The following is a 124,705-nucleotide window of genomic DNA, read 5'->3' on the forward strand; positions in this document are numbered from 1 at the left end:
CTTTTTATATTTTGTATTTATATCATTTTTCTATATATTTCATTACAGTTATATTTTTTATGTTCTAGTTTGTAAATACAAGTACTATAATGTTACTGAGACTTAATAAATATCACCATTTAGTGATCATGCTAATTTATTTGGACAGTTGCTAAATGTATTCATTAATAGAGCTATACATCCCTAAAATGTCACTGTATGACTGAAATTGTATGTATTCTATTTCTTCGGAAATATAAAGTAAAACAAAATATAACAATGCATAAATACAGTTATTTCTTTAAAATTAAGATATATATTATCTGGCATGTTTTATATATTTCTGATTCAGACATGTGCTAAATAGTAAAAAAATTCACATTGCACAAATTTATTAAAATCTTTTTGACAAATCTTTCAAAAAACATGGTTTGCTAACTATTTTGTGTTTTTGAGAATTTTACATATTTCAGAGAAAAGTTCTGTGTCTTTTACACACAGAAGGACCAGGTGTTTGAACACTTTTTTAATAGTAAAAAGTAAATTTTAAATTATAGTCACTATTTAAAATATTGTAATTTTTTTTTTTTTTTTTTTTTTTTTTTGCTAACTGATATTTGGGCAAATAAGAAAGCATCATGTCCTGTTAAAGTTTAAAGTTATTTCTCAAAATCAATGCAAAGTTTTATGAAAGAAAATATTCAAACCTTTAATTTTAATGCACATTTGACCAACTAAGTGATAAGTTAATGTACTCTTTTTTTTTGAGAGAGAGTGGAGGGTTGCAAACTTAAGTATCTTTTCTTGTTGTAAAGCAATTTGAAAATGACACTAGAAGGCTAAAATGTCAGGCATTTTATGTCATATAAACTTTTTTGTATAAAAACTAGTAAATAAAGTTTTTAATTATGATTTTATAAGTGTTACGTTTTGTTTTGCTCTGAAATTCTGAGGAAAAAACTTTTGCGTTAATTTGTATTGTTTATGACATTCCCAGTTACATATTGCTCTGTTTTGTTCCCATAGATGGCTAATTATCGGAACTTGTTTTCCTAATTAGTCGAGGAGAAACCCCTGCTTTTAATTTTAGGTTTAAGTTCTAGTTTATTGTTTAACATGTGGTACATTTTGCCCAATGCTACTCCGTATTGCATATACTGGAGTTTAAACACTCTCTTTTAGTTCATAGTTAAATTTTTTGGTCTTTTGACCATATTTATTGAATCCTCCATGGCTGATGAGCTCGGATTCTTCCTTTGTCTTTTCCTATTAAATTATTAAATTGATGCTTGTATTTTTCCTTTTCTCATCATTATTTTTTGTATAAATTGTTTAAAACTTGTTATTTGGCTTGTATACTTAATATATAATATATATATATTAGGGTGTCCCAAGATATAATGGTGAAAAAAAAATTTTAGAAATCGAATACGCATACCCTCCATATTTTTTCCTTTTCACCTCAGAAACATCAGAAAAAAATTTTATTGCAATAAAATAATGGGAACCCGTGCCGACTTGAGGTCAAAGTTGGACCTGAAATCCTGTACGGCGACTACAGTGGGAAGATTGCTAATTGTATAATTCCTTACTACACGCGACATCAATTTATTTAAAGCATATATTTAACAACAATATTACACTACAAGAAACATCACTGCACATATTTTCGTTTCAGTGTTTGCATTTTGCAGTCATAATAAATCTTCTGGTGCTCTCGAACGCAACGTAACACAAATTGTTTTAGCTCCTCATCAGCTGATAGCAAGCCATGAAAGTCCTGGATCATATTTACCGCTCTTACATCGTTTACTGCTCGAAGCATTGAGACCATCTTTTTTTTTTTTTTTTTGCTTCAAGGAATGAAGTATTATTGACCCATAAAGAGGGACTCTCGTTGAGAAAAGTTTTTAAGTCTAGTGAACAATGACTGGCTTTTTGCTGATATGGAATCATCAATTGTTTTCTTTGCAAAATAATAAAATAACCGGTAACAAATACACGATATAAATGAATAATTAAACAACTAAAGGAAATCAGTGTGCAAAGCTTACCATACAATGAACCACAAGATCTTACTTTGATGGAATGTATTTTTTCTCATGGGTCTAGAAGGCTTCTCTACATAAATTTGTCACCATTTTTTATTTTATTCCTTCTTCTACCTCATCATCAAAAAGAGCTAAGACAGCTATTTCGTCAGATAAATACCATAAATGTTGGATTAATTTTTGTGGAGCAGCTTTTGAAATAATTATGTCAACATTTTCGTACACTTTTAAAAATTTCAAAAAGCACAAATCTTTGTTGAGTGCTTTGACTTCCAAAATGCATTGAAAAGCCATGGTTTCACGTATATCGTCACTATAAGCAAGCCGACATCTGACAATGCTTCATTTTACCTCGTATCTAATTTTAGTCGTGAACTAAACAGTTATAGTTTTAGGGAGTAAATCGCTCGAGCCATCCATAGATCTTAATGCATGGCTCCCGGTGGTCTTATTTTAAATTTATTTTCTGTATCTCCACCTAAAAATGTGACAGACAGTTCTATCAACTCTCGATAGCCATCCTTAACCGTTACATTTGTAAGTTTAGCACAGTAAAAGACAAGTAAATTTTCAAGTTCGGGTACAGTTCGAAACAACCCCGCAGCTCCTCTATAGCACTGTATTTTAGTGGAATCGATTTTTTTCCAAGACTCTCTGAGATTTTTGAAAGCTGGAATATCAAGGCTTCTTATGACTTGCTTAATTTTCGCTTCAAATACTGCCTTTAATACCAGTTTATATATATGATGGCGGCAAGCAAAGGAAAGCATTTCTCTATGAATTTTTTGCGCAAGAAGGGGGAAAGTACCGTTATAATGACCTGTATTGGAAGCTGTAGTATCACAATAGAGAATTTGAACTTTCGCTTCGAGATTCCAATCTAAAACTGCCTTCCAAACAGGCTGTGCCTGCTCTTTTCCTGTATAATTATCCAGCTTAGGCACAGCAATGAGTTGTTCCTTACATCAATATGAAATAACTATAGGTTAGCGATCTTCTGATTTTTGAGCACTCAAAGCTTTTATTTTTTTCTCGCGCTCCTTCTGCTCATCGTCGGTTCTATTTATTTGAAGTGAAAAGATTTACCTATCGGAAATTTATCAATGTTACTCCCAAGTGCGTCTATAGTAGCTTCAAGAATAAGCACAGAATGTCATATACTTAACTGACACCTTTCCAATGCAGCAACTATTTTTGGAGTAATAAAATCGCTTCTCATTACATATTTACTTGTTCCAGGTTCTGATTTACTTGTTTCAATTTCTGATTTACTTGTTCCAGGTTCTGGTATATTTGTTCCAGGTTCTGGTACTCTTCTTTCAGGTTGTGACATACTTGTTCCAGTTGCAAGAAAATCCTGTCTTCCTCCATTTTGATTAACTGAAGTGCATCAGCATGTGCAGTATTAATTTTTTTTTTAATTACTCACAAATTCTAATTGGCTCTGCCTGGATACTTCTTGCAGTTTCTTTGCATTTTGTTTGTAAGTCTCTCCAAATTTGATACAGGTTTTTAAGTTTATTCACACAATTTGGCAACGATTTTCCCAAAAGATGATTCATTCCTGAATAGCGAGATTTGCACTTTCACTGATGGTTAAATTTACTTCTCGAATATATAAAACAAAACAGACAGAACTTGTTCGTTGGAAGGAAGTTTTGAGCCCGTAATTTGATGTTTTACTACTCCTATTAAAAATATCTCTCTTTTATCGAACTTCGCAATTCACTGCTATGTTTTGCTCACTATGGAAGAACTATACTGCGCTCATTGATCAGAGTGTATTCGTACTGACCCGCTTAACGTTTTGCACATTGCCACGGATAAGCCCCCAGCATGTTTTTCTGCTTTGATTTGTTTTCTGATCACCATTTACAGCTGTTTTCAGCTTCGCTTAGTATAGCGTCGCCTGCGTTCGCTTGCTTAGGAATACACGTGCTTATAAACGTTTAGGCCCAAGTCGGCACGGGTTACCGTGCTTCAAATTGCATGAAACTTTTTTTGCAACGGTTTTGATATAAAAGGAAAAAAATAAGAGGGTATGCGTTAAAAAAAAAACGACATATGTTTCTAAGTGTTTCCCTATTTTGAATTCATCTGCTTTAAAATAAATTTTGTATTCAACTCTAAGTTTGTGCATATTATTTTCAAAACGATATTGAAAAATGCAATGAAAAAATATAATAATTCAAACTAATTGCTATCTTGAGTTTTATTAAATTGAATCTAATCCTGAACATTGGAAAGGAAAATAAAACTTTAAATACAATCTAGTTTGTGTTTCTTTTTTTTTTCCATTTTGATTTAAAGTTTAAGCTTGCATTAGTAAATTTCAATAAAACATTAAATTTTAATATTTATCATTTTGTCTTTAATCTTCAATCAAATATTTAAATGTGCATTTGATCTTTGCATTTCATATTCACCTCTTTGGAATTGTTCTTTTCTATACTGCTTAATCTTTATTTTCAGAGTACTAATTTTGCAGCTATTAGAGCTTATTTTATGTCCTTAAAAAGTGAATTATAACTTTAATACAATACTGCAGTGGGCAGGTAAAGGGCAGTAACTGCATTCTTCATTTTTTATTTTATTTTATTATTATTATTATTTGCATTCTTGTCATCTACTGTATGTTAGCTTTATTATACAAGCTTGCTTATTTGGTTTAGGCTGGGGGAAAAAACGTCTACTTCCAATAATTCCCTACTGTTAGTATTGAATCCAAAAAATGCTTCGTCAAATATTTCGAAAACTCCTTTCTGCAGATGCTGTCGTTTACCTGCCCATGGCAGAATATTACAATTACTTCCTTAGTAATATTATTATTATCACTACATTTTTCTATTTCCACAGGTTTTGAATCATTTAAAGTAACTTCAAATATTGCAACAGGATTACATATGCATTTCTGCTCCTATTGTTCTTATTCAACATCTTATGCCAGCAATCTCAAAAGACACTTACGTTCACGTTGTGCAGAGCTTCAGTTTAAGTGCGAGATCTGCTTCAAGTCTTTCAAACTAAAAGCTTATCTCCATAAGCATCTAAAAGTTCACTCTAATGCAAAAGAATTCAAGTGCAAAAATTGTGGAAAAGCTTTCTCTCAAAAAAGATTTCTTAACTGTCATGTTTTGTTGTGTGAATCCATAATGTTATTACAAAAAGGGTAATTTGACTTGTGTAAAAGATAGTTTACTTTCTTAACAAAACTTTGCAATACGTCAAGTAAAATATGGGCAAATTAAAAGATTGATGCATGTTATTTAAGAATTGGCCTAACATTTTTCAACAATTATAGATTCTATTCCAACAATTTAAGTGTCGTTGACACATTTAAAAATCATTTTTTATATGGGTCAAAAGACTAGAATAATCAATGCATTCAATGTGAGTTTAAGAAGTTCAGAAAATATTTGCATAATTATCTAATATATTGAATACCAACAAGTTGCAACAAGTATACTTGGCCACTCTGCTGCATAAGCTTGTCACTCAGAATACATTGGGATAGTCGATTGTTGTAAATTGGTCAATAACTGATCATCAATATTGAGTTACAACATTAAGTATCAATTTATGTATTATTGATATTTAATATTGATGAATTATATATATATATTGATATATATATATATATATATATATATATATATCATTAAAAATCATCGTATGATCAAACCCTCCCCTTGAAAAAATCCTGGATATGCCACTGGTGAAATATGATAATTTATGTTTTAAATATATATAAAATAACTGCTACTAAAATACTGGCTGTTATATTAGATATTGTTGATTATATTCCTGTGCTCTGTAAAACTGATTACATATGTATGCAGTATGGAACCTTTTATCTGTAAATCATAACACCGGGAACTTTTTGCTTGATTTTCTAGCAGTTTTTTAAAATACGCTTTTTCGGCAATTTTTGAAAAAGTGAGTATTTTTTTGAAATACCTAAAAGAATAAGGGCAATTTCTTTAAAAATGTTGTTTTACTCGCGTATAACTCAAGAAATTCAATGCATAAACAAATTTCAAAGTTGAAGAGTCATTTGACAATCGGGGCAAGATTTCAGAAATATTTTCCCGAATGAAACTTTAAAAGGTCACTCAAAAATCCAACCTTTTCCCTATTTTATTTCATCTTACAACTAAAGAAAAAAGTACTGACGCATTCTAATGCTACTTATTATTGAATAGTTGTAATTAAAACCATTTGGGGTATAGGGTAACGGCACCAGTAACAGACATGCTTAAGACATCGCTTTCAGGTTAACTCAATTTTCTGACCCATTTAATGTATTTAGACTTTTAAAATTATTTTTCTCCCATGCAAAAACATCTTATCTAACGTTTGCCTGCTTTTGGATCCACTGAATTAGTCAATTCTATTTTTATTTGCTGAATTTCGAAGAAAGCTCCGAACCCCAGTAACAGACATGGAAAAATCTAATGATACCCAATAACAGACAGGATGAGTAATAGACAAAGTTCCCTTTTTTTCTTAAATTCTTCCTCTTTCTTCTTTCAGACACTAATTTTTCTGAAGGAATGTATTTCTTCATAATGTTTACAGTAGTTTTCAACTGGCTTTGTTCAAATTGTTTAATCTCCTTCTCCAATATACTGCTTTTTCTTACAACTAAAGAATCTGTTATTTTTTTAGGATTCCAAGGACTGAGTCCATAATGTTCAAACCCTCCTATAATTGCCTGTGGCCTTAGAGTACTTATTGTCTGTTCCAACAGGCCTGGAAAATGAATTTTTTTAACAATATGCCCATCTGAAGAGGTTTTTCTCCATTGATTCAGTTTTTTCCCCACTTTGTTTTCAAGGGCTTGAAAACAGAAACGTGCAATGGCTGTAAAATATGAATAGCATTGGGGGGGGGGGGGGTAAAGAAATCAAAATTTTCTCTTTTTCACAGAATCTGCTTGTCTCAAGTGTTAAATTAGATACATGTTCATCTAAAAATATAATTATTGATACTGAATTCAGCCTTTGAGTTTTTAGCCATGGCTGAAATACATTGACCAGAAATTCAAAAACCGTCTTGCTTGTCATCCACCCTGAATCCAGCTTAACTAACCCCTAACCATGGGGCATACTAAACTTAATGCTATCTGGGATTCTTATGTATTTATGGATCACTGTTCGTAGTAGAAGATGTCCAGCAGCGTTTGCAGTGAATAAAACTGTGACACATTCTTTTTCATCATTGCTCACAACTTGGTATATATTTTTGTCACCTTTAATTGCAAGCACTCAGAATCCATTCGGGTTGAAAAAAAATGCAATTTCGTCACAATTAAAAATTTGATTTGGATTTTCTAAAATGTCAAGGTTATTGTTGTCTTTTAAATGGTCGTGAAGGGTCTTGAACCAGTTGCCTAGGCTTTCTGTGGTTGCTTTTGAATGGGACAATGTGAGGTTTTCTCTGATCCTATGAGCGAGTGAAGGGTTCTGTTTAAGAAAACCATTATACCGGGATTTCCCAGGTCTTCCTTTAAGAGCAGCTGCACAGTCTAAAAATTCTTCTTTCAATATCGGAGACCCTGCTTTAGATGATGAGGCTTTCCAGAGTATCAGTATAGTATTTTCTCTTCGTCCTCTGAAAGCACTGGGTCTGAACCCATCCTTCTTATGCTAGGATAAACCCCTTTCACTTTGTTCAAAAGTGTAACGCGTGGGCAGTGGCGGATTTACTAGGGGGGCAGTTGGGGCGACCGCCCCCTCCGTGAGTCATTTTCTAAAATCAATAATATAAAATTGAAGGATTTACTAGTAATCGCTACTAATTTCAATCAACTACATTCCACAAATGTGCTTCAAATTAAGTTTAGACAGTTAATGTAGTCAAGGATGGACAGCATTACCCACTTTTTTGTTTGAACCTAAGCTCGCCCCTCCCCCCACTTTTTTGAACTTTAATAATTTTTGTATTTCTATATGTATCTTTCAACATTTTTCTTCTATGGACTACACTATATAGGTATGATAATACATTGCTATGACTTAGAACAGTATTTTCCAAACCTGGGGTTGATAGCACCCAAAGAGGAGATTTGACACTTTAAAGGAGCGAGAAGTTTGAGGGGCGATAGGAGCCGATTAGTATTTAAAAGACAGGATAAAGGGGGAGGGGGCAATTGACTCCCTGCCCACCTACATGACTGGTTTGGGGGGGGGAGGAATTGCTTTTACGGTTTTTAATTTTCAATCGCCACCCCCTTGAATCGACTATAAATCCGTCCCTGCTCGTGGGACTCTATCTTTCCTTGCTGAAGCGGCAACACTCATACCATTACGATTTACATCCAGTAAAGCTGTTTGTATCTGTTCTTCACTGTAACAGAATTTACTGGCAGGGAGGGGGAACGGCATTCTGAACGGAGAAATAGAAGTGTATTCACCATTCTGAGGTTCCAAAAAATATGGCATGAGTAACAGACACCCTGTCTGAGACTAGTCAGGTTGTTCGATTTTCAATATTAAACCTGTAGGCACAATCAAATCAATGAATAACCTCTTCGGAAGCGAAAAAAAAGGAAAGAATGAAAAAGGCTTCAAGGACTAATAACAGACATGGGTGTCTGTTACTAGAAAAACGAGTTTTGGGGGGATGAGTAACATACATGGATGAAACTCACACTAGAAGTAATTGTGCGTGGAAACGACAGAAAAACCGAAAAGAGCATAGTTCAAACATTAAAAATACCCCCAGCATGCACTCATATCGACATTTTACAATGGAAAATGATGGCTGCAAACACTCGCCTTCTTAACGTAAACAGCTAGCTGCAGCATGAAACACCAGCAAATCTCGTAGTAGCTATTCATAACCTTTCACTACTGCCTTGTAAATACCAACTGACTCATACAATTCACTCAGGTAACACTAAGTGCCACAGCAACATCCGTTTAACCCACATAAAATTCTTATTATTTAAATCCAAACTTATGACTGTCTGTTACTAGACCCTTGTCTGTTACTAGTACTGTCACCCTAGTACTGGTTACCCAAAAATTGCGATAAACGCCGAATACCAGATTCGCGAATTTTGATTAGTTGTTACAGCAGTGGAGCCTAGAGATCATTAAACGAAAGACTGTAATTAGGCAGAAACAATTTAAAAAGAAAATTTCTATTGATCTTAATTCAATGTGAAAGCAACAATTTACAACTATCATGTATTATAATTGAATTGCAAAAACAAAACCTTTTCCAAAAAAAGAAAAAAGAGTTCACAAAAACGAATTTATAGGATTTTAAAAGGTTCTTTCATTTAAAATTTTTAAGTATTTTAATATTCATAAACATTTTGGAACAGTTTTCTTCATATTTTAAGATGCATTTCCCTTTATTATAGTAATTTGAGTTTTATAAACAATCAGCAAACAGCATTTTTTAGTTATCTAGAAAACCGGGAAATTCAGATATCTGGGATAGCGATGGTCCCTAACGTCCCGAATAATTGGTTCTATACTGTATATGTGCCCTCAGAAAAAACATCACAGTCCTATCATATACATAAATATAAAATATAATGCAAAATTAAAATTTGAAAAATTGATTTAAACCACCAATTTTTGCATAATTGTTTGATTATTGCAACGTGTAAGGTTTATTATGTATTTTAAAATGAATAAATTTTAATGGAGTTACTAAAGAATGCATTAATTGTTTTGCTCTTGTTAGTTATTTTTAGAAAATTATATAATTCAGAAATTTTTTTTTAAAAATGCATTAGTCAGTTCACAGTTACAAGACATTTTCTTTTTTTCTGACCAACTTTTAATTTTCAACTAAGCATTTTAAATCTATATTGAAATTGCTACATTTTTGATACATTTATGAATCATATACATACAGTAAATATATTTACTTTTGATTATTTTTAATAATTAATGAATAATTTATTATGATTTATACATGTACCTGTTATACTGCAAATATCCTAGTTTGAAAAATAAATATTAAAATTTCATGATACTTTCAGAATAAATATCTGATATATATTGGCGTACCCTGCATAGCTTACTTTTCAGCATTTTCTAATGAACAGTAATACATTCTCTATAAAGTATAAAGTTGAAAATTAGATATTTTTGTTGAAAATATTTTTTATTTTCTAGATTTTCTTTGAATCACATGTTATAACTGATATATTTTATATTTACATAATGAGTTCTGCATGAAGAACAGATTTACATAAATAATTCTTTGCAACAATTTAGGAATACCACTCACATGTTCCACTTTGCTCAAAAAGCATTTTTTAAACCCTAAATTTATGTAACATGCTTCATTGTATATTAAATTTTTTACTAAATTATTTCATTACAGTGGACTAGTGCTATAACATGACAAGGGGGGCTCGAGCCCCCCCCCCCCTAGAAGTTAGAACTTCCTTGTCTTTAGTACTTTTTTACTTTGCAAAAAGGTAAAAATATTCCCTCTCCAGCTATTAATGAATAAGTTATTAAAAACATCAAATTGGTTTTCATGGGGAAAATATCATGCTAAACTATGGTTAAAATATCTAAGCCCCCCCCCCTTACATTTTGCATATGGGCGCCCATGTAACATGATGCATGTAATTAAATTTTAAATGCATGTAAATAACTTCTTAAATAGTAATGATGCAATAGACTACATTGGTGAATCATTCAAAATGTAATATTCTGGATAAAAAATTGTCGCAAGTATTAACTGACATATTATTTGCTTGTTTGTTTTTTACTCCCCCCCTCCTGTTTTTACAAAATTGAGTATTATGAAATATTTATAACAACACTTTCAATAAGTTTTTGACTAATAGTATTAAAAAAAAAAAATTAAGTTTTATATTACATTTTAGAAGCTTAAGGTCACAAAGTACTACAACATTTAAAAAAAAATATTTTTGAAATTCATGTTTTTTTTTTCTTTTTTTTGTATAATATAATAAATAAATATATCTTTTTAATTCCAGGAAATCAGAAATTTAGAATGTCTGTCAAGCTGAAAACAAGTAACATTGTGAATTTGTGTTCATATTGTTCTTATTCAACTACTGACAATAGCAATTTCAAAAAGCACTTACTAGTGCATACTGGAACAAGGTCTTTCTCTTGCCAGTATTGTCAGAAAGCTTTTAAATTGAAACATCATCTAACCAGTCATTTGCTTGTACATTTAAATAAATAAATGTTATGTATGAACTCTTATTCTTTTTTATGCTGTTCATTTCATACGTAGTGTGAAATAAAATTGGCTAGATTTTGAACTTTTTGGCCTTTTTTTTTTCAGACATTTGACTATGATAGGTGGAAATCAGTAGGTAATCTTCATGTAAAATCTGCGTTACAGTTTGAACCAGGACTTAAGAGTACAAGGGCTGTCTCTTTCCTTTGATCTTTTCGTCCGCCGCCAAGCGAGAGGAGAAAACTCGTTTTTGACGTCATAAGGTACACTCCGCGAGACAATATCCACAGCATAACTGTGGTATGCCTTAGCTAAAATACAATTTAAGAATTTTTACTTTGTACAAGGGTTGTTTAAGAGGCAGTTGAAGGGTCGAGTCCACTCCCAGACAAGGCTAAAAATCACTCATTATGAATAAGGATATAAATATTGTTTTCAAGGTTTGATTTTAATTTGGAAATGTCTCATAACATTTGTTCAGAAATAGGCTCCTGCTCCTGCGCTAAATCTGTTGGCAGGTTATTTTTCCTTCACTTTATGCTAAAGTAGACATAAAGTTCACATTTTTTAGAATCGAAAATATTTGTGTGTAATTATATTTGAAAATATTGAAAATGCCTTCACGTGCTGATGGCCTAGTTATAGTGCCTAGAAAGAGTAGTGTGCCGATCGACGGAGAAAAAGTGAGGTTAGATCTGAGGAAAATCCAGATGGCACTGCGCTCGAGGAGTATGTTATGCTCCTCAATCAGATACGTTTTAAATCAGCGATTGCATTCTGATTTCGCAGTTTAAAAGCCCCGTTTTTCAGATTGAACTTATTTCAGCACAAAAGACAAATTCTGTAATAAGTGCTATTTGTTACATGGGTGTTCATTTATTTTTTGAAGCATATAAAATTACCTAATTTAATTTATGTTCAATGAAAACAGTAGACTATAAGTATTCAATAACTGCACGTCTCTTATTTCTCTACTAATAATAAAGCTGAAAGTCTCTCTGTCAGGATTTCTGTCTGGATCTCTGTGACAGGCATAGCGCCTAGACCGTTCGGCCGATTTTCATGAAATTTGGTACAAAGTTAGTTTGTAGCATGGAGATGTGCACCTCGAAGCGATTTTTCGAAAATACGATTTTGTTCTTTATCTATTTCAATTTTAAGAACATTTTCCGGAACAAAATTATCAAAAGATGGACGAGTAAATTACAAAATTATCATGACGTGGAACCGTAACATGGGAAGAGTAAATGAACATAGCTGATTGGCGAGAAATTCATCATCCATTATTTGTAAATATACAGGCTAATCAAATGACTTTTTAATTTTCTACTACAGGCAAAGCCGTGAGGGTACCGCTAGTTTCAAAATAAAACTGCTTCTAAATTCTTGAAGCTAATTAAAATTATCAGGGCTTTTAAGTCTGAATCAAAGAGTCGGAGTGCTTGAAAACGTACTGACTCCAACCTGTTTTTTTTTTAAATTTTCAAGGACTTTCCTTACATTAAAAAACAAATAGGATCACTTTCTCCAATCACATATATAACTACATACTAATTTGCAAATAACTGCAATTGGCAAACAGCTGGTTTGATTATTTGTTGAATTTTCGGTAATACTAATTAATCAACGTCAAACTGCTAGTTTGCTTATTTTTATAACGTTCTTTAGAACCTGTCAGCAAACGGTTTTGTTGTTGATAATTATCGAAATAGAAGTAGTTTTTGAACCTGACGTTATTACTGTCAAAAAAAAGTATTAATGCATTTTTACCTTTTATTTCATATGTAAAATAGCGAAAAAAATGAAACTAAAAACAAATGGGGATCTTCCTCGTCCCTCTCCTTTGTTTAACATTGCTTATGATAGCTTTAAAATGTTCTTTTAAAAGGAAGCACAGCTTCTGAACAACATGACAGTGTTACAATTAAAAAATCTAAATAAGTAGCCATCAAAAGAACATTGTGATACTTGTTTTTGGACGCAAAAAATATTTTCCCGTTGTCGATATATGAGATTTTAAAGCCTATGGGAATTTTAAGAAAAGCGAGTCTCGTTGTTCCAAATTTAGCGAGTTTCGATGGGGACAGACATCTTTCTCATGCTCTGTAGATATGGATGTCCTGCCACATGCAGACGAGGAAATCGTCTGTGAGAAATTGGTATCTTCGATCCCTTGCCAAGTGTTAAAATTTGCCACTTTTCTTAAAATTTCGAGAGACTTAATACCTTTTATCTCGATAATGGGGGACGATAACGATAATAATTATCAATTTCGTACAGGATTTTAAAAGGCTGAAATTCAAGAAAAAATTTTGTTTTTAAAATTTAACTTACGTGCTCGTGGATTCCGTTTGTCTGAAAGTCATATGGTCGGTCGCTAACAGTTACCAGACGTAGCGTTGCTGGAGATTTCCAACCTATTCTCCAGACCTATAAACTGTAGAGAGTCATAAACCTAATCGGATACTTTAAAACGTTTTACATTACAAACAACTATAAAATACAACACAGTTATCAGTACAATACAAATACAAATAAATACAAATACAAATGTGACGACCAGCAACAGGCTCTGGGCCCAGCTAGGCTGGTCCTAGTCAATTAATTAGTCCCCAATGAAGATCAATGGCCCTCTTAAAGCTATCCACTCCCTTGCTCATTACCGCCTCTTCCGGTAAGCTATTCCATGTGCCCACGACCCTGCTAAAGTAGTAGTTTTTCCTGATTTCCAAGTTAGCCTGAGATTTAAATAGCTTAAAACAATGACCCCTTGTCCTGCTTTCCCCGCAAAAATTTAATCCATTTACATCTTTCATTTTGATAAATTTAAATAACTGAATCATGTCCCCTCTGACTCTCCTTTGCTCTAGGCTATACATGTTAAGCCTATTAAGTCTGGTATCGTAATCTAAATCTGAGAGTCCCCTTACTAATTTAGTTACCCTTCTTTGAACCCTTTCCAATACAAAAATATCTTTCTTCAGATAAGGCGACCAGAACTGCACAGCATACTCCAAATGAGGTCTTACTAAACTCCTATATAAAGGCAGAAGAACGTTCTTAGATTTGTTTGAAATAGATCTGTTGATGAACCCAAGCATTTTGTTGGCTTTGTTACTAGCAATACTGCACTGTTGACTAAACTTGAAGTCCTGATTTATAAAGACACCCAGATCCATAACATTTTCTGCCTGATTTATGACTGAACCCTGTAAACGATATCTCATACGCTTATTTCCATGTCCTAAGTGTAGCACTTGACATTTCCCTACATTAACTGCCATACCCCATTTATCTGCCCACTTAGTAATATGATCTAAATCCTCTTGCAGCTGTTTTACTTGTTCTTCATTTTCGACAATCCCCATAACTTTTACATCGTCGGCAAAACAATTCATGCTTCCAGAAATATTTTCATTGATGTCATTCATAAATATAATAAACAAAAGAGGCCCTAAAACTGATCCCTGAGGAACCCCACTTAAAACATCACTCCAATTAGAATGATTTCCTCTCACAACTACTCTTTGCTTCCTACCAGTAAGCCAATTTCTTACCCAAAGTAAAGTTTTTCCTCCTATTCCAATGTCAGCTAACTTGCTGAGAAGAGCAACATGCGGTACCTTGTCAAAAGCTTTTTGAAAATCAATATAAACAACATCCACACATTTTTTGTTATCTAAAGCTGAGGTAACCTTGTCGTAGAAATGCAATAAATTAGTAGTACAGGATTTACCTTTCCTGAAACCATACTGCAAACTAGTCAACAGACTATTAGTCTCTAAGAACATCATGATCTTAATTTTGATCAAAGTTTCGAAAATCTTACAAATCACCGAAGTCAAACTTACAGGTCTATAATTCCCAGCAATACCTTTAGACCCCTTCTTGAAGAGTGGCGTTATGTTAGCCAGCTTCCAGTCCTCTGGCACCGTCCCCGAGTTATAAGAAGCATTGAAAATATTCAAAATAACATCCACTAATTCCTCTGCACATTCTACTAAAATTTTTGGATAAATATTATCTGGTCCCGGAGCTTTAGTTGCTTTAATCTTTTTCAAATGAAATAAAACCTCCTCCCTGGAAAATACAAAATCCTCAAGCTGTATAATAGCTTGTGTCTTGTTAGTGTCAACTGTTGAGATACAGTTATCGTTAAACACACTGGAAAAAAAGTTATTTAGAACATTTGCAATATCCCTATCGTTATGGATTAAATTTCCATACTCATCAACCAAAGGCCCAATTTGACTGTTTCGAGCTTTCCCAGAATTAGCGTAAGCAAAAAACCTCTTAGGATTCCCATCAATGTCTATGTTTTTGCATTGTGTATTCTGATGCAAGGTACATGTAATCATCCAATTGTCCTGGTGATTCTCAACCGCATATTGCTTGTAAGTACCATATATATATATATATATATACGTATATATAGTAAGATAAACATATAAACTATCTGCAGAAATGAAAATCACCTGCAGTGAGTAGGAAAAATCTCTACATACCCTTACTTGGGGGAGGGGGGGGGGAAGAGGTCAAACCCATTCTTACTTAACATTTTCCAAGTCAATATTTCATATTAGAAATCGCGCAGTCAAATGGTTTGCCAAGGATTATATTTCATTTGTATCTGGAAGGTAAGAAACGTTTTAGGATGAGCTATTTTTTACTTGTTTTACAAAGAATACTTTATGGGATGTATTTTTTAAAAAATTAATATTGCATTATATGCAAAAAATATTCAGTTAAGATTATCTGAATTGATCTCGTTTTAACTGTTTTAATTTATTTTCTTTGAAATTAGTTAAAAACTAGACGATCATTATTTTAAAACTGTTATTGGTTTGTAGATTCTTTAACTGATTTATGTTTAAGATTATTTAAAAACATACTTTTAACTACTTGATAAATGGACTAGATATTTATTAAATAATATAACGGTAATATATATATATAAATAAATATATATATATATATATATATATATATATATATATATATGTAGTAGACAGCAAAAAAAATAATAGAACTGAAGGGCTCAGGACAGAAATGTGACAAGCCACAAGGAGCGACTTTTCAATCAAAATTTTTGTTTCTCATAGCTAAAACTGAAATAAACGTGACTATGGATTATGTCATATGAAGAAAAATATATCTAGTTTTGGTGTTGCAGAATATAGAATGTATAATAGCTTTGAAAAATTCTACAAATACTTTGTATAAGTTGAAAATTGGCCTACTGTAAATTCACATCGTGTGACTTATCACATTCTTGCCCCGAGCCCTTCAACTTATCTATGTTGAAAAATATTATATTTGATTTATGCCAAGCAGGGAGTTTTAGTGTAACTGATCCTTTTCTAACAACATTTTGTTATTTGAAAAAACAAAATGGAATCTTACGCAAGTGGAGTTGGGCTTCAAAAATCTTACGTATGCTTACATGGGGTACGGGAGCGTCAGAAATTGCCAATATCAATCTTACGTACTTAATAAATGGCCCCTAATAGCTCTTTCATTCATTTCTAGTCCTCATTATCTTGTTTTGTCTACCCTTTTGTAATGTGGTTGCTTCCATATAGGGTATCGTATTTGAGCTTAAACACTCTGTCAGATTATTTAAAACTTTTTTCTTTTTTTGTGAATCTAACTGAAAATGCTGAAAGTTTTTTTTTCTTCTGCAGTAGATGTAACTGATGCATTTAAAATGTGCTGAGCTAGTTCAACACTTGTTTCTTGCAAACTTCTCCACCATACTCTAGTAAACTCATGCTCTCTTAATTTTCCCACACTCTTATGATAAACAATCCTATAATATAATGTTTTCAGCTGAACACTACCTAATTTCAAATGCTTCTATCCTTCAAAAATAAAAGGTAAACCATCAAGTAGGTTGGATTGTTTCAGACTATTTCCTTGCATCATTTGATTTAAAATCTGCAAGGTGAATTAAATCACCAACATTTTTTTTTTTTTTTTGACTGCAAGTGAGTAGATTCAATTTATTTTTTAATAATTTAATCAATTTTTTTATTAAAAATAATATAAACTGTGAACTACATATGAAAAAGTCAAACTTCCGCATTTTATTTCATGTTTAGATAAAAAATTATCATTTTCACCTTTCACTTTTTATCCATAATACCCAGTTTTTGGATATATTTACCCAGGCCTAGACTAAATACTAGGGTGGGCCAAAAAAAGGATATTTTTAGGAAGCAACTTGTAATAGCAAAAAAAAAATTGCGTATTGCCATCCTAAACATAGGAAAAATAATAAAAAAATAAACAATCATGTCTTCAGATCGCGCATTGACAGCAAAATTGGAAAAAAAGGTAAAAAATGGTCAATTTTCAAATATTTTTATAAAAATCCAGTTGTTCAAAAATATTTATTTTAATCTCGTTTAAATGCATCCTTTTAATACTCTTTTCAAGAACCTGCAAATTTCGAATAAAAACGATATCCAATGGATATGTGTTTTGCTGTTTCCAATTTAGCCTTCATTGATAATGTTGCTTCATTAGCATTGGTCATTGTATCAGTGAACTTGATTCATTACAGCAAGGAGTGAATACTGCTTGATTTCACCAAGTCCCAGTCTCAGTAAATGTTTTTGGATAACTTAACTAATTTTACCTCTCACATTAAAGGAACATTAAAAACATGAGCAGTTTAACTTACTGCACTGTCATTCGAGTAGCCCCGTGTTTCATACAAGTTTCTGTCGCCCCTTTCAAAATTGTGCCGAATATATGTTAGGTTTTTCATTGCTTTCTTCTTTAGAGTGCACTTTTTGTAATTTAAAGGTTTGAGTGCATTCCTTAAAAGCTTACAGAAATGCTCTAACATTGCATTTAGGCTACTCCAGCGGGTTTTGGAATCTGTAATACACTTTCTCGATTTTTTTTTTTTTTTTCAATTTTAGAGATGGTTTTCGAAAATGCTTATAAATTTTAAGCATTTTCTCAATTGCTGAACGTATGAAAACTGAAACCTCGAATGAGAATACCATTACCAATTGATTCTCAGGAAAATATACTCTATTTTTGTTGTGCTCTTAAATAAAGGCAAATCCATCGTTGATTGTATGAGACTAAGTTTTTCTTGCTCTTCTTGCAGATGTTCAAGGAAGGCGATTCAAACTTCAAATGATGCTTGCAAAAATAGTCGTTTTATGAGTGGCAAAAGCTGGAAAACGCTTGCATGGACAAAATTTTTCGGGATTAATCCCGCGGGATCGGGATTTGAAACTAGAGACGTACCGAGTAGCACTTTGGCCGAGTACCGAGTACTCGGCCTTTCACTACTCGGCCGAGTACCGAGTTACCGAGTACTCGGCCTTTCACGACTCGGCCGAGTTACCAAGTACCAATTATGTTTTAACAAGAACCACCGACACACATGTGATGAATTTTGAACTTATTGGAATAGTAGTATAGACCTCCTTGTCCATATAATAGTTTTTAAAACTAAATTCCTGGTGAAATTTAATTACGCATTATATAAACAATTTTGTTTGTCAAAAATTTTACCAAAAAATGATTTTTAAAATTAAAAATAAAAGGTATGATTAATCAAGTTGGAATTAAAACAAATTACAGTAAAATCCCTCTAATGCGGACACTAACAGGACAATTTATTTTGTCTGCAATAGAGAGGTGTCCGCAGGACAGGGGTTTAATAATGTTATTTGCATTGGAACTGGGGAATTAAAAATTGTCTGCATAAGAGGGGTGTCCATTAGGAGGGGTTTCACTGTATACCAATCAATTATAGTTCTAGTCCGCAAACATAAATATTTTTTTAAAGCAGATAAAACAAATGTGCAAGAACACTGCAGACACATGTTTCCGCCCCCCCCCCCCCCTTACAAGGAATGTCTTTTTCAGTGCATAACATGTGAGCTAGAGAAGGTAAAGACATTCAACAAAAAAATCCAACTTTAGTCGGATGCCTTTAAATCCACGAGCTCCCATTTTGTGCATAGAAAAAGGAATTCCTTGTAACTTCCAAAACACGTATCTGCAGTGTTCCTACACTGTGCTTTTAACATTGTTTTATTTCCTTTAATTTTTTAGCAAAGGTATTTTTATATTTTTTATAACTAATTTTTGTTTGTATCAAATATCCATTTTTAACATAAAAATTCCATATTTTCTATACTTGCCTTTTTTCGCATAATTTTTAATAAACAAGTTTAATAAACTTTGGGGACATTAAAAGAAAGATTTATACCATTGAAGCATTACAAACTTCATTATTCTCAAAATTTAAATTTGACTTATAAATTTTAATTGTAAATTATTGCAGAATATATTGTTTGCTTTTTTTTTTTAATATAAATTTTGGTATCTGTCTTGGACAATATTCAATTTTTTGCAACTACTCGGTATTGGTCGAGTATCTGATCAGAATTTGGCCGAGTACCGAGTACTCGGCAAATTGGCCGAGTATGCCGAGTACCGAGTAATTACCGAGTACTCGGTACGTCTCTATTGGAAACCCTAGTTATTAAAGTGATTAGTAGATTGTTATTGGTTGCGAGTTTTGGGATGACTCAAGGCATGGATTAATATGAAAAACTTTATGCTTGCAACAAAAATTGAATCACAAGTCCAACTTCAAACCTTGATCCAAACATAGAAACTTGTGTAAAATAATATAGTTATTGTGATTGTAAGTTACTTTACAAATATATGAGTCCTGAAAATGGGAATTGCATGGTCACTCCACCACTCACAAAGTGCTACTACCTACATGTGATGGGTTCTGGGTTGTTAATGCAACAAAATACAATTGCATCCCCAGCAAAGAGCTTTATAGTGCGCATTTATTGTAAAGAAATATATAACTGGGATCTGAAAGAAGAATTAGCAATGTACAATGTAAGCTAAAAACATCAATTTTTGGTAAAGGAATGTAAATATTTTCAAAGATATATGAAAAGAATATTCAAAGGAAGCATATAAACGGTATTAGAACAAAAATTTTGAACATTTGTTTTTTTTTTTTTTTTTTTTAAATATTTGACAATTTACCAGTTTTTACCTTTATACCAAACTTTGCTGCCAATGCGCAATCTGAAGACATGAATATTAATTCTTTTTCCTATGTTTAGGATGGCAATACACAACTTTTTTGGCTATTAGAAGTTGCTTTTCAAAAATTTCCTTTTCTGGCCCAACCTAGTAAATACCCAAAAAATATTTACCTACCCACTGGGTATTTACCCAATCCACATCACTGAGCCTTAGGTACGCTCCGTGGTCAAGTTTTCTTTTTCTTTTTTGACTACCCAAGAGTATAGTGTTTATTTTGGTTTTAGTTGCAATGTTGTGTAGCCATTGGCAGACATTAAGTCACTCGATTCACTGCTTTATGTTGGTTTTGAAAAATAATTATTTATTTATTTTTGCAATCATTTACATCTTTTTGTATCTTGGCCTTCCCTCATTTTTTATAATCATTGTCCTTTTTTCTTTTTTTTTTTTTTGCAGAAACTTTTTAGCGCCTTATGTTTGATAGTTTTTCCCCACAAACGTAACTTACTGCTACAGTGAAATTCCGTTACAACAAATACTAATACAATGAACTATCCATTTTAACAAGATACAATCTTTAGTCCAGATTTACAACAGCCATTATTTTACTTGAATTCCATTACAACAAACAAAATTGAAGTCCCTCGAAGTTCATTGGGACGTCCGTGTGGGATTTCACTGTATTTTGTAGGAGTTGAATGAAATCATTTTTATACAAACAAAAGCTGTGGCTTTTTTTTTTTCGTTTCTCATTTGTTTCTTCAAGATTTTTTTTAGAAACTTGGTTTTTAGCTCAGGCAACGAACTGTTTATGTTAAGATAAGTAAGATTTAAAAAACCTTTCTTTGGCTTGTTAAAAGCTATACTAGTTAAATTCATGAACTTTTTTTTAAACAGGAACTTTAGGTTTACTATCATATAGTTTAAGACCTATTGCTTCTTATAGGTCCAGCTTCATTTCTTGTTGATATTAAGAATGAAAAAAATAGTTTTTGTTTTATGATTTAGCATTTTACTTTTCTTGAAGAAATACTAAATCATAATTGATATCTTAGTAAAATATAACTTTCTTTGAATTGGAACCTTCCCCCCCAAACAAAAAATAAAAAGCAAAAAAATAGGGTCAGTTACATTTCTTTAATTTCAGAGTTGACAGTTACGTGGCAGATGGGAAAATATTGAAAATTACATTTCTTTGATGCCATAATTGATTTCCGATCACAATGAGGAGAGAGGACTTTTAAAATAGATTTTCCAATCATTTAAAAAATGACTGCATGCACCAAATTGTTAAAAGTGTACTTAACTCAAAAAAATGGACTTGGAGGTGAAAAGCCCTTGAAACTTTTTTAAAGTTGTATTGCCTGGTAATTTTAAAAAATTCGAATCTCGCACAAACTTGTATCCTCTTGGAAATTTTTTCTGCCACAATAGACAGTTCTTCATAACTTCAGTACTCCAATGAAATGTCTTTTTATGGTAAGCTTTTACTTGGTCCAATATAAATATTGCATGCTCTGACCCAGCAGCAGCTTGATTTTCAATACTTGAAAAATCAGTCAATTTTTGAATCAGTTCAATATTTTCTCTTGATAAGGATTTCTTTTCATTTTTTATTCTTTTAACAGTTTTCCGGGCTCTATTGGCCCTTAGAGTTGCTACTTTTAATTTTCGTTTCAAATCTGCATTTTGACGTTTTAAAGCTAAAATATTTGATGATTCAAAAGTAGAATTATCAGGCAGATTTTCATTATTTCCAAGCGGTAATGATGTATTTCGAAGTTCTCCCGAGGGACTCTCATCTGATGAGTCACTGTAGTGACAGGAGACCCTCGGGGGTGAAGCATCTGGAAGTTCAACATTAATACCTTTTGGATTTGCATCTTCTGCAATACTAAGAGGATCTAATATGTGAGATTGTTCATCACCAGACACATTTTTTGATTCTACTTTCACAATTTGACAACAGATAATCTTGTTTGCTATTCTTGGAGAACTTAGACACTTAGAATGTGGAAATATAGAGGGAACAGCATCTTGCTTCAAAAGGTTTGCTGTCTTAAGTCCTTGCTTGAAGTCATCTGGTTTAAAATGTTTTCTGCATACCACAGCATTATCGATGAATTTCCTTGAAGAATCGTCTGGTGAACCTTAAAAAAATAAGTATTAGTTAAAATTGAATTAGAAAGCTATAATTATGAGGAAATTAATTTTAAAAATTTTATTCTATGCAATTTATAATTAATTATGACTTAACTCTCACAGTAAATTATGTCTTAGACTTTTTAATTACATCAAGGTCCATTTACGTATAGTATCTTTAAAGTCGTTAAGATTATCAAACAATATTTCCCGTAATGGAAAGCTCTATGCATGAGGAAATGAAATTACAAGATTTTACTCTTAATCATTCATTGAATCATCAAGACAATGGATGCAAATGTGAATATTCAACACCCATTGAAACATAATTCTTGAAATTATCATGACTTTTCAAAAATAAAATTGTTCTTCTCAGAAATAGTGTTTTTAAATTTAAAAAAAGCCCAGTTTAAACCAGGGGGAAAAAAAGAAAAAAAAAACTTTTTTTTTTTAACCAACCTTGTGGGTAGAACTTTGTACTGCTTTACTACAAAATTTTTCTGAGAAAGTGCTCTTTTATCAGGAAGCACCCTGCCTCTTTAGATCTAGGGGAAACACTGTGTTCTATATGACAAGGATAAATACATAAAAATTGTAGTTCAAGGAAAACTTCCTTCTATTACAAGGCATTCTTCTATTGAAAAAATATATATATATAGTGTTAGCAGATTTGCCCTTGTCTCATAAAATGCCTCATATAAGGGGACCATTTTTCCAGCTTTGAACGAAACAACCCTGTTTTCAAACCATTTGCTCTGTGTTGGAATTTTTTAATCATATTCATACCAATAATTTAAATTGGGCGGCCAACCTATGCCCTGCGATAACTTATTGTCAGAGATGTGCTGTATCTAAAAATGGTTACTACATTAACTTTTCATCATTAGTAATCAGTTAGCTTGATCTAGTTTAAAAATCCACTGAGCGCAAGGCCCAAACCGTTTTTAATGCCCTCAATTAGAATTTGAAATTTCAATACCAATATCCTTCCCCTTAAAAACCCTCAGACATCAAATGTTGCTTGAATTCTTGCATTATTCTTTGAGATACAAGCAAACATGCTTGACACAGGGTTTTCATACTCGATTCGGATGAAAAAATTCCATGACTTTTTCATGACTTCATAAAAATTTTCATGACCTAGTTAAATGAATAGTACTATTTAATTTTAAACTTGAAAAATTTTGGAAATGAGCATTAGCAAAACTTCTGCGTGAATGCCACTTCCTCATCGAAGTACATTACTTGTGATTAAAAAAATATCAGTGTACACTTAAAAAACTGAACTATTATTATTTGTCTTTCATTATATAAATTCAAGTAAAGTAAAAAATATGTTGAAGGAGTTGTTACTAAGTTTCATTAAATGTGTTTCAAAAGTTTCCTTTTAGTGTCAACAGTGCATTTAATTATACACATAACTTGACAGTACTTTCATTCTTTAAAGTAAAGCCACATTCCTTTGTAAATTCACCTTTCTTCACCAGATATTTTTATTCAAAAAAAAAGAAAAACATTCAGTAGCGAATAAATCTTCTGATTCAAATGTACTAAACTTATTAACTTCTTTGTACATTTTCAAATGCATATAAATTAATAGGTTTAGAAATTACAGAACATACCTATTGTTTGATTCCCGACATTGAACATAGCAGTAGGTCGGATGATTAGTTTTGCGGGCCCTATGTTGGGTACTACTGTCAAGGCCTGATTATTGCACAGGCCGCCGGGGCTGGGGCCCCATCTTCCTCCGGGTCCTCGATTTTTTTAAAAACTTATACATAGCATTAAAAATCATGCATTGTTGTGAAAATAATGAAAATTAATGATTTATTAATTGAAAACATACCTCTAAAATATAGTTAAACATTATTTTGCATTGACCTTATGTGATAGAATAGAGAGGGGGGCCTCCAAAGCATTGTGGGCCTTGGGTCTCACATTTAGGTAATCATGCCCTACTGTTTTCGAGTATTAGAATTCCCCTATTTCTGTCTAAAGATCTTCATTTTCTAAAACTTCCAACAAATTGAGATAAACTCTGATAAATTTAATAATAGTTTTTACGAGTGATAGAAACGAACTCAGATGCAATTGAATCTCATTTTTTAAGTGGGCTTGGCAGAATCAGAGTGTTTAAGTTCGCTACTATAGAATAAAAATATAAGGAGTGTTGAAAATAATGGTAAATGCAAAAAAAAAAAAAAGACAAGCGTTTGCTAAAGAAGTGGATGCAATGAGATTTCAAAATTCAGATTTGTTTTTAGAATAGTTCAATTTTCCAGTTTCAATAGCCTTTATGGTGCAGTAGTTAAGTCATTCAATATTTCTAATGTTCTTTTAGCTACTGTTACTTCCTCTTTGCCCAGGACATTTTTTCATGACTGAAATAATTTTCCATGCCTTTGAATGAACATTTCAATTTTCCATGACTTTTCCAAGTCTGAAATTTGTTTATTTTTTTCCATGACTTTCCAGGATTTCCATGACTCACACGAACCCTGTTAACATGAACAATTGGCGCCAAAATTTTATCAGCACCTCTCCCGTTGGGGTACTGGTGCATACCATCAATTTTCTGCAGCATTATTTCAAACACTGAAATTTATGGTCATCAAATTCTAGAAACAAAAATGTCTTATTATAGAATGATCACCAAGGTCATAAAACACATTGTTAACGTTATGGAACTTTCAGATGGAAAAACTATCTTAAGCAGCAATTCTCCAACTTTTAAGGTAGTGAAACCCTTAGTGTTCTTTTTGTTTCAAAAAACTTCATTATTGTGTTTTACTAAAAGCCAAAAAGTTAACGATCTGGAAGTCGAATCATAAATGTGAAAGTGGATACTTTATCCTTGTCATAATTATTTTAAATCTATATAGAAGAAACTATTAGTTTCCTGAAAATTTTCACACTTTGATGGATTAACATATTTTAAAGGTGTGCAGAAACTGTTTTTACCATTTTATGAAACTGTCTGCCTGTGTGTATCTAGTTGACCAATTTTTTGTGAGTTCTAAAACTCAAACGTGATGCATGCGATCAAACAAAATTTGATATGGATACACTACAGTAGCAGTTTTGCTAGATTCAGTTGGCAAGGCAATTGGGACCCCGCCTTTGAGTTACAAAACCCACAAAAAATCAGTTAACTAAACAGACAAAAATGGCAATAATTGTTTTAGCAAACCTTAAAACGTGTTAATCCATTAGAGGGGGGCAATCTCTCTCTTTTTAATAATAATCTGTTCATCAGAGGATTGTTAATTCTTTTGATCTGTTCATTGAACTCATTCATTTGAAAGACTTCCCTCATCGAGCAAAGGATAGGAGTCAGGCTCTTTTAACACTGGTAAATAACTACAGAGTTTTTTTTTTTTTTTTTTTTAGAATTACGTTTGCGCGGTTCGATGTGGACTAGAATTGACTAGGACCAGCCTAACTGGCCCAGAGCCTGTTGCTGGTTATCACTTTTGTATTTGTATTTAAAATAATTGCAGGTGATATCTCTTCATGATATGCTCATCCTCGCATACATTCAAAATGTTTCATTAGATCAATAATATTCTTTTAGGAAAAAACCTAAAATTATCTAAACATAAGAAAATATGCCTATAAAAATTTAATCAAAAAATATTTAATTTGGGGTTAGGGGAGGTGGGGTACGTTGGACTGCGGGGCATGCTAGACCAGTCTCAATGTTTTAATACGTAGTATTAATATTTTTTATTTTATTTTATGACCAACAAATAGCACCTATGGTCCTACAAATCCTATAATGAAATCACACGGTACAGTTTTATTGAACACATTTTATTCCAGAAAGTGTTATTTCAGTAGTCTTGAGTAATTTTCAGAAAACTAACTTTATTTTCTTTAATGGTTTTCATCAAGATTGCAGAAAAAAAAATTGAACTCCTTTCTTAAAGTAAGTTCCTTTAGTCCAATATAATTGGCAATTTTTTCATTTTTTGTCAAAAAGAAAAAATTGTGACATCACTTTTTCAGACCAAGAAGGTGGGGTAGGTTGGTCCACTCTTTGTGGGGCACCTTGAACCTAACCAATCCATCCCACATAATTTAAAAACTTTTTTTTGCTCTTAAATCTCAATAATTATAACAATATTCTATATATATTTTTTTTTTCATTTTTAAAAAATAATTGCATACTAATGGTGAATGTTGATTGTGTTTTAAAATAAAGATTTATCAAAAAATCAATTTAATATGTTCTATTAATCTTTAAACTTAATATTTTTCACTCTGCACACAACAGAGAATAAGGTAAATATAAAGTTTAATAGTATTTATCACTAAAATTATAACAAATGTTGTTTGAGTTATGCGGCCCAATGTGCCCCACCAGGCGGACCAACATACCCCACCCGTGGGGCACTGTTTCTGCTGACTAACTGCATTTTTTTCGAAATATACATTCCAAAAGAAGTTAATTATTGCAGTATGACTTAAAATTTCTCCTTAAACTATTTGAAAGAAGTTGATTGTTTAATCATTGAATTCTATGTAACATGAGTCACGAAAAATTAAATTTTTTAATATTTATAAATTTAACAGCTTGTAAATTAAAACATTCTTACTGTTTCTTCTACTAATTTATGTACCTAAAAATAAATTACAGGCCAATTTGATTTTTTCTAATATTCTACTTTGAAAATAAGCATATTTATCTTGTAACGTGAGTCACACGTATTGTGCGTCACAGCCAATACAAGATAACATTGAATTCTTAATGGTATATAATGTATTTTAATGCTGTTTTAGGAGCTAATGGGAGGTTAGCATTTACACACGTGCCTATATATAATTAATAATACTACTAACATTAATTAAATACCAGAACTTTTTAGTCTACCATTTTATAATGTTTTAATTATTGCAATAGTCAATTTTTTGGTTCTCAGATTTCCAATATGTTCTACATGAACATTTTTGTCTTCTGTAGTTCTAAAGGGCTTTTTCTACCAATGAAAAAGAAGTTTTTAAACTATGGCATCAGTAACAGCAGAATATCAGAACCCCAAATGCCAAAAAGATCATAATTATATTAATAGGAACATTGTCTCTGGAGGAAGGCGTTATAGGAAATGGAAAATTGAAAAACTAAAGAAGTTGCATTGAGCAATTTAAGATGAGCTGAAAAATAAGTAAAGAAAACTTTCAAGGGAAAAATGTGGCTTAATAATCGCCTCAACAAGTAGACAAACATGTTAGTACACAAGGAAATGCACAGAAGCAAAGCAAACTGTTTTCAACTAGCCTCGTCGCAAAAGCTGTAGTCGTGAGAAGGTTATTCAGCAGTAAATGCAATGTGGATTTATGAAGAAGCTTTCAGTGCCCGGAGAAACTCACCTAAAGAGAATTATTTATCCCAATTAAATCTAGGCTGAATTTCAGAATTTTATGAAAAGAATGGTTTAACCAGATAAGTTTGAGTGGAAAAAAGATGTAGGATGGAAAAACTTGAAAAAGCAAGCTCGACACTTCATTTATTCCTATTTGAGCTGCTTAAAATCCATTCTGCATCAGTCGTAGTTGAGAAAATAAATTCTTTTAAGATACACTACTTCTAACACAGCCAACACTTATTACAACAATTATACAATATTAAACGTGATGATTGGCATCATCTGAAATAAATAAGTTACCAGTTGTACCAAGATCAATGTAGAATTGAAATCACTACAATGTAACCAACAGAAAAATACTGGAAGTGGCATAAAAACAAGGAAAAAGTACTTTATCCTCTAAGCACACACTAAAAACTCAACTTTTTATTAATTCAAGATGATATTTTACACATATATCACGGTTCTTCTTACAGAATAACTGTATTTTCTTTTTCAAAAATGATCTTATAAGCTTTAACCTATATACTTTAACATTTGTAAATTTTTAATTTGAAATAATTTTTTTTAACTTATTGATTTATTAAAATGGGCAATTAAGGATTAACCTACATTGAAATCGAGTGAAATTGCAACAAAATTTACAAAAAAAGATGTTTTGAAATCAGTAATACCTGAAAATCAAAGACTAAAGTGGGAAAAGTAACGGGAGTCACAAAACAGTGTAACATGAGTCACACTCAAAATATTGGTTAACATAATCAGCAACGGTAGAATAAATGAAATTTTTGTGTACCGTATTTTCGGGAATAAGCACCACACTCAGTGTAAGCGGCGCATCGTAATATATTCTCAAAGAAAAAAATTTTATGCATACGCCGCACCCTCCATAAGCGCTCACCCAACATTCTTAAAAGCACAATCAGTAGTCAAGAAAGCTGGATTAAATGTAAATAAAAAATATTTTTTTATTTCTCGTTAGTATTTTTAATTGATAATAATGAAATATTTTTAAAAATCCCCATTTTGCACATCCCTCGATTGGCCATCACTTAATGGATGGTTAATTTATCTGATTTCCAACGGCAAACGCATCTCTCATCAATGCCAAAATCTCTGGCAGCAAGTCGTTTTCCAATTGCTTCTGCCTTTATTACCTTAAACTCAAAGGCTGCAGTATAACTTTTCAATCGCTTCAGAGCCATTTCAAAAGCAATTTCCTGACCCCTTTTCCTCCAACGCAACACGATAAGGCTTGCTCGCCCACGTGGATCAGCGTTTCTCTCCTCAGTGAAACACATGCAATGGCTGACTCACCTTCCCTCCCTCCCCTCTTTGCTTTACTTGTCGCTCAAGGTCGAAGGATTTCGCAAAATGAAAGCAAACGATGTAGTTAGCAGCATTTTCAACTTTTGTTTTTCAAACATAGAATTTTTTCCTTTTTTAGTTTGAAAATTAAAAAAAATAAAGACACTGTATCCGCCGCACCTGTTATATGCGCTGCATCAGCAATTTTTTAACTTTTTTCTTGTATGTGCCACGGCGCTTATTCCAGAATATACGGCATATCATAACGTAGAAATGTATTTTGTTCCATTAAATACTTTTTTTCAGATTTTGTTTAATCTGAAAGAGGAAAAATCTCAATTTTCTAGTAATCCACAAAATTTGAGTTCCTTTTTTTTGTAACGTGAGTCAAGGAGCCAAATTCTGGTTCAAATACCATCCATTTGCATTAAATTAAATCACTGATATGCCTAGCTTTTTACTGTCTCCCAGATGACCATAAAGAACTTTATAAAAGCCAGGTAATGTATCACTTTAATATATATGCCATTAACTTTTGTAAAACTTCATCAAATGGTAACATGAGTCACATGAAATTGCCAAAATGTTGAAGTAAATACAGAACTAATGCTCTTTAAAGCAATTCAAAATATCATTTAAGAAAAGACAAGATGACATTAATTTTAAAAGAATTAAACGTAGTCACCGCCATTTTACTGTAAACTGGTTTCAAAACAGAGTTTTTTTTTAAAAAAAAGTAAACATCTGCTTTTTATTAAAAACTGGCATAAGTTGTCGACGCTTACCTTTTTCATTCCCCCCCCCTCAAAAAAAAAAAAAAAACATCTCTCAACCATGACATCTACCCAAAAGAAAGAAGTGCATTCCTTGCAATATTTTTTTCAGCTACTGCACTGTATATTTCTATAGTATTAGCAGTAGACCATGTATAGAGAAAAAAGTAACGACATATCGATAGCTCAGCCGGTATACCGGATAACTTAATTTAAGAAACAAGACTCACCTAGATATGGAGCTTCAAAATTATTCCACAGTACCTATGAGAACAGAAAAAAAGAACGCAACACTTTTTTAAATGGGGAAGAAAAGTTTAAAAGAAACCCAATTTAATACAGATGGTAGTTGATAGGGATGTTATAGAACAGGGTGGTCCAACTGCAAAAAGCCCACGGGCCAGAATCCCGGACACTGATCACCTGGCGGACCACAGTTTGAAAAAGTTGTACAAAAACCTCTTATACAATAACAATTAATAGTTGAATTATTAATTATAAAACAAAGAAACAGAAGGAATATAAAAAATTTGCTTACATTTTAATGGGAAAACTGAGGTTGAATGACTATGAAGGCCTATGCTGAATAAGAAGTTGGTGGGCGGCATGCGGGTTGGACAACCCTGTTTTAGAAAACAAAAGAATCGTCCGAGTGGTATAAGGTAGAAATAATTTTGATGACTGGACTGAAAGTGTGAGAAGGATTTTAGCAGGTGCATGGACAGGAAGTGGAAAGTCTAAACATTTTGTTAATAGCCCAAACAAGCTACGCAAAACATTGCAAATGAACTGAAATGGTTAAAGAAAAATCATGAATAAGCAGAAAGTAATGAAGCTAGAAATTAAAATATTGTACTGCATTAAGAAAGAGGAAATTAGAGATTGATTGAGAGTTAAAAATTTGAAGATGAATGCAATTAAAAAAAAATAAAACGTGATTTTACTACAAGTGCATCAATACAATGTTCCAAATGCGAAAGAATAGATCGGTTCATTTTAAGGATTCATTCTTTTTTACCCATTTGTTCATGAAAGACAAATCCCTAATCCATCAAAGTTTGAAAATTTTCAAGAAACTAATAGTTTCTTCAAAAAAGAAGAAAATAATTATGATACCAATCAAGTATTCCCTTTTCTCTTAATCATTTAGATTCCAGATCGTTAACTGTTTGGCTTCTAATAATAAACAATTATGAGGTTCCTTGAAGAAAAAGTGAAAATTTAAAGGTTCCGTTGCCGAAAAAGTTGGGGAACTGCAGCTCAAAATAGTTTTTCCATCTGAAAGTTTCATGTTGCTAGTGGTAATGTTTTCAGGTCTTGGGGGATCGTTTCAAAACAAAATGCTTCGGAAAATTGATGGTTGAAAAATTAATAATAATGCGTTAAAAACTAGTTTAAAGTGCACATGAACAAAAAATTTAGAGAAAGAATAGATAATTACCTTTGTTTATGGCATCTAACCATAATTTTCGACGATTACTGTCTGAAGGAATTTCATGAAAGGATATCTTTCCCTTACTATAACGAGAACTGCAATTAGGTATACAGCAGGTTCGCATTTTAGAAATGAGATTTTAATTTTCATTCATTTATTTGATATTTATGTTTAAACGTTATCTGAAGTTTTAGAGTTTGGATATGCCAACTTGGGATGATTTAAGAAATAAGTAAAAGAGAGGTACCGCAATTTGCCGCGGACAAGACAGCTGTTTGATTTGATCGACGTCCCGAAAAAATACTGAAAACAGTTTGCTACTTTTAACTAGTCTCTCGTTCGGGTATGGAAACCAAACGATGGGGTTGCTATGGCGATGGTCTGCAGTGATAGCGACCGGTCGGCCACGAGTTTTGGGTGAAAGGAATTCTAATGATTTGTTTCGTCGCCCCTGAATTTTAATGGAACACTGCAACCGCAAATCGGCGAGAATTATTTTTATACTAAAGTTGGCAACAAGTAAAACTTTCATAAAATGAAAAATGTAAACAGTCGAAATTTCTCTAACTTTTAAAGTGAAAACGTTTAAATCACGGTTCCGACAGTTAGTCTGTTGCAAGCACGAGTAAAAGTTCGGGGTGACAGTAATTTTTCTTCTCCAGAAATTCGGATATTGCTTGACGTATCTGAAAGAAGCAATGTCTAGGATCTTTTATGTACATTATCCAGTTTTCGGCTTTTTGACAGTTTGATGACTGTTGGTTTTTGATGACATTCTTTCTTTACTTAGTATTATTATTATCCAGTACAGTAACTCAAACTTTTTACTTTTTTTGTATTTTAAAATTAGTAAATTTTTTTCGTCATGTTACTTCTTGCACGTTTAACAACAAGGATTCACATTTGATTTTAGAAACGTGAAATTGGTTTTTATTTATACGAATAGTAGGTTCACTTATGTTTAAACATTGCGCTATGTCATTTCATACACAAATGTGGGTATTTTGTGTGAATAAGAGTTCATTGAAAATTAAATACCCTATTTGGGTATTTATCCTTAAAAATATATGCACGTTCTTTTTTGCATCACTATATATCTAAAGTTAAAATATTTCTTGTGGCTTAATCTTTTGCGATTTGGGAAGATTCCCAAAAATAATTATTTGCTGTATTTAAAGTATTACAGTATTTGTATGAAAACAACCTTACTAGCTTACCCAAACTTAGTCTTTAACTGTTAGATTTCAAATACAAATACAAAAGTGACGACCAGCAACAGGCTCTGGGCCCAGCTAGACTGGTCCTAGTCAATTTACAATCCCCAGTGAAGATCAATGGCCCTCTTAAAACTATCTACTCCCTTGCTCATTACCACCTCTTCCGGTAAACTGTTCCAAGGTTCCACTACCCTGCTAAAATAATAATTTTTCCTAACATCCATATTAGCCTGAGATTTAAATAGCTTAAAACAATGACCCCTTGCCCTGTTTTCAGTGCTAAACTTCAGCCCCATAACATCTTTCATTTTAATAAGTTTAAACAACTGAATCATGTCCCCTCAGTCTCTTCTTTGCTCAAGACTGTACATTTTTAGCTTTCTAAGCCTGGAATCATAGTCTAAGTGAGAAAGTCCATTTATTAGCCTTGTAGCTCGCCTTTGAACCCTTTCCAATACATTAATATCTTTCCTAAGATAAGGAGACCAAAACTGAACAGCATACTCCAAATAAGGTCTTACCAAACTTCTATATAAGGGCAGAAGAACTTCTTTAGATTTGTTTGAAATAGATCTTTTGATAAACCCAAGCATCTTATTGGCCTTGTTACTAGCAATGCTGCACTGTTGGCCACCAGCAAATATTTCAAAAATCAAAACGGATAGAAAAAGATTTTCAATGAAGTTCTCCCCTTTCATCCTTAACATTGATCTCTCTTAAAAATGACTTGTCTCTTTTAAATTTTTAAAAGCCAATTTTGCTTCTTCAAAAGCTAGAAAAGTTGACTTATAATTAAAACATTCATAATTACAAATAAACACTTCTCTCGAGGGACCAAAAATTTTGACCACTTATGCTGAGTGACTACTTATGTGGAGTAGGAAATGAAAGAAGAAAAAAAAAAGTCTTAGAGATTACTGAAATACTTTTATGAATAGCTGTAGAATTATGCAAGAAAAACAATAGTTTATAAAATCAATGTCTATGAATTATTCGAAATTTAAAATAGGAAAACAGAAATATGTTCTTGTTTCCATGTTTTATTTTTTCTTACTTATGCATTACATAATATTAATAACAGCTTATTTTAATGGACTTACGGTACAATAAAACAATTCATCAATGTTGACTGATGAAGTTTTTAGTTACTGAAAACAACTCCCTCTTCTGGGGACTTAGACTTACATACTTCAAGCTTTAAATTCTGCGTCTGTTGTACCTTGAACACATGGGAAATACTAACAAACTTTCTCCAGGTATTAGATTTTGTCTGTCTTGCTGAGTGGATTTTGATTCAAATTCTTGACACGGGGTAGAGTCGCAGCAAGAAGCATGCTTTGACTGACCAGAAGCGATGCGGGAGATTTTAAGGGAAAATGACTATCACACATCATTTCAACTAAGTCCGATGCTACTTTCTAAGATCCGATAAGAAAAGAGATTATAAAGAGAAAATATTTTTTGAGTGACTAGTTAGCCGGTGTGAAGTTAAACTTGGTGGCCAGTAAAGGAGGATCATTTTAGATTACTGTGAAATGAGACCTTGTCAGGACCCCCAAAGCAGAATATTTTACGATGTTCTGCAACGTTAAATCATTTGACCAAAATTGTTCTGCAAGTACTTCAAACATTGTATGCGAAAAAACGTAACATTTTCCTCAAATTGAGTGACAAAAATCAAAATTGTTTCATGTAGGAGTTGTTGTTTTTTTTTTTTTTAACTGGACTGTTGCTATTTATGTCTGTTTAAATGAGATATTTCCGGAAACATCACAGCTTTCAGCCAAATGACTAATTAAAGAGTACGGGATTTGGAAAATTAGTTGATACTGAAAACTATGAAATCAAGAAAACTTTAACAAGGTGCCATCTAAACCAAATGAGATTCTCCAAAAATAGTGCCTAAATGCATAGTGACTAAAATGCATAGAAGGAGCAAAGATACAAAATTTTATAAAAATACGAACCTAGGTGTCAAACCACATTATTTTGGTTAATTTTACACGGCATGAAGGAGCAATTAAAATAACATTATTAAATAAATTAGTTAATAAAATAATAAATAAAATGAGTAGAGTTTATGTTGCACATAATAAAACACTTTAAAATTTGTAAATAATTGAAATATTTTCTGAGTGCAAAGGAATTGAAATCTCAAACAAGACACGCAATTTCGGGCGATAGACGTGTTTCAATGTTGGCATGTTTCTAAAACATACACGTATGATGGAAATTGCAGTGGATGAATATCGATTGGGAAAGTCCTACAAAGGACTCATCAAATTCAACATCGCAATCTTTCTGCTAAATTTTCGTAATTTGCGAGAATTTTAGATTTTCTTCTAATTTTAAGAAATCTTTAGAATTTCTGCAAAATTCTATCTTAAGTTAGAAGATATCTGTAGAAATTCTGCAGATTTTTAGCACCGCGGTTTTTACAGATTTTCTTCACTGCGGTTTCTGCAGAAAATTTGTCAGTTTTCCTCTCACATCTGAACAAAATTGTTCTGCAGCTCAGGCATCTGTTCTGCGACTTACGTCACAAATTTAGTAGTATTCTGTTTTGGAGATCAGGATCAGAGAAAAACGACATAAACACTTTTCCAGTGTGACCACTTTTCCGGTTAACTACTTATTGAGGTTTTACTGCATGTTATACTTGTGTTTTTAGTATGAGACCCCAATTTCAAATTTAAAAAAGGTAATTTTCTGCTCTGGAACCAGCAATGATTTGGAACTCTGTAAACAGTTTCTGAAAAACCCGCTTTTTTTTTTCAAATGCTCTAAAATTTGTTAAACTCAAAACTAGAAGTTCTCTTTTTCAGCGAATGTAGTACTCAATAGTATACTGTGATCACAACAATTTAAAAAAAAAAAATGATTTTTTTAAAATTGGCAGTTTTGAAAAGTATTCTAAAATTGTTTATTTTTTCAAAAGAGCAAAACAAATTATTTTTAACGTATTTCCCAATGATGCATATTGTTTTAAAAAAATAATCTTTATGTTACAAACAAAAAAGAAAATCAGTACAAAATGTCATACGCCATTTCCGAGATAAAGCATTTAAAAAATTTTGCCTGAAATCGCAATTGAGAAGTGGCCTCCCAGTTTTGTCTTTGGGCCAGAAAACTTATTTGGGCAAAACAAAAATATGCTTGTACCTTACTTTTTCTGAATTTTAACCTATATTAAATCTAAGAGCTTCCAAGACTATGAAGAACTTTTCTTTCTCTGCCTGAATGGACATGGACTATGCCAAAATTAATGTTCTGTTTGAAGAATTTATTTGATAGGAGCCGAGTATTAAAAATATTTAAATTGCTCTTTTCTAAACACTTGTGAATAGAATTTGAAATGATTCAGCCCTAGCTTTCATTTTAGTAATCTTATATGGCTCTAGGAGGAGGGAGCCCTGACCCTCCTCTGAAGCTGCCACTGATTGTAAATAAAACAATAATTAGTTGAGTCATTTCCGCTCCTGCCTAAAATGTTGCTGAACATGTAACCAGTAGTGTTCCCATAGGGTAGCGGTTCCCAAACTTTTTAGGCCATGGAACCCTTAGTGCTTTGCCTTTACCTCAAGGAACCTAATCATTATTTATGACAAAGACAAAATGTTAACGATCTGGGAGTCACAAAACAATACGTTTTCTCCATAGAGATGGTTTTCTTGCAGAACTTCACTTCAACAGAGGAAAATATATATTCTACGTTGTTTCCGCATAGGCAGAGAATACAAAAACTTGGCTTTCCTTTTGCTATGTTATTTCTCTCACAACAAGATAGGTAACTTTCTCCTTGAAAGAAAATAAAAACTTTCAGATTACCAAAAATACAGTCGACTCCCGCTACAACGCGATCCGACTTACGCGAAATGGCTATAACGCGAGTTTTTCAGGAGCAACGAATTTTAGAGCTAAAGCAAATTTCTCGCTCTCAACACAAAAATGTTTGGAAAGGAATTGTGATGCTAAGTTTAGGCTTTGTTATTGACTACTAAACATAAGACTTCGTGAACGTACTTTCATCTTTTCAGCATCACTGGCTGTGCAAGTTCCCATACACCGCACTATTAACATTGCTTTATTAGTGTGTATATATCATCACTCCTCATTTTTCATTTATTTGTTCTTAATAGGAACGGTGATGAAATATTGTTCCACCTAAGCATGCTGTTTCATTATCTAAAGTTTGAAGATGAAAACAAAAAGCAAAAGTTTGCGACAATTTAAGAAAAGTAAAGATTTTTGATAAGCTTAAACAACTAGAAAGTGGAGTAAGAAATAACAATGTCAGAAAGCACAAATTGCAGATTACTGCAGACATGTGTTTCAGCGTTACAAGGAATGCCTTTTTCAACGCAAAAAGTAATGAGTTTATGAATGAGCATTGGAAAAGGCGTTCCTTGTAATGCCGAAACACGTGTCTGCAATAATCTGCATTTTGTGCTTTCTGGCGTTGTTATTTCTTACTTTACTTTTCAGCACAAAGGTATTTATTTATCTTATTTATCTAGAATGTGGGTCGAAGGTAGTACAACAATTAATTATGAGTGAATCTTTCGTACGTATAAGTAAAAGCCAAGAGCAGGCAATTCGTATAAGTCCAGAACTTAGTTTTAATATAAAGCTCGCAGAGTAGTGTTTAAGCAAAATGCAAACAGTATGAAATTGGAATCTGCTCTTGTATTGTAGATTATAGAAACCTCAAAGAAGGGTGTTACCATAGGTGTAAATGTTATAAAAGGTAGGAGAAGGTAGGAGAAATCAAACATCTTCAGCAGGGTTGTTCTATTTTGTCCACCCCGAAAAAAACGTGGAAAAAACCGTCCCAGACAAAATGTCATTTTGTCCACTTCATCATAAACTGGAAGTTTTGAGTTAAAAATTTGAAGTTTGAAAATAATAAAAAATTATATAGATTTTTTCCTATTCAAGTAATATTTTCATACAAAAATAGCATACATAAATATGTATGTAAACAATTGATTGTAAAATAGTTTAAAGTAAAAATAAAAAAGTAAGATCAGTTGAAGTTTATGTAAGTGTGTTAATAAATCAAATGAGTGTTAAAATAAATTTTAATCATGTAATAGCATTTATAAAACAAGCACATCAGCTGTAAATTTTAAGATGTTTATCTGTGATATGGAGGTTTATTGCCCATAATAAGTGCATTTATAAAATTAAAAAGTAGAAAAAGAAAAGTTTTTAAAGGTTGGAATTTCAAAACATTAAAAATTATATAAAAAAAAGGAAGAAAGAAAAACTACTTGATATTAATAAAAGAAATGTTGGCATGAAGTGAAATCTGTTCTTGCAATACAAATACAAATGTGATGATCAGCAACAGGCTCTGACTAGGCTGTTTCTAGTCAATTTATTAGTCCCCAATGAAGATTAATGGCCTTTTTAAAGCTATCTTTCCTCTTGCCTATTATAGCTTCTTCCAGTACACTGTTCTGAGTACCCACAACCCTACTAAAGTAGTAATTTTCTCAATTTTTATGACATTAACATATCAATAAAATATGCTGAGTACATAAAATGTTTTACTATGGGGTGACATCAATAAAAACTTGGAAAATATAACAGTTATAAAATGTTTTTAATCTATAAATTTTTGTTTCGGTCTGGTCTGTTTTAAGATTTCTATTTGGGAACTAGTACAATAGACCTCTGTTCACAGTGCTTGGTTCGGTTGAACCCTCCTTTCTTTCATTTCATTCATTCATACTTCTGCAGCATCTTTAAGAACTTTCTTTAAATCAGATGGGGGTTTTTTTTAACGCTAGCACAACAATGATACAATGACACCTACTACTTCAATTTAGAACAGCATTTTTTGTCCCTGAAAGTTTTCTTTTCTCTGAAGTTACAGTGGAAAATAATACATTTATTCAACTCATGGTGGAACCCTTCTCAGCCTATACACTTTGGGAATCGCTCCATATACGCAGTATACTCTCAAACATTTTTTTAGACGTATAATTTATACCAATACCCTCAAGCTTCATAAAATTTCATATTATGACACACTATGTATGTGATCACATACACAAATGATGCACAATGGATTACTGAGAGCATACCCTCAGAAAAATTGATGGGAACATCACTGCATGCCACGCAATATAGAAATCCATAAAATATAATTTGCACAGTGCTTCTTATAACTTATGTTTGATTACAGGGGTTGATTCAAACACAAATTGGGTATACTTTGTGGCCTCTTTACAAAGTTATATATTGTAATAGCAACCGCTTTACAAAATTAAAATTCCTAAAGTTAGACCTTTTAGGTGTTCAAACAGTTCTTTCATCACTTTTAAGGAGTTTTAAAAAAAATAATGTACTGAAAAAAAGTGCTAAAACAAAGATTTCACTACTCAAAATTGTAAGTTACTTTTTATCATTTTCATACATCAAACTATTTTGATGTTTATTTAGCTCAATTGAAAAACTTTAAATCAATAACATTAATTATTCCCTTTATACAGCTATTGATTTATTATTACTGCATTCTAACACAAATATTGTCAATTTAGAAAGGTAAGGAAAATTTCCTCACCTAATCAAATACCCCGCTTATTCGAATAATATTTCTAAGAACCGATGATGTTCGATTAAGCGGGGCCGACATTACTTCATATAATTAATGTGCAATATCATTACCGAATAAATTCAAGAGTTTGTATAGGCTGGAAAACAAAAATAGTTATTAAAAAGAAAAACCATTAAGTTAAATCATTTATTTCTAAAAGTGATTTTGTATTTTTAGATTGCATTGTTCTAAATATAAAATAAAATGCCTGCACTGACACACTGTTTCAAATAGGGTTCGCCGATATATATCACAATATATATCTGATATTGATTTTGAAAATATCGGAATATTTTGATATTTCCGATATTTATTTTTTAAACTATGGTACTTTCAATGTAAAAATTATATTAATCATGGTAATATTCTTCATTTATAATTAAAATAACCGAAAAGTTATGTACCATATTTTTATGATTTATTAATACCCCATTAATACAACAAAGTAATATAATATTCCTTTTTATTTTACACTCATAAAATGATCAGTAATATATCATTTTTAATTCATATTAAGTGCCTAATTAAATATTAAATGTTGTTCAGAAGAATAGAAAATGTCTAATGACTATCACGGACTAATATATATTTTTTTATTTCTAAATCATATATGTGTGTAAAAGTAGCTAACTGAAGAAAAATGAGTAAAACAGTTAAATTGATAAATTGATTCCGTTAAAATTGATAAAAGTGTATATAAAGAATAAAAGAATCGTTATTTTTAGACTACATATTGTAATAATAATTTTAGAAAATAAAGAGTGATTTGAGCATGCATTTACTATTTTGAAGATTTTAGTTCATGCTGGTTGAAAATATCAGACATGTATCAAAATATCTGATATATATCAAAATATCGGATATTTTCGAAAATATCATGATATTTTAAAACTCTTCAAAACAAATTTCAAAAGCAAATATTTTCCATGTTCTAATTGTAATACCTATGTGCATTTTTTAAAAAGCATTAATTGAATTTTATTCACTTTGTAGGTAGGTGGTAATGGACTATGATTTCAAAGTTAAGACTTCCAATGAGCGTGCCAAAGTAGAAGATATATTTGATTACGAAGGATGCAAAGTTGGTCGAGGAACTTATGGTCATGTTTACAAAGCACGGAGAAAAGATGGGTTTGTATCTCATACTTAAAAATGGTTGTTCAACAAAAGCAGTACTATTCTCCGTGAAATTAAGCTCTTGACATTTCAAGCTTTGTTTCTAATGTCACAATTTTTCACTTATGGTTATTCATTCGAAAAATTACTAGTTTTATTTTATCTGCAGAAAGGTATCTTTCAATTATAGGGGGAGCGAAAAAAGGTCAGTGAGGAAGGGGTTATAAAGTGGGTGGGGTTTTCATTTTTTATTTTTTTTTTATTTATTTATTTATTTATTTATTTATTTATTTTTTGAGCAATTTTAGATGAGTCATAAAGCACTATAAAAATATTAAAAATGCCTAGTTTTAGTCATTAGAAAGGCTTGCTTAAATACAATTCTTATTTGTTTTTCAAACACCAAGCTAATTTTGAAGTTGGTAAAAATAAGTACTTCATCAGATTTTAGTATTTATTTTGCTGTTTACAGCAGGTATTTAAAATAGTTTAACCAAAGCTGCTGTTGCTCACATTTTCGTGGATTCAGGCCCATCATTTAGGAGGAAGGGGGGAGGGGGGACAGAAGATGCAATTGCCCTCCTGACTTTGAGAAATTAATATATTTGCATGGGCGTGGTTTTGTAGGTTTTCCATATAATATGCATTGAGTTTGTACCCTGGAAAACCTTTTGACCCTAGAAAAATTTGAAAAGAAGGTTCTTGATTTTTATTGAGGCAGCTTTCAAGTCTGCCTAGGGATTAAGCTAAATTTAGCTCTGGTAGTTCTCAAAGTTTTAAAATTCCTAGAGTTGGAGACTCTCATTTTCTGTCAAAGCTTGCAACTCTGCCTGTGCTTGTGGAATCAGGGTCAAACTAGTTTTAGGATGAAAGAGTTTGAGTCAAATGCTTTAATATTTCCATAGTTCTAACCGGAGTCGGCTATTTTATCCTCTGACTCCGCAGCCCTGATTTATGCGTTGCAAAATATTGGTTAGACGTCGTTTTTCCCTTCCTAAAGTTCATAAATTTTCTGCCTGGCTATCTTTCTTAGGTTTCCGTAGAGGTGAGAAATCTCTCAGGTATGGACAAAGTATCTTTTTTAACAACGCAATGAACTGTATTTATAATCTCACACATAAGAGGAAACACATTTTATGAACTCAATTCAATTTGTAGTGCAATAATCAATTTGAAAGTTATTTTAAAAGCCTTGCTTGAATTAATTATGAATATTTTATTTGTTAACAAACATAAGATAGCAACTTTTAAGAATTTCAAACTATTGAGATTTTATTTCCGATCATTTCCCAGCAATTAAAATCCAACAAAATATGTATACAACAGTCGACTATGATTTATCTTTCTTACTGTTGTATTTTTAAAGCTAATTTTATTCACACAAAAAAAAAAACAGTCCTTTTTGGAATGATTGGCGCCAAAGTTGAACCAACACATGTTTACATATTGGTTCACTTTTATTCCAAACTAGGAAAAATACCCGGCATTGCCTGGGTCAGTAATAATAGTGAGAAACAATCGATACCTTCATTCATTTTCTGTTTTAGCTGAAAGAACTCAAAACACCTTGCTTTGATGTGATTTACCCATGAAAGTAAATTAGCAATAAGTATAAAGACCGAAATAGTATTCAGTTAGAAACGAAAAAACAACATTTATGCAAAAAAATTTGAAGAATTTTCAAAACATGAAATTTTACTTGTTTATAAAGATTTATCATTTTGTTTAAACATAATCTAAAGCTTTTTCTATATGGCTATTAAAACACAAATGGTTTTGAAAAATGTAGTCGCCCGTAATCCTACTATACTTGCTTTAGCTGTTTTGGAAAATTTCAATTATTGTGGGTTCTTGGTGTGATTTAAATTGTTACCAAATTTGCAGTAATCGTTTTGGGATACCTTAGATAATGTTCCCCCTCCCTACCTTTGTAAAACTGCCTGTTACTAATTTTCGTCAAAGAGATATTGTCGTCAAATACTGAGATATTCTTGGTGATCATAAAATGAAGCTTAATATTTTCTTCCGAAATAAGTAGCAAAACTCGGCCAGTGTTTGAAATTGTGAACAAAGACAAATTAATGGAAGTTTTTGTGCTGTTTAATAGATTTGCCTAATTTAGTTAGCGGATCATTTTACATTTTAACAAAAGTTTTAAAGATTATTTTAATTTTGATATTTTGGTTACATGGTGAAATGAAAGCAGAGAAACATTGTTACGTAGTCTTTGGCTGCACAAACAGCGTCAGTTGAAAAGATTGCCTTCTGTTATAATTGAATTGTTATGATTAATTTTTACTATGTTCTTATTTCTATGAAATTAATATGTATATTTAGTAATTGATTTCCAATTGTATGTTTGATGCATAAACTCGTTTGTAAGTGTAAGTAATAAACTTAAACATATTTTGAAAAGACTTTTTCTCTCAGAATAGGAAAAAATAGGTTTTTCTGCCCATATGTTAAAGCCCAATTGGTGAAAATATCTTTATGATTGAGAAAAATGGATGTCATACTTGAAATCAGCGCATCCAGTAGAATAAAGGTCACTCAGTACCGTACAATTGCTTTTTCATGGCCCAAATTTTGCAGGCCTGTGTAGTTTTTGACAATAAATACTTTCTATTTTCCAACTGTTGCCAAAATCAATTGTCTTTTTACTTTGTTCCGTTATCAATTATTGGCACAGATAAGGATAAAAATCCTAAGAAAGCAATAAATTTCATGCTTGCTCCAGAGAAGCCTTGATTCAAAATTTTTATTATGATAACCATTAATATTGCTCTTGTAAGGCAATGAATTTTTGTAACAATAGGTTTTATATTTATTCATTTAATGGGGAAATTACCTGAAATTTACTGTTTTCAGTCATAACTTTTTCAAGCTGAGTTTTTTAGAAATGAATTATAGCCTATGTTGCTTCCTGATAATGTAGCTATCTATGGTGAAAAAATTGTTAATACCGGTCCAGTAGTTTTGAAGCTTACCCTGGACATGCATACAGAAGTAGCCATTTATGTATAAAGATTTCATCTAGAATGTAGCATTACTTCTTAAGATATAGCAATCAAAATGAAAAAGAAAGAACATTCAATTACACCACCCCCTTTTCAGCTATTGACATCAAAATAAAATCAGCTCTTGGGGTACCTTCTAAGTAAACCTCAAAACTCAAATTTTGAATTGGTAGACAATGGCTACCAGATCCTCACAAAATGTCAGCCAAATCTCAAAAAATGATAGCCAAACTTTATTTTAATTGAAATTATTTAATTCCATTTATTTATTTAGTATGTGTGTATATGTCATTGGCATAGCAAAGAACTTTTCTTATAAAATAATAATTAAAATAAATAAGTAAATAAATAATATTAAAAAAATAAGTAAAATAAAAAGCCAGCTAAAAAATAAAAAAAGAAAAGAGGGTTGAGGAAAATTTTTGGAGGGAGGGGGGATTGAACTTGGGGGGAACGGGCACTCCTGCTCAGATATTATTTAACACACCTTTTGCAAACCATAATCTGCATTAGTTTATCTCTAAGCAAAACACATCACGATAAAAAAAAATAAGTAAATAAAAAAGATTATTATTATTTTTCAGCTTTTAAAACTTCTAGGAACATCACAGCTTTAAACCAAAAGACGAGTCAGTTCCTTGATAAAGAAAACAACCAAATAGCAAAAACTTGAACAGAATGTAAAACCTAAACCATTTGTGATTCTTCAAAAGTTTTTTTTTTTTTGCTTTTTCAAATGCTTGCAAAATTTTATAAAAATCGAAGCCCGAGTGTCAAGAAATGAATAAATAAAAGAAAGGCAAACAATATAAAACAAAACAAAAAAAAAAAAAAAAAAATTAAAAAAATGAAATAAAACATCTGGCAGAAGAAAAAAAGGGTTTCAGCGATATTCTTTCCACCTTCTCTAGACGCAAGGGTGCCATTTTTTCTTATTTATGTGTTTTATAAATATGATTGTACTTCTCTTTATTTATTTTGGAACAGACATTTTCCTCTTCTAACAGGTGAAAATGGACAATTTACAACGTCACGCCATTTTGAAAACGCTGGACGCCATTTTGAAAATTTACGGCGAAACTTAAAAATTTTTTTTTAGGAGAAAGAAAGTAAATAAACGGATATGTCCTCTCCTCCAGTAGGTTTCATGTTTTAAAAAGAAAAAAAAAATAAAAACAAACAATGTAATTCAAACAAAAAAACAAAAATCTTACAAAAAAAATTTTTTTAGCGATATCGTTTTTACCTTGTCTCGATGCATTTTGACTCAAAGACGCCATTTTTGTTTATTCATATGTAAACCAAATGTACAAGATTAATTCTTTTCATTTATTTTGGAAAGGACATTTTCGTCTTACCTGGTAAAAATGAACAATCTAACAACGCGACGCCATTTTGAAAACGCATAGTTTAAAAATACCACAAAACAAAGAAATAGCCATTTGTTAAGGAGAAATAAAGTTGAAAAATGAATTTAAGATCAAAAAAGCATAATTTGCTAAATTGGTGTATGAAATTTGTCTAGTAGCAAGTTTTGTAACGAATTTGCCGTCGTGATTGCGATTTTTGTTTCTATTCAGAACAAGAACACTTTTAGCACAATTGCATATAAATATAATAATATCTAAAATACATTTAATTACTTGCATTTCGTGGTAAAATAATTCTTAATGCTGGACGTAGAGACATCAGAAAGAGGACAATACTCCCCCCCCCCCCTTCTTCATCCCCGGCAATCTAATAGCCAACTTTTAGTGGACAAAATAATTTGGGGAAAGGTCATATGTCAAGATTATAGGTCAGGGAAGGTTGCATTGGCGAATGGTAGCCACATTGGCAACTAAAGTGAAAATAATGGTCGCCAAAATTTTAAAATTGGTCGCATTTGGCGACTGGCGACCACGAGTTTTGAGCTTTACTTCTAAGGGCTACTTGTTGATAAATTTTTGTTTGATTCCGTTCATTTCTTGAGATATCGTAGTCACAAGTGACAACAAAAAATGTTCTATAGCTCAGCCTCCGTTTGAGCAGTTGACACCAAAATTGAATCAGCACCTGTACCAAAATCAGCAACATATGTACCAAATTTTGTTTTTTTTCCGCCAGATAGTCCTGGGGAATAGCAGGCACTCATAACTCAAGAAATGTTCTATTGCTCCTCCCCCATTGGAGGAATTTGGGCCAAAAACTAATGGGCGCAAGTTCACATAAGGGCACATATGTGTATCAAATTTCGTTCGATTTCATTATGTAGTTTTTACTGTGGAGCGGCCACAAAAAAACTGGTCACACACACTCATACAGACAGTCATTTTCCAAAAATGGTCGAAATGAACTCAGCACACTTCAAGACTTTCAAATCCGTTAAAATTCGAAAATTTGCATGAAACCAATAATATTAGATATAGAAGAAAGTAAAAAGGATAGTCTTATGTCTCTTCTTGTGAGAATTATTAGTGTGCATGTTTGATTTGAGTTGAGGTGTCCTTGCACACAGTTCTTTTAGATGAAATATTATCTATTAGGATTTTTCTTAAAGTGTAAAAAATTAACTTTTCAGGGTTTTGGTTACTTATCTATTTGTTAATTTTTAATTTTATTATTGTAATGATAGATCTTTTATTTTTAAAATATACAAAAAAAAAAAAAAAAAAAAAAAAATTTGCTTCTAAATGAAAATCTAATTAGATTTCAAACTTGAAACGGCTTACAAGGCCATGATGCTCTTTATAACTTCGTTGATTAAATTTGAAAAATAAATTTAATTCAAAGAAATGCTGTAGATGTTCAAGGATTTTTCACAGGCTGTGTCATAGAAAATGAGACTCTACAAAGGAATAACTAGTGATAGTTGGAAGCAAAATATAAACTTTTATTTGAAGCACACTATATGACCCAACGTATTTGGACACTTTCAAAAATTCACATTTTTACAGATTTCTCGAGAAATAAAAGACCAATTGCTCTGTAATCTTTTTCACATAAAAAGTATACTCCAGCTGCCATTTTCCAACAAAAAATAAGTCTACTATTCATTTAGGGGAGGAGCAACAAATTGAGGAAACAAAAAAAGGGTTTTTGATCATTTTTCATTGTAAAGAGCTGAGAATAAGCTATAAATTTCAGAAATCAGATAAAAATCTATCTGGAATTTATTTTTATACTTTCGTGAAAGTATCTTATACCCACGGAGATATAAGCATTTCTTTCAAAAATGCAACATTTTTTTGAAAGTTTTCGACTTATATCATGTAGAGTTTTCCGTCAACGTTATTAAACTTTTAAAATATTTGACAACATATTAGTGAAACCTAATAATAAAATTTTAAGTTAAAATATTGAAAATTTAGTGAAATATGAAAGTTTAAGGCAATTAATTTTTCACTTCGCATGCAGCATAGATAGCAATTTATAACTTTCATAATGGGAAGCCCAGATATATCCTACAGCTTAAAAAAATTCCGTCTTGAGAAATCCATAAAAATTTGAATTTTTGAAAGTATCCCAATACTTTTGGTCATATAGTGTGCGTTGGAAAAATTTCAAATTGAAATTTTACTCTTGGAGCGAAACAACATGCACTATTTATTTGATATATGTTTGTAAATATGCATAATAAACTAGCAAAATTGAATTAAAATTTATTCTTTTGCCTCTTCTAAGTAAGAAAACTATTTCCTTTTAGTTCCGATCCTAAAGATTATGCCTTGAAACAAATAGAAGGAACTGGAATTTCTATGTCAGCTTGTCGAGAAATTGCTGTAAGTGTAGTTTTCAAAATGAAACTTAAGATACAATCATATGTGTTGTTATACTCTCATCTATGTATATACTGTTCACTATGTGTTTAACGACTTTCAGGGGACCACAAAAAATCATCCTTAAGTAGAATGCGTCCTTAAAAAGAATGCTTTTAAAACTACAGTGTGGCCTCCAGAACCATGAAAAAACCGTCTTTAAATAGAGAAAGTCGTTAAACACAGAGCCAACTGTATTAAAAAATGTACTGTATTTTATTCACCAAAAAGATTTACCAAAGTGAATTCAGGACAATGTGAAAATCAAGAGTGAAAGTTTTACATCATTTGACTGATTTCTGTTTAAAAGAAAACGTTCAAACAGAATAAGAACTAAATATAAGTTTCAAAGTTATAAATAATCAGTGAATGAGTGAAATCTAGAAAAATTTCATCCAAATTTTCTTTTCATTTGATTTGTATCATGCAATCATATGAAAAAGAGAAAACTTCTATTCACTATACATCCTATATCATCATAACTCTTTTGTGTGTCAAAATATCTATTTTCAAGTTTGGAACATTTTTCGTGGGCAAGAAGTCTTTTTTAAAGTCTTAAGTGCCGTATTGCATATTCTAGCCTTTTATTTACTTAAAAAACTAAATTCGAGACACTTCCCCTTAACACGTATCCATCTTGAGAATTCTCGTAGCTTTCCTCCCTGGCTCAACCCGAAAAAAAGTAGGGATAACGTTTCTTATAAATGTATTTCAGTCTTTTAATTCTAAAATTTCAATTTCATATTTCAAACTAAGACAGCAAAGAAATGATTTCAATGTACCTATAAAATGAAATATGGAAATATTTTCTACTTTTTTCAAACAGTGTAGTTTATAACTTTGAGACATAAATAGGTATTTTTTTAGAGGTGGAGAACTTCTAAGTTGAAATGAAACACGGGGAAATGTTTTTGGTATTCATAAAATTAGCTCTATTTGATGGGTAATTTTATGTTATTAATGATAGAATTAGAATTCAATTTTTGGGTATGTGGCCACTGCGGTAGGTGCAAGATGTTATTAAATTTCTAAAAGTTGAATTTGATGAAAAATTAATTTTACCAAATGGACTTGTCATCTGGCCACCTTGTTCCTGGGATTTGACACCTCTGAATTATTTCATTTGGGGATGTGTCAAGTCACAAGTCTACGATAATAAACCAGAAACAATACAGCACTTGGAAGCCAGCATTCAATGCATTGTTCTAGACATATACCCTGATTTATATCAATCTATGTGTGAAAATTAGACCTCCAAATGGCAATGTACATGCCAGCAGGGGTAGTCTCATGCTCGAAATCATATTCAAACATTAATGCCATGAAATTATCTGTTAAATAAAGCCAATTTCATGGATATTAAAATAATTTTTCTATGTTTTATGTGATTATGTCTATGTGTAACTATGTCTATGTTACTTAAAGTCACCTGCCTCTAAAAAAATGCTCTTTACCATACTCATCCTTCTTGTCAAACAGAACACATCACGCTAAACAATAAAAACCACCTGCTGGTACAAATTCAATGTACACTAGAATGTCAAAAATCCAAACTATTGGGACTATGAGTAGTTTGGATTTTTGATATAACCAAAAAAAAAGCTGTTTAAGAAAATGTCATTTAATCAAGAGAAGTGGGTATACAATATGTGTGTACATAGCATACAATACAGTACATTACGCTACAATGAGTTACTAAATTTTTTAACAAAATTACTCTCATTGTTTGGAAAAATGTAAAACATCTACAGTACTGTATGTACTCTGTGAGGAACAATTATACAGCAATTAAAATAAAGAGAATAAATGAGTTTCTGAAAAATATATACAGACTTCACACAAAGAAAGTACAGTAATTAGTTCGTAACTACTGTAATTAAAAACTGACAGACTTATTTTAAGCAATCGCTGGTTTTTGGCAAAGAAAGCTTTGAAATTTGAGTGCATTTAAATTTTTGACTTTCTGCAGTATTTAGCAAATTTTCCCATTTAACAGCCATTTTTGCAACCTTTTGATTGAAGTTACAATAATTCTTCCAAATACTGAGTAAAATTGAGCTAATAGCAGTTCATTTAACAAGAAAGCGACAAAATTAATTAAAAATGCACAATTATCTATGTATTCTAAAGAACTGATCATAATTTTGTACTATTTACGATATTTTGCTTTGAAAGATAATGTACATTAAATAGGAACTAATTTAAATGGCTGAAATATTTATTTAACAGATTTTATCACTGTTTTTATCATTGAAGATCTGTTCCTAACAAAAAATGTAGAAATTGTTCCCTGTCTCCTCTCCTGAGAAAAAAAACTTTATCTGCATAAGTTACTAAAAGTCGCTAATTTTTCCAGGGAATCAATTCCTTTCACTGGTGCTTCTCAATTGCCATAATCAGCTGAAGCAGGAAATTGTTCAATTGTTCTTCTAGAAATATTGTAACATTTAGCTATAATCCACATTTTGCTAAATTGATTGGTCTTAAAAAGTTCTGAAATTTTTTCTTACTTGAAACATCTTGTGCAGATAGTGTCCTACGAGCTATTTTTCTTCATGATATTTCTGAACATCTAACTGTCCTTTTATTGTCAATCCATTTAAATGCCATCCTAACTTGTACCTTTAAACTAAAATCAACTCGCTTTCAGAAAAGTTAAACAATGCTATTTTTACCTGCAACTGCAGTGGAAAAAAACATATTCAAGCCGAGAAACAAATTAAAAGGAAGGCATAGCTGAAGATTCGAATGTGAGAATGTTGAAGAGTTTGTGTTAAACCACTTTGTACATGCTTAGCTTATATAAAGCTTTGTTTGATAAAAAAAATCAAAACAAAGCAATTTTCTTCAAACAACTGTCCATTATTCGCAGTGTCTGCTATTCAGAACAAATTCAAGTTTATTCATGTGTTTTTTATGCATGTTGTGCATATGTATCGAAATAAGTACAGATTAAACTTATTGCATACTGATCTATCACTAGAATGAAGTATTTTTTTGCCTATGAAACATTACCCTTTCTTTTAACACAACTATTGAAATTTATATTATTCAGTTTTTTAGAATTAAGATTATGCTATATCAATTCATAGACTTTGGAGCTTGGGGATAGTATTTTATATTTTCTAGAATTTGTTAACCACATTACATGCTCTACTCATATTTTTGTAACTCGTGAACAGCAGTACTATACTTTTTTATTTTTGTTTTTAGCTTCTTAGAGAGCTTAAGCATCCTAATGTGATAAGTTTACAAAGAGTCTTCCTATCTCATACAGATCTCAAGGTGTTCTTACTTTTTGACTACGCTGAACACGATTTATGGGTATGTTTATGTTTTATTAAAATAAAATCTTTGTTTCCAACTGCTGAAAATATAGCACAAAATAATGTTTTAAAAATCTTCTTTCCTTCATTCATTTTATAGTTTTTTTCACGATGATTTTTATATCTTTAAGGAGATTTTGAACAACTTTTCAAATAAAATGTTTAACTTATTTTTGAAGATTTTTGTTTATAGAAAGTTATTATTGCTTATTTTCTATAAAACTAATGATTAATTATTTTGTTTTCGAACCTTTCTATTGCACTGCAGATTAATATGCACTGATGAATCGGTAGTAATGGGTTATTGATCATAATCGGCTAATTTTCATCGATTAATCGGCAGAAGCAGTATTTTAAATTAAAATTTCTTGAAGCATGCCTAAAACAAAAAAAGTATGCAGAATGGGTTCATAAACAACAAATAGATGTGATTTGTGACCGTTTGTGAAGGAAACCGGAAGCAAGATTTGATCGCTTTGTGTTGCTCTGATGTACTTTCCAAACTGCCGTGTCACGTACCACCATATAAGAGCTACTATTAAGGCCACAAGTACTGCTCCAAAAGCTGGGATGCAACTGACCTGCATTGCGTTGTAAAGTCAACAACCCCCACCACTGTTGCTGTCAAGCAGAGTGAGCTGCAGAGTGCACATGCGTCAGTATAACACCAGGCTCATCAATTTTGGATCCTGCCCTGTATGCATGTGCCCTGTAAAAATCACAAAAACCATCACAGGATCATATCTTCGCCTCAGACCAACACTAAGACATCTAATCCAAGTATCCTACTGTTGCTCTGAGGCGATGATATGCTTAAATATCATGTAAAATTAAATCAAGAAAATGTTATTTAAAACCATATGTTAAAGTTGTATAATTGTTAATTGTAATACACAGTGGCATAGCCAGGATTTCATTTCGAAGGGAGGCCAATCAGGTGTAGCTAGAAAGTTATTTTTTCAGGGGGGGGGAGCTAAGGAAATTTGACAAATTAATATGGAGATCTTCTTAAAAATAAGCAAAGTAAATTAAGAAATGAAAATTTTATTTGACTATATCAAGTTTGAATGCATTTGAATTTAAAACAAGCATCAAAATTTAATGCAAAATAGATTCCCCACTTCCCCAAGAAGCCCATGCAGGTACAAAACTCCGAGAAATTTGGAGGGAACCAGAAAAAATAGAAGTGCCTTTTGTTAGATTCTTTACATGTATATTCTCAGAATTTGCATCTACTTCAATGTTACAATAGAAGCCAATGTTTTGGAGACTGCAGAAAAAAATATTTTCACACACTAGGGAAATATTTAGAATCATTGCAATAAAGCTCTACTCCTTACAGTGCCCCCTCTTTTTGTTCTCCCTTCCCCTGCCCATTTTACTTTATCAATTTCCCCTTCAAAAAATTTTTTGTATGTCACATATTGTATGAGAGAAATATATATACATATTTTTACTTCAGTAAAATGCTTGTTTTAAACACAATGGCATTTTCTTCTTCAATCATATATTTTCATTTAGTCATTTCAGAGGGGGTCCGGACCCCCCCCCCCCCCCCCGGCTATGCCACTGGTAATACATAATGTTTATATGTATTTTAGAATTACTATTGTACTTTTGAATTTTTAATAATTTTAATTGAGTTAGCTCAATTAAGTCTTGTATCTCATGTCTTCTTTTGCTATCATTATTAGTTTTTTGATAACCTATTTTACAAAATTATATAATTCACAAAAAAAAAAAACACTCAATCTGTGCGCAGCCATATGACATTTTTCTTTTGCTGACCAACTTTTAATATTTTAGCTAGACATTTGTAAGGTAAATTATAACTGGTACATTACTAATAACACGAGTCAGCACCAAAAGTGCATCCAGCCCAAAATTAACTATTTCCAAAGTATTTTGCCTCTCTAAACACGAAAATGTCTCACACACACACAAATAGAAAAATCTGGGAGATTTTTTCTAGTTTGATGCTGCTCCATAGTTTATAACAAGAACGAAAACATAATTGCAGAACATTCTGATTATTCTGTGTTAAACTTCAATCAACTCTAAAAATTTTTTGAAAACGGGATATTTATGGAACAAAGAGGCTCAAAAAAAAAAACTTGGCTGAAATTTTTCTGACACGAGGATACATAAGAGGAGGTCATCTGTGACAGCTTTAAAGAAATAAGTGCACAGCTATTTTTTATTTTCAAACGTAAATTATGTTTACCATTAAGAAAACACCTTTAGTTTTTAGAATGTTGCACACCCCCTCCTCTTAATAATACAGTTATTGGAGGGACATGCCGTATAAGACTGTGTCATTGAACTTAATAGTAATTTAAACATCTTTGCCGAAATTTGAAAAAGATTAAGTTGACTATTGCCATGCTTACTTCCTCTCTTGGATCACATTGTTTCTTTTTTTTTATAAAAAAATTAATTAATTTTTTATTTGAGCGAAAAAGCAAAAATGCTTTTTTTTCTCAATAAGGATATTGTTTTCACGTTTAGCGAAAAATGCGACTATTGCGGTAACTGTGTTTACTACAAAAGACATTTTCTACACAAATTTCACAAATTCCTTATTTACATATAGCACAAATTAAGTTGCATGATGAAATTCCGTTGATTATTTTATTTTTACTGCGTAAACCTTATACTGCCAATCTTTCACTCACGAAATTTTTTCAAAGTAATTAATTTTTCATACTTCCTGTGGTATTTTTGGATTGCTAGCCATTCTTTCTCTTTTTCGACAATTGAGCTCGTAGTAAATTGTAGTCTGTAGTGTGAAAATTATAGCAAAGCAACAAACAACAGCGTGATCTCGCTTCTACTCATTTTTGACTCAACACAAGAGAAGAGCGATAGCTGTTTGTCGGACTCAAATGGTAAAGGAACTAAACATCAAAATATTTGAGACGTTCGCATCTGCTCCATGTAATGTTTTCATCAAGTAATGTTTTCATGCTAAGAGTGTAGAATGTGTGAGGGACAAATGAATAAAAAAGGAGCAAAATTTGCAGGAATCGCTTGAACATGAGACTTCATCAGAAACAGGCATGTTAAAACTCCGCCATTACTATATTTTTTCGCAAACCCCTGAAAACCTATCACGAACCACCGGTTGGGAACCGCTGGTTTCAAGTAAAACAAACAGGGAAGGATGAAAAACTATTGTAATATTAATTTTCCTACTGTGTTTGAAGCAGGGTTGGCAAAAACCCGGGTTTTTTTAAAAAAGCCCATGGACCCAGGGTTTTTTGGGTTTTTTTTAAATAAAACCCAAAACAACCCAACTAAAGTTGGGTTTTTTAAAAAGAAATGTGGGTTTTTTTGTCTTTTTTTAGGGAAAATGTGGGGTACTTGTAGCATAAGTATATGGACAAAGTGTAAAAATTATCTTCAGGTAAAAAGCTCAAAAACTAGTTAAAATTCAGAGTTTTCTGAAAAAAAGTATAAAAGACAAAAAAACCCAAGAATGTTAAAGTTTCAGATTTTTTTTAACTTTCATTATTACCAACAGTTAAGGCAAAGTTACTTCTCGAGTGATAAAATCTATTGTTCGTTTTTAATTACTACATTTTTTTTTTTTTTTGCATTTTACTTTATAGTATTTCATTTTGTTATGCAAATATGCATTTTGTTATGCAACTGTAGAACCTCAAGTCGTTTGAATCCCTTTTTACTGAATTCCAGCTTAATCAAGACATTTCTTTGAATTTTATGTTGCCTGTTTTTCTATTTCTGTGTACAGGGTCAGAAATATTAAACTTTTTTGTAAAATAATGAAAATACTGTACCTGTTCTGTTTTCTGTAGACCGTTTGAAAAATCTGTTTATTTCTAAAAAAATTACCTTGTGTTTATTCGAGATTTGTGACGTGTTGGTTAGCAGAAAATAATTTACATGAAAGCCTTTTAACTAGATTAGTTTCCTCTATACAATCTACAAATATTGAGAAAATCAGACGTGACAAGACGTTAAGAGTTAAGAAATACTATTAAAGCTCAAAATTCATTTTTTGTGTTCATTGTCTGTGGTGAAGAACAAATAAAAAGAAGTTTAAATTGTAAAAGTATTTAAATTAATTAATTTTTTTAAAAACTTCTCACAAAATTTTAAAAAACCCAAAAGTGGGCTAAATAATGGGTTTTTTTAAATGGTTTTTTTTTTCAAAAAAACCCATTGGGTCCAACCCAATTGGGTCCGATTCGGCCAACCCTGGTTTGAAGATCTAAAATACCTTTTTAATTTAAATTTTAAAATGAATAAAATAAAACACCTTGTTCTAGGTTTGGTTTTTTGGATGTACTTATTTATTTTTTTAAAATTTTTTTAATGTAATTAATAAGTTGATTGCATAGGTAATGGGCAGTTATGGCGCTGAAAGCTGATTATGCTTCTTCAATTAGGAATGTTTGATATCATTATGATTTTTTTTCTGTTTGCAGTGGAATTTCTTCAAATTTTATTTTAGTCTACAGCTTTTTTTTATTATATTTTCAGCATATAATAAAGTTTCACAGAGCTGCTAAGGCAAACAAAAAGCCAGTCATGGTTCCAAAAGGAATGGTTAAATCTCTTCTTTATCAAATTTTGGATGGAATTCATTATTTGCATTCAAATTGGATTCTTCATAGAGATCTGGTAACTATTTCTATATTGTTTTAAATATTAATCAAGTTAAGAAGAAAAAAAAATGTTGAATTTTAAAGTCAAATACACACATAGTACAAACTTTTTTTTTTTTTTAATTATGAACTTAAGTGTACTGTGTGAAACTTAATACTAATAACTTAAGTGTAATATTGATATTGCATTTTCTTATAATGCAACTTAATTAAAATGACATTGTTAATATTGTGTTTTTTTGTAATGAAATTTAATTAAAATGAATATTATTACCTAAAACAATTGAAAGAACATTGCTAAATAAGGTTTAAAAGCCTTAAATTAAGAAATATCTTTTCTAAAGTTTAAAAAGCTATGCTAGAACTAATAAATTTTTAATACCTTTTCTGAAACTTAAAGTAGATGACAAACTCTAAGAATAATTAGTGATGAAAATCGTAGCACAAATGAGCGGTATTAATTCTATGCTGCAGTAATTTTATTTTCACTTTTTTAATTTTTAGAGTCGGTTGTTACGGATAGCAACTCAGTTATTGATAAAAAGTTTCACAAATTTTATTTTAGTCGTTCAAATGTTATTGATATTACATTAATTTTTTTTATGCAAGAAACCAGCTAACATACTGGTTATGGGTGAAGGTCCGGAAAGAGGAAGAGTGAAAATAGGTACTATTCATTTTCAACTAGTTTCGTTTTAGTTATTTATTATTATTACTTTAAGACAGCAAGTTTTTTACTGTGATTAAAAAAAATATTCTCTTTTACAGCTGATATGGGATTTGCCAGACTTTTTAACTCTCCTCTCAAGCCTTTAGCAGATTTGGATCCAGTTGTTGTGACTTTCTGGTATAGAGCTCCAGAGCTTCTATTAGGAGCAAGACATTATACTAAAGCTATAGGTATAAGTTAGACGGAAATAATTAATGTGTACACATGATATGTAAAACAAATTAAGTGTTTCTTCCATATCTACGATAGTAAAATCCTTGGAATATGATTTATGTAGTTTTATTTCTAAGAGGACACATATTATGCATTAGGGCTGCACTATATATCTTGAAGGAAATTTATATCATGTTATTTGTGTTTTGTGTATTTTACTTCAAATTTATGTTTAAAAAATTTACAGGAGTTAGATACTTTGATTATATTTTTTGTACTTGGTTAAAAATTTTGAATGAATGTCTTCATTGTGTTAGTTGTTATCTATAATGCTTTCGATGAAAATCTTCATGTAGTTCAGTCTTTCTCGAATCACTGCCAAATTTAAGTAATTTTCAATTTTAGGTTTCAAAAACTTATTTCCATATTTCCGAAAGCTGTGATAAATAAGCAGTGTTAACTTGATGTTCATTTCGAGATTTATACAGTAGAACCTTGTATCTCAAAAAATATATATTTTAATATGTTTGCATAGATAATTTTAAATTATGGTAGCCAATAAGTACGCTGAACGTTTGGTTTTTATTTTGATTAAATATACAGCTCCTGCTTAGATTATGCAATAAATTAAAGTAATCTAACAAACATCACTGCAGCTGAATTATATAATGATAAAGTGAAAGATTGACCATGCTTTATTCAAACAATACACACATATCTAAACCAGAACATGTGGTAAGGTTCAAATGGTAGTTGAGTGGAGTAATTCTTTTTGAATAAATATTGAAAAATTGTTTTAATATTTTTTAGTGTCTTTTAAACAATTCTATGTAATTTGACTGCTTTTTTTTTTTTTTTTTTTTTTTTTTTTTTTTTTTTTGTGGTAATGAATTGTAAATTTTCTTATTTAAGGATTTGCTTTGCTTATTGCCGATACTACTGGGTTACCCATATTTTCGTTTATCCAGATTACATTTGTTCCAGTTAATCTGTGTAAACCAGGTTGTAATGTATTTACATAATTTTTCTTAATGTTTTGTAACAAAATTCAATGACTGTTTTAGATATATTTTATGCATTGCATTCAGCAGAGAGCTATGGTTGGTGAACTGACCAAAAAAAATTTCAGTTCAACTTTATGTTAAAAAATTTTTTTTAAATATAAATAATGCATATGTGTGGCTTTTTTTTCTTTTTTTTGCATAAAATACAAAACATTTTTTAAGTAAAAATGTATAAATTTTTCTCCATAAAAAGTATTATTCATTATGTTGAAAACGTTAAATGAATTCATTCTTGTGTTTCAATTATAAACTCAGTATGTTTGAAATTCTGAGAAATATATTTATAGATTATTTATGTTAATTCAACTGAAGTTTTACTAAAACAGTATTTTCTCTTCCTCCTCAGACATTTGGGCAATCGGTTGTATATTTGCTGAACTTTTGACGTCTGAGCCGATCTTTCATTGTCGCCAAGAAGATATCAAGACCAGTAATCCCTACCATCATGATCAGTTAGACAGGATATTTAATGTCATGGGATTTCCCCAAGGTAGTTATGAAAATATTTCTTCCTTATGTCTGTTAATGTCTTCTAACCTAAATAACATACATTTCTGTAAGATTTAATTCAAAGCATGGTATTAACTGACAATTTTAATGCAGATTGTCTTCTTTTGCTACATTATGTTGATCATTCATCATATTTTTCTTGCATTAATTAGGCCTGTGATCATAGCCTACTCGTATGGGGGAAGGGACTTCCCGCTCTCTTTCAAATGTTAAAAGACCTTGTCCTTCCTCTTTTCTAAGTTTAAAACTAACATTTGATCAAAAAATCCTAAAACATTGTTCTAAAAATTTTTTTTTTATAGTCCTATAAAAAGTGGAACGGAAAATACGACATTTTGTGACGAACATAACAAGTTGTTCAACACATAATTCAAAAAGCTCAGCTAAAAAAAAATTAAAATTCAATGAAAGAAATTAAAGAAACTGAAACTATAAGCAATAACTGAAAAAAAAATATTTACATCAAATGTATAGGTTACATGTTGAGCTTCTTAAATGCTTTATAGTTAAAATTTACATGTTGTTGTTAAAGATCTTCAAGCAGTAATTATTCTGCGCACAGCCTCCATCTTGAAAACCTTTTACGAGGTTCAAAAATTAAAAATGTTACCTCTAAAATTATGTATAACACATTAATATTGATTGAGTTTGAAATTTTGATCTACAGGTTGAAATTTTCATGGAATGACCCAGAATTAAGAAACAAAAAAGTGGTCAACAATGAAACAAGAAAGTGGTCTACAATGAACACTGTCTACTGGAGTTTAGGGTTAATCCACTGGAGTTAGGGTTAAAACTTCAACTATCAAAATATCCCCAAACCAGCAATTGCTTCATTTACATGTGGAAGCAATTTTCATCCATCATATCTTAATGGACGATTTTCTAGTTATTTCATAAAAACTAAAATGGGGCTTTTAATTGGGAAGGAGAGAGTCTACTGTGGTTGTCTGTCCTGATATTTGGTCTGAATTCTTTTGAATCAATAATAACATTGAAAGCTAGTAATATAGCCCAATTTTCTAAAAAAAAAAAAATCTATGCTTATAACACACATAATTGTGAGTTAGTCTTATGATATAGTTTTAAAAATACCAGTTGCCGATGCACAAAATGATTTTTTTTATGGAAGAGGGTGGGGAGCCTTTTGTTTATTTATTTATTTTTTTTTTTTTTTATTTTTTTTTTTTTTTTGTGTGTGTGTGAATATTTAGTTATTCGAAATGAGATGTTAATTTTCCATGTGATCTGTCGGATTTTCATTTGTAATGTTCACAAGAAAAAAATGTCTTGTATAAATAGTTTACTTTTAACAATTGTTTCTTAAAGAGCAAGTTTTGTGTCGATGGAAACTGGAAAACCTCATTATATATAAAGTATGACAGATGCTTAAATTACATTCTCTCTAAAATGACATAATAGTAAGCAGTGCTGGTTATTTTGCCACCAAATTAGTATTTTTGCCAAAACAGTGGCAAAATGTAGAAAACAATTGGTTAAAACTAGCAAAAACTAGGAAAATTGGCTGGATTTCAAAAAAAAAATGTACTAAAATCAACATAAATTTTGTACATTACTAAATTAAGACTTAAACCAGAATATTAATTGGAAATTTCATCAATGTTAATTTGACACTTATAGCAATTTTAAATAATTCTCGAACAAAAATTCGAAATAGATTGGGAGTAATGTTTTGAAACTTGTTTTTGCTAAGCAATGTCGGGAAAAACAACAAGAAAAAAAATGTATTCTAATGAAAAAAATTCAATTGAATTTGATGAGAGTCAACTATTTTATAATTATTTTCATCATTTAAATTGTAAATTAATATGAGTTATATTATTTTTTTGTAGAACATACTAATTAAAATAGTTTGTTCCTCTTCAAATTTCTATTGTTCTAAAAGCACAGTAAAGGCTTCGCTACACCCTTAGTTACAAGTGTTATAAAATACAGTGAAACCCCTCCTAACGGTCACCCCTTTAATGCGGACACCCCTCTTATGCGGACAGTTTTTAATTCCCCGGCAGAGAGACATTAAACCTAATGTATAAGGAACCTCTCTCGTACGGACACCCTCAAATACGGACACGGACACCCTTTTCGAAGTCATTTACATTGATATATCCTTTTTTGCGGACAGTATTTAAAACTTGAGAATTAAATAGCTACTCCATTGAAAGGCTTCATTTAATGCAAAGTCAACCAGCTTATACGGAGATAAAAAAAATATTTCTTTGCAATTTTACTTTGCATCTACTGCGTAGCAAAAAATTTTCAGCTTGACACCGAAATGCATTTTTCATTCCTAAAAACATCATCAAATCGTCAAAAATAAAAGAAAAGAAAAGAGAAAATGATTATTCTGCAAGTTTCTGTCTGTATACCCCCACCCTCCCCCGTTGCCTTCTAACAAGCCATCTAACAAAAATATTTTATAGAGAGTAAAAGTAAAGCCAATGCAATATCATAAAGTAAAATTAAGGGTAAAAGCATTCAGTTGTTTCATCGTTCTCATTGAAATGGCTCTGAATACTCATCGTCAGCGTCGTACTCTTTCTCTTAAAGAAAAAATTGAAGTTATAGATTTCGCAGAAAAAAAATAAAATTGGAATACGGAACATTGCTGAAAAGTTTGGTGTGGGACGCACACAAATTTGCTGTATATTAAAAGGAAAAGAGAAGTTTAAGAAAGAATGGTTCATAAATGGAAACCAAGAGAAGAAAAAAGATTTTCCTAAAAGTAATGCCCTTGCAGTGGATGAAATTGTGTTTAAATGGTTTGTGTCCGCAAGAAGCAAAAATATTCCGATTTCTGGCCCTATTTTACAAGAAAAGGCGAAAGAAGCAGCTACTGAAATGGGTATAGAAAATTTCAAAGCTTCCAATGGATGGTTAGATCGTTTTCGAACGAGACATGATATCGTTTTTAAAAAAATATGTGGTGAATCCATGGATGTGGATGCTGACGTTTGCGAGAAATGGCTTGAGAAAGTGCCTAGTTTGATTGAAAATTACGAGCCATGTGACATTTATAACATTGATGAGACCGGTTTGTTTTATAGAGCTCTGCCAGATAAAACCTTAACTTTACGGAAAGAAAACTGCTCTGGTGGCAAAATCTCCAAAGAACGCTTAACAGTTTTGTTCGGTGCCAGCATGGATGGTACAAAATTAAAACCAGTTGTCATCCGAAAAGCAGCCAGACCTCGGTGTTATAAAGGACTGGATATAAAAAAATTACCTGTTGACTGGAATTCAAATAGAAGAGCGTGGATGACAACCAGTGTCATATCTGATTGGCTTGTAACTTTTGATAAGAAGTTGGGGAGAGAAAAAAGGCATATTGTTGTTTTTATGGACAACGCGCCCTCCCATCCCAAAGACTTTCACTTGAAAAATATAGAAATAGTCTTCTTGCCAGCAAACATAACATCGAAATGCCAACCTATGTTTGCTGGGATAATTCAAGCATTTAAAATTCAATACAGACAACTAGTTATGAAGCATTTAATCAATAAAATGGAAGAAACTAAAACAAGTAGCGAATTGTCCAAAACAATTGATGTGTTAGATGCAATCAGCTGGGTTAAGCACGCATGGAAGGAAGTTAAAAAAGAAACAATAGTAAGTTGCTTTAATCGCGTTGGATTCAAAAAAGGATCTGCCACAGAGGAAATTGACAACGAAGTTGATTGTGACAATGATGGATCCGATTTGCAGTCGTTAATGCAACAAGCAGGGTTCACAAATGTGACCGCTGAAGACTATGCTCCCATCGACGACCAAGGTTTCACTGAAGAAAGCGAAACAGAAATTGCAAGCATAGTGCGCGAAATTAACGAAGATCATACAGTTGAGGATGACGATGAAGATGAACTGTCCGTAAAAGAAGACGTTAAAACAATTAAAAATGTTAACGAAGCTTTAAGCGTATTAGATGGACTCAGGGAATTTTCAATTAAACACAACGATCCTAAAGGACTAGACTTGGTACAAGAACTTAAGATACATTTCGAAAATGAAAGACTTTCATCGATCAAAACATATCAACAGACATCAATCGAACAATTTTTTAAAAGTACAAATTAGGTATGTAATTTTTATGCGAACCTGTTATTTAAATCTCTTTGAGTGTGCAAAACTGTAATATTTGAATTTAACCTGATAAAATAATTGTTTATTATGTATATGTTGGTAAAAACTAGTAAATTAAAAAAAGTCTATGCATATGAAAGAGTAGAATTCACACATATTTCATTTAAGATTTCAAAAAACATAAACAAATAACTAAAGTTAATTAAATTAAAAAAACCTCTGTAAAGCGGACACCCCTCTCTTACGGACAAAAAAGTTTGTCCCGTTAGTGTCCGTAATAGAGGGGTTTCACTGTAGTTAAAACTGTTAAACCAAAGCCAGTGAGTTGTTTTGTTATTTAGTCTCCCCTTTATTCTACATTAATAGTGTTCATCTGAAATGAAGTTTGCTGAAAGAGTACAAACTTAATTTTCAGATTCTTGTTTCAATGATGCATTGAATATTCTTAGCTAAAAGAAAACATCTCTTCAAACAATGTTTAATAAAAATTTAGTTGCATCCCTGTAAATGAAGCAAACTATTTTTTGCCACTTTGGGTAAAAGGTATTTTTACTGGGACAGTTTTTAATGTTTTTTTCCACCTTTGGCAAAAATATGCCAATTCTAATAGTAAGTGTGGGTAGAAAAGAGTAAGTTAATCTTTAAAAAAATGTGTATAAATAATAGTTTCAAACTTTGCATTGCTTTCTAAATTAACATTTTTTTTTTTTTTTTTTTTTGCAAATGTTATGCAATTTGTGTGAAATTTTAGTAAAAAATGTAACTCAAAAGAGAGAGAGAGAGAGAGATGTGTGGTGCACTCTCCTGTGTCCAAAGTAATTTTGTACCAAATTTCAAGTCTGTATCTGCTATGGAGTCTTCTAGACACAAACACATTTGACAGAACTTTTTTAACGTAGAGTTTATCACAAGAAGTGAATCACATTATGAAACACTATTTATTTTATGCTAATTTAGAATATTTTCTTCAATTCTAGAGAAAGACTGGGAAGACATTAAAAAAATGCCAGAACATACAACTTTGTTGAAGGATTTTAAGCGTTCAAAGTAAGCTATTGTTTTGCTGTTTTTATTTTGCTGCCAAACTTGTTATGTGTAGGTTTGTTACTTTTTGACAGTTCATTTATCTTTGTTAAATGTAATTATTCCTTTATAATGAATTCAATTTAAGTAATAAACATAAGATGTAAAATAAAAGACATAAGATATTAATGAAAGCAAAAACTTGGAATAAAAAAGGGAAAAGAAGGAAGAGGAAATAGAGTAGAAACTGGAAAATTAAATTATTGGGGGAAAAAGTGTGTGTTTCTTGTAATTCATTAGTCCCCCCCCCCCCCACTTTTACAAATGGCTATCCATTACCAGGTATAGGTTCAACTGTAGGAAGAATTTGGAGAATTGGAGTTACAGAATTCTTAGCATTATCACAAAAGTAGAATTAAAGATTGTTCCAACATAACTTGAAACAACAAATTAAAATGACTGCATAGTTGAATAACCTTTGTGCATGAAAGTAAAATAAAAAATAACAATGTCAAATAGCACTAATGGCAGATTACTGAAACACATGTTTTGGCGTTACAAGAAATGACTTTTTCAATGCAAAAGAAATGAGCTTATGGATGAAAAGACATCTGACAAAAGAGCAAGCAGCTTAAAAGTAAAAATAGCAGATTAACCAAACAACCAATGAAAAAATTTGTACCAGTAGGAATATGAACAATGAACTAGAGCTCTCTCACAGGTATGCCACAAGAGAAAGATAGAATTTGATTAGATGAAGATTAAGTCACAAAGCTAAAACAAAAAGACAACACGAATAACCGTAAGCAGCAAGAAAAGAAAAAGTTAAATGAAAGAAAAAAAACAGGAAATGAAACAAACCAGAAACAAAAAATTTTAAAAATAAAAGATAAAATAAATATAAGAAAAAGGGAGAAATGTCAAGCGCATTACAAAAGCGAAAACAAGTTAAAAATAAATATAAATATAGAAGCCAGACATTAGAAAAATAAGGAACAGCGATCATTAATGGAGTTTAACCTGTTCCTCAAAATACGGAAAGATTCCCAAAAGTTAAGATCTGATGAATTGGGGCATTTTTTATTATTTTCATAAGAGTTAAAATTGAAAGTGCGATTCGAATCCCAACGATGGTGGGCAATACTAGACTTATTTAATTGTTTTTTCACATAATTTTGATGCTCTTTCAAGCGAAATTTTAAAGCATGCCAAGTCTGTGCTATATAGGCAAGATTGCAACTGCTATTAGTTTTATAAATTCCACAACAATTAAGAGGATGAATAGGATCTTTAAGAGAAGAGAGGAAAGAAAGTTTATTAATAGGAGAGAACACCACCTAGAATTGGAAACGTTTAGAATCTTAGCAATTATTTTATTTTATCAATATTTTCTTTAAATTTTCATCATGTGTGTTTTGTGCTTTAATTCATTATTATTTTCATTTTTCCAGCTATTCGAATTGTTCGCTTATCAAATACATGGAAAAACACAAAGTCAAACCGGATAGCAAAGCATTTCTGTTGGTAAGAAATTCTTTGAAAGTAACTAAACCAGTCTTCTACTTTACAGCAAAAGTATAGTTGTTGGGTTAATATAAAAAATCTCAAATCTAATGATTTAGTATTAGCCATTAATAATAAAGTAAAATTTGAAAAAAAAAATATTGAAAATTGAATGTGTAACTTCTTGCTGGTCTAAAAATACATGATAAAACTGAGTAATATACAAACTGTTATAAAATTTCAGTCATATGGTATATACATATATATACTGGCCATGGGAAGGTAAAGCGCAGTTATAGCTTGACCAAGAAAAGAAGGCGGATGACCTTGAAGCAAAAACATCATTTGTATCACTTGTAATAGGTTGCTTGTTATTATGTTGGAATAGATAGGATTAGCGAGACCATGCCTCTTACTATTCGGTGCTTTCTGGCAGATTCTACCAATTACAAGTGATACAAATGATGTTTCGCTTCAAGGTCATCCGCCTTCTTTTCATGGTCAAGCTTTACTGCAAACTTTTCATTTTGCATTTTTGTCATCTATTGTACTTTAGCTTTATTTTACACTAGTGGTACCCTACGTCTTTGCCTTTAGTAGAAAATTAAAAGGTCATTTGGTTTGCCTGTATATTTACAAATAATGGAAGATGAATTTCTCGCCAATTTGTTATGCTTGCCCATGTTACGGTTCCATGTTATGATAATTTGGTAATTTACTCGCTCACATTGTGATAATCTGCTCGGTGAAAAATTCTTAAAATTGGAATAAAAAAAGAACAGAATCGAATTTTCGAAAAATCGCTTTTGAGGTGCATACCCTTATGCTATAAACTAATTCTGTGCCAAATTTCATGAAAATCGGCCAAACGGTCTAGGGCACTAAGTGCATCACAGAGATTCAGACATCCAGACAGAGTTTCAGCTTTATTATTAATAAAGAAGCTTGCTTTTTCGGTTTCTGCTGAAAATGAAGCACAAAAAAAAAAAAAAAAAAATCAAATTTCAAACTATATCTCCATTGTTAGTATGGAATCGGAAACGTTGTTCTTCAAAACCTCAAAAACTCATTTCTGCAGATACTTCGCTTTACCTTCCCATGGCTGTCTGCGTATATGTTACGGTGAATATGATAAATTGGTGATTGTGTGTGTGTATATAATTACCGGTGATTATACACAATCACCAATAAACTTGGTAAATGGGATCAATTATTCAATGTTTATCACATTTACTGATTTATGTATACAATCCCTGACTCGTGATGGGGAATGTAACAAAACTGAGTCATTCTGTTGAGTAATAAGGGTTTAATTCAAAAAAAAAAAAAATCAACACAAAAAATTACTTTTACAATTAAAACAAAGTTTGATAGCTATCAAAGCTTACGAAAATATTTCAATCAAAAAATGTTTTAAGACTGGTTTTGCTTTGCTTTACTTTAATTAAATATCTTAGAACAAGTAAATTAGATGATATATCATAAATAATGTAATCGGAAGTGTCACGACGGGAGGGGAAGGAGGGAGCAGTCCACTCCAGATTACACCTTTTTGGGGAGGGGGATGAAACTCAAAATAGTCAGAGTTAATACAAATATTGCAATTTTGATAAACTTCCCCTAAAAAATCTTAAGCTGCTTAATTTATCGAATTTTAAAGAAAATGGATTACAGTATTTCAGGGGCAATTTTATAAAATGCGATCATAATTTTACTTGTCTTTTAATGTGAATTTTCGGTTTGCCACAAAAATTGAAATTTATTTCGGGCAATTGTATGAATTTCAAGTTTGCGTAAACATTTTTTTTATTTGGACCATTCAGGCGGGAAATGGGAGTGTACTTCAAATTGCCCCCCCCCCCTCCCCGATGACATAATCACCATTAAACCTAGTAAAAGTGTTCAAATTTACTGTTTTTTTTCTCTACAACCGCCGACTAGTAATAGTTAATGTAATAAATTCGGATAATATTTCCAAATAAAGTCTTGGATCCAAATGAGGGAAAATTTATTCAACTTTTCTGAAAATGCGTAGTTAATTAGAAAAACGTCATGACGGCTCTCAAAACATACAGTAATATTTCAAACTAAATAAATGAGTAAAAGTAACTCTATTACTGTATTTTCATTAGAAATTTTATAAAACACACTTTTTTGCATACAATATGTATTGTAAATTATATTGAGAAACATAAATAGCTTTGGTAAAGTTACTTATGTACCTTTTCTTAAGGTCTCGTTTAATATTCTGTTTTTGCAACAATGGCCTACTGATAAATGTGCTTCATGAGTTATGGTAAACATTTCTTCAGCATACACACAAAATGTAACATTGTATCTGTCTTATTTACGGGATACATTATTTTTAAACATTGACAAAACTGTAATTAATTCATATATTTTTACTCTACGATATTCTTTGGATTTTTTTCCACTAATTTTGTTTTTACTATAATTCACCTTTATTAACAAATCGCAGGGGTAGAAGTAGTCCTATATATCCTATATTTTCTATATTTTCAAAAAAAGCATCAAAAGTGTCCTATATTTCCTATATTTTTGAAATTGTCCTATATTTCCTATATTCTTATAGTTTGTTATAAAATATTGTAGAAAATTACCATTGAAAAGCCTTTTTGTCACTTGATTCGCACTTTCTTTCACGACTTGACAATTCAAGACTGCTTAAGAACAAAATACTTGTTTATAATTTTTTTTTTTTTTTTTTTTTGGAATCTCTGTCAACACTGTCTCTTTAAATTTTGTAGAGTATTTTTGATAAAATTTTCAATTTGTTTTAAGAGAAAACTTCAATGACCTATATTTTATGACAAGCTCTCCAAAGTATTATCGAAGCACTTTGCCAATAAATTTTCAATAACAACAAAATGTGGAAAGATTCAGCCGCTATTAATTTTTTTAAAAAAAATTCTATTTGAAATACTTAAATGTAGGTAATTATGCAAAAAAAAAAGAATAAATAAATAAACAAATAAAAATAAATAAATAAAATAAAGATATATGAACCCTGCCTGGATTCAAATTTTGAACTTCTTACTAAAATCAGAATTTTACATTATTTGAACACTATATTTTTAGCAGAATTTGTTATTGAAAAAAAAGGTTTTTCAGAAATTTAAAAAAGAAATAAAATTTTTACAGGATCCTTCCATTGATATGTCACCATCTTGTTAAAAATTTTGAGGAATGGGGATTGGATGTAAATTAATTCATTTTAAAAAAATACTTCGTAATGTTAAAATTTGATCAGCTTTCTAGATGCAAATACTTGGCTTTTTTAGTAGTGAAAGTCTTTAGCATCTTTCATAAGATGTAGAATCAGTTGAAAGAGGTGTTTACAAAAGTATCCACTAAGAAAGGACTTTTCGAAATATCTGTTAGTTCAGGAGAAATTATTTAAAAATTCTTAATTTCTGCGAAATTAAAACCAGAAATTGAAATTTAAATCCCTTATTTTTGAAGGATTTCCTCCATTCAAAATATTATTCAGTACTTTATCTCAACTTTTAGTCAATAGCGAATTTTAAATTTGATATTGCTTTTGTTTCTCACGTGATTCTTCGAGGCTTTTCTCAAGTCAAAAAATAATGTTTCTGTCTGGCTCTCCCTGAGATAACATATACAGGGTGATCCGTTTTAACATGCAAGACCTTTATTTTCGCAACCGCTAGTCCTATGTGTTTACTTCCAATGCAAAAATGTTCAAAATCAGATCCAGGTTTAAGATATTGAATGTTTGAAGCAAAAATAATGAGTCAAAAAATACAAAATTTAATTTTTTATATACGCGGTCCCCAAACTTATACTTAAGGAACTAATCTCCATTAAAAGATATTACTAAAACAAAAAAACTTGACATTTGTGCAACCAAAACTCAGGGAGACATTCCAGTTTAAAGTTTTAAGGGACCATACAAAAGATGAAACTGGAACTTAGCACCCTTTCAGAAGAATGACAGGTCTTCAAAGTAAGAAAAACAAGGTATTTGTATTTTCATTGCTATTCAAAAATAAACGAAAATGTTATGCCGTGATACGCAAAGAAAACACAACAAAACCTCGAACAATTTGAAAAACCACTCTAGGCCCAATTATAATTTTAAACACATGTTAACTGCTATATTTTCCCTCAAAAGGCGTTATTGATGGCAAGGGAAAAGTGGTGTAAATCACAAAACTCTGCATATCATATCTCAGCGAACATTGGTCATACTACTTTGAAACCTTTTGTGTTGGAATTATTTTTGAATGGAGATTATTTCCCTAAATATAAGTTGGGGGACTTAGGGCCCGTATGAAAAGTTAAATGTATATTTTGTGTTTTTTGACTTATTTTTATTTCAAACGTTCAATATCTTAACTCAGCATCTGATTTTGAACATTTTTGCAACGGGAAGTATACATCTAGGACTAACGGTTGTGAAAATAAAGGTCTTGCAGATTAAAACGGAACACCCTGTATATACTAGCATTCCCGTACCTAGCATTGCTCGGGTAAAGAAAATCAATACTTTAAAAGGATCCTTAATGAAAGTTAAGGATTCGTTAAGGACTAGGACATAAGGAGTCCAGGGGCCTCAGGACCCTCCCAAAATTAGAAAAATATGGGCAATAAGTAGTTATTATAGGGGATTTTCGTAACTAGTTGCACCATTACCGGAGCAATGCCGGGTACTACGGGAATGCTAGTATATATATATATATATACATGCACACACACATATATATATATTAGACATTTTGGTGTTGTTTTTTGTGTTCTTGCTTTTTGCATTTTCCAATTTATTTTGATTGTTTATTTATGAATATATATATATATATATATATATATATATATATATATATATATATATATTTATATATATATATATATATATATATATATATATATATATATATATATATTAGTATACACATTTATAATTATAAACTTACAATAAAAATCAACATTGCATAATGGTGCTGTCTAAAAAAAACTCTCGGAAATACATTAATAGTTCTATCTTTGATTCTGTCAATTTGATTGCGACATAGTTCAATAGTTCAATCATGTTTAGTTCTTATATTTTCTAGTAACCTAACTTCAAACTTTTTGTTTGAGTGATCTTTGACGACATGAGGCTTCATAGCTGACCTCACATTTAGTGAACTCAATTGCATTTGCTTGTAAAGTTATTAACTTTAATAATTCTTTTGGTTTTTGATAACCACTGTGTTTATTTAATGAAACTTTTAAAAATGAGGGTTGGGGTCCTTTTCTTTAAGCTATAAAGTTGTCAAGGTATGGTAAGTAACTGATTCATGTCATTGGACGGTGTTATGCAGAAATGTATTGACCAACCAAGCAGTACTTTTGTGTAAGTTGAGTTCAGAGTTGAACCCCCTCTCTAAAATCAGAAACACATGGTTATACATTTTCAGGTTCACTATTTCGAAGTATGGAATAAATCCAACTTGTTATAGTGGTTTTCAATGTAAACGTTAATATTTCACATGGTAAAAGTGGTATAAAATGAGAGTTGACTCGTTTTTTAATATTGGTTTAAATCATTTTTGCATCCCATTATGTCTGTTTCTCTACCAATTTATGTGAATAACTCATTTTTTTGGTTAACTCATGTTTGCATAATGTTGTCCAATTAACAGCATATAATTCACATTTTTTATCTGCAGTTGAATGTTAATTATCATATACATTAAAACACTACTTTTTGGTATTTATCCACAACAAAATAAATTGCAGTTGATTGGTTATTTTATCTTTTGCTTACTTTTTGAGTTTGTGTTCATCATAAAAAGTAACTATGACAATTGTTTTTAGCTGCAAAAGTTATTACTAATGGATCCGACCAAGCGCATTACTTCTGAACAAGCAATGCAAGATAGTTATTTTTCGGAGGATCCAGTACATACACAAGAGTGAGTGCTCCTGCATCGCTTAAAAAATAATTTACTATATTCATTCTGAATTCATTTATTTCATATTTGCTTTAATGACTTACTAATTTTCAGTGAGTTATAGTTTGCCATTGAAAGTGAAAAAGATGACATATATGCTTTGCTGCAGGGTGTCAATGATTTAAACCAGGATTTAAATCAATTTTTAACTAAAAATCCTAGAAAGCTCCTTGAAAATTCTAATTTTTACTAGTTCTGCCTTGTTATTAGTGCAACCATTTTTTGATTTTGTCCTTAGGATTTATCTTAATTTGACTATTTTTATCTATCCAAAGTGTCTCTATACACAACCTAAAAATTAAATTTTTTTGTTGTACCCAGTGACCATCAAACACTTTAAAGTTAGTCACCAATTTTTTATTATTAGCAGCTACTTATTCAGAACAACTTCTTTTCTTTTTTCTGTTAATGAAAACAATCAAGCAATGTCAAGATACTATACTAAAAGGTGGGTATAAAGAAAAGTCTAGGCAATTGAAGACTTGCTACATTGTAGGTAAATTGGTGTAAAATAAAAGGAAAAACAAAAACTTGATTAATAGTGCTTCAATATAAATTTTTGTAAAAAAATAAATAGATAAATAAAAATAAAAAATAAAAACAGAAGAGGAAGAAACAAAAACATAAAGAAAGAAAGAAAAAAAAACTTTCGAGAGAACAATACTTCAAAATATTTAGCAAACGAGTTAAGGTTTTAAAAGCGAATTGTAAAATGTATGCTATCCCTATATTTAGGGCTCAGTCAAACCATAGTGGGGCGCTGGGCCAAGAGTTCATTTGAGCCATCCCACCCTACATACTGTTCCCATAATGGATCATCACAGTATTTTAAACAAGATGTGTGCTTAAATAAGCATAATTTGAACCTATAAATGGTTGAAACTAACTCATATTTTTATTTTCTATGCATACTTTATTTGTATTCCTACCTCTAAGCCTTTGTAGTAACTTTCTTTTCCTATGTTAAATTTAAAAATTGTAAATATTAGTGGCGTGTAGTATGAATAAAACTAAAAGTGCTCTGTTTTTTTTTTTTTTTTTTTTTTGTAATTTAAATGTAATATTTGCTCTATTGTGCAAGTTGTGATGAAAAAGTAGTACAATACTGCCCTGCTAAGGACAGATGTGGTATCTGCAGTTGAGCTCAAAATGAGAAATTCACGGTTAAAGTTTTACAGCTCATAATTTTTTAACAGTAACTGAATATAAAATTTAACCTACCGTAACTTATTTATAACTAGTTGATCTAACATACATGAATAAGTTTTCTGAGAAAGTTATTTTTTATAATTAATAAATGTAGTTACTATACATTTTCTCCTAACTAACGTGTTTATTACTAAGGTATTTTTGCCGTAAGTGAATAATACTAAGGATATTTAGCAGTATCTGCTCAGATACGACAAAAGTAGCTTAGTAACGTGCTATTTAGAGATAACAATCGGGAGCGGTGGCTTAGCAAAATTATGTTTCTGCACTTAATTAAACAATGAATATATTATGATATAGTTCATGATATTCACATATTAAATGAATTTTCGTTTACTAGACTCCACGTAGACAACTTTTTATTTGTCAATAAAATGCTTCATTAAGTAAGGCATGTGTCTTTATAATTGATAAATGCAATAAATTGAAATATAATTTATGTTTTACATTTATATAATACATTTTTTATTATCTTCAATGGCATGAACTTATAGAATGCAAAAGATATTTATCGAATACAAATCACTATACAAAAAGAAAACATGACAATGTGCTGAAAGTGCAAATAGAAAACCTTAACAAGTGCAATAATTAATCATTTTTGTCGCTTACTGGCAACTGATTCCAAAACACAAAACGAATTTGCGGTATTATACCTTTTTCCAAATTAAGAAGATTTTTGATTATGTTATTTTTTTTTGATACAGTGATCCCAACTGCATGTTCATAATGTTGAGGCAGTTTAATGGCATTTTTCAACATTTTGATGTTTAAAAAGTCAAGTTCTTCCCATGTAGTATCTTTATAGATTTTTTTGTGGAACAAAATGTTCTTTCCTCTTTCTGCCCGCAAATGTACGATATCACGTAAATAGGGCAAATTGTAGTTATCAGTTTTTCCCTTGTTGTTAGTCATAATTGATCTCGGGGTCACCTTTTGTTGCCCTTGATACATTTCTGTTATTATTTTTTCTTTTTACAGCATAGTCTTTCCATTTGAAAAAATTATTTGGTTGCATTTCCCCCACATTAACTTTTGCAGATGTAGATTTCACCGCATTTTTGAAACCGTCAAAATCATAAATCTTTTTTGTTTTATGGATTGCTTTCTCAACCTGGTGATGAAATGAATCACAGGACATTAAAATGTGCCCTGGCTCAAAGTACTTGATTTCAATTATGTCTGCATTAATGTAGATAGAATTGATGCAGAACACAAGAAAGCTTAGGAAAGCCCAATTTTTATTTTGCGATGAGCAATTATCCATCCATAATACAATTTGCTTCATATCCCGACACGTCGTTATGAGAAACTTATATACCGTGCTTATAATTTCTTCTTTACTTCGGCCTCGTATGGCATCATGCCATAAGCATGCAACAGTCTGATTGGTTTTTTTCCCTACTGATACGAAACTTTCATTGTAAACAGTTAATCTTCGGCTGAAAATAACAGATTTGAACATCTCACACCTGGGAAGCATAATTACTTTTTCCATGTCGACAGAGTATTTCATAACTTTGTTTATTGCACCCTCATCCGCATCCTTTTTATACTCCGCTCTAGTTGTAGTAGCTTTTTTAATGTGATTGTTCCATGCATTACAATGGCTACAATCTATTTTATGATGGTCTTCTGCATGTTCATGCAATATGAAATGCTCGCATAGTTCGCATTCTTCGTTACCTAACTTAACGAACGATATATTCATCTTCGATACTTTTTTTCTATATAACTCGAACGAACAAGAATCAGGATGTCTTTTTGTGAAGTCATAATACATTTTTTTAACGGTTAAGTCACTTGGCAAATAACGTCTGTTTGGGGCATGCTCTCTTCTATAATGAGCAATTTTAGGTTGGAAGGATTCAATATGTTCAATGAGTGACTCATGATTATATTTATTCTTTGGAGCTCTTCCTCTTCTTTTGTCAAACTCAGGAGATATCTTACTTTTCTGTCTAGAGAGAGTTTGTAATATTGAGTCGTTATGTTTTTTATATCCTAAGGTTGCAAGAAAAAATACTTTACAAACCTTTACAGTGGTACCTTCATTTGTTTTCAAATAAAACGTATTTGTATTGGAACATCTTGAGCCAGTCCCGCAAGTCTTTTGTTTAACAGGCATTTTGCTGACCATGTTGAGAACAAAAGATTTTCTGCCCTCTACAGAACTAATGGCCCGAAATTGCTCATTTATTTCAATTCGCCTATTCTCTGGGGTGTTTGTTCTGCACATAAATTTGCAACTTTCACTGCATGGAGCCAATACAGAGTGAGATTATTTAATCCTCTTCAGCTTAATGTCATTTCTTTCTTGAATGGAAAAATAAAATTTTTTCCTTTTCCTTGAATTCCCCTCTTTAGTTATTAGGCTTGAACATTGAAATTCTTTCCGTACATTAAAGCTGTCTGGATTTTTTAAAGGCTCATTACCTATTGGTACACTGTTAACAAGTTCAACTTGATGTTCTTCAAACTGGCTGGGTGAAGATTCTGTTGACTGCTTTTTATTTCCTTCCTTGCCACAGTTATTTTCAGGGTTTGCGACTAATATTGAAACAGATTCTTCAGTGGTTAAAGTATTTGTGGAATTTACAGAAGTGAATATGCACTCCTTTGTGCGATTTGAAGGCCAATATGAGCTATCTTGATCAGAAGAATTAGGTGGCAAGGAACAGTCATTACTTATTTCACGAACATTGTCCAGTTCTTCTTCGCAAATAAAACTAGCAAAATCTCCAATGCAACTAGACATACCTTTTGGCAATTCTCCATTGTCATAATTAATGTCTACATTAAGACTAAAAGGTGTATTTACATTACTCTGAATGTGACTGGAATCTTCTTCAGAATTAAAACTGATAGACTTAGCTGTCGCTAAATTTTTTTGCCAAAAATCTAACAAAATTTCCCTTCCGGAAAATACCATTGTCTCGTTCATGCATTAGAACTGTAAAAGCAATAGTTGTATTTTCATTTCCAGATTACTCAATTTAATGTGTAAGAGAATTTTAACAGCAGATGAAGTTGAAGGAAAGTAAAATAAGAATGTAAAAGAATAAAATAAATATTTAGCTAAAATAAATTGGAAGTATAATTTTTGCAATTATTACTTACGATTTGAGAATTGTATCTTCACAGATAGTGACTAATAAAATAAATTTTTTCATGATCAATCATATTAGATTAAAATATTATGGTTTCAACATTTATTAGCTGAGCGAAAAGATAATTTTGACAACAAACGATATTTTAATAAAAACAAACATTAAAAGAATGAAATCAAATTTTTAGCAGAGGAATCGGACATGAACATTTACAAACGTTTCATTTTTACAAATGTGTGTCATAAAACAAATATTCTAATACAAAGGTTTCAATATTTGAACAAGCATTAGTTTAAGATCATAATTATTTTATTATCGGCCCACATCCACTGATCAATTCATAAGGGGAATGAAATTTTAGAGTTCCAGCTCAATGAACTGCAACACTTTTAAGTGCTGGATTGCTAAGGCATAAAAGTCGTATCTACATTATACTAAGGGAAAAAAGGGTAACTACACAGATACCACTTAAGATGCTTAGTATTTGTCACTCACATTGAAACTACCTTAGCAAACCATGCAAAATGAGCAGATACCACTTTTTTCGAAAAATTTATTTTATATTTCCCGTTCGAATATCAACAAAAAAATTCATGTATAGATAAAGTAAGATGCAAAGGGTAACCTGGTGACAATAACTCATTTTTGATAAAATGTGCAGATACCACATCTGTGCTTAGCACGGCAGAATAGGTTAATTTTTTATGCAAATATACTGAATGTTCAATTTAACCCACAATTAATAAACAAATTAAAGGAAAACAAACAATTAACCATGTTACTATTTTTTTAGTAATTTTGTATTTAATGCCTAATTAATGAAAATTCTATTACATACAACTGATGTATAACTGATAATTATTAGGGACTCTAAACCTTGGAGGCCCTTGATCCTGGGCCCGTGCGTCAGTCGGGGCCTGACGATGCATATTAGCAATTTAATATATATATATATACATATATATATAACTTTACTGTCTGATTTTAGTTAAAAAACTTGTATATGATAGCTCTGTATATAAAGAGTATAGTGAAACTTATTTTTTAAAAATTGTCATCATATAATATCACTCTATTTATTTTCCTTTATTTTTCTGTATTAAAAGTGTGCTAATATTGTTATCTGGTTAAATTTTATTTTAATCATCAGCAGTGATGTTGTGAAGGGTTCCCCATTTTTTAAATCAGTCTTTTCAATTACATTTATGCTCTCAGCTGCCACTGATCATATATGCGTTTCCATTGTGATTAATAGTTCTGCAAAATATTTGAAACTTTTTGGGTGAAGTAAGACTTGCTATATATAATGTTTCTGTAATTTTTAATGCATCAATTTTTTATTTAGTTAAATTTATAAATATAATTTTATTAATAACTAAAGTTTCTAAAATTTTTCACAGAAACCTTAAAAAATTGATTTTTTTTTTCAAAACATTTTTCCAAAGAGAAAAAAATCATGATTTTATTTATACTTTGCTTTGCAAAGTGAATGATGTAATACTGTAAAACTTTTTATTCCAGCGTTTTCTCTGGCTACCTGATACCTTACCCAAAGCGGGAGTTTTTAACAGATGATGAAACTGAAGACAAATCTGATACAAATAAGGTAAATTTCCTCAGCAGCTTATAAAAATTATGTTCCTATATTAATGTAAGTTTTCTTAAAATTGCTTATTTAATTATTAGTTTTGATGAATAAATAGTTACAAAATTAAATTTTGTTATCAACTAAGAAAGAGACAATTTTAGCTAAGACTTTAACCTGTTACTGGTATCTTCTATTTGTACTTGAAATTGAAATCTATGTTTTTTCAAATAAAATTTTTGATCATGCACGTTTTACATGTATGTAGTTGATAAAGCAATAGGACAAGACAGCAGTTGCTGTTCTTCATCAAATTTTAAAATTATTGAAGATGTATGTCAAGGTCATCCAAAAGGGGATAGCTCCCTCCAAAGGAAACACAACTACACACACCAGAGCAGGAGCAATCAAAATTTCTATAGGGTAACTCAACTGGTTAAGGTAGAAAGGGAGGGTTTTTGGTTACCTGCACAGAAATAGATGTATTGTTTGTTAAATATGTAATTTCTTTATCAAATATTTTACATTAAAAAAAGCAAAATTTCAACTGATATTGATTGGCAATTTTGATATGTTGGAAGGTTATGCAAGTGAATTTTTTTTACCAGCTCTGGACTCAGAATGAATTAGCTGGTTATAACTACATGGCAGTTTCTAGCAACAAAACTGGTTAGGCGTTAGCCTATGGCAACAAAAAGGCTAAGAAATAAAGCTGCAAAATAAAAATATATAAATACAATTGAAATTACAGAAATTTAATTATCAACTTCTATTAAGAATACAGTAAATGATTGACACAATTCAAGCACAGCAGTTTTAATTTCCCCATTCAACACAATTTTTAAGCATACAAATTTATATTTTTAAAAAAGTGCAATGCATTTACAAAGTTGTAAGTAAAAGGGTAAACTAATAATAATATTTTCATTTAAGCTAGACTATATGTAGTACTATAGTATTAAGGTGTGACGGGATTTTCTACACTCACCTGCTGCCGGAAAAACAGGTGGTCATCACATCACATAATAGAATGTAGATGTAAGCTATATAGTAAAAAAAAAAGATTAACATTGCGAGTAAGATTCCGTCGTAAATATCGAATCGAAATCCAAGTAGTGACATCAGAGACATAAAGGAATGTAGAACGCTTTTTTCGACCGATGCGTAGAAAGACATGCTGTGTTCAGCATTAAAAAAATTGTTAAAAAAAAATATTGCTTATTTTTAAGAACTTTTTTCTTCTGAAGAGGGCGAAATCTTTTTACTATTACCAACTTAAATTTTAGAAATGAGGCTTTGATACTTCTCGCAGGATGATATTAGAAAAAAATAAAACCCAGGAAAAAATGCAAATTAAAGATTTTTTCAAAAATTCATAAAAAATTGCTCTATCTTCAAATTTTTTTTATTCATCATATTTAAAATTACATTTCCTGCACTATAATCATTTGATAACTTTTTTCTAATTAAAATATCAAAAATTGAAGCCCGAGGTGCACATCTTCGGCAAAAACAGCACCTGTATACCAAATTTCATCTTTCAAAGCCTTACCGTTTTCCCGGGAAGCACGCCACACACACAAACATCTTATTTTATTATATGTATAGATTAAATCAACTTTTTCAAGGGAAAAAAACTAATTTTGTTCCCCTCGTTCCTCCAATGACTGTGTGAATGGAGATGAAATCAGTTTAATTATGCATTGCATGATTTCAAGTCCTACTTCTCTTTCAGACAAATGCCAACAACAAACAAGGCAATCAAGATACTAATAACCATGGTCCAAGTGCCAAGAGAGTGCGCATGGCCCCACCTCCTCCGACGACAACTACTGCTTCTTCTCAGGCAAGAATCACTTTATATTTGGTATTGTCTTTAGTACATATTATAATTTCAGCCGTAAGGTTGTTTTTTTTTTTTTAATTTTTATTTATTTGTCTTTTTGAATGCTTAAGTTTGACATTTTTAAAGGAAGAGAACTAAATACATACTTATGTACAACTCTGTACCTCAGAGCCAGACTAGCATAAGTCCAAAAATTGCAATTTTCCTTTTATTAGTGCATTTGTCTTGTATGTAAAATCCTTTTTCGCATTGAGCCATGTGTACGTAATTATTTAAGAAAAAATATCTTTTGTAAGTTTAAAAGTGCACGCGTCAAATCCTTTGAATGCACCAAATGTTTCCCCATTCTCCTGTAAAGTAGGAATTATGTGACTTACGGTACTCTGACTCTGAGGTACAAAACTGAAATTTAGTAATATTGGAACGAGTAGGATTGGCAATTTTTTTTCTGATGTTTTATATTTTCTTTTCCAAATTAACCTGGTTTTAAATGTAGTTAATGGAAAAATATGTGGCAAAACTAATAATATGGAACAAAAATTCCTCCTGCTAGAACTTGGCCCTTCAATAGCAATCCATAGTTTCTACATTAAACCTTCAGAGAACAATCCTCTCTTATGAAAACCATTTATTTTTGGTCTGATTTCTAGATGTAGGCTCAATGTTAATTTTCCCTCCATTCAAGAACCACATATTTAGCCTCTCCCACTGAAAAACCATTTTTTTTTCAGCGAGCTTGTATTACTTCCCTGAAGGTTGAAGGAATCTCTGTATTATTTCCATCCCCCCCCCCACGCTAGAGGGAGAGTTACCTGGTTTCTATTTCATATCAAAAAACACTAGTGAAAAATTAATAGATTCATACGAAGTGCTTCCTGCTAGATATGATTAAAAAACTATTTAAAATTAGCTGTCCGAGAACGTTTTTTTAAATCAGAAATCATTAAAATAAATTTCTAATAGTCATGAATAAACTCTTGAGTGCATTCTTGAATTCATGAATATATATATTTTTTATAATTTATTCAGTAATAATATTTTGTGGTATGTATTGCATGAAGCTTAGCTTTATGTATTAACCCTATTCAGAGACTACCAATCTAAAACACCAATTTTTTTGGTCTAGTGAGGGGTTTCTTTAAGGAAGTTTCATTGTATAGGAGATATATACCGTATTACCCCGCATTATCCGGCGTGCCGGAAAAAAGCAAGGTTGACCAACATGCTGGAAAATTCAAATTTTCCGGCATGACGGATAATTTGAGGTATATTTTACAGCAAAACAAAAGTAAATTTCCCCATTCAGAATCAGAAAGCAAACCACTGTAAGGAAAAAAAATCCCGAAAGTTCACTTCTTTGAAAAAAATTGTGTATTGCATATAATATGTTCTTGTTATTTATGGTAGTTCATTATTAATGGATTTAGTTATATGCCAATAAAGCAATCAATTCAGAAGCAATCACCGTTACTGCAATTTGTTCATATTTTTTTCAAATTATTTTAGGTTCCTTTTAGAGAGATAAGTTTAATTTTTATTTATTGAATAGCTATGGTAAATTCTTTAGCACTGGTTTAGGGGAAGTAACCTACTTCTTAAATGTTTGCTTACTTAGTGTTAATTCAATATTTATAAAATTATTCATTATTTAACAATATGTTAATTGTTAAAATAACAAACAAAATTGTTAGTAATGATTTTTACAAAATTAAACTGTTTATTAATATCAATAAGATATGTATAAAACTTATATAAATATTTTTTAAGCTGAACATATTTTTTATAATATTAATTTTTTTTCCTAACCTTGATTTTTCCGGCATGCCAAAAAGGACCAGTCAGATGCTATTGAAAATCTGGTGACCCTCGAATTTTGTAGCATGCCAGATAATGCGGGGTAATACGGTATTTAAATATACCAGGGGTGAATTCATACCAAAACTCTTCTCCGGTTCTGCTTATCTGAAAAAAGATTTCTGCTTTCACATAAAATTTGTCAGGACTCGGTATTTAATAACTTCTCATTGGCGTTTCGGCACTGGAAAGTTATGAACCTACCCTTGATTTTATATATATATACACACACATTTATATAAATTAATGGCTTCTTTGAAGTATTTAAGGAAGCAAATGATATTTTAGAATAAAAATTATAAAAGTATATATAGTCATACAACAATTAGCATCTGTGGTCCAATTGTATTTAGAGTCTTACCCTCTCTTTTTGCATTTCTATCTGATCTGCTAACAATCTTTGAGATGTTACACAAATGTTTTCTTTTTGCTTATACACATAAATGTGAGTTTTTACTTTTAAAATATTAGCACAGTTACAATTCCCAATTGAAATCTTCTACAGAAAGTTTTACAACTGTTGGCAATCTAAAAAAAATCTAAATATAAATAATTATTTCTAATCAAAATATTGTAGCTGTGAGGAAAGGAATATTGCAGCTAACAAATTTAAGCTAAAGTAATTAGAAACCTTTTTATTGGTGTGAAAAGATAAAGCGTGTGTGTGAGGATTTTTTGTCTCTAAAGTAGGGAAAATTGAAGAACAAAATCAAATTTTTTAGTGAGGTGTACATGCCGAAAACGTAGTGCAAAATTTTACGAATGTTAATCAAAAATGTAAGGCCTTAAATATCTGAATATGTGATAAAAAATGTGCAAAAATTGAGTCAGAAGAGGAAAAAAAATAAAAATACCAAATGCAAATGGAAGAACATTGGCATCTGGGGAGGGGGGGGGGCATTGGGGAAGTAGCCACTGCAAAAAGGAGTGGGGGTCTTTTTTTTATTCTTTGTACATTGATATCTGGTGTCTGATTTAATTTAGAAAAAGTTTGAATTAAGTCAATTAAACTTTAAAGATGAGACCTATTTTTATTGTAAAATTTGTGATAATTTTGCCTAAACTTGGGATTTAAAAAGAACAAAATTGAAATTAAAAAAAAAAAAAAAAAAAAAAAACATTTTGAGTAAGGTTTTATTTTAACCTTCTCGTAATTCAAACTGAAAAAAGGGTGATTTTATGTTCATGTATTAAGTTTAATAAAAGCAATAGCAGCATCATAATAAAAGTATGGCCTGTTGATTTTTTTAATGCTTTATTCTTGTACTTTGAATATTTAGGGCTTCCAGCAAGCCCCTTTTTTAATTGCAAGTCCCTGACAGTCCGTATTTTCTATATATGGTCCCCTTTTCCTTCAAAATATGAATTTCATTTTGAAATTTTCCTGTAACCTCTTTTATAAATTTACATCAACAAAAAATAGAAGAATGTTGTTCACACCCTTACCACAATAATTTGTAAAATTTAAACAAATGGGCATATAATAGCAAGAGTTGAAAACTATTGGTAATAAATTCATTCAGCATAATTTCTTGTTTTAGGACAAAGTTGTTTTAATTTTTCTGCCTATGAATTGGTAGCCTGGCCAATATAATAATAATCGGCTAAGCTGTCTATTACTAATTACTGATAATTAATCAGTTCATCTCTAATTTTAAGCTTTAAAAGTTACGAAAGAATATTGGTCCTTTTTTTGCTTCGGGACAGACTAAAAACCTTGTGGAACCCCGGACATTCTTCTGTATCAAATAAAGCTAATGTTGATTCAAATTTTTAGATTTAATATCATGTTTTTTTGTTCTTTTTTTATATATAAAACTGCTTGAAATTTTAACTGTCAATAAAAATAAGTTAAACAAGTTTCAGAAATTTAAGCTAAAAAGTAGTCAATTGTAAAAACAATTTAACTACATACACACATTCATTAATCTCTTTCAATGATGGTAATATTTCTCTCCTTTTCCACAGAAAAATATCAGTATTTTATACTAAAATATGTGTTAATATTTTAGAATCACATGGCAGGAGGTGAAGTGCAACAATCTCAATCCTCAATGAGTTTCAATTCAGGCGCTGGAAATCCTCAACAAAGTGGAGGTGGCTTTCCCCAGCACTTTTAGAGATTTTACTATTGACATTAAATATATATATTTCTTAAGACCATCACTCATGATTGTATTTATTCATTTATCATTAATAAATTTTTAAAAATTGTATTTTCTCATACAGTGTGTATTATACATCACATTTTTTATATTAAAATTAACATAAGCCTAAATTGAAATCCTAGTGTTAAATAACACAATTTTTTGCTATTATTATTTACTAAAAAGTCTTAAATGTCTATACAGTTGAACCAACTGCCTAACTCAAAATAACTTCTCTGTGCTTTATTTTTCAATTTATCTGCATTTTTAGAATAAATTCAAGAATTTTTACCATTTTTTTTTTCTCATAGAGTGAAACCTGTGTATAACAATACTGTCTATAATGATAAACCTGTCTGTTACAATATTTTCTTTGGTCCCAGCAAAATGTCAGCATAAATAATCAAACTCTCTGCAACAATGATCTATTTAAACCAATATTTGTTTAGGTCCTAACAGTATTCTTGTAGACAGGTTTTACTGTATCATGTTTATCTCACATTTTCTACAAAACTTCTTGAGTCCTTGCCAATCAGATTTGAGCTTGAAAATGGTATGTGCCAGTCATATTGTCTTGTACAAATCTTAGGGAAAAATGGATCCCAGAGAAAACTGTTGAAGGATCAAGTTTTTTTGGAATTCCACCCATTTGAAAATTATTTTGACAAAATGCGTATGTTTCAGGTGTTTTATTTCTGAATCTTGAAGAACAGTTATTTTGATGTGACGGATTTTACTGTAATTGTAAACTTATGGGACTAAATAAGTATTTTAAAAAAGATATTTCACATTGAGTAATTTCGCCGTAACGTGGTTGGACTACATTTACAAAATTTACAAGGTGTATCAGTACAGTGTTTACAGACTTTCAGGGCAGATAGACTACACTTAGACGATGGAAATCACATAGCAACACATGGTCGGATACGCTTTCCTGACGCAACACGAATAAGAGAAGAAAACATGTTTATTACTTTTAATACAGCAAAAATATTGGTAGGTTTTTGTCTAGTGTACACGATAGATGTCGCTACACAAGCCGAAGCATTAGATGACAGTGCATGCGCACACACGGTTTTTTGTTGCAGCATTTGCTATGAAGTTTCATTTCACCTGCCGACAGAGTGGTAGTAGGATGTATCACCGCGCGGGATCGCAATTTCGGAGAGCTTTGATGATGATCATTGGCTCCTTAATGCCCTTTTTTCTTAGTTTTTTGCTGCACTTAAGGATAATAAACATGTTTTCTTCTCATATTTATGCCATCAGTACCGCAGTAGGAAAGCATTTCCCACCATGCATTGCTATATGGTTTCCCATCGTCTTGGTGTATTCTACCTGCCCTGAAAGTCTGTAAATGCTGTACTGATACACCCTGTATATTGTTGTAAGTATTATACATACCTTGCAAGGGCTTGTTTGATTACCTCAAAAAACTTTGTAACTGTAAAAGAATGTAAAGTGATACGAGGTCATTCACAAGATGGCCAATGGGGGGGAAATGATTTAATTCACTTTAACTTTTTGCAAGCATAATCATGTTTCTAAATTAAAAAATAAAAACATTCCTTCTGTATCAATATTTATTACTTTATTCATACAACGTTATATTTTACATGTGTTATCATATGAGACTTCAAGTGAGAATTTCGTTGAAAACTCTTATTACACAACACACATTTAAAAGGTCTAATGCCAGTATGTATAAGGACATGTTCCTTTAAATGGTGTTTCATCCTAAAGGCTTTATTGCAAATTGAGCACTTAAATGTTCGACCACCCATTTCGACAGATTTCTTGAAAAGAGATACATTTGTATCAGTTTCATAAAAGTCAAATCCAGAGTTGGAAAAACCTGAAATAAGAGAATAAAATTTTAAACAAATGTTTGTGGAGAGATAGAAGCAAATAAGAGATTGTGCAAAGTAAAAATGCATCTTATGCATTATATTTGCTTATTTCTTTCATGTAACAGCTTTGCAATGAAAAATATTTCTTCTGGTGTTAGTGCTAGTACTTCTTACCAATTAATTAATTTTTATGAGTTTTGTTTAAGAAAATTCTAATTTAATTTCCATTGAACAATAAATCGAAATCTGAACAAATGCTCGGCACTAATATTCTCATTGAAAATAAGGCTAGAATTTCAAGCTAATTTCATTGCATTTTTATTACTATCGACATTGCAAGTAAATATTTTTTTGCATGAAGTGTGGTCTGCTTTGTTGAGCTATTTTTGGTGTAAGATCAATACTTTCTGAAATTTCCTGATAAAATCTCAGAGACCTTTTTCATATACAATGTCCACCCTAATCAATGTCCAATAGCTTATTTCTAAACCATTAATGATAAACATATAGTTACGTTTGGTTAAAACGTTTAAATTACGAAAAGAATCAATATATTAAGTTATGGTTATGAAGCACTTTAAAACACCCTGTTTTTCCTCCAGCTAGGGTAACGGCACCAGTAACAGACAGTCGTATAAGTTTGGATTTAAATAATAAGAATTATAGGCAGGTAAAACTGATGTTGCTGTGACCCATGAGTTTCACGTTTTCAAGAGAAAAGGGGTACTCTGTCCATTAATCATCCTATCTGTTACTGGGTATCATCAGAATTGTCGGTGTCTGCTACTGGGGGTTGGACCTTTTTTCGAATTTCAGCAAATTAAAATAGAATAAATAAACAAATGAATAAAAAAAGAATGAACTAATTCAGAGAATCCAGAAGCAGCCAAACATTAGATGATATGTAGTTGCATGAGAGAAAAATAGTTAAAAGTCGAAATAGATTAAAAAGCTCAGAAAATTGAGTTAACCTTAGAACAATGTCTTAAGCATGTCTGTTGCTGGTGCCATTACCCTACTGTGTTTTTTATTATGTTCTTTGAATGATTTTTTTTTTTTTAATACCATATGAGTTACAGGGATCAGGTTGCTGAAGATCCCAATAGTAAGGATCTTCAGCAACCTGATCCCAACTACAAAAAATATATATTTTAATAAAATTAAATGAAAAAAATAGGATTACAGCATAAATGCATATTAAGAGCTAAAATGCAAACTAAAGCAGAATTGTCAATCTTAAACAAATAATTTTAGAACTGTCAACTGTGATCGTAAAGTGCATTTTAGGATTTGGCAGAGTAGTTCAATATTGTGTATATAAAAACTACTTACATAAGGTTTGTACTTTGATAATCTTTTAAAATACTGGTATAAAAATAATTCTTAGTGTTTTATAGTATTATTTGTAAAACATTTATATAATGTTAAAATACCGGGTGGCCCAGCGGGTAATGTTTGAAACAAATGAAAAAATAAAAACAAACAAGAGACATGAGAAGAATTTAATGACGTACATTGAAAGGACATATTGGGCTATTAATGATATAGAGGTTCGAAGTGACCGCCATCTTTAACAAGGACAGCAGTTAGGCGGTTCTGGAATCCAACCATTACTCGTGAGTAGGCCTCGCTGTCAATCATCTTGACAGCAGTTGTAATGACGGTTTTCAGTTCTGGAAGGTTTGTAGGACTTGTCTGCTACACTTTGCTCTTCAAATAACCCCATAAATAGTAATCGCAGGGGTGCAGAGCTGGTGAATATGGGGGCTATTTGATACCACCTTGGAAGTGCAATGGGTAATCTAACCCAATGATTCAATCGTTAAAATGCTCATTTAGCATCTCGAAAACATCTGCGATACGATGTGGTCTTGCTCCATCCTGCATAAACCAATGAAGTTGGACCAAGTCATTACCATGAACAAAAGGGATGAACTCCTCGTCCAATAACTTTCTGTATTTCGCCGCGCTTACAGTTCAATCCAGGGTTCATACTCTATTTGGATGAAAAAATTCCATGACTTTTTCATGACTTCAATGAAAATTTTCATGACCTCGTTACACGAAGAGAATAGCACTATTTAATCTCAAACTTGGTAATACTTGGAAATGAGCATTAGCAAAACGTCTATATGAATGCCACAGCCTCAATGAAGCACTTACTCGTAATGGAAAAAATATAAGAGCACAATTAAAAAACTAAACTATTCTTATTTGTCTTCATCATATAAATTTAAGTAAAGTAAAAATGCAGAGAAGTGAATATGATGATGCTAAATGTCTGATATATTTTTTTAAAAACAGGCAGAATGATATTGAATAGGACAAAGGTTGAATGAGTCATCACTAAGTTTCAATAAATTTGCTTTAAAAGTTACCTTTTAGTGTCAACAGTGCTTTTAATCATCCACGTAAATTGACAGTATTTTGGTTCTTTGAAGTAAAGCCACATCGTTTAGTTCTTTATGTTTCTAAACCAGATCTTTTTTGAAAAAACCATTCAGTAATGAATCAATCTTCTGATTCAAAAGTATATTTGTTTTGTTTACAAATTTGCATATTTTTAAATGCATATCAATTAATAGGTTCAGAAATTCCAGAACACGTTTAATTCCCCGACATTGAACATAGCAGTGGGTCGCATGGATTAGTTTTGTGTGCCGTATGTTGGGCACTACTGTTTTATTGCATTAGAATTCCTTTTTCTGTATTCTATCGCCTGACTTAAGATCTTTATTTTCTAAAACATTCAACAAATTAAGATAAACTCTGATAAATTTAATAATAAAGTCCTTATGAGTGATGGAATCGAACTCGCATGCAATTGAATTGCTTTTTTTTTTGAGGGGGCGTGGCAAAACTAAGAACGTGAAATTTTGCTACTACAGAATATGAAACATAAGAAGTGTTGAAAATAACAAAAAATTCAAAATAAGTGATGTCCAGGCAGTGATATCACATCGCAAAAAATGTTGAGTGGCAGCGACAGAAGTGGATGTAATGAGATTTCAAAATTCAGATTTGATTTTTGGATCGTTCAATTTGCCACTTTTAATAGCTTTTTTGTGTTATACTGTTAAATCACTCAAGATTTCTAATGCTCCTTTAGTTACTGTTCCTTTCTCTTTGTCCAGGAAATTTTTCCGTGACCTGAAATAAATTTCCATGACTTTCAATGAAAATTTCAATTTTCCATGACTTTCCAGGATTTCCATGGCCCATACGAACCCTGTCAATCGATGAAAACAGGGGCAATTCTTGTTGTGGAACTTTTCCTGCTTTACTTGTTGAACTGCCTTCACATTTTCATCACATCTGGCCATTTGTAGCACAATAAATACCCAAACTTCCGTCGAATATTTGTTCATTTTTACTAATGAATATCACATTTACAATTGCCCACTCAACAGAGCATGCGCACCAAGTTTGACTTCGCTCACGTGCACCTAGTGCTATCTATTGGACTTTGTTTCAAACATTACCCACTGGGCCACCCGGTAACAAAACAAATTAAAAACTGAAAATACTAAAGCATATTCAAAGTTTTGAAATTAGTTAAAGTTGTAAAACTTTAAATTAATATTAAAAATTTTAGTATTACAATGGACCAGAAAAAGATCAATATGTACATCAGCAAAATACCCAGACACACCTCATGTCAGAAAAGTGGGGTTTGCTTGAAAATGCTCATTCAACGAATTTTGGCGGGAAATGTAAAGCAAACTAACTTCTTTGTGGAGTTTGTTATTACAGCAAAACTCTGCAAAATGTCAAATAGTTAGCAATCCTGCTAATGCATAAGAGCTGGTCACTGACCCTGAAACTCATTTTAGTGCACAAATTTCCCTGCACTTGAAGATACTTTCTGAATTCATGCAGGTCGGTAGTACCGTTAAAACTGTGCGATACACTTCTATTATTTCTTGGAAGTGCTTCATTTTCAAATAACTTGGTGTCGTGCATGCTGGTTTTGGATGTTTAATGAAGTTATCTAGATCTGAAAATAGGGATGTCTAAAAATAGATTTTGCACTTGTTAAATTTAAATGGATGCATTTTGTTACCTTCAATATATCACCAATTTTCTTTTTGAAAGTGAAAGACTGCATAATATGGGAGTTTACTATATTTTTATTCTTGAGATATTATCCACAAAACATAGTACATTTTGATGCTGAAATAATCACTGAATAAGTTAGAAACATATTGTTGAGACCGCTAGTTTTGCAGTTAGGAAAAAAATAATTTTAAATGGTAGTAAATGTAAAACATTGTAAAAATGCTAGTTATTTAAAAAGTATTTTTAAAACATTCAGAGAGAATATATATATATATATATTTTTTTTTGTACAATTATTTACTTAAACCAGGGATTCCCATACTTTTCCACTAGCTGCACCCTTTCAAGAATTACAATTTTCTTGTGGCACCCTAGTCTGTATCTAATATAGTATACATATTGATACCATGGCACTTTGCAGCACCCCTGGCCTTTCCCTGCAGTACCCTGGGGGTCGCGTAACCCACTTTGGGAATCCCTGACCAGTAGCGGATTTTACGGGGGTGGGGGAAGGGGGCGTGCCCCCCAAAAGGATGAATTAATTAAACTATTTTATTTATTATTAATTGATTGACTTCTCTACAGCATTTAAAAAAATAGTTAGTTCCTAAAAGAGTCATTTCGATCCTGGAAACTATTTGCAATAAAATAAATTTCTTTTTCTCAGCTTATAAAAAATTCAAAATAAAAGAAATCATATGGTGGTTTTTGGTAAAAGCATGATATTAAAGGAAATGGCATGTGGAATCAATATGTTATCTCAACTGCATCATGGCTTTAAATCAGCAACTGCTTTGAAACTCACACAGAAATAGTTTCTGAATTCTTCATTAAGACTTAAATGTTATGAAGCTATGTTTTTCTTGATTATTTAATATTTTGTAGGCATAAAATGAATCAATTTATAAAAACTCAAATGAGGTATGGGTTTTTTTTAAAGAACCTTACCCTCGTATTAAAATCATTATGAAAATGTTTCTAATCAAAACCGTTTATTGTATAGCATCTGCATCTTGGTGACATTATGTTGGGTTTAGTATTTAATTGTCTTGAAACATTAAAGATATTTTGTGTCCACATTTAAAGTATGTTGGTGCATAATATTTATGTATTAAAAGTAGATTCATTGGCCTAAAGGGATCTTAAAAAAAGAAAAAAATTCATGAAAACTTTGTGATAAAAGTGTATGGGGGGGGGGGTATTTAATTTTCCCGGGCTCCCTCCAAAAGATTTTTCTGTGTCCGCCTCTGTCCCTGACCTAAACCAAATTCATTAAATTTTATTGTCTACACTTGGGAACCAATACAGATTTTTTGCACTCTACTGCTCAAACAAGCAGATACAGTAAAACCTGTAAAGTTGACCACCTGTCTAAGTTGACCGCTTTTGTCAGGAACAGAATTTGTCCTATCTTATATAATGAAGGAAAACCTCTGTAACTTGACCACCTCTCTATCTTGACCACCTGTCTATCTTGACCACTAATATACACCAGCTTTGGTTTGGAGTATTGTAAAAAACCCTTTGTAAGTTGACCACATGGAAAAAGCATTATTACCATTGTTACAAATGCACAAGAAAAAATCAAATGAAGAATTTAAGTCACTTTTGACTTGTTATGAATTTTTAAGAATTCTTAATGTCAAGTAAGTAGTTTTTCATAAGCAATGAGACTTTTTTTTCCTTCGATCGATTTACAGACATTTTAAATTTTTATGATAATTTATGTGTCATTCTAGTAAATAATCTCTAAAAATATTTTTACTTATTGTTTTAAAGTAATGTTAAACAATGAAAGTGAGTTTAAACTATTCCAATTAGTTAAAAAATGAATGCATGGGGAAAAAAAACAGTTTTTGTTACTACCCTCTATAAGTTGACCACCTGTCTAAGTTGACCACCAAAGTACTGCACCACAAGTGGTCAACTTACACAGGTTTCACTGTATTAGGAAAAAAGAAATTTACTTCAAGCTAAAGAGCAAAAATGATGCACAGTAATACACATAAGACTTTTCTTCTAACAAGATTTGCTTTTAGCATTAGGGATATTGTGTAAGATGTGAGACAGCTTGGTAAATATTCCCATTAACCAGAAAGGACACACCTTACCAGATGATTGAGCACAATGAATTATTAAATTACTAACAGTTATTTTAAAGTCTTTTGAAATTAGTTCAGAACTTTTTAAGAGAGACTTTTTACACAAGCAAACTGCAGGGCACTTTCCTTTCTAATTTCATCTTCAAATTTTCTTTGTCCATGCTATTGTGATTTTCTCTTGCCATGTGTGAAGAAATGATGCTTGAGGTGATTTTTCTGTCGGAAAGTCTTTGAGCATAATTCACATTTGAATGGTCGCAGTCCAGTATGGATTAGCATATGCTTATTTAAGTCACCCTTATAGCGAGTAGAATAGGGACAGTCAGAACATAAATGTACAAAGATAGGCTTAAAGGATGCTGAACAATCAACTGGAAGTCCTCCTGTAATTTATACAAACATTTTAATCATGAAAATATAAAGAAAGATATATGAGAAGCAAGATAAATTTTTAAAGGTACATTTTAATCATTCTTTAAGTAAGTCACATCAAATATATACAACTACAGTAAACTCCCGATTATCTGTGAAATTGGGTGGCACAAGTGCTGCGGACAATAAAAATAGCAGACAACTCGCAAAAAGGCTAAAATAAGGGTCAAATAAGTTAAAAATTGACCTTCCCAAAAAACTTGGCTGTATTGATGAATGAGGTTTTCTACAAACTGAAAATATGTACAGAGCAGTAAAAATGTTGCTGTATTGTTGCACAACAGAACTTAACATCAATGAAGAACAAGTGTGTATGATAAAGAAAGCACAAAAAAAAATAAATAAGTAAGCAATATAATAACTAAAATAAAAACAACCGAGTTTAAATTTACTATTTTTCAAAATTGGTTTTTGCTTTTGCTGTGAAAATACATGCTCTGATTGTTAATTGACTCGGGGATAATCCGCTTGCGGATAATCGGGAATTTACTGTACTCAGTTTGATGTACTTTAGTCTTCAAGCAGTGACTAAAATCTTAATTACTGCATTAAAATAATCACATAATTTCAGAGCTCTTCACATCGAGTTTAATAAAAAGAGAGAGGAGAAAAGAAAACTAACACATAAGAATTATTTCACATCCAAGGATCTAGTCAATTATTTTTTTTGGAGGGGGGGGGGGGGAGGCAAAGATTATACACTATAAACATACATACATATTCACAAATACATAGGTTATTAGTTATTTCTAAGCTGTAGGGTGGGGACAATAACATTTCAAGTTCTTAATCATGTTATTTGCAGAACCAAAACTTATAGAAATACAACCAAAAAACAGAATGTGTTCATCAGATGTCTCAATATCAACTTAAAAAATTCAACTGCAAGATTTTTTTGTTTGTTTTTAAAGCACATAATAATAAATTTAGAAAAGCAAACTGGATAAAGAAAAAAAAGCTTGAATCACATATTTATGCATTTTGTTGTCAGAAAAATTATGACAGAAATAAACTGATTTTTAAGGAAATGCAAAACAGAGTACTGTATGCAAATGCTCAGCATTAAAGTTGTGCGAGAGGCCCAACAGGGCATTTTTGTAAGGCTAAAAAAGCCTAATAAAAGTTCATGGCCAAAGTTTATTGAAATGTTATTTGACAGCTGGGAATGGTTTTCAAACAAGGCCACATTTTTGAACTCTGCAAATACACATTTCTGTATGGAGAAAATAGCTCCTCGGATGAAGTTTTTAATGCCACAACAGAGATTCCTAAAAGAGGCTATGTAGAACCATACAAGTTGAAATTCTCGCAATGCGTTATATAATGCAACACGACCAGCGGACAGGAGACATCCACATGCCTCAAAACTTCACTAATCTAAAGTCTTTTGCTTAGGATCAAGGTATAAAAAAAACAAAAAAAAACTTAATTTTCAACACTTCAGAAAATTTAGCTGTTAATTTGTTTATAAAGATGCTTAAATAACCTTAAATGGATATTTTGACAAAATAAAAACAATTTAAATATTTTTTCACCGAAAACTTTCATAAAGCGATGGAAAACCAATTTTGTAGAAAATATATATGATTAAAATCAAATTTAACGTAGATCGCAATGTAGTACATTGCAACTACAGAAAAATAAATTGGTTAACATTATGTAGAATGAAAATTTAAAGAAATTTAGATGGAGAAAAAAAAAGTTTTTATTTTTTAAACGCCAATTTGCTCATGACATTTAATTATGTTCCAGACACCAATCACTAACCCAGTACATTGTGCTAAATAACATACTTCAGGTGAAGGATATTAATTCTATAGCATCTGATAAATACTTCATTTTATAGTCCAGATTGTAGTTATATTTATCTGAACAGCTGATGCTACCAATCGGCATGATACTGGGTTGTGTTGATTTGTGAAGTGTAGCTTACGTTAAGAGTGTTTCAACAAAAGAATCAAGCAAAGTGAAAACCTTTTATATGGTTTATTGCACACAGCAGACATCGACAAAATGCGGAGGTTGACAATGGTATTTGTAGATTAGATCCTTCATGGCTCACTTGAAAGTTTAGAAGGCGTTTCTTGACCCAAGCATACATTATTGCTTTGTAATTTTTATCATTTGCATACTTCAAACTATTTTGCACTTTTTGCAAGTTTTATTAAATTTTAAACTGTGGAAAAATTAAACAAATTAATATAAAAGGAAACATAGTAATTCAATTTAAAATTATACTTTGCTGTATTAAGTTTAAAAAAGAAAGTGAAATAGCTACTTGAATATTTTTAGCAGTAAGTTACCACCCCCTAAGTCAGGACTAACGCAGAACTACATGCAATATATCAGAAAGCTTGGTTATCACATCATGAGACTTTCAGGATGTGGTCTCAGGGTGTGATAACCAGGCTGTCTGGTATACTGCATATAGATACTTGAATATTAAGATCATAATTATAAAAATGCAGGTTAACAATTAAGAATGAATTTGAAATCAACCTTAAATAAAATTCAGGGAAGAAACATTAACGAGAAGGTTAAATTTGATATTTTCTGTATCCAACATTAAATGGTCACAATGAAGTTGCATGTGTAATCATATGAGTTTTCAAGTGTTGCTTCAACTTAAATCCTTTACCACATAACCCACAGAGAAATGGACGATAACCAGAATGTATATGCATGTGCCTTTTGAAGTTGCCTCTCTTACGGGTGTAATAAGGACAAAAAGAGCAAAAACTAACAACAGACGCACAGGATTCCCGAACCTGACACTCTGCAACAAAGAGAAAATAGAAAACATGGTTATTTTTATACATATATATGTGTGTAATAACAATGCATAGGGGTGGGGGAATTTAACCAGCTCACAATATGTAATACATAATAAATATTAACCAAAAAAAAAAAAAGACAATATGTAACTGTTAGGTGAATAGAAAGTTGTTACTACCACATCAGAAAAAAAAAGTAAGTGCATTTCTGTACTTTTATCACAAGTCAGATTTTTATGACCAAGAAAATCCTTACAAGTCTTCTTAGCAAAAGAATGCTTTAAATTTAAAAATCAAATTTTAATAATTAAACTTTAATAAAAACATTTTTTACATTCTTAAATTTACATAAAATTCTTTTAAAATATCTTTAGTAAGAAGAATTTAGATGTGATTCAAAGTGAAGCATAAAATACAGTCAAATTTTGATAACTCGAATATTCCTTCATCTCAAAGTTTCCATTGCGTCTCAAACTCTTGAGACTGTTGTGAAAATTTCCCAAACCTCAAACATTTTAGCCGGTCCCTTGGGTCTTCGAGTTAACGAGAGTTGACTGTATCTTATTCAAGCCTAGAAGATGCAATATTTATAGCCTAAAACAGGGTTTGTACTCAATTTTAGAAAGATGAAGGAGTAAAATGAGATTTTGGAGGAGTACTAACGGGCTGTCATCAAATAATGTCACACTTTTCTCCAACAAATTTAACCCCTTCCCTTTTATCAAAAAGTGTCAAACTTTAGGTCACTTTTCAATTTTTGTATAAACATATTGTTACAATAACTGTGTGATGTCACTTTTTGTCACCATCTCTCTTCCCCTTGTAACAATTTCATAAGCCCGTCTCCTCCTCAAGGCATGACATCACTTGTGGATGACCCTTTTTATTTTACAATATCATAACTTTGATTTATTAAACAATTGTTTTTTTAACCCAATCACTTAATATAGTACATATACTTATATGTTTAAATATTTAAATAATAATTAGACAACCTGACTTTTGCTGCTGAGAGTTTGGAGGAGGGAAAAACAGTAATCATAAAAGTTGAAAAAAAAAAAAAAAGCCAATCACCAACATGTTTTACTTTACTTATGAAATGTCTTAGTCTTCTAATAAAATTTTCACCTTCAAATTTTATGATTTAACTATGATTAATTTGTAAATCACAACTTTCTGAAAAAAATTAATGCACACAATTACTACATTAAAATTGCCCTTGTTGTGACGTTAGTTGTCGATCAAAGTATTTTAAGTTACTGTCATAGAGGAAGATTATGTGGTGTTGAACTAAAAATGAAAGAGTTTGAAGGGACCTTCAAAAAAAAATTCCTAAATGAAGGAGTATTGGAGTTTTGAAGGAGCGTACGAGCCCTGTAAAATTAAAAAAGCTTTTGGCTTCATTTATTATTATTATTTATAAAGCTATAAATAAATATTTAGAATTCTCTAAAATGTTTTCGACAAATCATAAGACCTGAATAAAGACCAAAAATCTCAAAATAAGCTATAAAAAATAAAAAGAATCGAAAAATCAATTGTCACCAAACTGCAGAGTACTTTGCAACTGAGGTGTGTCAAATGAATCAAATTTTGAGTTTTCCAAATTTAATATCTGAATGTTAGTTTCATTTTTGTTGTTCAGAATTGATTTATATCTTTTCTTTTATTAGTCTGAGTGGATTACTTGTTTGTAGCTATTTCTTGTTTTATGTGGCCAAATATCACAGTAGCAATTTATATCTCAATTCAAAAAATAAACTGATTTTAAAATTTACTCGCACTGCCAAGTATAAAGTTTCTCATCCCTGATCATGCACAATAGCAGTATTAAAAGTTTTAAAAATACAATTGAGTTTTGAATGTATGATGCATTACTGAAGATTCAAAATTATTTTCCTTTGTTTAAATTAAACATTTATCATGCTAATTTATATTGAATTTTACAAATTACACCAGTTGCTTTTGAATATGCTCTTAGTTATTCTTTATTTTAAGTAATACTTTAGGGATATAGGGTGCTTATAAAATAATGGTAAAGTTTTAAAAACTAACAAAACAAGTTTGTTTTACCTTGCAAAAGAAAATTATAAAAAGTAGGGGGTTTTCCCTACACAGTGAGGAATCAGGTGGCGTAGGCCAGTTATTGATGTTGCCATTTGAATTTTTGTTGCACAGGCAGACTTGGAACGTTTTTGGAACTATGATTTTTAGTTTTTGGATTTTTAATTGTGTAATTATATTTTTATTTTAACTCTACCTCAAAAGAATTTAGGCTATGTTGAATATGATTTTGGTTTTTTAATATCAGGGTTTTAAGGCCAGATATGCATGCAGCAGGCCATCCTGTGGAGAATTATGAATGATAACCTTTTGGCTTCAGAAAATTTAGACGAAGCCCCTGCTCTTAGTTTTAGGTTTAAAATCTCATTTATAGCTTACAGTTTAGCATGCAATAGGTACTTCTCCATAATTAGACTATTAAGTATTTGGGACCTAAGCATTTTATCTCTTAGTTTGTAGCTTTAATTTTTTGGTTTTCTGCCATTGGATGAAATTACGACTGATGAGTCTGGTTTCATCACTTTTTTTATGTTTTTTTAAAATTTCTTAAAACTCTTTTTTATATTATTATCTATACTTTAGCCTAATTAAGAAAAATACTGTTGGAAGTTTCAAAAAATTTAAAAAATATGTTTGTTCTCAAAAAAAAAAAAATCTGTTGTATCCAACTGAGAGCCAATGTAAGAACAGCAATCACGAACACACATCACTTATGACCAAAACGTACTTTATTGACTAATACTCATTAGTTATTACAGTTGAGAGATGCACAAATTATGTTTACTAAGCAAATAAATTGCTTCATTAAAAGTTAAGAATGGTAACTTTCTTTTGCTTACAAGTTTAGAAAAGATAAATAATTTGTGAATGAGTGTTTTAGCAAGGAGTCACAAACCTACCAGCACAGTAATGATTTTTATAACTTACAAGCACTGAAATGGGTCAACTACATAACAATATGCTGTAGGAGAATTGCAAAAGAATCCTCAAATTTGAAATAGTGCACCCCAAAACATATTACAAACATATAAATAAACAATGCTCCTGAAAAAGTTACCTTCTAAGTTATTAGTAGATAGTTCCTTTCATATCATTACCTGCAATGTTCAATAAATTTCAAAACCACATTCCAGAGCTTCAACGAGCATCATCATGTACATGGACATGCTTGCCAAAATTCATCTTGTGCTTAGATACACATTACACAAGTAAAGAAAGCCAGAAACATATGCCTTAAACAGTAAACTCACATATCCTGACAAAGTATTTTTCATATTTGTATTAAGTTTTGAAAATCTAATATGATTGCTAATACCCCACATAAAATAATTCAAGGTTAACAAAGCAGCTCAGAAAATTATTTGCATCTCTATACATACATTATGCAGTAGTAGTAGTACATATACCAACGTCATATTGGGTTAATTATTACAATGATTTTCTTCTCATAACTTACAATTGAAAAAACTTCAAAATCTGTTCGAGAAACATACAATTATGACGAACGCCAGAGCTATACATCATAGTCACATAAGATAGATACAGTTGACACCAGATATAAGACCATAGCAGGATGGAAATTCATTAATGTTACCGAAGTTTTGCAATATTACTAACAAATTGTAACATGTAACACATAATAATAGTGCATAAAAGGTGAGGCAAAAACTGTTTGACCATCTTCAATATTTTGATTCTGCTGTAGTTGTCGCAGTAAGAAATTTTAGAGCAAGATACTTACTGCAACAAGTCATCTGATCCTCACCAAGTTGCTTGATGGAGTTTTATTCAAGGTGTAAATACAAGGTAGTCACCCTTAGAAGTCCTCCAAGAAACAAACTTGAACGGTAAGGTGTTTAGCACAAAAGAAAAAAAAAGAAAAAAAAATCAAGGATAGGCTTTGCATGGAATAGCTTATCCTGTTGAAACTCTTGAACCAATGATCACAAACTGCACAACAATTGAACATTTTTTCATCTAGCTTAAAAGTTTTTCACTTCTTGCAGCAACCAATGATGACTTAATTACAGCACAAAAAGGTAATAATTTTATGGATTTATACCTACAAGCAGAGAAACGGTTTTGAAAATTAGAAACATGTCTCAGGTGCAATCTGGTTTTTGTTCTATACTCTTTCAGAATCATTGCCACTTAGTCAAACTCTTTTGAAAAATCACAACTTATTTCAGGGAGTTCCTACTTTACAAACACTGCTCACCACAAACGATGTCACAAAGACAAAATACCAGTAAAAGACTTAATTTTGTATAAAATACAATTAATGTTCATCCAAAAGGAAGATTGTACTTATCTTGAGTTAAATTGTTTACTGATTGGAGTTGATGTTTTCTCAAGTTTGATGATTGTTGAAATGTTTAACGTGACAAAAAAGTAAAAATTACAAGCTTTAAGTTCTTTTTTACAAGCCTAATTTTGCTGTTCTGAATTTCACTTTTTCTCTACGATAAGCACTTTTACGAAAATGGATGCTTCTGAAAAGAGGCGTGGCCAAGTGTCATCTCCTGACCAGACAGTTAGACTTAATTTCATATACAGTCGAACCTGTCAATCTCGAAACCTGTGTATCTTGAAAAACTGCATGTCTTGTTTTCTTTTCACAGTTTAAAGAACAAAAGTAGACAAGAGATTAGCCTAAAATAAGAAATAATTGAGGACAATACCTAGAATTGGTCAGGGAGGGGAGGGAGAGAGCGAATGCAAGATGCAAACACTGACTGGCCCACAATACTACGAGGGGAGGGAGAGATGAAACATGTCACTTTAAGTTGATAAACTGGACACATGGTGCTATTATTTCTCCTGCAAAGCAAACACGGGTGAGTGATAGACTAGGGGGCGGGTAGTAGAGGGAAAAAATTAAAAGCAGAATTAGCAGCGATTGCAAAATTAAAAACTGCAGATGGAACAAAAACTGTCAATCATCAAACTTTGCTAACAGATTTTTTTTTCATTGAAGTATATATTATGGTATTGTGGTATTGCATTAAATCATTTATTTTATTTTTTGTATATTATACTTTTATTCAGTTCAGTGACTGTGCGCATTGCTTGAACAACTCATAGTCGCTAGATTTAAATGCAAAAATCAGAACTTCCATAGCTTGAATTTTTTTTCTGAACCCTTGACATTCGAGATAGACAGATTCAACTGTATATTAATATATACTGAACAATAACTGATGGGATTCACTACTCAATGGTCATGTAAATTGTTTCATTGGAACAAACGATTAAAAGAATATACCGACTTGGAAATAAATAGCGGATGGCATTTGAAATTAAACTTTTTGTTCAAAGCTCAGAAGTATGTTATAACTAAAGTTAAGACTTTTACATAGTTCATACTCGTTACTCTACTTCACACCAAGCCTTCAAGCCTGTTATTAGTTTAAGTACGCTATGTTAACCAGTGTCAACTGTATGTCTGCTCAAGAGTTCAAATACACGTACCAGAAATTCAAAATTTATAAGACATAAATAAGGAATGAAATTTAATAACTGATACATTAAATCTACAACATATAAGTTAGTATTACAAACTAAAACATATCCCTTTATCCACTTGAGTGTGTAGCTATGTGATACTTTAAATTGGAACTTCGTTGGAAACTCTTATCACATAAAGTACATTTAAAAGGCCGTTCTTTGGTATGAACAAGCATGTGGCATTTCAGGTGGTGTTTCAGCTTGAATGCTTTAGTACATATCAAGCATTTAAAGGATCGAACTGCTTCATCAGAAGATGTGTTGTGACTTACTTCATTGTTAGATCCATCATAGTCAAAGGTTTCAAAAAAGGAAAAACCTATTAAATATGAAACATTTGTTAATTAAATACATGTTATTCCAACAACAAGAAAAAAGTAACATTTTAAAAGTGTGAAATGTAACTAATTATTTTTAATATAAAAATATTTTTTTTTGTTAAATTGAGCTTAAATTAATAACTGAATTTCAAGCTTGACAGTTAATAAAAAAACTAAAAATTGAATTTATTAGAAGAAAATTACATTTGAGATGAATTAATATGTAATATGGTATTTTGAAAATGTATAAGGCTTGACTTTTTTTTATCAGGACTCACAAAGCTCAAAGTGCAGCTCAGGTTGGTGGATAAGTGGGGTATGGCAGTTAATGTAGGGAAATGTCAAGTACTACATTTAAGTAATGGAAATAAGCATACAACTTATTATTTACAGGGTTTGGTCATTAGTCAGTCAGAAAATATTCTTGATCTGGCTGGAAAACTCAGAATTTCAAGTTTAGTCAACAGTGCAGCATTGCAGGTAATAAAGCCAACAGAATGCTTGGGCTTATCAATAGATCCACAGTAGAGTCTCGAAGGTTTGAGGTTCTTCATTTGAGGAATGAGGATCCAAGTTGCTTCAATTATATTTTAAGTTAACTTTTTTAATAGCTAAAATTTGATTTTTATTAAAATTTGAAAATAGAAATATTTTGCTGCTGGAAAACTTACTGACTACATTCAATACATTGAGAGGTTGATTATGTTTTGGTTGCCCTGCACATATAAATGCATATAGAGAAAAAATTAGATTAAAATTGGTCTAAAAGCAATTAAAAGGAAATTTATGTTGAAGTTTGATTGATAATTTTTTTCTTGAAGACAATAGTTCCTTTTCTTGATGCAAGGAAGGAAAAGGTGCTCCACCTTAAGTCTTCAGAGTTGTGTAAATTTTAAATGTGGAAATATTTTAAGAATATAAATTTTCAGCAATCCAAGGTGAGGAGAGCTCCAATTACCTTGAATTTTCGAGACTCCACTGTACTTCAAACAAATCTAAGAAGGTTCTTCCGCCTTTATATAGAACTTTGGTAAGATCTTAATTTAGGGTATTCTGTTCAGTTTTGGTCTCCTTATCTCAGGAAAGATATTTCTTCATTGGAAAAGGTTCAAAAAAGGACTACTAGACTAATAAGAGCACTTTCAAATTCAGATTATGATACCAGACTTAAAAAGCTTAATATGCATAGCCTGGAGCAAAGAAGAGTCAGAGAGGACATGATTCAGTTGTTTAAATTTATCAAAATGGAAGATGTTAATGGATTAAATTTTTGCACGGAAAGCAGGATAAGGGGTCATTGTTTTAAGCTAATCAAATCTCAGGCTAACCTGGAAATTAGGAAAAATTACTACTTTAGATGGGCCGTGGGCACTTGGAACAGCTTACTGGAAGAGGCGGTAATGAGCAAGGGGGGTGGATAGCTTTAAGAGTGCCATTGATCTTCATTGAAGACTAATAAACTGACTAGGACCAGCTTAGCTGGGAACAGAGCCTGTGCTGCTGGTCACATTTGAATTTGGCTTTTGAAGCTCTGCCAGAGAGTAATTTTCCCCATTATTTCTGGCTTCTTAAAATTTTCACCTCACAACATTAAGAACACCTTAGCAAGATCCTGTCTTCAGTTTTTTCTAAGAATTGAAATTAAACAGGTCGCCGACACTTTGCTAGACAAAGGTATTAGTAATTTTTGTATTTTTAAGCGGACAATTTAAAAATAATCAATTTGTACTCTTTCATGTGCTTAAAAAGCCACAAAAGGTATGTAAAACATTTTGTTTAAATGCTTGTGAAAAATGACTTACAATAAATCTAACAATAAAATCAAAGTTGAACTTTAAAATATCTACTAGATAAATACTAAACAAAATTATTGTTTTTAAAAATAGAATAATTTTAATTTTGAACAAATTACTTTCTACACAGAATAAACACAAAGTAAATATTTAAAAACTTAGTATACATAAAAAAAGGGCAAATTTAAGTTAAACCATTGAAGTGTTCATTAATTACTGAGCTACTTAAATAATATTTTAAAAGATTATTTTCATTAAAAACATATTCAACAAGAAACAGAGACAACATGCACTATAACAAACACCAAAGTGACCATGACTGAAACAATACAATAAAATAGGGGAAACATTGATGTTATTTGCAAATGATTATATTTGCATTGATGTATAAACTAAATAAAACCAATTTTGTGACTGAATTTTATATTCAAAATTGCATAGAAAATATGTAATGCTTCTCACTTTAAAACATGCATACATTATTTTGATTACATATTTATTAAAAACATTTTTTAAATTCATATAATATTAAAATTCATGCATTTTAATTGACACTAATTTATTCAAGCTAACTTATAATAAAAATACTTGATCAATTAAAAATTTTTGAAGCGAGAAGGGCATGACACATTCCAGCATAATTATCAATAAGAAAAATAGTGAAGAAGTCAATTCTCACCAAAGATAGCTCTGAAATGAAAATAAGTAAATAAAGTAAAATTAAGAAAAAGTATTGACGAGATACAGGCAAAAAGAAATAATTATTTTTCCTTCCAATATACTTTATTTGTATTGCAATAAAATATTTTACAACAGATAAACTTTCTAGTTTCCTTTTTATTTTTTCAATTTTAAGAGCAAATTTTCCTGATCAATATCGTTTATTCTGAGAAAATTAAAACTGATGCCACAGCTAGCAATAAGATTTTAAAAAAGAATAGGATATAAATATTTTTAGGAATCAGATAATAAAATAAAAAGTATTTATACTGACACTGATGGAAAGATTCATCCTCCGAGTTATACTGCTTCACACCATTTAGTTTGTTATAGTTTTGTCATCTTGATATAGTCTTACTATAAATGTAGTACAGTAAAGAAGTGCATTGTACAACAATAGTCTGACATAAATAGCAAATGCAAACCTATTATTTTAAAAGGACCAACAGTACTCATCAAAATTTAAATAATACATTTGAAATATTTTACATCTGGAATGTAATTTATACCTTTTTTCTTCAAATTAAAGTAGAATCTCATTTACCCGGATTAAATTTGTGGAGTTTTTAAAAAGTTCAATATGAACAGAACTTGTAAAAACAAAATGTAAAAAACATGAGAAAATCAAGTAAATACTCAAGAAAAAAGTTCCCACAGAATTTTCCAGTATACCTTAAATAGAAAAAAATCGCTTATATTTGATTTTTTTTTTGGGGGGGGGGGGAGGTGCTGATAAAAATAGCTTTGTATTTTAGCATCATAAACTTTGCTTAGTGTATAAAAGAAAACTATCAGACATAGGACAAACCAGAAACAGATATCAAAACATTGCAGTTCAATTACATGAAATGCACTAAAATTGCATAAGCCTGTTTTTACCTGTGTAGACGAAATACAGTACAGATATATGGTGTCATTGTATCTTTAAGGGGTTAAGAAGGTTTGGTATTGCCATTTATTAAGTTTCAGAAGTACATCTTTGACTTTACAAACAAAAACCTCAAAAAATTACAAAAATCTGATGATAAAGTAAAAACCTAAAGTAAAATGGGAGAAATATATACTTAAACGTAAAACCAGGAGAAAGGTCCAAAAATGGGAGAGTTGGCAGAACATACCTAAATGGTTCCCCCATGATGCGGTTGCTATGTTTAGACTTTCCGTACAATATGACTGCCTAGCTGGGCACCTTTATAAAATTAGTATCTATGAGGATCCCTACTCTACCCTTTCCAGGGATTTCATCATCATTAACAACCACCATATTTCTACTGCAGAGCACTTCCTTCGTTGAACGGTACTGGGAAGCAAAGAAGTCAAATGAAACAATGACTTTTCTTTATCCTGTTCTTCGTTTTCAGTTACTTTTGTTTTTGTTAGCATTTATTCAGTTCTCTGCCATTTAAAAAAAAAATAATAATAATAATAATTTCCCAAAATAAAATGTACACATTCAATAATTGTCTCTGCAGACAGTGGCGTAGCTAGACCCGACTTTCGGGGGGGGTTACTTCTTTTTTATATATATATATATATATATATATATATATATGTATGTATGTATGTATGTATATATAGATATATAGATATATATATATGTATGTATGTATATATATATATATATATATATATATATATATATATATATATATATATATATATATATATATATAAATATATATATATATATATATATATATATATATATATATATATAATCGCTTGGAATTTTTTCCTTTTCTTCTTTTTTTTCTTTCGTTTTCTTCTCTCTTCTTTTTCTCTTTTTTTTGAGACTAACTTTTCAGGGGGGGGTTTGTCCCCAAAACCCCCCCCTTAGCTACGCCCCTGTCTGCAGAAGCCTTTTTGGTTCATTTTAAATACTGTGGGTACATGTGCGAGAGTAATATTTTGATAGATTTAAGCAATATAAAATACAGAACTAATGCAGCAGAATCTCGTTCATCCGGCCCTCATTTATCCAGATCAAACTGAAAGCTTTTTAAAAAATTTTATAGCAAAACAAAAAGGAAAAATCATAAAATTTGAAAAAATAGTCAAGCTATTTTGCTTCACTTACGAAATGTCGTCTAATAGTATTTTCACCGTCAACTTTTACAACTTCTAAGCTCAATTTGTAAATCACATCAAAATATAAAAAAATAAAAATTTATTATAGAGCAAAATTATCCTTTTACCTTTGCCCTTGTGATGATGTTAAATTGTCGATCAAAGTATTTTAAGTCACTGTCATAGAGGAAAAATTATAGTCTTGAGCAAAAAAAAGGAGTTAAAACCAAAATGAAAGAGTTTGAACGGCCCTCAAAAAAATTTCCTGAATGAAAGAGCATTGGGAGGAATTTTGAAGGAGCCTACGAACCCTGGTACACTGAACATCTGCTTTTTATTTTGGTCTGTTAATGATAAAGCATTTACTGAAACAGGCTTCATTCAAATGCGACATATTTGAAACAGCAGACAATAGACAAAGTCTTTGCCAAGAAATGTGGATTTTTTTTTACATATTTTTATGTCTTGCAAACAATTCTATGCATATTTTTTTCTTTTTATAAAACATGGTTTTTTTTGGTGTCATAATGAATGGATGCCTACTTATTTAAGGATTTACTTATTACCCATACTGTCCTGATTTTTGGTTACCTGGATTGCCTTTGGCTCTAGTTAGTCTGGATAAACGAGGTTGTTTGTTTACTGCTTTGTAAAGGACTCCTTTCAAAATTGTTTAAATCACAAAGCAGCCAACGTGGAGACATGAAGAAGACTGTTTTTGATATACTCACCCATAAAGCTCACAATAATGAAGTATTTTTTGTAAATACTATCACCAGCATTAACAATGAAACAAATACTCAATAACTAGTTAACTCTCTTAAATCTGCTCAAGTTTTGAGATGTAAACAATAAAATTTACACAGGAATTAGAGATGAAAATAACAATAAGAAAGCTTTTTGCTTTAAAGTTTAATTTACATAATTATAATTTGAATTAAAATTCATTAGAATTATATTTATGCTAAGATTTGCTGCAACCACACGACAAGCTTTCACAATTTACAAGCTTATTTTTGGTACACATTTTAACCTCTTGATTGTCAGTAATGCGTCTAGCGCACTATTTATAAATTTTCAGATAATCGAAGTTCTCAAAAGGGTTAATAGATAACTTATTTTAAAGACTGTTTCTAATTTTTTAACTTTATCTGAGAATATATGAATTTATGGGTTAGAGACTATATGAGTCGAAAATAAAAACATGCAAAATACCTAAATCTTACCTCAACAATACTTAAACTTTTGGAATAAAAACATGAATAGTTGGCAGAAGCCTCACACTAACAAGAACTGCCTTAAAATTTGTTAAAATTAAAAAGGACATGAATTCAAACACATAAAACTCCTTAAAACAGCTTGTTTTTAGGAAAATAAATATCTTATTATGCATAACAGTCTCTTTGAAAACAATGATACTTTTGAAATGTAACATTACAACTAACCAATGACGGAAAATTCACAAAATCTAAAATCTGCAAAGACCTTGGTCCCAAGCATTGCGGATTTGAAATTTAACTGTATATATTTATGCCAATGAATGCTCTACTTATTACTATCAAACACAAAAAGGAAATAAATAAAGATCTCTCTAAAGATAAAGTTCTTTCCCCACACTGAACTTCAAAAGTGAGAGAAATCATGAAATAAGGCGAAAGTACCTGTAATCGACATAAAAAATAAATAAATAAAATTATTATTGACCATTCTACCACAAATCATTAAAATTACCATGCAAAGTATGATGCCCATTGCATGGATCATCACTATGGCTGATATCAACAGTTCAAGAATATCAATCTTTTGGTCATTATTACTGATTATGCAATAACAATAGCGACACATTCAAGAGTTTCCATAATTATCCCTTCTCATAACTAAATATTACATCATATTAAGTGTGAATGGAAATGTGAAATGGAAATTAATAGTTCAAGAAAAGCAGTACCAGAGCAGTGTTCCAGCACCAATTTACCCCTGGATAAAGAATACTGTTAATTGTACACATGTTATATCAAAACATTATCAATAACAAAAAAATGTTTTTTGTCCAATACTAGTCAAAGAAAGAGAAAAGCAATTATATATAAGGACAAAGTTTAACAAAATATTTTATTTTAAGCTTGTAAATTCATTTTCAAAAAGTGTTGGCTGTAAATTTCAAAACAGTAGTTAAAATCAGACTGTTATATCAGAAAAATCGATATTCTTATTGAGCTTTGCACATAAATAAACAATAAAAATAAGAAAGCTATGCAAGAAAAACAACACTGGTGAAGAGGAATGTGCCTATTCTTCTTCATTGTTTCTGCCTATACTTTAAATCTCATAAAAAGAAAAAGGGCATTTAAGTACCAGAAAAGTTTTATCACATAAAAATCAAATTGCCTTCATATATTTACACATGGATGCCACTCTGGAAAATTTGAAAGACTGAATTTTTATTTTTTGGCAATAAACATGGTCTTGCATTGTATCTATTTATTGCTAAAAGCTCTAATAAATAATATCCAAATGCTATATACACTTACTTTTAGTATTTAACTATCCTAAAAACATGAAGTTAGTTAAATATTGAGAGAAAATTTAAAAAATTATGTCAAAAGGATGCTACTGCACTTTTGGAGATATAAATACATCATGGGCTGTATTTATGTTATGAATACCATTTCTATAATTCTATTACTCCCACTTAGCCATGACTCTTATTTTTTTCAACTTCCGATAGCTAAGCTCAGCATTGAAGGACATTTTGCTTCTTTAGTTACCTAACTATCATCCTTCACTCATCAAAATTAGGAACATTTATGCTGATGACTTAACCTTTTGAGGTATAGTAGCTTCTTGAGTTCACATAGTTGAGTATTTTTCCAGCTGACTGATCATGGCTTCAATGGAATCCACTTGCACTCAGCTCTTATGTTCTGTACCTCATAAGGTTAAATTTTTTTTTAAAGAGTTGAAGTTATTTCTTTATCATATAAATCAACCTTTATAATACAACTTTTATTTTTATCAATATACTTTATAAATTATATTTTTATCAATACAAACAGTCTGGAAAACTAGCATAACAAATTCTACCTACTTAACACATTAAATACAAAATTAAGGTTATAATCAGTATATACTTACTATCAATTTTGGATGTACATGTCCTACTCATTAACATGACATCAAGGATTGGAGCAGAGATTTAGAAAAATTTACGACACAATCAGGGCCGTAACCAGAAAATAATTTGGAGGAGGGTTTAAAAACTTCCATGCGGAGCTTACAAACTATAAAGAAAGTTGTGCTAATGTTCAAGTCGTCGGGTTGTCTTTTATGAAAGCGTTTTATGCAATTAATATACATATGAAAGAAATTTGAGTTTTGGAACAATATTTTTTAGAAATTAAAAAAAATACGAGCATTTAACTGTCAAACCAAACCTTTCGGGGGGGGGGGGGTGAACCCTAATACCCCCTATTGTATATGGCCCTGGACACAATATTAGGACAATAAATAACAAATATCAACAAACAAACATCGCTATTTTTAGCAAATGCTTCATTATTGTTGATTTTGTTATGGGCTTGCATAATCATTTAACTCTTCTTTCCCTATGCAATATAGTAACAAGTCTTGTATGTGATATTTTTCTCAATACCATTCAAGGACTTTAACATCATGATATTCCTAAATTAAGTAGGCGACTGCAAGAAAAACTATCAAGCAATTTTGTGAGGGTTAGACAATGTTTCACAAATATTACTTTGCTTCTGAAGCAGTGATGGCAAGGGGGTTAATGGGTGTGTGGGGGGGGGGGGGTTTCACTTCCAAAAACTTTGGCAATCAGATTGCCAATCTTAGCATGTGGTATTATGCAATCATGTAAACCCCTACACATGAAAAAAAAAACTGGTTTTAGAAATTGACCAATCAAATAAATTTGCATCTTCAGACAAAAAAAGGACCTGAAGTTCTGTCTCCGTTGCATCCCTTATTTATGAATTTGCATAAAAACCCTGGTGTAGCCTATAAATTTAAATCTGGGATTTCAACTTGGCATCTTTTGATAATTGAAGTTAAATAAAATTCAACATTGTGAGTATAAAAAATAAAATATCAAAATTCAATATTTCATAAACCAAGGTTTGGGACAGTTATGTTTTTAAACATTTCCAAACATTAAGATTAAGAGATTGGATCAATAGAGTCACTGAATTCAGGGATAAAATCAAAATGTGCTTGTATAGGTACTTGTTTTTTTATTTTACAAGACAGAGTTTATGGAATGTAATAAATGTTTATTTGCTAAAATCCTACTGGCAAAATAATTCAAGCATCATTCAAGCTTTAACAGTTTAGCTACAAAGTATATTCTAAGCCCTTTACATACTACTGTTTTTTTTTTAATTCGATTTTTGAAAAATAATCAAAATGCTGTTGTTTGATAACATTTGGAACCATACATTAACTTAAGCAATCTAAATGAGGCTTAAACAATTTCTAAAATCTTATGCCATAATCAGTTAATTATTAATAACAACTCTTGTTCTCTTAGCTTGTCTTATGAAAGTCACAAATAAAAATTTCAGTAATTTAATCTAAAATTTTATCTAATGTTCCATGGGCAACTTTTTACATGCTTACTAAATATTTAAAAGTAGATACATAAAAATGAATAATATATCGAAGTAATTTCAATTAACACACCGATTTTAAACGATAGCTAAAATTCTAAATCTTATGACTCAATTAATGGAAAGGGTACAATACATGTCAAAAGGGTAAAAAACATTACAAAGACTTTTTAAATAAACTTATGAGCAAAAAATACAATATACCACTTTATTCGTTATTATATTTTTATTTGCTGAACTACTGGCATTGAAAAAGCCTTACATTTGAAAAAAATCACAAGTAAATTGTAAACAACACTACAAAGATGAACACATGAAATGGCATGTTTATAATTTAAAAAAGGCAACATGAGAAGAAAAGCCTTAACATCACAAGTCAATCGTATACAATACAACAAAAATGATGAAATGTCACATTTATAATAAAAAAAGGGCAACACAAAGAAAAAGAACTTGCATTTGTAAAAATCACAACTAAGTTGTAAACATTACAAAAATGATGAAATGGCACATTTATAATGAAAAACGCAACACTAGAAAATCTTATACAGTATAAATAGTACAGTAAAATTAGGCCAAAAAATGGCCAAACCCAAACATCCAAAAAAAAAAGGTGAAACTTGTTGCAACTGCCTTCCAGCAAGAAGGGGTAAAAAGTCCCAGCACTTTGCGCATCGGGTTTTGGGGGGAAGGGGGGGGGGGACGAAATAATCCTCTATTTAAATAAAAATAATTTCTATTACTTAAAAAAAATTCTCAAACCTCGCAGAAACCACTCTATAATAGTAAAACAATAAACTCTCACAGAAAAAAATTATAATTAACAGGGGTGCACAGGCGGGGGGGGATGGGGAGTCCATGGAGCAGCTTTGCGTCATTGGAATTTTTAAGGCAGTTTTTTCAAGGGGTATTTCTTTCTTTTTTGAGGACTTTTATTCTGGATGGGTACTCCGTCACACTTAAGGGGTACGCCATCGCTTTGAAGGGGGGGGGGGGTAACCCTGAATTTACATTCTAAAATCAACTATTGCACTGAAGTTTACCAAAAAATTTCCCCGACTTAAACTTTTCCGAAGTACAAAATGCCTCACAATGATATGGTAATGTCAGAATGATAATTCTAAAAGATCTAAGCAAGCTCAGTAACCAAATTATTTGTGACTGGAGTTATTAAACTGTTTAGAGCGCTGGAAAACAAAATTCCTGTGCAGCATAAAAAAAGTCCAATTTGACCAAAGTTTCCCTACTTCTTCTTGATTAACTTACTTCAACTTTTCTACAATCTTTTGCCATCACCGTAAGGGTGAGACAAACCGGAATTGCCAATAGTGAGACGGACAATGCTGCAATTCTGCACCCTCTAAGTTGGTGGGGGTTCTCATTTGCAAACACCAAGCTACCTCTCTTTTACACAGCTGGTTATGTGAATTATGCTAAATATGCGGACATATACTTGCAACAGTATCTGAAACTTTTCAGTACATTATGCGATAAAAAAAATTTGATCATATCAAACATCAGCTATCCAAAGATCTAAAGCAGTGAGGTATCTAGGTGGTCTAGAACCTGTAGTGATTCAACGATAGAACAAGTCTTGATGAGAGCAATGAGCAATACAACAATAGAATGCTAAATATTTACACCTTTTTGTCTCCCAGTTTCGAAATCACAATCCGTTTCTAAAGCCCCCAGAAGTTTCTTCCCTCTCAAGTTGGTAGTGGTATTGCTCGTTGATGATAAGGTGAGTTGCGATGAGACCTTTAACGTTCTGGTAGTAACATCAAAGGAAATTGAAGGCAAACAATTTTGTAGCATTTCTTTGTAAAGGAGGTAAGCAGTTATGTCTTTAGTTTCTGTGACGAGAGTAGTTACTATCTGTAAAGATGTGTAATCCCAAACCATCTTTTACACCGAATGGTATGAACAGTAAAGATGGAATAACAAATTGCTAAAAACTTCTGGTACGAGTTATGCGCTGATCCTCCATCAGTATTCGATGAACCTGGTTTCAGAAGGAAAGAAATCCTGTATCGTTAAAGTGCTATTATCTGAAGCAAAAGGTTCATCCAACATCACAGAACTAACAGCTGGTGTCATATATGAGGCAGTGAGAAGGCAAAGGGATGTAAGTGGACATTTTCAAGTTTTGAATAAAACATGTTTAAAGATAAAAGTCTAGGTAGGCTTTCATTGATTTTCTTTTCTAAATCATGCTGTATAGAAGCAACTACCAGGTCTACTAGTATTATTTCTTGCCCCAAGATAAAGGAGAGGTTCACCAACCATTTATACTGGTTATCTCCAAATTTTTAATTTTGCCACTTACATCCCTTTGCTTCTCACTGCCTCACATGTAATAGATGGAAGATACCTGCTTGATTATATTTTTGATAATGATATGTAAGCTTCAAGGAAATATGCCAGCAATGCAGTGTATAGGTCACTTGTAAGTATGGGAAAGCTAGTGTCATTTTTGATGGGTGCAAAGAAAGCACCACAGAAATATAATCTGCGTCTATTACAACAGCCAAGCCTTCTGCTCTAGAAGTCTTTCTGCGTGTCAAATCTTGTGCTTGCTCTGAGGGGTTCATTGGATATAGTGAATGTTTGAAAAGTCTGAAAGTGGACTGAAGGGCTCAATTATATGCACAAACTGTGTTAGACATAGCTGCAACAATAACGATTTTGCTGAGGATCTAGATTCCAAAAACCATCTTGATAACGAAGACTTTTTGTTACAAGCTTAGGAGAAATCATTTGAAAGCAAAAAACAGCTCAGCATAATTTTTCTGGCCATTTAATCAAATGTGCACCATCAAAGGAGGTGGGGGAGGGGGGATAATATTTTAGTATATAATTTTATTTTGGTAGATGAGCTACTGTTCTTATGGGGTGTACAGAACTGATTTAATGCATTTTAGATTTGAATGAAATAATACTTCTACTTGAAATAAAAGGGGAGGGGGGAGTTTTTATTTTATTTGGCGGAGGGGGGGGGGCTGTAGCTTTGAGAGGAGTTGCACCATCGCTCTTTGAGGATGGACACACTTGATTTCTAACTTTACCTTAGCAGAAAATAATGTTTCCGTATGAAATGTATGGAGGGGGGTTCGGGGGTGCTGCTTCGTTTTACGGGGATAGGGGGGCTCTGTAGCATTGGTGGGTTATGTCATCCCTCTTAGGGGGTCAAACACCTTTAATTTCATGCTTTTAATTTTAATATAAAATAATATTCTCACTTTAAATTTACTCTAAAAATTCTGGAAAAATACCCAAAACAGCAATTTTTAGATGCCCCCCATTCCAAAACCCGACGCACAATGGGGTGGGACTTTTTACCTGTTCTTATTGGGAAGGTAATAAACAATTTGCACCAGGTTTAGCTTTTTTTTTGGATGTTTGGGCCCGACCCCTATTTTTACTGTACTAAAATCACAAAAGATACTTTAGAACAAGTTATGGCTACTTGTTCTGCAGTTATAATGCAATAAAAATTTTAAGAAAAACACATAAACATATAAAATAGAAAATTAATGAAAATGCAGAATAGATTTCTTAAAACTCATGAAAAGTTTTAGAAATATATATTTTTTAAGATAAATATAAAACACAATAGAAAAATAATAAAATATAATTCAGAATTTAAAAAAAAGGAACTAAATTCTGCAATTAAGCCTGCTACAATTTGTGCACAGGAGTAAGGAAAGCACAAGTGTTTTACACAACTTAAGAATGACTTTTCATATGCAACTGAAAACTTCAAAGAGAAAGAAATAAAAACAATCTTGCTTGAATATTTTTTTTTCTCAGTTTATATAACAATCATAAAGCATACCAAACAGATTCATTGAACATTTCAGAATATATATCAAAAAAACTTTGCTTAAAATGTTTTTACGTATAACAGTTCGTAAAATTCTACTTAAAATCTGTGCAATAATTGTTTTACCACAATCAATAATTTTGTTACATTATCTACCTATACAAAGCTTTGCAAGACACAGAATGTGCAAAAATTAGAGCTGCTTCTTAGGGTATGTACAAGACAGGGGTGAATTTGAATTTTTCAGTATTGGACTAATGGGAAATAATTGAATCTCAAGTTGTGATCAATTCATGTGAAATGAAAATTAATAGTTCCAGAAAAGCAGTATCAGAGCAGTGTTCCAGCACCAATTTACCCCTGGTACAAGAATACTGTTAATTGTACACATGTTATATCAAAACATTATCAATAACAAAAAAATGTTTTTTTTTTTTTCCAATACTAGTCAAAGAAAGAGAAAAGCAATTATATATAGGGACAAAGTTTAACAAAATATTTTATTTTAAGCTTGTAAATTCATTTTCAAAAAGTGTTGGCTGTAAATTTCAAAACAGTAGTTAAAATCAGACTGTTATATCAGAAAAATAGATATTCTTATTGAGCTTTGCATATAAATAAACAGTAAAAATAAGAAAGCTATGCAAGAAAAACAACACTGGTGAAGAGGAATTTGCCTATTCTTCTTCATTGTTTATGCCTATACTTTAAATCTCATAAAAAGAAAAAGGGCATTTAAGTACCAGAAAAGTTTTATCACATAAAAATCAAATTGCTTTCATTTATTCACACATGGATGCCACTCTGGAAAAGTTGCAAGACTGAATTTTTATTTTTTGGCAATTAACACGGCCTTGCATTGTATCTATTTATTGCTAAAAGCTCTAATAAATGATATCCAAATGCTATATACACTTACTTTTAGTATTTAACTATCCTAAAAACATGAAGTTAGTTAAATATTGAGAGAAAATTTAAAAAATTATGTCAAAAGGATGCTACTGCACTTTTGGAGATATAAATACATCATGGGCTGTATTTATGTTATTAATACCATTTCTATAATTCTATTACTCCCACTTAGCCATGACTCTTATTTTTTTTCAACTTCCGATAGCTAAGCTCAGCATTGAAGGACATTTTGCTTCTTTAGTTACCTAACTATCATCCTTCACTCATCAAAATTAGGAACATTTATGCTGATGACTTAACCTTTTGAGGTATAGTAGCTTCTTGAGTTCACATAGTTGAGTATTTTTCCAGCTGACTGATCATGGCTTTAATGGAATCCACTTGCACTCAGCTCTTATGTTCTGTACCTCATAAGGTTAAATTTTTTTTAAAGAGTTGAAGTTATTTCTTATCATATAAATCAACCTTTATAATACAACTTTAACTAGTATTTAACTATCCTAAAAACATGAAGTTAGCTAAATATTGAGAGAAAATTTTAAAAATTATGTCAAAAGGATGCTACTGCACTTTTGGAGATATAAATATGCTAATGTACTGCAAGCCCAGAATACAGTATTTCCGTCACTTCTCATTTAGTTGGGATGTAATAAATTTCTTTAACCAATAGCCAAAAAGTATAAAAAAATATCTGAAGTGTCAGTATCGATTTCCGTAGTACTAAGTCAAACTGAAAGTAGTCAAGTAGGGAAAATGTTCCGATTTTTGTTTGTTTGGGAAGAATATTCGTTAATTCTGCCACACATAAATAAGTCGATCCTTCAATTTTCATTCCTGCTTTTTTTTTTTTTTTTTTTTGTACTAAACTGCTCAACTTATACCCAAGTACATGCAATATTTACTTCCATGAAAGTTTATAAACTTTATAGAACTCCTTTTAAGGCAATTGTTTAGTAAGTTTTTACTGTCAAGTTAAAAATTTTCTGTTACAATTTGAAAATCAGCCCGATTCTGGATATCCCTAATTGAGCTGGTCCCATGGCTGCTGAACTAGAAGGGATGCTGCACTAAAATAATTACTACTTATAAAGAAAATTTAGTAGAGATGCTAAATCTATTTTACTGATGGATATTATTAGATTCTGTCTTAGGCTTAAAATTAAAGGAAAAGAAGGTTTTAATTGACGTACAAAAATCTATAAAAAACTGAATTCCTTTTTCCGTGCGGAAATGTGGCACCCATGCTTTAAATATGCTTGGGCAAGGGAATCGTACGTACGACTTTGCAATCAGGCAGCAGGGCAGCACTAATTTAAAAAATAAGATGATTATTTTGCCAACAATAAAAGAGAATTTTTAGTATGCTATGAGTATTAGCAAGGCATGAGAATGCCAGGGAAATTTGTGCTAAACAGAAAATATGTAAATCTGAAAAGAGAAAATGCATACAACATTAATGTCTCAGGTTTAAATCTGACATTTTTACAAGAGACCAAATAAGCAATAGAATTCCTACCGTTTTAGAACCAAAGTCACTGTGCTCAGTGGTTATTTTGGTTAGTGAAAAATGAATAAGAAACTGTCTTTTGTTATTTATCTTTTACTTGTATTCCTAATTCTACAAAACATATTTACCAAATTTTGTAAGAGAGATTATAGCATGCACAGAAATGAATATTTCCAGAAAGAGAAAACTTCCGTACTAAAAACATTATTTTACTGTATTTTGGGGGAAAAAGAGGATTTTTTAAACTTTGGTATTCCTAATTTATCCATCCTTCTTTTTTGTGGCTCAAACTAAACAAATAAGGATTGCTAGGCAACTTCAAGCATTCGCAGAGGGAAAAAAAAGGTTTTTGGACTATGAAAAAAATTTTATAGCAACATTTTGGTTTGAAAAAAAAAAACCTGAATAGTCAAACAGATGTTCCCTTGAATGTGATGCAGTTTTCTATCAACGATTTTTTTTCTTCTTTAATATTCATTACTGTCATACTAATCCTTTAACAGGATAAACATCCAGGCAAAACCATTGCATCTTTGCATTTTCTGTGTTTGATACAGATAGAATGAGCAAGAGTTACATGCTATGCTACGGAAGTGTTAATTTCATTACAGAAAAAACATCCAACATGATGGATTACTTTTGCAAGAGTAAACATTGATTTTTCTCTAAGAGTAGTGCAAGTATAAATGTTAAACGAATTTTTGAAAATTTTATTTCTTATGACAAATTGAAATAAAATTTTCAAAACAGAAGACATTCATGAAATACAGCTTACTAAGCTTTTTTTAAAAATAAACTTGACATTCATTTTTAAAAGTCATATATGAGTAAAAATAAAGTAAAACTGAAATATTTGTACACTAGAACAATTAAACATAATTACTGAACCAAATACTTGATAAATTTATCATTCGTCATGTACCTATTATTTTAAACTAAAACTTACGTCCCCCCTACTTTCAACATATGTTGCTGCACTTCCACCATATGCTGGAGCAAAACAATGATTTATTTGATGTCTTTTGAGATGCTCTTTTCGGTTAAATCCTTTGCCACAAAGACTGCAAAGAAAAGGTTTATCTCCAGTGTGTGACATCATATGACGTTTTAGATGATACATACTTTTAGTGGAGTATGCACACAAATGGCATGCTTTTAATCGTTTTCCTGAACCTACAATATGAAGAAAAAGACACATGCTTAAAAGTCAATGGAATTATGAAAAATAAAAAAACAGCATTGGACAGCCAGTAAGTACTATTATTTAGCATTTTCAATAAATACTGATTCATTCAAAAAGTAAAATGTAACTAGTTTTTTTCATTTAAAATAAAGGATCATCTTTAAACTTTGTTAATAGTTTATCAAAAAAGCATGAATAAGCCAAATACGGAACATTTAACATGCACAAAAATGTTATGTTAAATTAAAGTTATACAATTAAAACAATAAATTTTCATTTACCTTCACTGCAGAGGCATTCAGCTAGACATTTAAATTATAAAGGATTATATAACGCTGAGAGCAAAAATGGGATTTCTATTATACAAACAATAAACATATACATTATATGAAGTAAGTTAATGATTTTAATCAAAACTATTTAATTTATTAATTGTAAACAGCCTATCTCATACACGTTTAAAAGGTGTTTTCAAAAAGGTTACACAAATAAATGAAAAAAAAAATACATATTTTAGAAAACAATATCTGCAAATCATAAGCAAACTTGCTAACTTATCTATAAGATAATAAAATAAGAAAAAGAAAATAAAATTAAAAATGTTAAAAGTTATTTTAAGTAAAACATAAAAATAATCAACGATAATTTAGAACCAATAGAATAATTAATAAAAAATAAACATGCAAGCATAATTACTTAAGAAAATAAGCATGAGATACAACATGTAAGAGCACATTATAGGGACCTTTAAGTGGCAATTAAATGCAGTGCAATAAAATAGTTAGTTTTACTTATAAGCAAAAAGGTTTATAAGCAAAAGCAAAGGCATTTTGTTAAAAAGTTCAAATACTTAATTAGAAACCAAAAAAATCAACTAAATGCCTTAAAATTGTTAAAACATATTTACTACAAACATATTTTCAACAAAAAATGTCATAAGTATTATCTATTTTGCAAAAGTTACACTTGAATATAAAATATATTAACTCGAAATTTAATCAATTTACCAATTACAGTAATGAAATTACATTAATGCTTTCATTAATGAAATCTCTCTCTTAATATAGCAGTGCAAACGTAAATGTTGATAACAAAAAAATTAATAACTGCTTTACTTATGAAAATTACAAAATATTTATTATTAAGGAAAACATCACCACAATACAACATCTTACGTACACTGCTTCAGGATCATACACAAAATGTCAGTGTAATCATAAATCATACTTTTGCTTGTATGTCTTGTCACAAAATGTGTTGGCTAATTGAATGGCTCTTCAGATGTGCTAACTGTCTGAATGCTTTATCACACAGTTTACATTTAAATGGTCGTTTACCGGTATGAACAAGCAAGTGCCTTTTAAAATTGCTTTTATCAATAGTGGAATAACAACAGAAAGAACACGTATTCAGTGACAAAAGACCTTTAAATTTCACATTCTGATGTAAGCTGAAATATCCTAAAATAAAAATAAAAACATCAACAAATTGAAACATCACTTTATTCATGGTAGTATGCATAGTAATAAAGCTGAAGTATGCTTAAAGTATCAAAGAATACCTATGCAATCAGAGCTACAAAATTTATACAAGTCAAAACATTAAAGAAAAAAGTGACTACTGACTGTTTGGTAAAAATAAGCATATATTTTTGCTGGTGATTTTTTGCTTGCTTGGCAATTCGAAACTTTGTAATTCAGGTCAGGAATTTTCCCAAAGTGCGTTTAAGCACCGAAAATCTTGTTAGTTATCAAAAAAAAAAAAAAAAAAAAAGCCCAGATTATACACAAAAGCATATTTTTCCGTCACTTGATGTGAGATGATTATAAAAACTGAATTTTTCAAAAAAACAATGCTTATTACTTCCTTTTAAGTTACTTTTAAATTTTTTATTTTATTTTATACTTCATTCTAATAATATATTTAAGGTCCTAGTTAAAACTTTTGCCCCCAAACATGAAATATTTGCAATGTATTGTAAAACTATATTGAATCAATATTGAAACAACAGTAAAATTAATACAAGAATGATCTTAAAGAGCATGGAAATCTGATTACAAATTTAGTTTAGGACTTTAAGGAAAATTTAAGTTTTAATCCTTGAATTAGGTATCTTTTACAAATTTAAGGCCAAAATAATAACTAACCATTAGGTGAAAATCAAGGGGATGAAGTAAAGTACAGGGTGGTTAAAATTAAACGCACAGTACTCAGAGGCTCATAGCTCCGGTTCTACTGAACGGATCCGAATGAAATTTTAAATATACGTTATGTAGAACATGCGCTCGAGGTTTTTGCAAAAAAAAGTTTAAATTTCTCGCCAATAGATGGCGCTGTAATGACGTAAGAAGAAAGATAACACTAAAAATTCAAAGAATAAAAGAAGGTTTATTGAGTTACACACACGTATGCTCTACGTGCATACCCTGCCGGTCAACAATATGCTGAAAGCGTACAATCAAGTGTTCAACGACCGCATGCAACATATAGGGATGAATTAGTGAGACGTGGCGTACGATAGACGCTTTCAACTGTGCTTCATTAGTTACACTTCCTTGATAGACGCGATCTTTGAGAAAACCCCACAGCCAGAAGTCGCAAGGGTTTAGATCTGGTGACCTTGCTGGACAGGTAATTGGGAAAGTCCGCGATATGACGCGTTCATCAGGGAAGTGAGCTTGAATCAGTATTCGCACATCGTGCCGTATGAGCAGTTACTCCATCTTGAATTAAGACTGGTGGCCAAACAGCCTCGTTGCCTTAACGCCGGGACAACATGTTCTTCCAAGAGTCTAGCGTAGCGGTCACTGGTGACGGTACACTGAACAAACCCGTTCCCTCTAACTTTCTCAAAGAAGTCCGGACCCAAAATGAAGTTCGCAGTGAAGCCATACCATGCGGTGACGTATGGGGAATGTAGCGGCTGCTGTTGTATTGCATGAGGATTGGTGGAACCCCATATGCGGCAGTTCTGGGTGTTGACAGCACCATCTAAATTAAAAATGAGCCTTGTCTGTCCATAAGATATGCAACGCTCAGTTGTCATCCACTTCCATCTTCGCCAGAAAACACAAGGCAAAATACATGAGGTTTCAACTGTTGCACGAAATGCATCTTGTAGGGGTAGAGCTTCAAAATTTTGCGTAAAATCATATGCACAGTTGCCCATAGAATATTCAGTGTTCGTGCTATTAAGCGACCAATTACAGACGCATTGGAAGACCTTGCAGCTGCAGCAGCTGTTGCAATTGCAACTTCTTCTACAGTCGCTGGCTGTGTTGCACATCGTCCTCTTCTTGGAGCAACATCTAGGGAACCGGTTTCTTCAAATTTCCGAATCATGCATTTAACGGCACTGCTGGACATGGGGCCTCTTCTTAAGTTTTTCATCCGCCGATAAGAACGGAGAGCTGACGAAGCATTGCTCTCATTCTGATAAAAGTTTTACGATCAGTGCGCATTCCTTCTTGTTAAGCGGCATGTTAACTGCGGACGAATGTTTCCTTTCAATCATGCATCTCTGTTTTATACACAGAATACTGTTGCTATTCATTTGCATATGGTTTTCGCAGTACAGCACCATCTATTGGCGAGAAATTTAAACTTTTTTTTTTTTGCAAAAACCTCGAGCGCATGTTCTACATAATGTATATTTTAAATTTCATTCGGATCCCTTTAGTAGAACCGGAGCCATGAGCCTCTGAGTACCGTGCGTTTAATTTTAACCACCCTGTATAATGAAAATTATTCCTTCGATTAGGGGTGATCATTTAATACATGAGATTTCAGATCATACTCTGAGTAATAATTTAAGCCGCATATTGTACAAGAAATGGCACATTTAACCAAATGTGTAATTAAATGAGTTTTGAGATGTTCATTCTGTCTGAATGTCTTTGGGCATCTACAGGGTGCGGAGAAAGTTCCCACAATTTTGTTTAAAACGTTTTTTTGGCGTTAAAATCGTATGATGGCGATTTATTTGGCAAATATTGTTTATTGGCATTAAAAGTATTTGAGGTTTAATCATTTGTTCTTTGTTAGTTCATTGAGTTAGTGAGCTATGAATCGTGAAAATGTGCGTGTTACTGTCGGTGAATTACACAAGAGAGAAATGAAAACAGCCGATATTGTTCGAACGACTGGATTCAAGAGTAAAACAGTCTTTGATGCTGTGAAACGCTACAAGGACACTTGAGGGACTGCCGACCGTCCATGGAGTGGTTGTCAAACCACTGCAACGACTCCAGCGAATGTGCAGAAGATCCGCTGTCACATTCGTCGCAATCCGGAGCGCTCAATGCGAAGGATGGCCAAAGAACTGGAGATCAGCGAAAAAAGCGTCCGAACCATCGTGAAAAACAAGTTGGGACTTCGTTCTTACAAGATCAATCGCCTCCACTTCCTCAATGACACAATGAAGCAGAAAAGATTGATAACAGCTCGACGGATTTTTCGCTTGACTGCTGGTGCTCGCCTTTCGAAGGTTATCTTTAACGATGAGAAGATCTTCACCATCGAGCCCACACATAACCGTTAAAATCATCGCCAACTGCTTAAGAAGGGTCAGAAGAAAACCGCTGCTGCAAAAATCATCGGACACAGTCACTTTCCAGCCTCCGTAATGGTCTGGGCTGGCATTTTTGCCACTGGGAAGACGCGGCTTGTTTTCATTGATAGAAACGTCCAAATTAATGCTGCGAGTTATCAGCAGCGGGTTCTATGTGATGTACTGCGGCCATGGGCAACAGAATACTTTGGCCAAGATGGACTTACACTCCAACAAGACTGGGCTCCTGCGCATTCGGCCCGATTGACGATTGCCATCTGCGAAGATCTGTTCCCAAGATTTTGGGGCAAGGATGTTTGGCTCCCGAACTCACCAGACCTCAATCCGATGGATTACTCGGTGTGGTCAATCTTGGAGGAAAAATATCGGGAAAACGATACGCCATGGTTGACATGCTCAAAACCGCTCTGAGGCGTTCCTGGAATGAGATAACGGTGGATGCGTGCGCGAGCATCGTCAGCAATTTCAGACTGCGACTCCGTAAATGTATTGAAGCTAAAGGAGCCAAATTCGAACAATTGTTATATTTTTTTTTTTGTTTAATGTTATTATTATTGTTTCAATAAAGAGTTTTTATTGCTTTAACTTGTTGATTTGTTGAATTATGTGCTCGTTACAGCCTATTGAAATATCTAATAAAATTGTGGGAACTTTCTCCGCACCCTGTATTGCATTTAAATGGTCGCTCTCCACTATGAGTAAGCATATGCCTTTTCAAATGACTAATGTTTATAGTTGAATAGTTGCAGGTAGGACACAAGTTTACCACAGAACCATGCTTTAAGCTGATACGAGTTGCATCTGAAATGAAAAATGTAAGAAGAAAGAATAACTGAAAATGGATATAATTATAATCCCTATTATGTTAATAAAAATGATAAATTAATATTAACAAGGAACATGTTTGTTGTAGAATATATTAATTAAAAATACAATTAAGGTTTAACAATAACAAATTAAGTGGATGAATAAATTTGTATTGATTATATAAATGTATTTTGAGGAACATAAAGTGAAAATAATTCATATGCAATTTTTACTGCATACGAACAACATCAATACATTACTTTGAAAACTAATTTTCGACAAATAGTTTTTTTGGTGCATTGCATGTATTGTTTAAGTATTTAAAAACTATTTAAAATGATTTCACCACAGAACTATACTTTATGCTGGTATGTGTTTCATTTGAAATAAGAAAAAATATAAAAAGAAAAAAAGAAAACTGAAACAGGATTATTATGATTCAAGTTAGGTTTAAAAATATGGAAATTAAAATTCACATAGAACGCATTTGTTAGGTAAATATACGAATATATTATTATTAATACAGCTAAGATCAAAAATTAATAAACTAAGTTGATGAACAAATCTGTATTGATCATATCAATGTATTTTCACAAACTTTCAACATGAAGTGAAAATAGGTAATACTCAATTTATATTGCACATAAAATATATCAATACATTAAGAAAATTAATTTTCAACCGAGTGTTTAACAGATTTAAATATCATTTAAAAATAACAAGTAACAGAAAATGAAACAAAGAATTAAATACACATTTTTAAAAAAAGGAAAGAAATTTTAATTTTAAGCATAATACCAAAATTATACATTCAGGATTTGTTTAACACGGTTGCGATTTTAAACTTAATATGATCATTACCCTAAGCAAAGGTATGACTCATCATATTGAACAGATAAAATTAAATAAAAGTTGTGTACCTGCATTGCAGACCCCTAATTTATACCCCTTGACGCACCCCGAAATGTTGCAAAAGTTTAAAAACTAATAAGTCTTTATTTGTGAAGCTATTGTAAAACTTTCAGCTAACATGTGAAGACTTCACAGCTCAGAAGGGAGTCACAGCACATTGATTGGGAAGATCAACTTACATTACTACGGACTTTGATTGCATTTGTGAGAAAATTTAGGAGTTGAGAAAGGGACATAGTTTGATGCACATGCAAGTGAAAAAAAAAAAAAAAATACTTACAGAGTAATGATGTTGAAGCACTCGAGTTTTCCCTGGATGGGAAATATAATTTCAAATATTTATTATGCAAAGAAACACTAAGGAAAAAGAACTTGGAAAGGCAAAACAGATTTTAAGAAACCTCACTCTTATTCTAAGTTAAATGATGACATATTTTGAAAACTTAAAAAATATATTCAATACCTAATGCTGTTTTATCATATACATCATCAACTACTGTTATAAATACCTTAAAAAGAGAAAAAAATGTAAGTTCATTTATATACTTAAAAGAGTACATGCATAACAATGCACAACAGAATTTATGACCTTGAAATCGAGAAATTTTCAAAACACATTTCAAGTGCTTATTTATTGTTATTACTACCTTGCATCAACCGATGGCACAACAATTCTATGAAACAAAACAAAACAAAAAAAAAACATTAAAGTATATTGATTTCTTATTATTTTATAATTGGGAATAAAGTAGAATATCTATATTAAATTCAATCTTAGACAACCCAACTGTTTGCCAACAGGTGCTATTAATTCGTCATAAAAATAAGTATATAAATAAGTCGTTCAAGGTATTTACAGTTACAGAAAGTGTTTCAAATAAATATTCTAGTTAGTGCTGAAATTTTTTTTTCTATAGGTAAGCACAAATACGAGTAATCGAACACACCACTTAGTCACTTAGGTTGGTCAGGTGGGCCATTTAAGCATAAAAAACAAATTATTTCTATAAAAATGCCCAAGAAACTTAGAATGAAAGCTAAACCAAATTTCAATAAGAACGGCAAGTAACTAAATGAGTTTTCAAATGATCTTTACGTTTAAAAGTTTTGTTACATCTTTCACACTTGAAAGGACGCAGTGCAGTATGAGTTAATAAATGTCTTTTAAAATTGCTGGAGTCAGCTGATGAATAGTTGCAAAAAGAACACACATTCACTAGAATACTAGATGACTTCATCTGTGAAAATGATTTTTCGGAAAAATAACCTAAAACAAAAAAATAAAAACAATGATAAAGCAAATTAAGCACTCTAAATTTCATTTTGATCAAAATCAATATGTTTTGCATTAAATACATGTATAAATGAAAAAATAAGTGAAATTTGAATTTTATTTTTTTATAATAAATAAAACTATTCCATTAAATAACTAGTATGTTGTGGGCATCATCAGACTTTCTTCTATATATATCATATGAATTCTTGGCTTTTACGTATAAATCGCTATCTATGCCCTTTGGAGCAATTAGGGCCAAATTTAAATCAATGCCAGTTCCCTTGAAGGTTCACTTTTATTCCAAATTTCATCTAAATTGTAGCACTACTTCTTGAGATACACAGTTGCTATAAACAAAAAAAGAATGTTCGATTGCATCACCGTTGGAACTATTGATGCCAATATGGAATTGGCTCTTGTACCCGCGAAGGTAAGCTTACCTGTCTATGAATGTCTGTTCGATTCCATTCGCTGTTTCTGAAGATATAGCAGAAAAGTGACGAGAAAAAACGTCTAACTGTCAATCCCCCTTTGAGATATTGGCACCAAAAATTAAATCAGCATCTTGGAGGAGCCAAAAATTAATAGGCACCAATTTACATGGGGGAATATGTGCGTACCAAATTTTTTTGGGTCTCATGCAATGGTTTTTGAGCAAGAGCTGCACACACACAAAAAAAAAAAAAAGTCAAGCACATACAGATGGACATTTTCAATGCACACTTCAAACATGGGTGCAAGTTTGCTGATGTGTTCAAGACGGAAAATATTCTCAGATCCCCCCCCCCCCCCCACATGCGTGCTTAAGGAAAAATTCATGTGCATAAATGTTGTAGTTTTTAACAATGCCAGATATGGAATCTGTGTTTGATTTGAATTTTAAGCCTTTAAATTTTAATATTTATACATTTTATTATCGTAATTTTAAAAACCAAAAAACCGCCAATAACGGGGGATCTGGGGGCTCTCCCCCAGACTTGTTTTTAAATTGAAGTCCAAAAACGCGATGGTAGCCCAGTTTGGTAAAGTTCAAGGAAAGATGGGGTTTAAGGACTCTTACATCAATTATTTCAAACTGATAGTCTCAAAATCACAACATTGGGCAACCTTCAAAAATATTAGAGAAAGTGGGGGGGGGGGGGGGGGCTCAGGACTCTCCCCAAAATTGAAGCTTTCAAAATGAAATTGTACCCAATCTTTCATAACGCTTATACATTTTTGAAGTAAGAATTTCAATCTCTTTGATATAACCTATTTTCATTTTGTAACAAGTGAATATTTTTTACTCAAATCTAGATGTTGGACGTAAAAAATTTTTTACGTCTGACACCATGTACGTCCAATACTGTTACATTCCTAAGAACAAAATATGTTTTCAACTGTGTTTCTCCTTTTTTTGCCTTTAATTTCAAAGTTAAAGTGAAACATTCATAAAAAACAACTTAGTGAATTCATTGTATATATATTTAGGGTTGATAGGGGTGAGTAGGACCCCTTTTATGAAAAGGTTTGTTGAATGAACGTAATACAGTTGATTAAGATCAATTTCGCCAAAAAATTTGCCAAAACTATAAGTGGAAAAAAATATTG

General features: G+C 31.3%; 3 protein-coding genes across 5 annotated transcripts; 1 reads left to right on the forward strand and 2 right to left on the reverse strand.

The window, feature by feature from the left end:
- Positions 1 to 21,117: 21,117 nt before the first annotated feature.
- Positions 21,118 to 31,691, reverse strand: LOC129222393 (THAP domain-containing protein 1-like). The gene is made up of 2 exons (XM_054856895.1): positions 31,298 to 31,691; positions 21,118 to 22,414 (listed from the first exon to the last, which is right to left on the reverse strand). The coding sequence occupies exons 1-2, from the start codon at positions 31,413 to 31,415 to the stop codon at positions 21,567 to 21,569; spliced, it is 966 nt and encodes a 321-aa protein (XP_054712870.1). The 5' UTR covers positions 31,416 to 31,691; the 3' UTR covers positions 21,118 to 21,566.
- A 100-nt stretch (positions 31,692 to 31,791) lies between these two features.
- Positions 31,792 to 81,877, forward strand: LOC129221862 (cyclin-dependent kinase 8-like). 3 transcript variants are annotated; one of them, XM_054856217.1, is made up of 14 exons: positions 31,792 to 32,080; positions 40,106 to 40,243; positions 46,931 to 47,006; positions 50,256 to 50,366; positions 54,875 to 55,015; positions 55,609 to 55,666; positions 55,768 to 55,899; positions 57,293 to 57,436; positions 62,532 to 62,601; positions 64,029 to 64,101; positions 69,922 to 70,019; positions 75,899 to 75,983; positions 77,698 to 77,829; positions 81,675 to 81,877. In XM_054856217.1, the coding sequence occupies exons 2-14, from the start codon at positions 40,116 to 40,118 to the stop codon at positions 81,780 to 81,782; spliced, it is 1,356 nt and encodes a 451-aa protein (XP_054712192.1). In that variant the 5' UTR covers positions 31,792 to 32,080; positions 40,106 to 40,115; the 3' UTR covers positions 81,783 to 81,877. The 3 variants fall into 3 exon arrangements, with proteins under 3 accessions (XP_054712192.1, XP_054712190.1, XP_054712191.1); XM_054856215.1 differs by having other exon boundaries at positions 40,110 to 40,243; XM_054856216.1 differs by having other exon boundaries at positions 40,110 to 40,243; positions 77,698 to 77,808.
- A 16,788-nt stretch (positions 81,878 to 98,665) lies between these two features.
- Positions 98,666 to 118,596, reverse strand: LOC129223156 (zinc finger protein 257-like). Its single transcript, XM_054857724.1, has 3 exons — positions 118,269 to 118,596; positions 115,325 to 115,540; positions 98,666 to 98,916 (listed from the first exon to the last, which is right to left on the reverse strand). The coding sequence occupies exons 1-3, from the start codon at positions 118,594 to 118,596 to the stop codon at positions 98,666 to 98,668; spliced, it is 795 nt and encodes a 264-aa protein (XP_054713699.1).
- Between the last annotated feature and the right edge of the window lie 6,109 nt (positions 118,597 to 124,705).

The sequence above is a fragment of the Uloborus diversus genome, chromosome 5 (assembly GCF_026930045.1).
Source record: "Uloborus diversus isolate 005 chromosome 5, Udiv.v.3.1, whole genome shotgun sequence".
NCBI classification, from domain to species: Eukaryota; Metazoa; Arthropoda; class Arachnida; order Araneae; family Uloboridae; genus Uloborus; species Uloborus diversus.

Coding starts and splice junctions, on each gene's coding strand:
- LOC129223156 (XM_054857724.1), bottom strand. CDS start 118,596: ATGACAACTGAGCGTTGCATATCTTATGGACAGACAAGGCTCATTTTT. Junction 115,541..118,268: donor CAGTCTTAATTCAAGATGGA/GTAACTGCTCAT, acceptor TTCATATTGTAG/GTTCAGGAAAACGATTAAAA. Junction 98,917..115,324: donor TGCAGCAACATATGTTGAAA/GTAGGGGGGACG, acceptor CATATTTAATAG/GTTTTTCCTTTTTTGAAACC.
- LOC129222393 (XM_054856895.1), bottom strand. CDS start 31,415: ATGCGAACCTGCTGTATACCTAATTGCAGTTCTCGTTATAGTAAGGGA. Junction 22,415..31,297: donor GTTAGATGCCATAAACAAAG/GTAATTATCTAT, acceptor TATTTTTTTAAG/GTTCACCAGACGATTCTTCA.
- LOC129221862 (XM_054856215.1), top strand. CDS start 32,060: ATGACATTCTTTCTTTACTTA. Junction 47,007..50,255: donor CAGCTTGTCGAGAAATTGCT/GTAAGTGTAGTT, acceptor TTTTGTTTTTAG/CTTCTTAGAGAGCTTAAGCA. Junction 57,437..62,531: donor TGTCATGGGATTTCCCCAAG/GTAGTTATGAAA, acceptor CTTCAATTCTAG/AGAAAGACTGGGAAGACATT.